The sequence below is a fragment of the Pelecanus crispus genome, chromosome 3, assembly GCF_030463565.1.
Source record: "Pelecanus crispus isolate bPelCri1 chromosome 3, bPelCri1.pri, whole genome shotgun sequence".
Classification (NCBI taxonomy): domain Eukaryota; kingdom Metazoa; phylum Chordata; class Aves; order Pelecaniformes; family Pelecanidae; genus Pelecanus; species Pelecanus crispus.
The window spans coordinates 68,137,075-68,264,645 of record NC_134645.1 but is presented as its reverse complement, the minus strand read 5'-3'; the positions used below and the strand labels follow the sequence as shown (position 1 = coordinate 68,264,645).

General features: G+C 42.8%; 1 protein-coding gene across 3 annotated transcripts; it reads right to left on the bottom strand.

Moving 5' to 3' along the window:
• Positions 1–16,177: 16,177 nt before the first annotated feature.
• SGK1 (serum/glucocorticoid regulated kinase 1) lies at positions 16,178–96,499 on the bottom strand. Of its 3 annotated transcripts, XM_075708454.1 has the most exons (14): positions 96,431–96,499; positions 70,252–70,467; positions 45,003–45,078; positions 21,628–21,703; positions 21,110–21,185; positions 20,555–20,659; positions 20,008–20,091; positions 19,776–19,907; positions 19,379–19,491; positions 19,053–19,176; positions 18,613–18,708; positions 18,339–18,494; positions 18,143–18,232; positions 16,178–17,397 (listed from the first exon to the last, which is right to left on the bottom strand). In XM_075708454.1, exons 1-14 carry the CDS (start codon positions 96,497–96,499, stop codon positions 17,230–17,232), a joined length of 1,581 nt encoding a protein of 526 aa, XP_075564569.1. In that variant the 3' UTR covers positions 16,178–17,229. The 3 variants fall into 3 exon arrangements, with proteins under 3 accessions (XP_075564569.1, XP_009479127.1, XP_009479129.1); XM_009480852.2 differs by lacking the exons at positions 45,003–45,078; positions 70,252–70,467; positions 96,431–96,499 and adding an exon at positions 21,811–21,939; XM_009480854.2 differs by lacking the exons at positions 19,776–19,907; positions 45,003–45,078; positions 70,252–70,467; positions 96,431–96,499 and adding an exon at positions 21,811–21,939.
• Positions 96,500–127,571: the final 31,072 nt, after the last annotated feature.

Genomic DNA, 127,571 nt, shown 5'->3' with positions numbered 1-127,571 from the left:
GAGGTGGGTGTTGGTCTCTTCTCCCAAGCAGTTAGCGATAGGACGAGAGGAAATGGGCTCGAGCTGCGCCAGGGGAGGTTTAGGTTGGAAATTAGGAAAAATTTCTTTATGGAAAGGGTGGTCAAGAATTGGAACAGGCTGCCCAGAGAGGTGGTGGAGTCACCGTCCCTGGAAGTGTTCAAAAAAACGGGTAGATGTGGCACTTCGGGACATGGTTTAGTCTAGTCTACCCTTGATTGGTTTAGAGTGGACTGGGTAGTGTAGGTTAATGGTTGGACTGGATGATCTTAAAGGTCCTTTCCAACCTAAATGATTCTATGATTCTATGATTCTGTGATTCTATGATTCTATGAAAATAAGCTCTCATTTTACGGGTTCATACTAATACAGTTTGGAAAAAAAAAAGATCCACTGCTTTGAACGGGGATTTTTGGAGCTGTCTGAAAAGAATAAAAGATGTCTATTTTTATTCCACTAGAGGTCACCAGCACAATATTTTTACAAGAAGAGACTAGACGGAAAAAGCAGGATAATTTCAATTCAAGAAGCTCACTTGGGACTTAACTATGTGATGAATTTGGCCAGCTAATCATTCTGGAATAACTGTTCATACCCAACTACTTCTCACACAGATTTCTGCTTTGGGAGCTGAGCATTTTTCTGAAGGGTAAAAAAAAAAAATCACTTTAATTCTGGACGAGAGTGTTCACACTGTAAAGGATAGCTTAGAAAAGTTAGATCATACCAAAATAAGTACACTGAGCAGTTATCTTGAAGTGGTTAGGCCACAATTAAAACTGGAATATTCACTAATAAGAGAGCAAATTAAAATAAGGATTTGAAATTAGATTCTGTGCTCCTTCCTTCCTATGGCCAGTAAATGAGGACCAGAGAGGATGTTTTGTGGCAAGATACATTAACCCAGACTGGAGACTAGCCCTATGGCTATTCCAAAGTCTGTAATACTTTGCAGTGTGCTGGCAGATACCCCTGCCTGTGGCGCTTCTGCCTCCAACCTCACTGCAGCCGTGTGGGGATCTAGTCTGTGACTGCAGCAACAACTTAAGTTGTTAGGGAAACACTCAAGTCAGGCGCTGCTTTTGCTGTAGTGCCATGCCCGCTGTTACTCTGCCTTTTCCATGGGCCTTGGAGGCTGTGTTCAGCTAATGGTTGTCACCTCTCAATTGCAAGTGGTATTGCAGCTGGCTAATATCAAATTTGTTGTGATATGCTATGCAACATATAGATAATCAGAGCCAGGGGTGGCAGCAGCAGTTGTTAAATTGGCCCCATGTCTCTGACAACATCTAATGACACGAGTATCCCAAAGGGAGCTCTGTGTCATTGCAGCAGTGTCAGGTTGAAGCCTTATTTAACCCGTTATCCCGAGGTCTTAACATGGCCTCGCCTTGACACCTCATCCTATGAAAGGATCAGGTCATATAGCAGAGCCACAGGCTATGTGTATTGGTTCAGTTGCTGGAAGGTTATATTTTTCCATGAATAATGAAATTGCAAGCCTCAGTGTGCTTTTCCAGAGGGGAGTAGGGCCATCACACATCCTGCTGCTCCAGGAGATAAGGGCACACAATAGCCCGGAGCCATGGTGCACAGCCCCTAGCACACCATGGAGAACTTCACCTTTGCTGACGGACTGGGTCAGGGGCCAGGCAACGGGAAACAAAACGAGTCTCTTCCCAGAAAGTCATGCATTGCTCATGAATCACCTGATATCAAAGGCAAATGCAGCTGCCAAACACTGTGCGGCTTCATGAGCAGTGGCTTACTTAAACCATTTAATAAGTTCATATGCACCTTTGCAGATATTTTCCTCTTCCATGTTCTGCCCCCAACTCTTTCCAAAGCCTTACCCAGTTATCTCCTTGTTCTTCAGTCCACTGCTGGGTCTGCCCACCTTCCTAACGTCACGCCTTCTATGGGCATCGCTTTGGCTGTGCTCCGCCAAAGAAGGTCAGGAGACAAGGAGCCATCCACCTGCATGAAATTTGGAGCCACCGCAGTCCCTGTCAGCTACAGAGCAGTTCAGCTGCTGCCTGTGAGAGAGCAGGTGGTGTCAGGCAGTGAGCAATTCTTGATACCAAATGTGTTGGCTATATGGTCACTGGGTAACCCGAGTGTTTGCCAAAATGCAACAAATGTCACTCTTCGACAGGCCCAGCTGTGAGGGGAGCATGGCAGAGAGCTAGAGAAGGTGGCTGCAAAACTTCCAAATGTTTCTGGCAGCAAGTAGTGGTTTAGAGGTATCAGAGACAGCAAAACCCCCACCTGCTTAGCTGGACCACTCACATTTGGGATGGCTGGAGCAGGAACTGAAGCAGACTCTTTCCAGTGCTCCACTACACACCATGATTTTGGAAGGAACACCTAAGCCACTGTATATGTGAACAATTTTATTCCTCACGGCACTTGACAAGCATCAGTTGCCTTTAATCCATGGCAGCTAGCACGTCTCAGCAGCATTATCACTGCAACAAAGTCTGTGTAGTTTAGGAAGAGCACGATGTTCCTCCAGTTCTCCTCTCAGTCCTTAACAACATCACTTTTGCCCTTTCTTGTTCAGGATCAAAAACCAATGTGCATAGCTTAAGTAAGACTCTGGAATGGAATAAGATTGGCCTTTCACTAAATCATGGATGTTCACCCCCTTGGTAATTGCTTTTGCTCTCCTCTAGCAGACCGTCTTATAAATCACAAGTGGTGTGGAGACCGTGAACAGGGATTGATCATTCACCATCCCCTTAATACAATAATTCTAGGTCTTCAAGGAGAAGAGAGATAGAAGAGAGAACTGAGAGAAGACATAGTCTTATATGGCCATAGTCAAGTGCCACTGCTGTCCTCCCACAGCAGGAACTGACAGGCAAGACATGACCTATGGCATATGACCTGACACATTTCTCTTGCGTATCAGGAAAGGTGGGAAGTCTGTTGCCATCAGAAGGTGTGATTTCTGGACAGGGAAATGCACTTGGTTGAAACTTAATCTGGTGAGCTTGAATACAAGCGGTAGTGAAGAACATTGCATGTGTGGTTTCTGCAAAGGCTCACTGCTGAAGTGAGCACTGTATGTCCCCTGTGGGTCTGCTGAGCCTAGACTGAAAGCCCGTCTGTCACGTCTTGCTTGCTGTTGCTGTCAGAGTTAACTAGGATAAGCATCGATCAAGCTAACGATGTTCCTGCGGCAGAATTGAGTGCAGATTGTCAAACCCAGCTAAGCAGCACAACGTGTATTTGACCAGTCAAGCTCCCTGCTAGCAGCCCCCCGCATAGGGCTGGGGATGTTCACATCAAGCTCTTTCGGGAAAACAGCCTACAGGTACCTTAAATCTAGTTCACGGGTGCCTGTGCGTTGATGCAGGCACATTCTGGTTCCAGGGCGTATATTCTCCCAGGGGCAGGTTCAAGCTGTGGTTTAGGAAATGGGATTTCTTACTTCTGAGGTGCAACACCATGCCTCCTCCTAAATTGGTGCATTGGGTTTGTGTGGCCAGGTTTGGGTAGCAGGGGGGGGCTACAGGCGTGGCTTGTGTGAGAAGCTGCTAGAAGCTTCCCCCATGTCTGGCAAAGCCAATGCCAGCCGGCTCCAAGATGGACCTGCCACTGGCCAAGGCTGAGCCCATCAGCGATGGTGGTAGCGCCTCTGTGTTAACATATTTAAAAAGGGGAAAAAATCCATGCACATTTGCAGCTGGAGAGAGGAGTGAGAATATGTGAGAGGAACGACTGTGCAGACACCAAGGTCAGTGAAGAAGGAGGGGAGGAGGTACGCCAGGCGCCAGAGCAGAGATTCCCCTGCAGCCCCTGGTGCAGACCATGGTGAGGCAGCGGTGCCCCTGCAGCTCATGGAGGCCCACGGTGGAGCACATACCCATCCACCTGCAGCCCGGGGCCACCCCACGCCAGAGCAGGTGGATGCCTGAAGGAGGCTGTGATCCCATGAGAAGCCCACGCTGGAGCAGGACCTGGCAGGACCTGTGGACCTGTGGACCTGTGGAGAGAGAAGCCCAGGCTGGAGCAGGTTTGCTGGCAGGACCCACGCTGGAGCAGTCTGCTCCTGAAGGACTGCACCCTGTGGAAGTGACCCACGCTGGAGCAGTTCATGAAGAACTGTAGCCCATGGGAAGGATTCATGTTGGAGCAGTTCATGGAGGACTGTCTCCCGTGGGAGGGACCCCACGCTGGAGCAGGGGAAGAGCGCGAGGAGTCCTCCCCTGAGGAGCAAGGAGCGGCAGAGATAATGCATGATGAACTGACCCACAGCCCCCATTCCCTGTCCCCCTGCGCTGCTTGGGGGGAGGAGGTAGAGAAAATTGGGAATGAAGTTGAGCCCGGGATGAAGGAAGGGGTGAGGGGAAGGTGTTTTAAGATTTGGTTTTATTTCTCATTACCCTACTCTGATTTGATTGCCAATAAATTAAATTAATTTCCCCGAGTCGAGTGTGTTTTGCCCGTGACAGTAATTGGTGAGTGACAACTCCCTGTCCTTATCTCAACCTATGAGCCTTTCATTGTATTTTTTCTCCCCTGTCCAGTTGAGGAGGGGAGTGATAGAGTGGCTTTGGTGGCCACTTAGCATCCAGCCAGGGTCAGCCCACCATAGTTGGTAAGCATGGCAAACTGGTACTTTTGTTGTGTGGTTTTGGATTAATCCAAAAGGAAGAGCTTCTTATATCACTTACCTGGATGGTTGAAAACCTATCCTATTGTGGTCTTGATGCTGTCGAGGTAAGAAGGCTGAAGACAGAAGTAGTATACTTAGAGTGAGAAAGTATCAGGGTATACCTCTGCTAATTTCAAGATGCACCTGCTATCAGTGTTTGGGTTTGTGTGTCTACAAATTCACTGTAGTTATATTCAGAGCATAAATTAACATGTCATTCAAGTCATTAAGGAGATGTCATTAATTACCTTATTTTGGGAAAATCAATACCGAATATTTAAAACCATTGGAGTTCTGATGAAGACAGCATGAAATATCTATAATCCTACTCTAGAATATATTGGCAAGCTGATACTATATTCAAAGGAGGGAAGGGGAGTAGGTTTTGCATTTGATGTAATCAGCTAAGCTTCTGAAGTGACTCTTCATTTTAGTAACGGCGCTTTTCCAGCTGCCTTTTCAGAATGCGGATTTCAATAATAAGTTAAAAAAAAAAAAAAGGCACATTATAGAGAACTAAGCTTCCTGGAAATACCACATTTGAACTCACAAGCTTCTTAACATCCTTTACACCATTTTTATATCCTGATGGTGTAATCAGTCCTTAGCCAGCAAGTAATTTAGCACTAGTGCCTCAACTTATTTAGGGCTGATGCAAAAGACTCCCGATTTACCATGAACGTAAGAGGAGTAAAGACAGACAGTCTAAATTTAGGAAGGGTAATGGAAAGCATTGTACATAGAGCTAAAAAGGAAAGTGGATAACATCGTGGGAACAGATTACTGCCAGGCTATTCAGTTCTTTAGCAGGACTTGCCTATTTAGTAGTAATAACCATCATGGCCAAATTTTCCTTTCAGTTTTAACTACAAAAACCCATATGACTCTTCGGCTTTACTGTAATTTATGTTGACATAAATAACAGCAGATTTTTTCCCCAGTTTTTTTTTCTATTATTTTAAATTTTACCCTTTTTGAAAACTGACCAGTTTAAAAATGACTGAAACAAAGTTTGCAGTCTTTCAAATAGGAATAAATTTCTGTTTGGATTTAGAGCCTCCAGGACTAATGGGGAACCTAATAATTCTGCAACAAGTATCTTGTGAGTCTATGAATTCAAAATCTCATGTTGGATGAAAGCTTTCCTGTAAATAACAAGTGGACCATCGATGCAGGAAAAATTGGTATGACCATGGAGATGTGTGAGTCCCTGCTTTTTAGATCTGATAGCATATTGTTAGAGACTTTGTCTACAACTTTAAAAAATTTGGGGTAGACTGTTTTGGGCTTGCTATGGCTTGCTATGCTATGATCAGATTCATACTTGAATCAAAAGACTCTGAAAGCAAGCTGTCAAAGGTGCACTTCTGTGCCTTATGTAGGAAACTAAGGCACCATTTATGGTTGGAAAAGAGAAGACGTGAGGTTTCCTGGTCTCAGAGAAAATACCCTTGTCTGAATCTGACAGGGACACAGAGGCAGGAGTGTGACAAAGGGCAGACAAATAGAATCATAGAATCATAGAATCATAGAATGCTTTGGGTTGGAAGGGACCTTTAGAGGTCATCCAGCCCAACCCCCCTGCAGTGAGCAGGGACAGCTTTAACTGGATCAGGGTGCTCAGAGCCCCGTCCAACCTGACCTTGAATGTTGCCAGGGATGGGGCCTCTACCACCTCTCTGGGCAACCTGTTCCAGTGCTTCACCACCCTCATTGTAAAAAACTTCTTTCTAATGTCTAGTCTAAGTCTATACTTCTTTAGTTTAAATCCGTTATTCCTTGTCCTGTCACAACAGGCCTTATTAAAAAGATTCTCCCCATCTTTCCTGTAGGCCCCCTTTAAGTATTGGAAGGTCGCAATAAGGTCTCCTCGCAGAGAAGGTGAAGGGCAACCGGAGTGATGGATTTTTGGTTGTCATCTTTGTGAAACCAAAATGCAATTACAATTTGGCACTCAGTGATGGATAAATAGAGAGGTATAATAGATCCTATTTTTAATATGCGGTTACATAGTTAGCTGCTGGATTTTAAACTATAAGCAATGTGTATTTTATCTTCACGTGTACTAGGCTTGGGTACTGCATGTGCCTGTATGACTAATACAGTGTACCTAAGTGTCATCCATCAGTGATGAGCACCGTGCCAGGAGTACAAGAACACTGAAAATTGAATTCTTGAATTCTCATCCAGGGAAGGGTATTGATCTCTGTTTTTAAATGGTGTCTTCAAAAAGGCAATTCTGGGACCCATGCAGCATTTTTATTTTTTAACTTGAAGAGGACTTACAGGATGACATGATAATATAAAGGTGTATTTGCTGCAACAGATGAAAGAGCTTAGCTGAAATAGAAGCACTGAATAGAGACCGTATACTTGGCTACACGTGGGAAAAATATCCACTGCTTGGTTCATGTGCACCCATAAAATGCTAGAGGATAGATGCAAATAACCTTTTTGCAATTCCTCACGCTTTGTAGATATTTGTGATTTGTCTCATTTAGAACTGTCATATAAAATTGTCCCCAGCAGAAAAAGGTAAGGATATATTGTCTAAAGTTATTCTCACTATAAAAACCTGCTTATAATTTTAAAACAGTTGTGGGACTAATTTTTTTTTTAATTGCACAGCAGAAGCTCAGACTAATTTCAGTAGAGTCAAAATCAAACTGACAGAAAGAAAGGTGAGAATCAAGCTCACTCTGGTTTTTTCTTATTTCATCAGTGGTATTTCCAAAATAAGTTTAGCAAATTATATTTATCACATTTATCAAGTTAAAATGCATGAACTCCATTCAGACACTGAAGTTGACCATTCCTGGATTTCCAGAGTGACTGGAGAACTGACTATGTAATGGAAAGAAGAAATACCCAGATGCGTGAACATACTTAAGAGAAGATTATCTGGATTCAGTTTCTGCTTATCTGGAAGATGGCACTACTGCTCTCAGAGCCTTCATGTGAACAGTACAGTTGAAACATAGGAACCTTTTAGAAACATTGCACAGTTACACTGCAAGTGCGTGCTGGAGCATTGCTGTTGTTGTCCATAGCCCTGGCTATACCTGGCTTATACACAGGCAAAACAACAATGAAGGTCCTGTTGCTGGCCACAGCTGACAACCCACCTGCAGGCTCGAGTCACCACCTATAAGCTCCAGGTGCAATCACACGACTCAAAGGGATCAATTTTCCATAGGCCAGCTAAGTGACCATCAGTGGCTCTGACATATCCATGAGACTACTGAACGAAATTAAAGTCTCACTTTTGCCAAAATGGTGGGGTCCTGCTCCCCTTCCCAGCTTCTGGTCCTCACCTCTACCCTGGACCCTTAAACTGTGCCAACCACAGAGCAGGACAGAAGGGAGGGGAGTTATGGGACCCTCCCATTTTTGTTAAGTGAACTGCTATTTTGGCTTAGTGGTCTGTGAAAACACATCAGCACTGTTGGACTAACCCAGCTGCGGAGTAAAACAGTCCTTAGGTAGCTTAACCCTGTAAGTTTTACTTTGCAGCCTCTAGCAAGGACAGTAGGCACCTCAGCCGATGGGCAAGGGTTCATTAAAGCGAGGTTACTCACAAGCTCTGTCAGCACTGTTTCTCACCCGGCTGCTCCAATCAAGATCAAATAGAAACCAACAGACGTTGTACGTCTGGTCTATCCGTTGCAACAAAAGTTGCATAGGTGGAGTGGAGTAAAGAAAAACAGTAAATCACATGAAAAAATGCTCATCTGAATGCATCAGCAAGAGCTAGGGTACACGCAGTGGTAGAGTAGGTACTCACCGGTGTTAACTTTTGTTCATGTAAATAGTCCCACTGAAGCCGAAGGGAGAACCAGAGTGAATATGTTGTGCGTGTTGTGTGTTGGAAGGCTCTATACTCTGACTCAGAGAGACTAACGATGGTATTTTAGCATGAACAGTTGGTGAATTATTTTTGACCCAGATGGTAATAGGCCCTCATCAAATGTTTGGTTTAATTCATGCTAGCTGAATGGCTCCACTAACAATGCTCTCATATTGCATGAAAAAATGATTTACAGGCTTATGTGATTTAGTATAACTCTCTGAAGATTTTGGCACTATTTCACACAAAACCTACTCTTCTGCAAGTGATTTTCTAATAGAGTGTCCCAGTATCTTATCTATTTCCAGCTCTCTGCCATTACCTGTCACAATATTTTGCATGATGGTAACATGCCAAGAGATGCAGTATCATGTTAATAATTGTTAATATATCATGTATATTTCAGGGCAGGTAGCCAAAGTGATAGGTGCTTTACAATTAAAAAAAATTAATTTTTTTGTGCTTTTCATATTTCTTGTTCTCCAGCACTTTTCATTTTATAGGCTGCTTGTTCTTCTTCTCTCCTTGTTCCCAGCTGCTGAAATATTTCTTTTTTGTGACCACAAAACAAGAAGCAGTATATCACTAGTCATCTGTAAACCATAATTTAAAAATCTATGCTTTGGAAGTATGTTAATCGTCACATCTGATAAGCCTTCTACTGGCTTGCAGTCATGTGTTAAACAAATACAGTTTTTCTTTGCAATTCTTTTTAATTGCTTGCAGGGCTTATCAGCATCTGCAAAGGTAAAATACTTCAACTCCCCAGCGAACTGCATGATTTACAGTTAGTTCTACATCCTTTTGATATCAATCCCATGTGCCTATAATGCGATCTGCTAAATACACATTGATGTTGAGCAAAATATGCACATGCTGAATGATCACTTGTAGGGGGTGAATCTGTTTTAACCGACTGCATTTACTGGTAAGTGAAAACTGCCTTTATAGGCAACGGAAAGAAACCATCCCCTCCAGAGGGCCCACCACCTCTGTCTGAGACAAGTGAGATCAGCTGCTCTCCGTGGGTACCTGTTTTTCTCTGTAAAGTCACTGTAAAGGGAGACTAGGTGGCTGGCTCAGGTCTCACCCATACTTATAAAGCGATATGATTTAATTAACTTAGCCATAGACTATTAACTGAAGTGAGATGATACTCCATATTTAGGGTTGAATAAAATAGTACTTGGATAATCACTTATTAAGCAGGAATGGTTCTTACAAGCTTTAGTCCAAGTCTGCAAATTAATCATTCAAAACACATCAGTAAATCATAACCAATGTGATGGCTGGAATTGCTTATACCCACACCACCAGTCTCTGTTTCTTGAGTTTAAGGATGGCATCTGGCCAGGGCTATGCAGTGTGATCCCAACCCCAAAGCTGAGTGATCCTGGAGCGCAGAGAAACTTCAGACCCAAATCCAGAAACATAAGTCATATCTGAGACCCTCTTTACCATTAGTCAATAAAGCACGTCCCACAGCTTGTTGTGTGGTCATTACTTAAAAGAAGCAGATGGGTCATTTTGTCCCTTTGGAAAAGCTGTATACCCACACACCATCCCTATTTCTTATTTCAGTGTACCTCAGCACAGTCGTTCATTAACTGCAGTTGTATGGCATATATTACTTCTGTTCAAATCCACACAAAAGGATATTTTTAGCTTATACAACTGAATTGATACAGCACCGTTCTCAGCAGGAAATTTCTCTGTATGGCGTATAGTTTGTATTTGGGGAGACATTAGCTACCCAGCTGTCTTCAGAGTAGCGTGTGCATTTACCTGCCCTAATAAGTCGATTTCCCTGGGAAGAGCAAAAATGGCAACTGACTGGCTTACAATATATTTTTGAAGCCATATAGGACTCTGTACTAGATCTCTACTCCACTCTCCAGTATACTATAATGAAGATTACTTCCTTACAAAACTAAAGATAGATTTCTATAGATTTCAAAAGTAAAAATATAGATTTTCTATACCAGTGTAGAAAAATCTTGATACCAAACCACTAGAGAACAGTCATATAGACTCTAAAGTGCAGAAGGATGTTCATGAGTACCAAGAAAGAAGGATAAAATCTAAGAAGGCTTAGGCCTTATCCTATAAACCACTTATTTGTGTGCTTCATATATTACATCCATAAAAGATGGCCTGTACTGTGGGATGTCTTCTCCTCATCAATGTGTGAGAGGCCATTCTCACCATGTGTGAGTGTGCCAAGTCCCTCACATCCTCCCGCATGGTGGGGAGAGATGCTTCAGTGAACGGACCCTTACCAAATAAACGGGCCGAGGCTGTGGCCCATTTGCTAAACAGTTCAGCCTTCCCAAATAAGGAACTACTGAAGGAGCCCATGAACATGGTGCAGCGTTGTTCTTGCCTGGCGCTGCTCATCTGGTGCTGCTTATCCCTGCCTGCTGGAGGACAGGGATGGAGGCAACATAGATTGCAGCAGTCGACAGTCTTTGCACCAAAAAAATCATCTGTTGTGTTAGCTGGGTGCACCTCAAAGGCAGGTGGGTCCGGAGAAGGACATCACAGGGGACACCGCACCTGACAGAAGGAAGGGTTTGTCTGGACTGATTAAGGCCTGCACAGCTTCAGGAAAGAAAAAGCCCTCTACCACCGGAGGGGACGCCTGCGTGGAACGGGAACCGGAGCTATGGCATCGCTCGTGTCCCTCACCTAACAGCACCTTAAACCAACTGCTAATGCGGCTGTAGCAGGACACCACTTTTCCGGGCGCACGAGCTTCCACGCCTTCCCACTGCGGAGTTTTTCCCTCCCACGAAAAATTTGCTTTTCCATTCGCACCCCTCTCCGGCGCCAAGGCCTCCCCCTCCGCCGCCGGAGCCGCGCGCTGCTCGGCGGTGGCCACCGGGTGTCAGCCTCGCGCGGGCCGGCCGCGGCGGGGGGGGCTGCGGCGGCGGCGAGCAGCTCCCCCCGGGAGGTCGCCCACCCTCAGGTACGGGCGCTGGCGGTCAAGCAGCTCAAGGGGGTTCCTGCCCGGCCGCCGGCGGGCCCGCAGCCAGGACAGTGGCCCCGCGGGGTTCCTGACTCCCGTCTCCCCACGCTTCGGTTCCTGGGCAAAGGCCCCTTGGCAGCGCAGCAGAAGCCACCTCACCGGCGAGGCTCTTCGTGCTGTACCCGCCCTGTCAGCACGCACAGATGTTTCTACTTCTTTTTTTTCCCCTCTTTTCTTTTATTTCAACAGATGGAGCAGGTGGGAACTCCTGAGTGAACAGCAGACCCCCTGCTCTCTGCAGGGCTTGCAAACATCCAAAGCTGGAAAACTCACTTCACGCCGCTGCAAGTGTAGTGCTTATACACTGTTACTGCAGTGCCCGTACCTGTACAGGAAAGCCACAAACTGCTGAACATCAGTCTCTCAAAGAGAACTTTCATTTAAAGCCTTACCTGAGACTAAAGCAATCTGCTGGCCAAACTGTCTCTGATTCAAAACATAAATGCAGTACACATCTCTATTAACTGTTTAAAGTTTTCTTTTTCAAATAGCGAAATTTTTTTTTTTTTTAACCCTCCTTTTTTAGAAAGTAGTTTTGGAAGCATTTTTGCAGAAACTTCCCGTAGACAGTTCCAGCCAGCATGGAAAATTTCATCCTGATCTTTATATGTTGGTCTTAATAGGAGAAACTGTAAATGTGGGGAATGTCAGAAACCATCTTTATTATAAGCCATCTCACTAGCTCTACCAGGGGAAACTATAGCCACATGGTATCACATAAACATCTGTAGAGCTGGAACTGCTGTTAAATGGAAGAGTAACGTGGAATATTTCATTTCACTTCTTAGAAGAGTACAGATGGGCCAGGGTTCATCTAACCTAGCTTTAGGTACCCCAGGTAAGATGACCAATTAGGACCACCACCCAAAGCTCTTTTCTGAGCCGCGTCCCTCATTTTTTTCAGCTATCTGCAGAAATGTTTCACTGGAGGTGTAAGGTGGTACAAGAGTCTTGGTTTTCTTCAGTAATTTCTACAGGCTTTTTATGAAAAGAGTACAGAAGGTAGGAGAAGACTACTTTTTTAAAACCTTTTGGGGGAGGGAGAAACAGGCATCTCCTGCTTAACTTCCTTGAGATCCAGACTGCCCTCCAGAAGTAACTGCCTGATGAGTACAGAGGGAGCACAAGAAAAATACTGGCACTAAGAAGCTTCGCTTATCTTTGTAAGGCTCATGAAACGGTACATGGCTTATGGTACACAGAGATAAGTAATACAGTCTGAATGTCTGAATTTATGTAGTTAAATGTTTGTGTATGTATCATCAATACACTCCATCCAAAGGGTGTATTAGAGCCCAGGCATGCTCACCATACAAAATACAATATAATGAGTGTTTTAAGGTTCATTGGGTTGACTGTTCTGCTAAGTAAAGCTACCCAAGCTGGTGGCAGTTACAACACTGCCACCAGCAGAAAATTTGTGATATGATACTTGTGAATGATAACTTCCATTTTACAAATGGATGAAATTAAACCACAGATCCAGCTCAGTCAAAGTAACACCTAACATAACGCCTATGTCAGCTGGGATTTCAGGAGTCCTAGCCCTTTTCTTCTCAGTCCAAAGACTTTTCTCTAAAGGAAATATAGACCTTACAGACAGGGAATTCTGTAAAACAAACCAAACAAACCCAAAAACCAGCTGACTGCCGTAGACTCCCTACTTTCAGGCATGACTGTAATATATCAAATTCAGGGAGATTAAAAACATGGACAAATTTTTCACCTTTTCTACACTAAAAAACTGAGGCAGTATGTGTTGAATATTCATTGCTAGCAGTTGCAGACTTTTGCACAAAGCAGCAACCGCATAATGAGCCTACACACAGTAGAACAGTTAAAATTACAATCAGACATTTTTTTTTAAAAGTAACCCATTAAAATAATACCCTACATCTTGGCAAAGATGAAAAGCACCCAGGGTACACCTCTGAGTCGCTGAAGTTCCTTACCTTTTCATTATTAATGACTCCAGTGGGTTTTTTCTTGAAAACTGTAGATAGTGTTTAATGGTTTGTTACCCTAGGGCTGCAGTTCTCTGCTCACGTATCTGCACGTAGCACCTTGCTAACGCCTGGGAAATGTGAGGCAAAGATAATGTGGATCTCAAAACTTTGTCACTTAGCAAGTGCAGTTTCATTTTCTGTAGGAGCAAATTAGCACTATATATTTTAACATCTCTAGTGTACAAGTCGTCAACACAAAAGATGTTTCAGGCACATTATAGCACTGGAAGACTTTGCAAGGCCTGTCAGTACACTATTCAAAGAGTTATTGAACACATGAATTTGGGATTGTTGGAGTTTGAGGGGGAGGTGGCTGCATCTCTTTCATATACTAACATGATCTGAAAGGAGACAGGTTTCTTGGCTGCTATAAATTAGCGTTTTCAGCTCTGAGTGTGGTCTCCCAGACACAGTTTATAGCTGAAGCCATACAAGTTTTTTTGTTCCTACATCCAACGGATAATAAAAGATGGAAAGTTACTGCATGCCTTTATGTCAGAAATATAATGAACAGAAGTATGACCCCATGAGAGCTTTGCTTACACTGCTGTTATCACAGTGGCCCGAGCAACGGTTGACTCTGTCCAGGTTTTTCTCAGCAACTGCTCATTTTGATATTCCGAATAGCTAAGACCACCAGCTGCAGTAACCAGTGGATAATGGGAGCTGTAAATAAGGTGCAGACACTCAGTCCCTCATAGAAGGAAGCCATCCATCACTGTGCAGAAGAAATTGAATGGGATCACCCCAGAAGAAGTGGTTATCTTAATTGTTGGCTGAAAGTCCCTCTTGGAGGCCACCCAGTAGTACTCGGTAATAAAAACCTGTATTTAACAGCTCTGGTTTAGATGAATAGTCTGGTTTACCCCATCCAAGTAAGCATATGATCAGTTGGTGAAACCTGCCTCCCCAATACAGATTTTGGCACACTGGTAAACTCAGGGTGCATTACACCACCCCACACTACAGCAGCAACGTTTGATGCTCCAGGATGGACTGCCAGGCTGGGAGTTTCTATCAGGCTTACACCAACCGGCTTTCAGCATTTGCCTGCAGCATAGTGCTAAAACAGCTCAAGTCTTTGTTATGCAACTGACCTAAGGACTTAATTCTTCAAGTGTAGGTATGCTTTGTCCACACCAGAGAGCAGTACCTTCACTTTGCTAGAGGTAGAGACACTCATTTAGAGGAAGTGTGAACATTTGTACCACATAAGAGCACCCACAGATACACACCCACTTGAACAGCCACATTTGAAAGACCAAATATTTTGCCAGGGTGTATCCATGGTAAGACTTGTATGGGTGCAGTTTGACGGAATAACCATCATGCACCTAAGCAAAATTACACAGATATCGTAGCTGATTGGCAGCTCAGAATAGTTCTTAATATGGTGGTTTGACCCTGGCTGGATGCAAAGTGCCCACCAAAACCGCTCTATCACTCCCCTTCTCAACTAGACAGGGGAGAGAAAATATAACGAAAAAGCTCGTGTGTCGAGATAAGGACAGGGAGATCACTCAGCAATTACCATCATACGCAAAACAGACTTGACTTTGGGAAAATCAGTTTATTACCAGTCAAAACTGAGTAGGAGAGAGGAGTGAGAACATGTGTAGGGTAATGAGAAATAAAACCAAACCTTAAAACACTTTCCCCCCACCCCTCCCTTCTTCCTGGGCTCAACTTCACTCCTGATTTTCTCTACCTCGTACTCCCAAGCAGCGCAGGGAGATGGGGAATGGGGGTTGCGGTCAGTTCATCACGCGTTGTCTTCGTCCTCAGGGGGAGGACTCCTCACGCTCTTCCCCTGTGCGAGCATGGGGTCCCTCCCACGGGAGACAGTCCTCCATGAACTGCTCCAATGTGGGTGCTTCCCACAGGCTGCAGTTCTTCATGAACTGCTCCAGCATGGGTCCCTTCCACGGGGTGCAGCCCTTCAGGAGCAGACTGCTCCAGCGTGGGTCCCCCACGGGGTCACAAGTCCTGCCAGCAAACCTGCTCCAGCCTGGGCTCCTCTCTCTCCATGGGTCCTGCCAGGAGCCTGCTCCAGCACGGGCTTCCCACGGGGTCACAGCCTCCTTCAGGCACATCCACCTGCTCTGGCGTGGGGTCCTCCCCGGGCTGCAGGTGGATATCTGCTCCACCATGGACCTCCATGGGCTGCAGGGGCACAGCTGCCTCACCATGGGCTGCACCAGGGGCTGCAGGGGAATCTCTGCTCCGGCGCCTGGAGCACCTCCTGCCCTCCTGGGTGTCTGCAGAGTCGTTCCTCTCACATATTCTCACTCCTCACTCCAGCTGCAGTTTGTGTCCCAGCGGGTTTTTTTTTCCCCCTTCTTAAATATGTTATCCCAGAAGCACTACCACTGTTGCTGACTGGCTCGGCCTTGGCCAGCGGCGGGTCTGTCTTGGAGCCAGCTGGCATTGGCTTTGTCAGACATGGGGGAAGCTTCTAGCAGCTTCTCACACAAGCCACCCCTGTAGCCCACCCCCCCTACCGAAACCCTGCCATGCAAACCTAAGAAAATTTTATTTTAAAAGCTGGCTAAAATTTTTCAGGGAGAAAACCTTTGTTTTAAAATCAAAAATGACAGCGTTTATAGAAGTATTTTTCAGGATTTTACTGCAAACCAATGGGTTTGGTCACAAAAAAAAATATGATACGTATAACCATGTTAATTATATTACATTACAACAATGGTATACATTACAATTAAGTCTGTAAGTTTAAATATACATCTAGAGTTACAACTGAATGTACAGATCTTTTTTACAGTACATACAATCAGGAATGAAAAACCCCCAAAACCATAAATAATGCCCATTTTACAGATGACATCTTTTAAACTAAAAAAGAAAAAAAAAAAAGAAAAAAAGAAACCAACAGCTTTGACCAACTGCAGCTGGGGCATTTTGGTCCATAAAAACCCATTCTAAAAATAGAAATCTTTTTTCATAGCAGCAATGCTTTCTTCAAGCATTTGGATACAAGTAATTGTGAGCCCATTTCAATAATTTTAGTTGACTGTATAGATCTACAAAAGAAATTTCAAAATTACACTTAATTTATCTTCCAAATATGGAAGAAACAAACAATGCCCCACATTGTGGTATCCTGCAAGTGTCACATTGATGCTTTAAACTAAGTCCATCTGTAGTACGCAGACCACACGCATACCATTTGTTCACATAGTAAACCCACATAAATGAACTGAGAAACACACTCTGCAACAGGGAAAGCTTTGGAGCTCACAAGATCTCATCAGAAAAAGGCACATTTCATAAAATCCTTATCACGTTCAGAAAGATCTTCAGGCAAGGCTTTTCAGAGCACGTTTTCAAAACATCTTGTTCTTACTCCTACGATCTGCCATAGCAGTCTATGGCAGCAGTCACTCTTGTTTTTCTTTCCCAAGGAGACAGCACCACTTTGGGGGAAGAACGAATGGAAATGAAAAGCCTGTAAAGCTCATTTAGAGAGTGATGTGCTCTTCAAAAAAGCTTCCAACAAACAGGGTAGTTGAAATTAAGGCTGCAAAGCTGCCATGGTGGAAATGTGCAAATTCTCTTTCAAGATGACTGGTCAACTGGCAGTTCCACCAGAAGGCCAAACAAAAATAAAAATAACAGTTATTATTATTAAAAACATAAGAAAGAAAAATGTTCACAAGAAAGAGTCCACGGGTGGGGCATATGAGAAGCCCAAAAAAGCCTCAGCGGCTTCTTTGACGCTGGCGGTGATGAGGATGCTGTCTGGGGACTGGCCGATGGAGTTGGGGACTGGCTCATCTGTAAACTCTGGATCGAAGTGTCGCAGGTCACTGGGGCCACTCTGTGGAAAGGGCAGAAAAGGAAAGATGCAACATTTAGACCCAAATGTTTTGTGAGTGTGCAGTTTAATTCAAAATGGGGACAAGCACCCTTGTGTGGAGACTCACAGTGTTATCACCTTGGGCCCGCTGTTTAACAGCCTTTGCCAGTTTTAGTTTGACATTTTTTTTTTTATCCTGCTGCATATTTTCTTGCTAAAGCCAAGATGATTCAGTTTAATATGCTACCCTCCAACTAAGCTCATGCAACAAAAGCTAAATACAAACATGCCACTCTGCCATGCAGCAGTTTGCAGGGGAGGACTTTGATCTCTGAGCTAGTTATTAGATTTAGTCTATAAAATGCTCAGAAAGTGAAAGAGAACAACCTCTACAAACAAGTCCTTCTCTTTAGATGTTAGTATCTGACAAGCCAAATGTAACTCTGCCCTTGGGAAGCTACTTGCTTTCTATTCTACACCTTACCTTCCCCTTTGGTAAAATGGGGATGCTGGGGATTATTTCAAAACAGCCATGCAAATGAAGCATTTGTGAGAGGCCAAAAAACCCAGCTAAATTTAGACTGTCCATCAGCAAAAAGCCAGCTACTGCTTATTTTTAACCTTGCCTGGACAGCCACAAGGGAAGGAGAAGCTGTGTTCCCCAAACACAGCCATCCAGCCAACTCCCCCAGCTCCCAGGCACCCCACGAAGACAAGGGGGGAAAAGACACTCTCCATACATTCTATAATTAGAGGTGATACATACCACATTTGGGTTAAAAGGGGGTGTAATCTTCTTATTAATGAGATCATCCCAGTTAATTGGAGAGAAGAAGATGTGATTCTTAATCTCCATCTGTTACAGAGAGAAAAATAGATTAATTCAGACCCAAGCTAATGTAAGCAGTATGGCCTAGTCATCCTCCTGTGCTGCCTACAGGCACTGGCCGGTTTGCACTTACAAAGTCCTCCTTGGCACCAAGCCTCTTTGTCCTATCCTTCTGCAAGAGGCCTTCCAGGAGATGTCTAGCTGAGTTGGTAATATTTGGCTTCAGCTGCAAGGGTTTGTTCAAGATGTTGTCGTACATTTCTGCCGTGTTCCTGCTGTAGAAGGGTGGCTGTGGGAACAGGAAAGGAGAGACCCAGGTTAATGAGGCTGACGGGTGGGCACGGGGTTTCTTGCAGGGAATGGACGAATAAGCTAGTTTGATCTGTCACAAAAGATTCGTTGCTTACCAGGCCATAAAGCATCTCATACAGGACTGCTCCAAGGCACCACCAGTCCACGGTACGGTCATAGGGCTGCTTATGAAGAACTTCAGGAGCAAGATACTGTGTAAGAGAAAGAAGAGAGATGCATTAGCCAAAGGGATCTTTATAATTAGGAAAGCCTCCCCATTCTTGAATGAAAGCAGCTAACTGAATCCCAGTAACATGCAAGCTACCAGAAAGCTACAAGCTCTTTATAAACAAGGAGATGGCTCGAGAGCTGTTCTCTCCGGCTCAACAAGCTCTACATGTTCTACACGTCCTCACTGGCAGCCTGATATTACAAGACCCGTAATACACCCTGCTTGTCTAACCAGCTGTAAATATACATGGGAGATGTCAGTTTTCACCGACGAGGACAGCACTTGCTGCCGCTCTGCGAGTGGCGGGCTGAGGGCTGGCCGTACCTCTGGTGTGCCGCAGAAGGTGGAGGTCGTGCCATTGTGCTCAATGTTTTCTTTGCAGAGTCCAAAGTCAGTCAAGACAATGTGCCCCTGCGAATCGAGCAGGATATTCTCCGGCTTCAAGTCACTGTAGGAAGAGATGAAAGAAGACAAGCATTTGTTAGGGGAGCTACAGTGAGAATATTTTAGGCGCAATTTTTACAGAACTTCACTAAGTCATGAAAAAATATTAAAAGCAATTCTGAGCTCATATTGAGATCAACTTTTCCATGCTTATTCAACAAAGCATGTGTTTTTTTTAGTCTGACAAACTGAACAACGTTGCTTACCGATAAACAATGTTCAGGGAGTGCAGGTAGCCCAGTGCACTGGCAATTTCAGCAGCATAAAATCGGGCTCTCGGCTCCAGGAAGCAACGCTCCCTCTGGAGATGGTAGAACAACTACAGGAGACAGAGAGAACAAAGTTGTGTAAGTGGCGCCAAAGCCTGTTAACAATGCACTTAATTAGACTCAACGAATACAGCAAGGGAGAACAATAGCAGGAAATGGCCTAACGATCCTTTGGTAGTTCAAAACTTGGCAGGCTGGAAACATTCAATCTAGTAATTTTTCCCCCATGACTTTTCCCCTTGCAATTCTTTTTTATTTAAAAGGAAGGGTGAAAAAGTCTACCCTACCACCGTGCACATGATAGGAAACACTATTTCATTTTCTTACTGCTTACCTCTCCACCATTGATGTAGTCTAGGACAAAATACAATTTGTCTGCAGTTTGGAAGGAAAAGTGAAGCCCAACCAGGAAGGGGTGTTTCACATTTTTCAGCAGGACATTGCGCTCTGACATAATGTGCTTCTCCTGAAAACATAAGAAATCATCAATGTTTAGTACACTTGCTTAGTAATAGCAGTAAAAATATATTTGATGGACATTGCAATGGAATCATGAAGCAGCTTACCTCCTTCTTCTTCAGGATTGCTTTTTTCTGCAGGACTTTAACAGCATAGAACTGCTCTTCTGCCTTATGCCGTGCAAGGAGAACCTGAAAGAGGTTAAAATCCCAGAACTGAGCGATAGTAAAATACAGAACAACTTGTAAACACAACTGGAAACAAGCCTTTATGTTAACTGCTGAGCACTGCTACATCCCTCTAGTTCAATGTGCAAGCCCTTTGCTGGAAATGCCTAACGTTACTACCACTCTGGCAGATAAATCTAGCCCAAAGTTTTTATGTCCAGTTCCCTTCCCCTCCAAAAGCGGAGTATATATTCTTCCCAGCACCACTGCCTCCTCACTCCCTTGTTCTTTTATGAGTCTTGCAAAGGCAGCACCCTGCACCCTCTCCCCGCAGCTACGCAGGGAGCCAGGCGCTGGGCAGCAGGGCATGCTCAGGTCTGGTTTCAATGACCACCATTTACCAAAGCCAGTACAAACCCGACCCTCAGGCATTTACATACAAGAGCTGGAGAGTAAATAAATTACAGCACAAAGAAATTAGATTTACCTTCCCAAAACTGCCTTTTCCAATCACTTTTAAGAAATGAAAGTCTGATGGTTTGGCATGTGGGTTGGATGATGGACCAAGATTGATCTGCTGTGAAGGACTGGGCTAGAAAAATAAACAGACAGAAACCACATTTATTAAAACAGCTTGGTAGTGAGAGCCTCAACAATGTCTCTTTTTTTAAAATATAAAGTGACCTTGAAAGTGAATATTAGTGCTCTTCTTATCACTAAAAATGTAATCTTGACCTCTGCCAGATATCTTAAAACTATTAGGTTCTGCCTACAAAGAGTATAACAGACATAGTTTACTTAAAAGTTTTTGTTGAGGTCTTAGCCACATTCAATAATAAAGAAACAACCAATAAAGCTTATTTTTATTTTTTTTCTTCATGTCGGGAAAAAGTTTCAGTCTAACTTGATAGCTCTTTTTCCCAGTTACATCAGTGTGCTATGAGCTGAACTACAGTAACACTCACGATGCTAATTTTGCTACGCTTCTGTTACCGGCTGATTTGATGTTCTAAAAATGCTTCACTGAGTAAGATCTACTTACCGGAGGAGAAGGATTCGCATTCATAAGTTCAGGCTCTTGAGGCTGGGAGATTTTCAAGATAGACTGAACTTCAGGGCTGCAAGGATAAGAGCGTGCATGATTAGAAGAGTTACCAGAAGCATCAGGTAGATCTTTCCACCAGAGGGCAAGCACGCATCATGAAAGACGAGTTTTGGTTTAGGCTATTACAGAAGGCAACTGAAACAATCTAATCGACTTAAGGAGTAGAATTAATCTAGAGAAAGTAAATTCCGGCATAAAAAGAAATGTACTTATACCGTAAGTACAGTTCAAAATAGGGATGGGGCTCTAGAAATCCCATCCAACTGATTTCTCCCAAACCCAGCTCAGGAAGATTTGTTGCCAAGTGAGTAATACCTCAAGAAGATAAATTAACTCTTCCGTAACAGTCATGCCAGAGGTATTACAGTAAACAAACCCTTTTTTTTTTTTAACTAGATCTCGCAATACATAGGGATATTTGTGACTGAAATCCGGCCGAAATTTCTGATACTTACTGCTTGCATGCGTAGGAGTTGGTGGCGATCTTCTGAATGAAGTCGTTTAGCCCCATCCTTCTCTGCTTCATGAAAGCTATAGAGTAAAAGGACAGGGAAAGGAGAAATAAAATCGTTACGCCATCCTGCGAGAAAAATCACAGCCCCTCGCGAGCATCCTCGGAGAAGCCCCCCGCCGCTCACCGATGAGGATGGCCACCATCCCCCTCATCTTCGAGTAGGTCAAGGTAGGACCAGACGCCTCGGCTGCTTTCACGGTCATTTCAGAGCGAGGTGGAGGGGAAAGGGGGGGAATAAATAACGAGCGTACGATACCACCAGCTCCCAGCACCGCACTGCCTCGGCGAAGGACCCGACGGCGCTTAAGTGGCGGCGGTGATGGGCGGGACCGGGGCGGGGCGGCGACGCTCGGGCCCCCCCCCTCGACGTCCTCGGAGGTGGCCACGGCCACCTCCGAGGACGTCGAGGGGGGGGGCCCGAGCGTCGCCGCCGTTGCCACCACCCTACCTTGCGCGCATCCCCCGGGGCTGCCCCCCACAGCATCCCCACCGTGCAGAGCATCCATCAGCAAACGCATCAAATCCCTGTTTCTTGGTTTGTATTTTTTTTTCCCCCACAGCAAACTCCCTTAGCCCCGTCTCTCTCTACCCCCGGCCTTTTTTTTCTTTTTTCTTTTTTTTTTTTTGCGGTTATAGAAAGTTGAAATCTGCTTCTGTCCTGGACGAGCACCTCTTCCTAAAATGTGTCCCCCCCCTCCCCGCCGCAGCCCGCGTCCGCTCCCGGGCCCAGCCGCCCCGGGTGAGCGGCGATAAGGGTCGCTGACGTTTCCTTGAAAGAGCCGCAGTGACTCAGGAGAACAAGATTTCCTGCCCGGTTTTCAATAAAACAAACAAATGTCCCTTCTGTGCACTGCCCTGATCCCGGCTGGGACATTACTGAAAGGGAAAAGGAAAAAAAAAAAAAAAAAAAAAGTCTTTTTTTAACGCCAAAAAGGGAAACAAGGGGAAAAAAAAAATCCCAGTCCTCTGAACTTGGAGGAGAGAGCAGAGATCTGCTTCTAGAAAAGGTGGGCAGATGACCGAGGACTGGACAAGTGCAAAAGAGGAAAAACCCCAAAAAACAGCCCCGCTCCGCGGTTTTTGTTTCCACTGTACACGGTCATTTGAGAACACCGTGTACCCGGGACTTAATTGCTCAGTCCCTTCCTTGCGGGCGCACCGGGGGCGCGTCCGGAGCCCTGGTGCACGCACGAAGCCCAAGGTGAAACGATGCTGCCGGGGACACCCTCCCCCCCCGGGGGTGGGGGTCGCAGGCAGGGAGGGCGAAGGGTATCACGGCTTCCCCCTAATCCTGCTCCCCGGGTCGCATCCCCGCTTGCAGCCCTGGCAGCGGGCAGGCGCGGCCGGGGGGTGCCGGGCTCCTGCACGGGTGGAACTTTCCACCCGACGGGGCGTTATTCATGCGCGCATTTCGCCTTGCTGGCTGAGCGAAGGGCGCTGGGCCGGGGCCAGCGGCTCCAGCTGCAACGTGCCCCCGTCCTCCCCCCGCCTGGAGCCCTTTTTTTTTTCCCCCTCTTTTTTTTTCCTTTTTTTTTTTTTTTTTTTTTTTTAATCTACGCCCGCTGCTGCCGCCTCCCCCCGCAAGCGCAGCCGGCCGCTGGGCGGCATCCCTTGGCAGCCTCCTGCATCGTCTACCTCGGCGGGGGGGGTGGGGGGAGGATGGCAAGCACCCCAGCACAGCAGCCGTCAAAGGCTGCAGCTCAGCCTGAGCAGCGAGACGGATGACTTGGAGTAGAGAGAGAACCCCTGCGAGGTGGGCACAGGTACTCCAAAGCGCTGCAAAGGCTTTACAAAGAGAGCAAAGAGGGATGTTCGCCGGCTCCGCTGGTCTCTGCACCGAGCCGCCCGTGTCCTTCCCGGAGCGGAGGGGGGGCCCTGCCCGGCCCCGCCGCCAAGGTGCGGGGGAGTGCGAGGGAGACGGCGCCAGGGCAGGAAGGGGCGACGGGAGAAGCCAGGAAAAGCTGGCTGCAGCTGGCGGGACTCTAGCTTCTCCCACTTGTTGCAAAAACTGCCACTCTCATTAGTGGAAGCGGTGACAAAAAACCCACAACCCACACCAAAGACAAAAAACTAAACAACCGAAAAAAACCCAAAACTTGATAGATTGGGATCGGAGCAGCCAGTTTCCTCTGCCCCTTCTGGACTGCTTTCAGAGGGCTGCTGTTAAAAACTACTCGAGCCCCGCAGTTTTGAGGGTTACCGCAGCTCCCGCCCCCCGCTCGCTGCTCCCCTGGCATCTCCCCCCGGGCCCGGCAGCCGGGCGGCCGGCGCTGCCTCCCCGCCGCACTGCTGCCAGCCCCGCGCAGGGGCAAGCCTCTCCGGGCCCCCGGGCAGGCTCCGCCACCGCCTCCCCCGCTCTTCTGCACAACCTGCCGCGGGCTGCAACCCGCTTCCCCCCTCCCCGCTCCGCCGCGGCCCCCCACGCTGCCCGCAAACGCCCCCGGCGCAGCCCCAGCGGTGCCCGCCGCTGCCCCCGCTCCGGCCGGTCACAGCACCGCCCCGGCCCCGGCTTTGCACCGATCAATTTTGCAAAGGGCTCCGCCGCCCTTGCCAAGTCACCTGGCCCTATTCCGTGCCAAACGCTGCCCCGGCTGTACCCCGCCGGCACCCCCCCGGCATGCAAGCGGGGTTAATGTCCCCCCGCGGGGAGCAGCTCTGCTGCCAGGGCAGGGTGTCCCGCCGGCGGAGCGCTGAACCCACCTTTCAGCGACGACTTCTCCTCTTTGCCCCTCATCTCGCTCCCTGCCGAGACCCCGGGCGCGGCGCGGCAGCGCTGAGGCTGTGAGCTGGGATCCCGCCCGCCGCCGTAATCCCAAATAACTCCCCTTCCTGGCCGGGCGGCCCGGAGGCAGGAGGGAGGCGGCGAGGGCGGCCGCCGCTACCGCTGTCCCGCTTACGGACGCGGTACCGAGGGCGGCTGACATGCAGGAGCGTTATAAAGTTCAGCTCGGGCCGCCCCGCACACTCTGCCCCGTTGCAACATCGCCCTCCAAATTACTGTAATCAGCACACACACACACGCACGGGCAGCGGCGGGGGGGGGGCACTCCGGCCCTAATTGACCTGCCGGCAGCGGCTGACTCTGCCCCACGGAAGGACGCGCTGCCCCCGCTCCCCCCCCCCCCCCCCGGGTCCTGCGCCCCCCACCCCAAAAAAAAAAAAAAAAAAAAAAAAACGCTCCGCGGCAGGAGGGGCAGAGGCGGGGCGGGGGGCTGCCGCTGCCCGCGGGGGGCGGAGGGCTGCGGCTGCCGGGCGGGCTTCCCCGCCGGCCGGATAGCGCCGGGGCGGGACCGGCGCCCCGCTCCCAGCTGGCACCCAGCGCCTTCCGCCGGCAGCGCCCCGGCGGCGCCCCCCGCCCGCGCGGCTCCGCTCCCCCGCCGCGGCACGGCCCGCCCCGGCCCGGCGCCGCGCACCCCCGGCCGCGCCCCGCCGCGGGAAGCCGCTGTCCCCTCCGTCTGTCCCTCCGTCTGTCCCTCCGGCCGTGCGTCCGGCACCCACCTGCCGCCCCCCGCCCCGTGCTGGAGGTGCCGCTCGCCCCTCCGGCCCGTCGGCGGGCGCTTCGCAGCGCGGACGCTTTAAAAATGTGGAAGGGAGGAATTCCTCCCAAGGGAAGAGCTATTACTACTTCTAACTCACGCGGAGTTTTAAAGTCGTGAACTGGGTTCGCAGAAGCCCGGCGTTTGGCTTGAAAGCCCGAGTGTGCTAAGGTTGCGTTTTAAAACTTGACCATAGCAGCAAAGACCGTAACAACCGAAACGGGCGGGAGAAGACGAGAGTGGAAACGGTACCCAGAGATCCCCTTGTTCGAAAGCCCAGTCATACAGAAAACCGTCAGACGTTGTGAAAATCTCAATAAATTGGAAGGGTTTGCATCCGTAATTTGCATAGCCAGTGTTTTAGGGGTGTACAGCTAAAAAGTAAGCACAAGAGAAGAATCAAAAAAATGCAGTGATGTTTCACACGCATGTTATTTTTCTCCCTCAGGCTGAAATTCTGTCAAAATGTCCTGAACTTCTAAATTAATGATTTTTCAAAGCAAAATGAATAAAAATGAAGTAGAAGATGGGCATTGAAAATAAAAAGGGAGACTCTGCACAAGGAATGTTAAAAGTTATAGAACTCCTTGCCCCAGGATGTGTGCACACCAAAAGTGGGGATGGGTTCAAGAACAGCTGGATAAACCAACAGAAAAAGAATGATTTGACTACAAAGGCAGCGTGTCTGAGTCTGGAACATCTGGAATACTCCTGGATCAAAAATTCCTGGGAGCCAGGGCTGTTTGGGGGGCAAATCACTGAATAGAATAGTTGCCTGTTCTTGCCCTCTCCCTTAGCAGTGCACTGTGAGCTGGTGCTGGTAACGCAGACTGGCCTACATGGACCTTGGGCCCATACGCTCATTCTGATAGCCTTATATTGCACTTCTGAGTGATACGATACTGATTTTCAGTCGCAGAGTTTAACCAACTCGTAAAATGCCAAGATCTGCTGCTTACTGGCAAGAAGAAAGAGAACTGATGTGATTTGTAACCTAATGTAAAGCATTTGACTCTGCCAAATAACTGCGTTCCACACAGAAATAGCACTAGGTAAACAGATGCTCATCAAGCTCTTCACCATGCCAGCATCCAAACCAGGGCCCCACTGCTGGGCTGTGAGGGATGCAGAAAGATACAGACTCTGCTGGAACCTTGGGCAACCAAGGCATAAGGCCAGAGCAGGCACGAATGTGCTGGCTTACCGATATGGGTAACCCCAGGGTCCTGCTGACACAGAGACTGGGACATGCCCAATGTAAAGCCGGGAGGGATGTGATTCGATTTATCTTAAAGAAAGAACACAGGCACATCACTAGTGTGGGCCTGTGTTGACCAATGCAGTTCAAAGCACCTTCAGCAGTAGCTGGACTGCGGAAATTTGTCTCCCTAGAGAAGTGTCGCTGTTTGGAGGGTTTCTTCATCTGCGGTGGACAGACAGACATTAGTCCTGCCTGACGATGCACACAGAAACTTTTCCCTCTTGCCCTTCAGGAAGGTCAAAGGCTTCAGCAGCCCACACGGTAACTGGAAATTGTGAGCTCTCTTCCTCTGATTCTGTCCTGGTCCTCACTGTCTGCTGCAGAGGAAGATTTATAAATGTACCTCAGTGTCTCCATCCTTCAGGAATTAGATTCTCAGATAGCTTCTGAACTTCAGTTTGGCAATGAATTCAATGCTGAATGAATGAATTCCTGCTTACTTATCTTGTTGAATCAAGACCTTAGGATGCAGCAGGTTGAACTGTTCCTAGAATTACTTGGCTGACTCTGGAAGGAAGCTTCCTAAAATTCTGCAAATATTTTCAGCAGTATTTGGCTTTGGGTTAATTAAACACAGAAGGAATTCAACCCTTGGACTGCAGGAATGACATAGTCCCCAAATACAAAAGGCGATTGCGCTCCTAACAGGATCTGTCCTCTGAAGCAAAATCTCAAAAGCTTTTCTTCTCCTCCTGTAAATCCCCAACAAACAAATTCTTGTCTCTGACCTTGTAATTAAGATTCATGTGCAACAGCCAAAACTTTCAGTCAAGACCTTCAGGCTGCCCCCACAAATGATGCCTACAAGGAGCAGCAAATAGATAAGGAACTGAATAACAGCTTTAATAACAACCTCAACTGAGATTTTAAATCGGCTTTCAAATGCTGTCAACAGGTCTGCTAGACATTGTTCTGACAGGAGGTTTATTGACTGAAGCCCCTATCGATCTGGAAACCTCTAATTGATTTCAGTGTCATATTTTGCCAAACACAAATTTGGAACGTCTTTTATTTCCCTTTTCTGATGCTTATGGAGCAGGTTTACTGCATTGTCAATAAGAGGCTTTAGTGCCAAGGGATTACGCTCACAGGATCACAGAGTGATGCAGGGCTGTACTGAGAAAAAAAGTCATTCCCGTCCTTGTAGAAAGCAGTGGAAAATTACAGCATCCTTTAGATGCACTGACCTCTAGTTAAAACAGCTGATAAATGATGGCCCTAACTTCCACTTTAATTCCAGCACACTGATTTGAGTCTAACGGAGTTGTTGCCACTGTGACTTTATGACCAAATGTTGCAGGTATTTCAGCCCATAGCAGTCAGAGAGGGGGGACTGCAGAAGCAGCACATTTGTATGCCTTCCTCTGAGTGTGCCTGCCCCCCCCCCCCGCCCCCGAGATTAGTATAAGTCCTCGCAATGTTGTGTAGCCTCTCTAGCTTAGAGTCCTCATAAAACCAGGTTGGATGACAGACACTTGAATTCATTATTGTTGTTATGAACTTAAAATAATGTGCTGTGACTGCAGAGAGTTTGGTCTTATCAGAACTGAATAATGCTAGCATGGTAAAGGAGGTGAAAACATAAGATGGAGAAGTGATAAAAAAAGGCTCGTGAGAAAAATGAAGATTCTTAGTGATGCTATTAAATCAGTCTGCTGGTCTCCTTTGGTCACAAGGCAGCCTAACGTGAGGCGCTGGTACGTGCTCCAGAATGAATACTGTAAGGAGGCACTGTCTGCTGAATCTGGTGCTCAGATTTTCCTTCCAAAACTTTGCATTTTGAAGGATAATAGCAGAGATAGATTTAGGCATTTTCTATCAAGGATACAATCTGCACAAGTTTCCCTGTACCTCACACTTGAACATATGTGCTAAAATACAAATGATAGCTGATCTCACCTAGCTATCAGGTCATCTGTCTTTCCCTTATCTCTTCATCTAGTGTTCCACAAGGTGTTTGCTAACATGATATCTCAATGCCTTTTATGTGTATACAAAACCCCCATCATCACCATTGTAGTTCATTATCTTAAAAGAAAGATCTCTTTAAGCCTGTAAGCCCTCCAGCAACCTTGGAGTTAAGGCACCAAATGCTGTAAATAGTGAGCAAATTAGTCAAAGAGAGGAATTTTTGCTAGAGAGAGGTTCAGCTGGCTGCTAACTCAAAACAGCAACTTGGAATCTCAGAGATGAATTGGATATGAAAACAGAGGCCTGCTAAAGGGAGGCTCACACTGTCTGGTCTTAATGCTTTTCCTCTTGGTGATACCACCATGTCTCTTGCCACTATGTTGACTGCTTTAATATTCTTTATTATTTCTAGGAGATTTTCTTTCAGGAAGTGTAAGAGGTTTCCTGGGCAGAAGGATGGACAACATGCATGCTAGAGAGGGCTTTATCTATAAGGGTAGTAATCTATTATTTTAGGACATATTTGCCACTTAGTTATCTTAGTCCATTGCTTTCAGTGGGGTTGTTACAGTATTTCTGAGGGTAGGCTAATTAGTCTAAGCTAGAGGGTGAGGGAAGAAGAGTTAATTTTGTCCTAGGTAACTGGTCCAAAATGGAGTCAAAATATGTGTTTATATACTCAGTCATAATATATTTACCCTTCTTAAGTTTTGGCATTTGAGGTAAGCATATAGTCACCAAAGGTACCCTCCTTGGTCGGAAGAGACAAATAAGCACCCTGGAGGCAACTCAGTGCGTCTGTGACCTGAATCAGGCAGTGTCTAATGCTGAGTTGAAGGAATTTGGGCCTGAAACTCACAGGTAGGTAGAGGTGGTTTTGAATCACAGGTGATTTTTTTTGTTATTTCTGAAGCCTCGCATGTAAAAGATGTGGAATTATTTTAAAGGATCATATTGTCAACATACCGTGAGAGAGCTGGTCATTTTTTTCCTGATTTATAAATATTTATATAAAAAGATAAAATTGTAGGACAAGCTTAAATACCATACATGATAGGCAGAGATTCCTGACCTGGCTCAGTCTAGCTATGGTCTTGGGAGAAGACTTTTAACATTGGTATAATGCTCCATAGTGCTCCTCAAGGATTAATTATATATCTTGGCTTCAAGCTAGCAGCCCTGCGTGGTTCTGTATTGTGCTGGATAGACAAGACATACCAGCTTTCTTGAAATTAGTTGACGTTATCTTGTCTTGCACTGTGCCTGATATCATCTCAGAGAAATGTGGAAGTATTAGTTCTATTTTATAAAAGTGGGAATTAAACCACAGGGTAGACAATGTGTCTCATCTGAGGGAAGTCTGTGGCAGAACGAAAAATTAAATGCAAAGTTAACTTTCTCCCATTCTAATAACTGGATTAAGTTTACTCTACAGCCATATATATTCCATATCTGCCAACCTCATTTGCGTAATTACATGTGTTGTAAACAGACAACTTAGGATGGCAAGAGCCAGCGCAGACACTGCAGGAATCTGCTGTACCTTGGTGGAATCCTACCTAGGTATCTGATATTGCTGCAGCCCTGGTTTCCTTCCCAGCAGGAGCTACCGATCACAGTGAAAAATGTGGGACCTGGAAACACTGACACCTGAAAGGTTTTCTTGTGATTTGAGAAAGGACCTGATCCAGATTTGGGGGGAAGGGAAGGAAGTATAACTGTATCCACATTGAAGTGGCAACTGGTAGCATCACCTGCCACCATCCAACATGTCAGAAATGCCAGGAAAGTGCTTTTCCCACAGCAGATGATCACCACAAAGAATATTACTGTAAGACGAAAAGGTCCCACAGCTGTTACACAGGCAGGCACAGAAAGAAAAAGCCACAAACATCTGCAGCATTAATTTCTTTTTTTCTCTTCCAGATGCTGCTTTCAAACCTGTTCAGTCACCTATTGCACTGTGAATGCCTTTGTAGTATTCCAATTAGTCCAAATTTTTTTAACACCTTAAGCCCTAAAGTGAATTGGCAACCTTTGATATGGGTTTCATTTACTTTGATAGAAGCTGCCTTTACTCTTTTATAAATGCTTTATGTGATTCCACAAAAAAGAGCTTAACTTCAGGCAGCCAAGCTCAAGTGTTTTGGCCATAGGTTTCCTAGACTTCAGGACCAAAAAGTGCTGCTATAACATCTAGCCTGGCTGTCCGCATAACATAGACTTGCATTTGCTGCTACCTATATCAGGTCCAACAACTTTATCTGAGGTTTCTTGTCTCTTCCTCTTAACTCAAGCTTGACTATCTCAAAATTTTCATCCAATTCAAGGATAAGAATCAGGAGGTTTTGACAAGCACAGACACCCACCCATGAATAATCATGCAACAGACCACAGCCTGTGACTATATGACCTTTCCAGCCTTCAGCAAGGGCTTCCTCACTCCAGCGCGTCTTGCAGCTGCTCGTCAGCATCCACATGGTGGGTGTTACCAACCCTTGGATCAGCTGGCAGATCTCCTTGTGGGAGCTCCCACTAACTCGCATTTGTCAGCCAGGTGAGGAGCACCTGGGCACAGCCTCTTCAGCTGGTACAGCTGAAGCTGGAGGCAGATGCGTATCCCAGCCCGCCTAGTCAGTGTGCAAGGCAAACAGTAAGCGCAGTAGCATTCACCTTACACACATTGGCTGCATTGTCATTTTACCTCGTGAAAAAAGGATACAGATTCGGAAGTGTGCCGTGCTCCAAGTAGTTGCTGATACTTCTGTAACCTTACAACACTGTGCCTTTTGCAGAAAATATTGCATACAGGAATGGGGAAGAGCAGGTCTAGCGTACTGGATTACTGGCGAATGCAGTGTGACTGGTACCTAATTCTCAGCATGACACTAATCTCTATACCTGCAGTGAGATGAACGCAACACCTCTCTGCTCTGCCTAGCTGAGTATCATGCACTGATCTTTCATACAAGACAGGTTTAATAATGCTGTAGAATATTCTCTTCTGGGAAATAAATAAACAAAAAAAAAGACCAGGAGAAAGAGAATAAGAGAATCAACCTTCTGCATGTATTTTTAATAGGGCATTAGAAAAATTAACTCCTGAAACTCTGGCATGTTGCAAACACATCTCAGCCTGGTGCAATATAGGAAACATTACTAAGCAGTTCGTATCATGCTGAGAGCGGAGTTCTTTAGAAATACAGATAAAGTTCCAGGTGAAGAAACTGAAGCATAAGGAGGTTAAGCAAAGTACTGTCCAGTGAGATAGAGGATTGAAAACAAGACTTTTGGCCTTTGGTGCTGTACCACTTGTGTAGACATATGAACCACTGAAGGCAAATACACAGTTTAAGTACAAAAAAAGCTATGCACAATGTAGCTGTCAATGGCAGCTTTAGTCACTTGCAAAGCGTAGCACTGAGGACTTCTCTACTGTTATAGGGAATTGTGTTACTAGTGCTATTATTCATGATTTTCACTTAGCGATGATTTTCACTTATGCATGTTTTTATCCAGAGCTCTTTTAAAGCCCTCACATGGGCAAAGATAAACAGTAAGATTTTAAAGAATGAAGAGATGGGGAAGTTGGATGACTTGGGTCATTGTCATATGATGAGCCTGAAATAAAATACGCATTTTGTAGGGCTTGTGACTTTCAATCCCATGCTTAACTTGTTGGACATAGAGCCCACCTCCTACAAGGCAAAACTTGACAACAGTTTTGCTCATTTAGTGACTGACCCAGACTGACTGACTCTAAACAGTGGTTGAAATCACAACTGTTGGACTCTGAATCAAAATCAAATGCTGCCTTCTCCCAGTTTCCATGAGGTTTGCAAATAAAGCTCTAGTTTTGACCTGCTCCACAATTTTAAGATTTTTAGCACTTTTTACAGAAATGACATATAGGTGCACAAGGAGCAGAGAAAGGAAGGAAATTTCTCAGAAAGCACGAAAATCTGTTTGTGCCAGCATTTGAGATATGAAAGTATAAAATACACAATGAGCTGCATATCCCAGATTCAGCTGAGTAGTAACTCTCTGCATAACACTTTTTTGATTTCATTTTACCTGCTTCAAAATGGTAGTAAAGTATGCCCAGCTTTGTCTAGAGATAGCACTCTAAAGTATTTTTTACAAACCACGTTTTTCTCATTTTCAGTGTTATGTATACATATACATTTAACACTGTGATCGCGTTTTTCATTTAATATATATTTATTCTAGCTTGCTTAACTTTTCTAATTTGAACAGTATACACAGAACTTATACCTCTTTCATCTAGTCTCAGGTCTCACTGATGAAATATCTGTAATCACTCAAGCGTCAGAGCATTCACCCTGTTTTTTCAAGTATATTTGTCTTTACGTGCTGCAGCCGCAACTAGTAAACTTCCACGTCACTTTGGCTGTGTGAGCTGAGTCATAGAATAATATAAAAGAACTTCTATTTGTGCATTTTTGCTCACTGGAACATACTTATGTGTACAGTAATGACTAATGAACTAGTGAACACATTTGTTAAAGACAGCTTAATAGGAAAATGTGATTTGTTCTTCTGGGGGGAGGCTGTTATGTTAGAAACTGTGAGAACCAACATTAATTCATTAATGAGTGTTTTTTCTTTATACACATTTTTATTCTCAGATGTGGTGTTTTTAAATATTGAAGAATATTATGAGCTCGAGACATCAGGTCTCACTTTGTTGTATAAGCCTATTTGTGGCTGCCAGGATAGGAAATAAACTTCTCTGAGTGTTTCTGAGTATCTTGTGCCTTCCCCTTTAACAGTGTCTCTCAAATCCTGTTAATTCAGAGATTGTTTCAGTTTTTGGAAAACTGTCCATGGACCACCTTGTACAACACAGCTATAAGGTTTAAATTCACAAACAACTATGATGAAGCTAAGCTTTGAGTGTCCATTCACTTGCCATTTTCAAGAATGTTTTGAGAATATTATTACTTTTATTTCTGTGTCTCCTTTGACTGATTACTTAGAAAAAATAAAAGCAACCATTTTTCAGGTAACCATCCAATGTGTAATGATTACCAGTACTGCAGAGGGCACAGGCTGAAGAACACTTCTGAATGGTATCTAACACTGACCATTACTGGAGATGTGGTCCTGAGCCAAGTGGACCTTTGGTTGGACTGAAGTGGCAATTCAAATGCTCTTAAAGCAATTTACAAATACTAAACTGATGAAAAACTATTTGGTCAATGCCTTACAGCTATTGACTTGTAAAAGGTCCTCTTTCATCACTCATTATCATTTTCCTGGAAGATCTTTAAATAGATTTCAAAATCACATTTTACTTTGAATTGCCTCCGCAGGAAGAAAAACAGGCTTTCAGGCCTTACACCATCATTCATGAGCATGGCTCAGCATCCTGACACTTCTGCAGGGCCAGCTTACATGAAAGGTGGAAACGCTGAGATGCTGAATTCTTTTCACAACACGAAATGTTTAGACTGCTCGGAAAGAAAAAAAAAAAAAAAGGAACTAGTGTGGGAGTGTGTGGGGAACTCCATATAGAAAGAGGAAGTATCGTGTGTGACTGATCAGGAAATGGGTACAAAGCATCTGTTTTGGTAGTATTTTCACTTGTTTTGGGGGCATTTCCATAGCAAACTGGAATCTGGCCCTGCTCGTAGGTATTACTTCACTCCAGAGCAAAAGGCAGGCACTAATTTGGAGCAAAACACAACAGCTGTCAGCACGAGCACATAGCAACACAGCACAACAGCTGAAGGCAGGTCATGCACAACACAACATCCCACTGAAACTGCAGAGTGTGGTAGAGCCATTCTGGGCTGCAAGAATCACAAACAATGCTCTGAATCTTACAGAAAGAGAATGCTATTTTCAAGGCTGTCTTTTCTGATGGGAATCGGTTCTCTTTTGCCTCCAAAAACTCTGGGATACAGTCCCATCTGTGCTACAAAAACTCCAGGGAGGTATGCAAGGCAGCAAGGTGCGAACACAATGAAAGCCCTTTCTGATCCTGCCTGGCAAGGCACGTCTTTACCATGCACAGAGGAGAGAAGTTTCGCCCTCATCTTTCCATAAACATTGGCTGGTCTGGAGTACACTGCCAACCCCCATGATGTCAGGGCTGTTCACCTCTTTGGTTTTGTCATGTGATTTTCCCCCCCCCCCCCCACCCCCCAGAAGCCAAGTCCAAAAATATGACAGTTTTTCTTGTGTAAAGTGAAGTTCTGCTTATGCATTAACTCTTGAGCAAGTTGCTGTTAGTCAGATCTTTGCAGAGTTGTGGGAAGGGTAGTGTTCTGCCCTCAATGCAATGAAGTAATTTTTAGAGGAAGTCCTTGTATGGACAAATTATTCACTGTTTTGGAAGATTTCAAATAGCATTTCCAGGAGGACCAATTCAAATTCCAGATTTGGTTTTCCTTGTTCAGTCATTCATTCCTCAGTCAGCTCGGAGGCAGAGGCAAGCTTGGATATGCTGGTGCAAGTGGGCAGCACAGAAAGCTGAGACAATATCCCTGACAGAGGGTATTTTGGACGTCCCCCTCCAAGACGGAAATGTAATGCTCCTACAGAGTTATAAAGGGACTGAAATAAATGAAAGATATATTTCCAGGGCTGTCATGGTAAAGCTCCTGAGCAACATACTCAGTGAGACGTAGAGCGAGGCAACTATTTGGAGGACTCTTTTTGCCATTGGCTTTCCCCTCTTTGGAGAATGAAACTTGTTAGCTTAAATGAGATCAAACATGACCCATCCCCATTTGCTAAGCAGATCATATTGTCTACATTTGTCCTGGATCACAGTGTAACAATAGTGACAGGGCATAATTTTCTGCACTGCTCCCTTGCTCTTCTTTTTCAGCCTTGTTTTTCCTCTGTCTTCTTTCTATCCTTTCCATTGCTCCTTGGAGTGATCTTTTTTCCTTAGTCTGCTCCTGCGTTTCACTTTCTCTTCTCCCTCAGGCCTTTCTTTCTTCCTGGCTGCTTCAAATTGAAGCCAGCACTCTGAAAGCAACATCATCAGCTACAGTCATCTTCAGAAGAACATCATGAGTTCAAAGTCGTCTTCAAAATTATGTCAAGTGAAAGAGATCATTTTCTCACGTTTTTATTTCATAGGGTGGAGTCAAATAGAATATGGGAAACTGTGCACAGTTTTGGCCACCCACTTCAAGAAGGGTGTAGAGAAACTGGAGAGAGCCAGAATGGAGGGCTACCAGGATGGTCAGGGGTCTAGTGCACAGGACCACTGAGGAGAGGCTGGAAGAGTTAGGTTTGTGTAATCTGATGAAGAGGAGGCCAAAGGCAGTTGAATAGCAGCCTATGACTTCATGACGAGGAGCTACAATGACACCAGAGCCAGACTCTTCTCAGTGGTAACAGAAGGTGCAAGAGGGGGCAATGGCAGCAAGATGAGTGTTCAGCTTGGACATTAGGAAACAAAATGCCCACCAGGAGGGTAATGCAGCCTGGGAACAGGCTTCTTTGAGAGTTGGAAGGAAACCTGTCCCTGGAGGTTTCCAAGTCTCGACCAGACAAAGCCACACTGACCTGCTCCAGTGCAGGCTATAGTCTGGCCTCGGGGTGAGACTGGCTGAGTGACCTACAGGGCCCCTCTAAGCACCACTATAACACTGCAAAATCACTTACTTGACCTCTCAAAACACTTAGTGTAGAGTTTGCCATGCTGCCCCTCAGTTAGCCAGTCCCTCCTGAACTGGAAGAAGAGGAATTTTTCTTTTTTTTTGGGGGGGAGGTGCGGGGGGGGGGGGGGGAAGAATAATATAAACCAGCCTGAACAGTTATGGTAATTCTGGCATAAGTGAAATACTTGTGAATACCTCTAACTCTTGCTTTAAACTGAATGTATTTCATGCAGACAGTGTCCCTTCAGTTTTCACTGCCTTTCAAAATCCCACATTCTTGTGGGTGCTGGAAGATGTGCAATGCTGAAAGCCTAGCAAACAAGTGCCCAGCAGAGCAGAACCTGTAGTTTCTGTGGTTAAAACCGTGTTGCAATTCTGATACATCTGTCATGTAACAACAGACGTAAGAGGAAAAAGGTTTTGCAGATGGAGAAGTATCTCTATCCCCCAATCAGGCTCCTCCTGAGCTACAGTCTGATTCTAAAGTAGTCCTGCAGATGATGTCATATTTCATCTTGAAGGATATGTATAGACCCCAGGGCATGGTAGGTCACCCTGTATTAGAACGTATACTCTCAGTTCTACTGACCAGTGTATTTATTTTTAGGAAGGCAAGTAGCCTCCTTAGTTTTAGTGGGATGATTCACACCCATGTGATGATAAATACGTGTGTTTATAGAATAAAAGTTCTTTATTTGTTGTTTCTATATTTATGACTTTTCCCTGAGTTATTCTAAGGAAATCTTTGTTCATTTTTTTTTTTCCCCCCCTGGGGTTGTCCATAGGCATCCAAAACTTTTGTTGAGAGGTGTTTCTTTTATAGTTTTTGATTCCTTCTTATGAATAAATTCACTTATTTTTACTGGGATGCTTGACATACTTTGTTTAGGACTTAGATTGTAAGCCACAATCTTGCATTTGCTACAATGACTTTTAACATACTTGCAAACTTAATTTTTTGTGCAGCTATATTAAAAGCAACAGCACTTTTCCATCTGTTTTAATTTGCAGTAAATGAGTTTATGCTGCTGTGTTTCAGGCAGACAAGAGCTTGTCTTCTTCAGTAATTATCTCTAGACAATGCTGTTTGAATGATGTGATAGGCTAAATAAAAATGATAGCATATCTCAGGTAAACTAAGCCATTTCCTCCAACATATTAAAGTCTGATTATAATAAAAGGTGTTGAATTCATTTCCCTAACCACTGAATTGATATTCACAAATTGCCTTCTGAGGTGTACAGTAACCAAGTGGGTATAAGTATCTCCTTGAGACTACAGAGGGAATCAAGGAATGATATGATTGTTGACATCACTTAAAATTAATCCTTTTTCATACCGGTGACTGGGATCACACCCTTTGCCCCCCTGGTTCCTGAGAAGTGGGAAGGCTTTTGAGCCTTTAATACCGTCATAGACATCAGTCGTTGCTACATTTTATGTGAAAAAATTTACAACATGCATTTTTTCTTCATGTGGACAGAAGCCTTCTATCTCCTGTGTAGGAGCTGGAGACACAGTAGGTTTCTTTGAGGAAGCTTTCCCCTTTTTCCTAAAGCTGGTTGGGGACAGCCAGCTGTCTGCCTAAGGCCTTGAAAGGTAATTAGGGGATAATGAATAGCAAGCCTTAGTTAGCCCTCACATACGTTTACCCTGGAGTATTTGCATTGGTGTGAAAACAATTAAATGCCTCCTGGGTCAGGCTGTTCTGTTATGGGATCCATTTCTGCTGTGTGATGGTAAGGGCTGATGAACATGGACGTGCCGGTATGCGGTACCCTACCTTGGTTAGGGTTCCCCCTTCCTGGATGAACCTCACCCTTTGAGGAGTGTGGTCACACAGATTTTTCTTGCAAAATATATTGCTGAAAAATACAATACAAAGAGACCTTGCGCTTGTGTTACAAAAGACAAAATATTGTCTTTTTTCTTTGCAAGGAAGCAACATGGGCACATTCCCAATTTCAAGGTCACCTTTAGAAACAACAGCAAAAAAATACAGAAAAATTATAGCAACTGAGTATTTTAATTTTTCTGTGGGGGCATCCTTCAATATGGCTTTTTTAATGTGGGGTTTTTTTATAACCACTTCTTTAAGTTTATTTCAATGCCTATAAAATACATAGTAATAGTTCTTGGGCAGGAGCCAGGCAATCCAAACGAACATCCAGGAGACTCCTGACACTCAGCTTCTCTTCTGTGCCACATTTTCCTAGAGCTTTCGCTATTAATCTTGCAACAACCCATGCTTCTGTGTGATTTATTGCTCAGCTGAATAACTGCACAAAAGTGTTGTGGATGATGCCCCTCATACTGCCCTTCAAAAATATAACACTCTCTCTTATAAGGCCTGGAGTTCTTTTCACTGGCAACATTCCAGGTAAAAGGGCTTTCCATTAGGTTTTGCTAGCCAAGATGTAGATCCCTGCTGGGAAACATACAGTTTAGATATTGGCTGGAAAATACACGGTGGTGAAGTAAATGTTAGGGTAAGAGAAAATAGCCCTCGATATCCTTCTGGCACCTGGGAGAGCAATGGATGTGGTGCCTCCTTGTCACTGCTGTTGTCTCCAGTGGCCTCTTTTCTGTACTCTTGCCCTCCCTTACCTTTGTCCCTCAGCACTGCACCAATGTATCAGTTCCTCTAGAAATAGCATCTACTGCCACACTGGAAGAAAGCCCTCCAGGGCCTGGGCTTGGCTAATTTGGTGCTGGCCTCCTTCACCATATTCTGTAGTATGTCAACCACCAGATTTATAACTCAACAGAACAAGAAGCAAATTAAAAAAAAAAAAAAAGATTAAAAAATACAAGTAGTTAGCTCTGTGTCTGTCTGCATGGGGTCTCTGAGAAAACGGGGCTCGAAAGACAATAACATAATGCTTGGAGAAGGAAAGAAAGGAGTAGAGGGGTATTGAGGACTCCCCACCACTGAAGGTTTTTAAGTTAAACCCAGCTCATCTAGCTTTCTTTCATAGTCAGGGGAGGGAAAAGGACACAGGTAGGGACTGATTCTTCTCCTCCTCAGACAGAAAAATGGTTGACTGTTCCTCTGTATTCATTGCCACAAAAACCAGAGTGACAACCTGTGACTCCACCACCCCCTTTGCAGAGGTCTGAAGAAAGGTGAGATTATGGTTTTGGGTGGTATTTGAGAAAAAACTCTTTGGAGCTACAAATACTCCAAACACAATTTTTCATGAAAAATTTAGAATGGGTGGTCACCACAGACTTCCAAATTGCAGCATCTGAGCTGCCATGGACCCTTGCTTGCTGCCTGGCACTGGCGGCTGCAGATTGGCACGAGGCTGTCCTGCAGGTAAATCTGGAATGACTTCACATGCCTTCAACCCAGACTGTTACATTTCTTTTTTAGTGCAAGTTCAGTATGACACAGAGAGACATTTATATTAACTGCAATTAAGCTCTATTAGACCTTTGATCTGCTACCATGTTGTAGTCTATAAATGAATACATTAAAAGAAAAACAAAATGTGAAATAATTATCTTCTATAAGTTGCAAAGCTGAATTTCAAGCTGAGCCTTTAGAGCAGTTTCATCACATTTTTAATTGTGCTAGCTTTTGTGTCAGGAAAAAGAGCTTTGTTGGAAAAGATGAGGGAAAAGTAGAATAAGAGCTGATGTTTCATTAAACTGAGAAATGCCAAGGGCTTGAAATTGTAATCTTCAAAACTTGTGTATTAGGAAATCAGATTACCAAATTGTTAGATTTTGGGAAGTAAAATCTTAGTTTTCTCAAAAAGACACACATTGGCAAGAAAAATACCAAGGCTGGTTTCGAGATCAATTTAAAAAAATGTTGTGTTGAAAGGACAAAATTAGCGAAGTGTGATGGTCAGCTGATGCGGGAAAGTGAGAAAAAAATGTCCATCTTGATGATGTCCATCAGACTGATGAGTCTGAAAACCAAACTCTTAGCTTCCACAGCCATCTGAATCAGACTGATGGTTTCCTTGCAGAGAGGCACTGACTGACTTCATTGCTCTGTACCTGAAGCACAGCTGGAGTGCAGAGTGATGAGAGGGGGGGGGAAGGCAGGGCTGGCGAGAAGGGCTGGGTCCGTGGGGCAATCCTCGCTCTTGCACTCAAGTGAGGTCAGCTCAGGGAGCTTGCTATGGGGGAAACGCCATGCTTCTGCATTTCCAACACAGGTATGTTTACGATTTACATTTCTGCTTCCAGTCCTCACAGACAGCAAAGAGCACTGAACTGAGGACTGTGAGCTCCCAAATGGGGGCACCTGTCCAGTTTTCAGTGTGAACTCCACACGTGCAAAGGGAAGCTTTCTGGCACTCCCAAACAAGAATATCCATACAGGACTTCAGAGGACCATTCTTGGGCTCAACATTTGCACTGAACTGTGGAATAGCATCTTGCCAGTCAAATAAGCAACAGGTCTCATGGAGGCTTTTTTTAACTTCTCAAGGAGGAGAAAGAAGAAAGAATGGCTTTTACTGTCCCTTCAGGATTGCTTTTTATTTATTTATTTGTTTTTCTTCCATCTGCTCTTTGACTGTATAGGCTGTTTTCAATTACACCGCATATCATGGTTTGCAGCGCAATCTGCAGAAATGTATAAAATGGAGCTGCAAGATGAGCTGCAGCACCTAGGGAAAATTTCCAGCAAATGCCCCAATTATTACATTTCTGTCTCTCTGGCTGCTGTTCCCTTGAGACACCATATATTCTCATGCAGAAGGGGACAGTCCTTTAATTCCCACTGCAAAAGCAGATCTTCCCATGCATGTGTTCTGAAGAGAAACTGTCAAAAATGGAAACTAGACCTCAGCCATCTACACCTCTCTCCCCACACTGTTCAAGGGGCTTTTAACTACAAAGTGTAGTTGAGAGCACTAAATTACCTATGTTATCAAGTGCATTAAGCCTGGAAACCCAACAGACTGATTATCTGTTGGTTTGCTTCTTGGGTAACTGCTGATGTCTGCCAGAGTGAATACCATGGTAGGTGCAAAATTATATCAAATTTAAGCAGTAGCATTCTGCAGAGCTTTGGACTAAGCAGCAGAAAATCAGGCCCAGCACATGCAAATACATGAAAAAGATTGTGGGATCTCAGTCTCATAAAAATCTCCCTTTTCTTTCTTTCTGCCTTTCCCTCCCTCCCTCCCTCCCTCCCTCTCTTCCTTCCTTCCTTTTCTCTCTCTTTCTCTCTCTCTTTTTCTCTCTTAGTAGTGAGTTTCTAGTCCTCATGGTGAAATATGATCCAAGCAAACTCTAAAGTCTCAAATTAACATAAGTCCATCATTTTAAAGTTCAAGTGTGGAGAGGAAGGGAGGAAGACAGAGAAGAGACAGCAGCCTACCTCATGAATGTTGAATGTCTGAGATCATAATATTATGTCTAATGTTGAAATGCTGGTTTGAATGAGTGCTACAGATGTAATAATGGGAAATAGTATTTGGGAAGCAGACTAGGTTTAGAAAAATAGTCTGGTTTGTAGCCTGAAGACAAAATGACTGGGAAAGATCCCAAATAGCTTTGGTAAAACTGGTTGAGTAAACACTGTAGGTCTCATTATCGTGATGAAAATTATTAATATAGACCTATTCAGTATGAAGGTCAAAAAATCACACAGAGTTGAGCTCTTGAACTGCAGTATTTTGGGCCAGGGACAGCTGCTTTCCTCCTGGTATGAGCAGTGCATGGCACAAGTAAGTGCTCACTGCTCAGACTACAGTAATCCTGTGCTGGATAGCCAAGTGGCACTACCAGCTCAATTGTGAAATGCTTTAGTGAAGTGAATTGAGTAGACAGGAACAGAGGACAGCAAATGAAATGGCTGCTAATGTGAACAGTGTTGCAAACCTAAAGCATTCCAAAATCACGAGTCCAGACACTGTTCCCAATTTATAAAATTTGTTTACACACCATTTTTAAATAAAAATAATCAATAGGAAATTTGTTCTTCTTGCTTTCTGGTTTCAGAGCTTCCAGGTGCTTCACAGTCTCACATTTTCTCTTCAGCCACAAATATTAAGTATCTAAACCCCATTCACAGTTTCCTAGGTCAAGCAGGTAGGCATATGTAAAGGAAACTTAAAATATCATGAGACTCATCATCAAGTTCCAAGAATTGGCAAGACTGCTATAAGCCTGGCACTGCAAACTAGAGGTATTAAGTATCACACATTTTTGAGCTTTATTTAATAGGCACTTTAGATCCAAATTATTAAGAACAACTTGAGATAAATGATGCAGAAAAGTAAGAGCTGCTTCTTGCTAACAACATATCTTTGAGCTCAATGAATGCGTGGAAATGCAAAGCATTGTAAGGACAGCTTCCCACCTCCTGTGATTTGCCTGTTGCATTTGCACTGGTGCAGGGAGAGCATTTTCCCTCCATGGTTTAAGAACAGGTGGAGCTCAGATGAAGGCAGAGCCACCTGTGAAGAATGGATAGCAATGTCTTTTTTGCTGTGCCACTGTTTAATGTTATGCCCAGCGATTCAAGATTGTCCAGTGGTAGAAACCATAGATGGCAGGCCTTTGTTTCTGTTTCCATTTACTTTGCAAGCCCAAAAGATATATTATATATATTTATGTAAGATAAATAGTGGGAGAATTCTACAAATCTTAGCTGTGGTTTGAGTCTGTAAACAATTCACACACTTTTTTTCAAAGGTCAAAGTAGGCTTAGGACAACTGCTCCTTCATTAAGACAGACAGATCTCTGACAGAGCTTTTCAAGATCATTTGGAGAAATTATTTAAAAATGGCTTTCTCATGGTTATTTCCTGTCTTTTCTTGCTCCTTATCCTCCAACCAAGGAATTATTTTGCCTGTTGCAATCATCCCCAAGGACACAAAATATTGTCACATAAACACAGCACAAAATGGCAAAGTCATAAGACTCACTCTGCTTTGGGCTGGGAACCCAAGAGTTCAAGCTTTTGCTTCAAAGCAGTTTAAGTCCTCTGGCATAATCAAGAGCCAATATGTAACCGGAATACAAACATACTACTTTAGTCCTGACTGAAGGGATTATGCAGGTGCTAAACAAGATTACCTTTGATTGCTGTTGTAGAAACCTAGGAAGAAACACTGCTTTAGCCCTCTAATGGCATTTTTACAGACGCCTAATAATTGGCTACCAAGTTTGCTATGGTGAAGCAACTGGGTTTTAATAATGTTCAATTAACTGATACGGTGAAGTAGTTGTTAAATGCTTCTTAGGTAGAACCATGGGAAAACAAGTAAAAATCAAAGATGATTAAGATGTTATCCCAAGTGTCCCTGCCCAGCCAGCTGGTGCAATCTCACACTGAAGGAACCATTTAGGGCAGTTGTGTCATGGCAGAAGAGTCCTTAAAGTTCAGCCATCCTGGGACTAGGTCCCGAAGTGGTAAACCGTGAGCACTGTTTCTGCTTTAAGTGAAATTAGCCTGGATATCTAATCATCCCAGGTAAGAAAAAGAAGAGCACCCCCATACCATCACCACCACCAAGAAATGGCCCCTAAATACTGTATCTTTAACTGGGTCATTCCCCAGATCTGGATTCACATGTAAGCAGCTCTTGATCTAGCTGAGAGGACAATAACTTTTGGTAGAGAAGAGAAGGCAGGAGAGAGTGGGAGGGTCATTGAGAGCCCTCACACTGCCTGTGCAGCTGGCAGAGGGGTAAGGCAGGTCACTGGCCTACTGCACTTCAGGCAGAAGAAAGCACCACTCAAATTATTTAAATCAGTGGAGCTACCCTTTGTGGACTCCCATATTTTAGAAAAAAAGGTATTACGGCTATAGCAAACATTGCTTAGGAATCAGTGTAACCTGCAATATTCACACACCACAGTAAGATCTCACAAAGGAGTGAGAGTGTTTAGTTTATTAAATATATTTCTAAACTTGTTTCATGAAAGTTTATCGTCTAGATCAGCATTTAACCTCTGTGCATAGAAGCCAAGACTGGTTATAGGTCAGGGGAATTAATCAGGAGAATTAAGCATTCAAAATCAAAGCGAGGAAGTGAAAGATTTCCTCCTAAAGGGGACAGAGGCTTCTGTGATGTTTCCCAGGGGGACAGTGGCAAAAATGGCAAAAAGAGAGCAGGAAGAAAATCCCCAAACCGTTCAAGTGAAATCTGCCTCAGGATCTGACAGCTACTTGTCATGCTAGGAGCAGTTTATGTTTACTGGGACATTTGCATTGTGTAGCCACAGCATTTTAGGGACATTTCTTTTCTTGGCTTAAATGCAGTTCTGACATGTCATCCAACCACAGTACCAACAGCCTAAGTTCATCTGATACACTTTTCATTTGTAAATAAGATCTAAGCTTATGATAAGATACAGAGAAGTAAAGACAAACAAGGCACAAAAAACCCCACATCCCCTTCCGAAAGCAAAACCCAAAGACAGAATAGAGGCAGAGTAAGAAGGACATGTGTGAGCTTGACATACTGAGCTCCTGCTGTCTATGCTGTACTTTCTTCCTTCTTGTAAAACTAACAAGGCTCCTCATGTGCGCAGCCCTCGTGTCCTTGGCCCTCCTGTGTACAGACCAGGGTCACCGAGTGGCCACTTTTGCCCTCGGACATATTCACAGGACTCTTGCTGGGAGCTCACGAGAGTTCTGCTCACATAGCAGATCAATGCTCTGACTGACGGCTTATTAAACAGATCTGTTACAATACTTCTGTTTCTCCTCATTATGCCATGGCATGGTTCCTCAGGAGCATTGTGGCCTGTGGCTGGCCCTGCACATCAGTTGTTGTTGTTGCTGTCGTCGTCCAGCAAACACCCAGTGGGTGAGAGCCTACCTCTCGTTTTGACACAAAAACCATCCTTCAGTTAAGCTTGGCTTGGGGACAAAGCGCTTCAGCCCTGCATAAAGGCTCATCAGAAGCAGCCTCCCGCAGAGAGCTCTGCCCGCTCGTCCCGTGCCGCCCCTGCCCCGCTGCCCGCCCTGCCGCGCGCTGCCCGTACCTGCCTCCTCGCCGCCCCACAGGGGCCTGGGCTCGGGCTTGGGCAGCGAGTCTCCTTTGCTGTGGGGCTCCTTCGTCTGAAAAAAAAAAAAAAAGGAACACATCAGGTCATGATAACTTCCTCTTGTGCTGGGTTATTGCTTTACAACACTTAAAGACTAAAATTATTTTCCATCCAAAGAAAATCTGCCGGGCGGCAGTGCAAGGCCCCTCTCCAGCTGTTTCTATAATCAGGGGCAAACTTACGAGGTGCCGGGTACTGCGATCTTCCAGTAAAGGGCTCTGTGCTTCACCATACTTTGAATGGCATTTTTCCATTCAAAGCATGTCTGTTGATTTTATACCCCTGGACCAGATGGTTAGCCCTGTTCTCCTGCCTTGGCCCCGCTGAGGTAGGGGAAGGGAAAGGAAATGGCAGGCAGGGTCCCAGCAGGGCTGTCTTCTGACATGGGGCTGTTTGCGGAGAGCCCCTTGCCCACTCTTTCACTCAGGGCAGGGACAGCCTTAATGGCGATGGGGTTTGGGGTAGGGGATGCACAGGTGTAATCCCTTCAAGTATCCTTGGGTATCGCCAGTGGGCGAACTACAGACTCCTGTTCCCCTCCCTGATTAACACTTCATCCTCATCCCTGCTATTACACTGCATCTACCTGCTTGCCCTCTGGACCTCTCTTACTCACACAAGAGGCTTGGGTCAGAGCTGCACAAGAATTTGGGAGAACTGTGAGTGTGACTGTCCTCTGGCACCGCTTTCATAAGGGTACCAGCTGCTGGCCTTAGTGGTGCTGCTTCTGAAGGGTTATAAACTGAGTGTCTGGGTGAAGTCAGTCAGCAGAATTACACATCTGTTAACCCTGTCTATCCCAAAGTACTTCCCAGGCTCTCCATCCCACTGAAATGCTGCATCCAGCATTCAGGATGGGAAGCAGCAGTCAAATGGAAAATAAGGTGCCACAGAAGAACAAGGTAAAGAATTCCTGCTAGAATCACTGCACAGGCTTTTGGTAAAACGTTCTGGTGTCCAAAGACAGGAGAAACTTTCTTGCTAACATCAAAACTTAAGTGCTTCTTCATACAAATGCATTGTTCTCAAAGTCTGCAGTCCTGAAGGATTAAAGAGTTTGCCAGTATGAGCCTGGGGCTCTGGTGAGTCACTCAAGCAGAGTTTTGAACTCTGATGGTCTTTGTGTTTTCAGTTTAAGAAAAGCTTTCATTCAAAAGATTCCCAACTCAAAGGGGAACTTCACCCACCGTTACACACACTCCAAACAGGTGTGAAGCTGCCTGGAGGATGCCCAAGATTGCAAAGCATTGAAAAGGTGGCACACTTGTCTGATGGCATATGTTTTGACTATCTTTATTCAGGAGATTAAGCACATGATGAATAACAAGAAAGAAACGGCCATTCCGAACAGCCACTGTTCTAGCTACTGTAGAGTTCTGTGATTAAAGAGCCAGAGGGACTATAGGAAAGCAGCAGCACAGGAATAGAAAGTAAGTGTGGGATGAAGGGAGGGAAGGAGAGAAAGTGCTGTTTGATGCATTCCAGGCAGAACTGTGATTATGTCCAGAAGAATACAAGCTCAAAAAACAGGGAAAAGCATTTAAGAAAAAGCATACACTAGACACGGATCTGTCCCTACAAAAAAGCACATCTTTACATATGGGCAAAACAATATATGGCAGAGCCACCATGTCAAGGACAGAAGTGTAATGCCCACAATGTCCATGAGCAATAAAAGGCTGAATGCTGAAAGCTGCAAACCCTGAACTCTGTTCCTTAACAGAGTCCAGTAAAAAGGGAAACTCTTGGTCACCCTGCCATGAAACAAGAGGCATTGCAGTCGAAGTTCCGCAAAGGTGAAGGTCTGGGAAGTTGTACAGAGTATTCTCTGACTGAATGTAACAAAAATATCAACAATATCTTGGCCCTTTTAGTGGCCCCAGAGCTATGGTGATTGCCACACTGGACCACATGCAACAAGTCCCAAGGAAATTTATGCGAGACAGGTACTAGAGAGGAGCAGAGCAGAAGGGAGGCCACTGTTGCTAAAAGCAATGGCTCCTAGGAGGATCACACACATGTCCCTCCCTCACCTCATGCACACACAGTGTCCTGCATGTGCAGGTGAGGGCAATGGAGGCTTTTGTCAAGGGGCCTGAAACACCAGCTTATCCATCAACCAAGAGTAGCACTGGGTCAGAGTGGAGGCACCTCATCCGTACATTTGCACTCGCTGACAGAAGGAAGGTTTGCAGCAGGAGCCTGGGATTGCGCTGAGACTGCAGCACCATCACCCTTGTGCGTCTCACCTGGGTTAATGCCAGCAAGTGACAGAGCTGACAACCACCTCGCCGCACTCCAGAGTGTGCTGGTCTGCAGGACTGCAGCCCGTAACACTTCTCTATCTCACAGCAGTGGTGGGAAGGTAAAAGCATTAAATCTTGTGAAACACCAAGAACACCAGTGACAGAAGTCACAGAAACAGCTAGGAAATCTAGTTTGAAATAGCTTGTGGAGTTCCTATAACACCAAGTATGCCCACTTTAATTGTATATCATATTGCTAACAAATACATCCATTCCAATAATTTTGCTCCTCCACCTTTTTTTCCTCCTTTAATTGCTTCACAGTTATCTGTGTTTACAGTGGCACTTTAATCACGCCTTCCATTTTTATGTCTACTCTGCTGTTTCAGTTGGGGTTCTCAAGAAGTGAGGCATCCTTAAGGAAAGCCCACTTGTTATTGTATGCAGGGTGTTTCTTTTGTATGTTTTTCTGGATTATTTTCACATAATACCCACTCAACTGAATAATCCATTCTCTGATCATGGGATTTCACATGAAGTATAGGTGGTGTTGATTGTCACATCTTAACATGTGAGAAAAAGTACAAGGCCACCATATCCACAGAATAAAGTGTTTTGCAGGTGCTTTTTTTTTTTTTCAATTATTTTTCCCCTTTATAATATTTGCACTGAAGAAGCTTTGCTTTTCATTTGTGACTTCGTGAATATGCTTATCATGGTGCTTGTAAAATGCTGGATTAAGTCTGTTTCCTAGCTGACATTGCTCAAGCCTAAAGTTCAATGAGGGGAAAGGAGACAAATAGCTTAATGCTAGTGGCCAAGTCTTTGTGCTAGCTGAGTACACTTAAGCCACAGCAGATAAGACCTCAACAGGTCAAATATTTTAAAACAAGATCCATACAACAGTGACTCAGTGTAGAATACAGCACATTCTTCTCCCTTCCCACATTTCTAGTACTCTGATCATGTGACCCCAAAAGCCCAGACACCCTGCTGAGTGAGACGGCTGCCAGTAAGCCTTGCCCTAGGAGTCAGCTGCGGAAAACTACAGCCTCCGATTTGCAAGAGGCAAACCATTTTAGAGGATCTATCTCCGAAGCAGAGTGTAAAGGCACTAAACTATGTTTTGGGATGGCTCCAATCTCAGTGCCAGTGGGAGAAGATAAAGTGAAGTCAGAAGTTCATATGTCAGTGCAAGCAACACTTGAATTGAAATAATTATTTTCACTAAAATTCAGGGCTTTATATATTTTGTGTAAACTTAATGTTAATTGCATGATCCTGCTTTTTCTTGTTTTAGAAACAGTAAAAAGACAGCAGTCTTTATAAATACCTAATAAAGTAGCCACTACATCACTTTCTTCTCTACTCTTTTTGACCTAGGCACACAGTTCTTTTCAGCTGCAGCACCTCTTGGTGTGTCCTCAGCCTGGAGGCTTCCTGTAAACAAAAGACTGGAAAAGAGACAAGGTAGGCAGACTGGCTGCCTGTTCTTGCAAAGGCTGGTGTAGGCCAGCGAATGGGAAAAGCTCTTGAGATTAATTTGATGAGATACTCTGAAAAAGTATCTTCCTCATGGCATCCAGCATGGGGATGGTTGAGGGCATCCAGACATTCACACAAGTGCATCTGTCCCATTGTGGGAGCCCCAGAGGAGCTGGGACCTGGGGGAATGGCTTCCTCCATTGCTGTAATGTGGGGTCCACGTTCCTCCACTGCACACAGCAGAGTGCCATGGGGGGACCCCCCTCACCAAAAATGGAGAAAGGAGACAGCATAAAGAAGACCTGTTATTCTTTGAATAACAATGATAGTAAGGCAGGTAACACTTCTGGTCTAGAAATGACCTAAGACTCTAATGCATGTGCTTTTAATGGGACTATTGCTATGTTTAGCTTTTAGCCAGTCCTCACCTGCTCTGCTGAACCAAAAGCAGAGAAATGTCATCTGCCTCATTCATTGCAAAGGCAATTTAAACTCTGAAGCCTAATTTACACATCAACATTGTTAATTATTTCATTGCTGAACATCTTAACAGAAAGAGCTCATTAATGGCTGCATATTCTGTTCACTTGAAAGGACATCAATACCAACAGTGGAAACAGAATACATTATCTAGACTAAATACCACAGCCACTTTGTATTAAAAAGAAAAGATGTTGCTCACAGATACTAAATGATACTCATTTATTAACATTATCTGCCTTCATTGCTGTTTTGTGGAGTCCTATAGAGGATTTACCTTGTTCAGCAAGACACAGCCTTGGGATCCAGCATATTTTTGCTGTTGGGAGGACAATGAATATCCTGTTTTCACTTGAGGTTCTCAATTATCCAAATAAGTCACTGAATTCTTTATGACACTTAACATATTCAAATTCATGGCTTCATTCCTGTAGACAATCTCTTCCAATGAAGACAATGTCAGGATGTGACAGGGCTGAGCATACACAGCTCTGTGTATTGTGCTTGTGACATGCTCACCTAAAGTGAAAAGATTCATAAAGTTGGTGACGCTAAAATGTCTATAATCAGGCTTTAAAGCTAGTTATCCATTGAAATGAATGGGAGCCATCCACATTTCTCTTGGTGCGACTGCTTCAGCACTGCTGAAGTCTCAGCAGTGTTATCTGAGCCAAGGTCCTAAGCAGCTGCCAAAAGACTACCATCATGCCTAGTGCCCAGGAAGGGCTGCCACCACTTCTGGTGACTACAGTCACCTGCACCTTCTGAAATAAGAGTAGACTGGACTGCCTTGTGCTGGTGTTCAAAGCAGGAACCGCAGGTGAGTCTGAAATTTGAAGTTGCCTAGACAAGGACATGGCTATCATAGCTTCTTACTGGCAGGTTCTCCCAGGCTGGCTGTGAAAGAATATTCAGAGGTTTACATAGGTGGAGCTCTAAAAACAGTGAGGAGTCCAAGCTCTGCCTATAGGTGGAAGAAGCACTGATGCAGATTTCTGTAAAACAATCATGACTTGCAGTGGGTTTGATTATGCCGCGATCAGGTCAACTTGAAGGACCATAATTAAGTGAGCTGCGAAGTTGAAAGAAGGTCATTGTCTGCATTTTGTATCCTGCAATACTGTTTCTCCAGCCTCTGTGTTTCTCCCCACAGCACTCTGCATCCTTGCAAGGCATCTCTGCAAGGAGCCCCCGTCCTAGGCACAACGGACTGCAGAATCCCATAGCTGCAAGCACAGCTCTCCAGGCTATTACTACCATAAACACACAATGCATATGCTATTTAACATGCCTGTCTACATTTTTTTACATTCTGGGCCTCAGAAGGATTCAGCCTACACAAAGTCCCATGTTTGTGTTACAAGGGTCAGAAACAATATGCTTTGTAGACAGGCATCTCCTGGTGTCCTAGTGAACATCATCATAATTTCTGAAGAGGTTTGCAGCCAGGATGATTCAAACCATAAGCCTCACTGGCCCCTGCACTGTTCCATGGGTGAAAAGAGCATGCATTTATTTTTTCCACTTCTTTTGGTCAGTAATTTTAATCTCATTCCCTCCCCTCACCCTTCACCTTCTCTCCTGCTGCACTGCTTAGCAGATGGGCTGGTCTTCCTTTTATGGGAGGTGTAATTTTTCAAGACCCAGAGATAAAACTGCATGCACCCCTTTTAAAAAGGGGATTCCTTAGTAAGATGGGAAGAAGTCTGGACTAGAGCAGCATAGGCAGGAGGTGGATTTATTTATCTCTCAGGAGAAGAGGGTTGCCTAGCTTTGCAAAACACTTTTTTTCTCCAGAACAGCCACAATATAGATACCCTAGTGGGCTCTGAAGGATTCTCTTCCGAGGAGAAGCACCAAGAATGACAAGAATAATGTTCTTCAATAGCGTTACTGATTTGTTCAAATGATTTCCTATCACATCTTTGCTATATAGCAGAAAAGCATTTGTCATAGATGCTTGTTATTGGAAAAAATGTCCTCCATTCATAAAAGGAATCTTTTATTCAGGCTGCAACTTTAATTTTCAATAAGTATCATGGCTTTGCCTTGACAATTGTCAAGTTGTGGGAGACCTTATTATTTGTGAAAATGTTTTGTTCTACTAAGATTATTGGGGAAGGGAGAACCAGATATTATTGCTGCCCAAAAAACTCAGTTAAAACAGAGCACAAAAAGCTGGCTTTGGATCTAATAGGATAATTACTAACTGCATAAGGTTTTGTAAAACTTGCAGCTTATCAGTACAGGTCCAAGCTATTTGTGAGTAGCTCCCATCTAACCTGCAAAAACACAACTGTCTTCCAGAGCTTCCTTCACCGTTGCCAACTAACAGAAAATGCATCTCTCTGTAGAAGGACATACTGGGTTAACTGTGTTTTCCATGTGTTTTTGAACCAAATGGACTTTATCTCAGCCCGAAGCCAAGCTCAGGGACATAACTGAACAACACTTTGTGAATCACAGCTTTTGTGATTCATTGCCTTCAACAGTGCAAACCAGAGCTGTATTTAATGATGTTGGGAAACAGATCTGTTTGAATGGGACTGGCTGATGTAACATGCTGAAGGACTGTGTTGTGGCTCGCAGGATAGGCACGCAGGGACAATGAAACAGCAAACCTGCAGTGCAATGTAAATGCTGCATCAGATACCGATTCATTATGGATGTGCAGCATGCTGTAGCTATGTCACCCATTCACTTACTGAAAGAGTCCTTCCTCTTGTATAAACAAAGTCATGGGGGGGGGTGTGGAGGAGCAGTGAAAATCAGCACTTTTCTTCCCTATACTTACATGAAATTTCACCTGTGTTTTATCTACAAAAGAACTGCACCAGTCCAAACAATGCATATAAATGTTATTTGTGTAATAAAGGCCTTTTGGATTGCTCATCATAAAGCAGCCAACAGCTTTTGTTAAGTGGCAAAAATAAGAAAGCATTGAATAGGCAATAAAAAAAAGTGCGCCACATTTTTCTCTGGTAAATGCTTAGCTTAAAAATTTATTGAAGCCAGAATATTAGATCCAAGGCTTCTTACCTCAGAATTTGAAAGAGCTTGAATTAGGATTCAGATTCATATCTGTGTTTTGCTCCATGGGGCTAAATAGGAATCCAGAGACCAGACCATGCTGAATAGAGAGGAAATTCAGGTGCATGTGTGAATTCGGAGTTACAGTCACAATGACTGCAGAGTCAGAAGTGGCTGGTATAATGATCTTGTCTGATATTCTGCATAATGTGGCTACAGAATCTTGCCAGGTTGATTGCTACCTCACCCGCCTCACCTCCAGCATCATGTCATATCTGGTTTTGAGTTCAGGATTTCCAGTGATAGAAAATCCACCCTTCCTTACATGAGTTATTTGTTCAACATTTTTTTCACTTTTTTCTTATTGATTGCTTTTGATTGATCTTCCTATCACAGGATACTTTTATGTCTTTTCTTTGAAGAGCTTTGCGTTACAAGTAGCTGCTCCACCAGGGAGCTATTTGTAGACTACAGTGAAGTTGCCTCTCAAACTTGTTTTTGATGAAATCATAGCCTTTAACATCCTTCACTGAGGGTTAAACAATCTTGCATTTGGCACATAGGAAAAACACACACAGTTCCTACAAAGTAGCAAACAGAGCTATACATTTGAGCCCTTGCAGTTGCCTCACAGTAACATGTACCTACATCCTAAATCAAGTTCAGAAAAAAAAAAATCCTTTAATTAACATTAGCTGTGTTTTCCAAATAAGGCAAAGTGTTACAGAAATGGAGTTTATGTCTAGACTATCTAAAACAGGATTTATTGCCATTTTTCTCTTTTTATGTAGATTTTAGCAGATCAACCTAAAGACTACAATTTAACTATCACAAACAAACTAATGCATCATATCTTATAATAAAAGTGATAAACTGTGCCTGAAATTATTTTGAGTGTGGAGTTTAACTCTCTTAAGTAGCACAGTGGAGTAAAAAAGTAGCTGTATGCAGAGCTGACCCAACACTTGCAATGAATGAGGTATGTTGATTAGAGAGGACAGAGCTTCCACATGTTCACAGGGTCCTTTGGAGCTGTGGATATCTTCCAAGGCTCACAATGTACTTCCCTTTTTTCCAGGAATCAGCCTGAAAGTGTCATAAGACTGGACTTTCTGGTCCTTGCTGTCTCTAAACAGGGCAGAGTCATTCAGTTGTACATTATCCCGCTCTCATCCACAGATAATGAGTGCAGGGAAATGGATATTAACTGAATTTACTTCAGGTTTGGATTAAGATTTGGGCAAAGGTTGGGGTCAGTTCTCACTTTGCCTGACCTAGTTCTCTGCCCTGGGTGTTAAAGCCTCAGAAATAATCAGTGACCCTTGCATGCTCCCAGCTTGCTTTGAACTGCTTCTGGCCTGAGCAAAGAGTGTTTTTCTACGGATGAGCAGGTGAGATGTCTCAGCAATGAACACATACCTATGGTGACCGTCGTTATTCTCTGGCACATATTGCCAGAGAGAAGACACTACTGGATTTTGCTTCAGATACTAAGTGCACTTACCGTGTAGGCAGTTTACTGACCCTCTAGACTGTATCCTCACTCTGTCCTAGGCACGAGTATAGAAAACTAGTTGCAATACTGTATTATCCTCTACCTTTCTGTACCTGGGAAGAAATAAAAGCAGTGACCACTCATGCAGTGATGGATGCATTCCGCAAGCCAGAGAAAATTATTAATATGTGGCATCTTGAGGTACCAAGCCTAAGGATTAATTGGATAATTATTATCTCCATTTTACAGATGGAAAATCTAAACAACAAAGAGTTTGAAGACTTGTTCAAACTTAAAACTCAGTTCAAGGAATCTGGAATAGACTCTAGTTCCCAATCCTCTAATTAATTTTCATAATGAAATGATGTCCCCTAATACATTCTTTCATAAATATGACAATCAGTTTACACATACAGTGAGTTTTAAACCAATGGAGAAGCCCCTTTTTTCTGCATATTTTCTTGATGGTCATCAAGCACTTTGGGATCCTTTTTTCAAGGCTTGTGGTCTGCCATGTGTTCAGATACAAAGAGACTGAACTCAGCTAAGAAAGACAGTAGATCTCAAATCCCACCAACAGGACTAACAAGCCCTTGAAACCTCATGTATATGGGGTTTGCTCAGAAACAGGGGTGAATTACTGAGGAACAGAGCTAAATTTCTGAATCTGAATGAAAATCTGAATGATTACTTCTGTTGTACCACAGCTCCAGGTCTTTGCAGCTTAGTGAGAGGAGGTGAAGGATAATGGCTACAATTGTGTGCAGGACCCACACTGAGCCAGCTGTGATTTGCAGCTGGTGAGAGAAACAGGAGCGAGTTATATGAGGGGTGCTGTGTGTCCTAGAGGTCTTCCTTGGACTGGTAGTGGCCAGGTTTCCAGTTCTGGCCCCAAATGCCACCATAGCCTCACCCCTTTTACAACTCCTAGCCCTGTGCAGTGTCTATGCTAGCAGTGGTGGGGAGCTCTCTACAGACATCTCAGTCCCTGTGTACAAGGACACTGGCTGACACATCCTTTAACCTTCTCTGAAACACAAACATATTTATACAGGTAGAAAAGCAGATATGCTTGACTGGAGAACAGAAGATGGGGACGATGGAGGAGCAGACAAGTACCTTGACCCATCAGCAGCAAGCGCACGGTGCACACATCGACTGTCCTACTGCATCGAGACTTCCATTTACGTTGCCTGAGAGGTACATATCCTGAGAAAGCTAAATAGCCTTTGCTATATGGACAGCTTCAATGTCCTACTAACTTTGAAGTGTTGATATTTTCATAATACTGTAGTTCAGTGTCGTGACAGCAAACTCAAGCGCCCATTTTTATAAGAAAAGACTATGATCTGTTGTGCATGAATTAACATGCGGTACTTAGGTTTGATCCTTTTTATCCTTAGTACCAGATTTGTTCTCCCTTTCATTTTCCCTGCTAAGGAATCATTTGACCTGAAAATAAAAAGGAAATGAGGCTAGTTAGAAGCAAAGAGTTTTTGGAGAGTCACTGTCTACCTGTGCTATACTTTAAATCATATTTCCATTCATTTCTGACAGCACAATGACATGGCGAGGAAATGATCCTGTTCTCTGTTTAAGACAATGGAAAATCTCACTCTGTGTTCAGAGTTCACCTCTTGGGGAAAAGGAAAATGAAAGGACACATTCTAGCTGGCACAAGCAATCCTTTCATTCACAGAGAATGTGAAAAATCAATTGACACTTTAGCTGCCTGACCTCTGTTACAAACATCTACAGGGAAAGAAAGCAAATTAGGAAAATGTGTCCTTTTTTACTTAGGTTCATTTAAGGTTGCAATGTTAGTTGCATGGGCGTTCAGAGGAAGAAATGAAGCAAAGCTTTATTTCTGTCATTAGAGTTGAGCTGTATAGATATAAATGGATGTCTACATAACGCCATTGCTATCTGTTGTGCATGTCCAAAACTTGAAATGGAATTGTATGCAACTATTACAAGCCCATGTTATTCTATACCCACATTTTGCAAGAGGTGGTGGAAGTGGAGTGACACTGGCCTGATAATGAGGGCAATGATTGTTGTTTGCCATTCAGAAGCAGGAACAGAAACTGAAAAAACTTGAACAAATAGGCTATGGCTATATCCGGGGTGTGATTAGCTCAAGGGTAGACTAGACTAAACCATGTCCCAAAGTGCCACATCTACCCATTTATTGAACACTTCCAGGGATGGTGACTCCACCACCTCTCTGGGCAGCCTGTTCCAATGCTTGACTACCCTTTCCGTAAAGAAATTTTTCCTAATTTCCAACCTAAACCTCCCCTGGTGCAGCTTGAGCCCATTTCCTCTCGTCCTATTGCTAGTTACTGGGGAGAAGAGACCAACACCCACCTCACTACAACCTCCTTTCAGGCAGTTGTAGAGAGCAATAAGGTCTCCCCTCAGCCTCCTCTTCTCCAGGCTAAACAACCCCAGTTCCCTCAGCCGCTCCTCATAAGGCCTGTGCTCCAGACCCTTCACCAGCCTTGTTGCCCTTCTCTGGACACACTCCAGCACCTCAATGTCCTTCAGACTGAGGGACTTAAGCTATAAAGTTCTATACATAGTTCTTATCTGGATTGATGTTGTTTACACTGGTCAGTCATGCAGCAATATCCAGTTTGGCTTGAACCTTGTTTAAATCAGATTTAAATCCAATTTCTTTGCTCCAGTTTCTGCCCACAAGGTGGACTTTAAGGGAGGAATTAATAGGGCCTGTGTGGTCCTTGTAGTCTGGCTTTGCATTTGGAAAGGGTCTTATTTCTGAACATTTCACAGTTTGATATTTGATAGTGTGATTATTGACAGAACTTAATCTTGCACAAAATGGCTGCTGGCACGTGGCAGCCAAAGGTTCAACATAAAGGTTCAGTACTGTTTAATATGCAACTACTTGCATGTCTACTGAGCATATATGTTGGTCCTTAGCCTCTGCTGCTGTGGACTGTCTCTAGCCATGAGTTTTGAGGAGTAAGGGAAGAACAAGGGACATTTCACTGGTTATTGCAAATCATAAAAGCACCAAAACAGGTCTTTTGGGTGTGTTTATACTTTCTCTTCCAACTCACTTTATCACTAGTCATAGCACCAAGAAAAAGGGGACTTGTTAAATTGGAAAATATTTAACACACTAGTAAGTGTAAACAGTCATTGCAACTCTGGAATGCAGTAGCTCTTTTTTTCACAGTACAAGTATTCGCTTGCATTCAGAGTTACCTAATCAGATATGGGAATGATGGTTGGTTGCATGCACTTTCATAGCTATGTATCTCTCTGACCAAAGTTCCTGGATGTGCTTAGAGAGACAGAGATTCATTTTTTCTGTTCCTTCAAAAGATATGTACAGCATGCAGGTGGTCTTTTTTCCAGCTGTCCACAAAACTTTAAAGCAGGTGTGGCATAACCAGTCTTCCATCATTATCACTGAGGCTGTGAGCAGGATTAATTGATTTATGAATTGTGGCTTTGGTCCAAGAAGAGCTTATGTTTCTCCCCCAAAGTAACTGAAATGGCATTCTTGGTGAAATGATAGAATATGATCCTAACCCACCCAAATTTGGCAACAATCAAGCTGGAGCCAAAGACATTTTGAGGTTGTGACAGAATTGAACAAGTCTGTTGCCACCAACCTCACCACAAGGCTGCTGCCAAGACACAGAAGATTCAAGACTAAGTATACACAGCAGTTTCACTGAAAGAAAAAAAATACTGACAAATGTTTTATGAAGGCACTGGCACAATTTTTTTTTCCCTAAAGTTCCTTGCAAAACTTAGAAAGGGACAACATCTTCTAAAGATCTGCTGACAGCTGTTTAAGGAAACTGGTATAGAATAAATATTCCTATATTATATATATTCCTATATATATTCCCATATAAATATATATATAGGAATATATAGGGCTTATTTCCACTCATCTCAGTATTGCTGGAATGAAATGTGAGGAAGAATCAGGCTGCTAATGGGGTACATGGCACTGATACAATCTGAGTTTTGCAGTAAGAGACTTGGAGAGAATCCAAATTGCCGTTTTCCTGTGCTCCTCCAGTTATAGGCTGTGGCAAGTGGTAGGTTCAGCACGGTCTTCAGCATGTGCTAATGTAGTAAAAACACAGATTCACAGCCTACAGTAGCAATCCTGCAGCTGAAAGAGAAAAAAGGGGCCAAAGATTGCAAGCGTTGCCACCACAGGCAAGCCTGGGAGGACAAGCAAGAGCCAGATCTGTTGGTAGAGTATCTTCTGAATTGGGTGTGAAATGCCCCTCTAAATGCAGAGGCAAAGCCCCGGACTAAAACCATGGGAGCGGGCTGTAACTAGCTCAGGAAATGGCCAGTTTGCAGTTGGGTTTCATGTTCTAGTTGTGCCTGTAATGCAGGGTCCTGCAAGAGGCACATTGTGAAGGAGGAGCTAGCTGAGCATAACAATCTTTTATGGTGTATCCATGTCTTCCAGGGGTTAATGCCCAGTTACTTATTTTCAAAGACTCTTCCCAAAACTGTAGAGTGTGGAAAGTGTTAAGTAGTGCTTATCAGGGTGGAAAGTCACTCTGCAGTTCATATGTGAAGTGATATCCTGAATGGATGTGTCAACAGCCATATAACCTGTGATAAGAACTTTGCTTGCTGCACTGTTATGTCAGCCCCATTTCACGTGGCTTTCAGAAGTTGAAGTGGTAACAAAACTCTGGTCTACTTGCACGTGGAGCGTGCATGTAGCTTCTGCTCTGCAGATCACACTGACACAGTATTGGCAGAAATTTTTCTGTCTCCACTTCAGGACAAAATTACATAGAATCATTGATCAAAGTTAGGGAATTTGAAATTCCCTTTCCCCCCATGCCGTTGCTATATTATCTGAAGGGAATATGAACCAAAAGAAGACAGTGAAAACTAGTTATAACTAAGTAACTTTACTGTAGGACAGATGCTCCTTTTTCATAGTAGTGCCTTGTGCGCTCCTAGAGAGGGGATGATACAGAGAATTTCCTTTTAAAATTTGTCATCCCTGAAGGTCAATGCCAAGTAGCTTCAGTTCCACCTTTTAAAAAGAGGGTATTATGGGACATAATGAGCAAGAGTTCCTAGAGGCACTACCAGCTCCAAGTGCCCCAGTTTCTGAGATCTTGGCTTGAGGTCCTGCACAGTTCCTTGGCACGAGGGGTGTTTCTTACCTTCTGCAACGTTTTCGAAGATTAACTTGGTGCATGTGCGTCCAAGAGCCAAAGTGCTTAAAATTGCTGGTCACTTCTGACAACTTAGCCAGTATCAATGTATGTAATCAAACCAAATATTGATATAAAATGCTACTTTGAGACATTAGGAATATAATTAACATAGTTTACTGACACGCTGACTTTAAAAAAGAAAGCCACCTTCAGATACAGCTGAACTGAAAACTTTGTAGCATTTTAGTGATGTATGGCGATATGAAAGCAAAGCTAAACAGAAATAGAGTGGAAGCTCTGGACTTTCAATTCTGACAAAAACAACTGGTGGTTGAAGTAAGGTACACAGATTTCTGAAATTCTCCCAGTTATAGTGATTGGATTTTAAAGATACTTTTCAGATATATGATATTTATCCTGACAGAGGCTTACTCAACAGTTTCATTGTTTCATGCATTTCCCTTTGGTGCTTTGAAAAGAAAGCAAGTTTGTTCTTTTCATCTATAGCCATTCCCTCAGTAGCTGTAATTTATTATGTAGAAAAAGGATTGTGTTGTATTTCTGTATGCATTTGGCTTTGCATGCAGCTATGTTTTTCTTTCAGTAGATGTATCTTGGGGCTTGGGGAATTGTTTTGATGAAAGGGCTGCTTTTTAAGCCAAAATATCTTTATCTGTCAAAGAGCCTCGGTTCCTGTGGCCTAGATTAAAAAAAAAAAAGAAACCCTTAAGAAACAAAACGTCATCGTCTTAATAATGCTACCTTTTAGACATCTGTTTTCTAGGGTAAAACCTGTAACTCTAGGTGTATAGGTACCTCTTTAGTAGCACTAGAAGCTTCATAACAAGAGTAACAACAGCCAGTACACTGACAATAGAGCGGGAAATCTGTTAGCATTAGCCATCTAACTCATTCCTTTTAAGAGTGGTTTTTGAAAAGCATCTCGAGGACATCAATCACTGTTTTTATCTAATAGCTCAGGCCTGACAACAAATGCTCCAGTTGTGACAGGTCTTGTTTTAATGCCTTTCCAACCTAGAGAAATCAAATATGTTTCTCCTGCTTTCCATGAGGCTGTCTGAAATAAAGTTGCATGCCTGATGGTAAAACTTAGCCACTCTCAAGCATCAGACCTTTGGGAAGCAGGCAGAAGCTGTCACTTTCCTTCTCAGCTACAACAATGCTTCGTCCCACAACTCCTTAACACACAAATAATCCTTGCAGCAGTGAATAGAGCCCAGGAATCATCTAACCTGGAAGGAGGTTCAGGCAGTCTACCCAGGGTTGGAGCAGGCTACCAGGTTTTGTGTGTGCTCTTACAGAGTGATGCAGCTGCAAAAGGAAGCATTCACAGTATCCTCCACTTTCACCTAAACAAGCTTATTATGGAGTAGTAGTTAGAAGATGCTTTGGGAGTGGGAAGGTGTTTGTTTTCCCTACCTACCAGATTTAAAAAGGTATCTAAATTGTAGTCTCTGCTTTCTCAGACTTCCACTTCACACTTTCAGGAATAATACGTGGGAGGTACCCACTCTTAGCAGCTCTTCCTTTTATATTTCAAGGGCAAGAGTGGATCCTACAGCATTCTCTTGAAGACCATTCTTGCATGCTAATCCTTCTTCATGGTTTAAAGAAAGACATCTAGCCCCTTTTTGTGTTTTCTACTTGCTTGTTCAGCACTATTCTGTAGCACCTAATTCTGTCTCTGCAATGTAGAAGACAGAATAGAATAGAATAAGAAAAGAAAAGAATAGAATAGAATAGAATAGAATAGAATAGAATAGAATAGAATAAGAATAGAATAGACCAGACCAGACTATTTCAGTTGGAAGAGACCTACAAAGATCACATAGTCCAACTGCCTGACCACTTCAGGGCTGACCAAGTTAGAGCATATTGTTAAGGGCATTGTCCAAATGCCTCTTAAATCCTGACAGGCTTGGGGCATTGACAACCTCTCTAGCAAGCCTGTTCCAGGGTTTGACCACCCTCTCAGTAAAGAAATTATTCCTAATGTCCTGTCTAGTATTTAACTGTAAGCAATGGATTCTGCTCCAGAAGGCAGGTGTTGTAGTCAGGTGCTATCGTACCACTCTTAAAACGTTTATTGGATTTGTGACAATTTGTAGTTTGGTGATTGTTGATTGTTTTTTGTTGGGTTTTGGTTGGTGGGTTTTTTGGGGTTTTTTTGTTTGGTTGTTTGGTTTTTTTTTTTTAATCTATCTGTAAATTGTTTATGTGCAAAGAGAAAAATATTCTTTGTTGCATAGGAAAGCAAAACCCACATGGTTTCACAGGATGGCTTACTGCTAAGGATTTCTTAATTAGAAGGGTTTGGATTAATTTTCAGTTTCTTAAAGCTGGTCATTCCTAATCTACAGAAGTCCCATGGGCCTGACTCCCTCTTCTTCATGACTCAAGTGCCTTTTATAGATGTCAGATGGGATTACCGCCCCACCCCCAAGATCTTGATCAGGAAAATGTGATACTTCTTTTCCCCCAAAATTAATTCCCCAATTTACACAAAACTAGCAAGGGATGTTAAAACCAGTGCCTTCTTTGCCAGTAAGGCTGCAAAACAATTTTGAAACAGTGTAACTGTTATGAGTCTGAGCTGGTTTTTTTTTGTTTTAATGGTAATGTCAATATGGTGTGATACAATATAGGCCATACGAACTCTTTGTGCAGCTGCACTGCTGCTTTGGAAATAATTATCTTTCCATTAATGCAAATGGTCAAAAAAGTTGGCTTACCATGCACCTCTCAAATCTAGAGAGTGCATTACAGAAACTCTTTTAGAATATCCTGTGCTGACTATTCAGAGGGGGAAAAAGATTTCACAAAATGGAAAGGCTATAATTGGATGCAGAGCAAGTACACTGTATTAAGATAGGAGACACTCAGGAGTCCTGGGATCTGGGAATTGCATTAAATTACCTTAAATGAGCAGCATGCATGGTATTAACTAACTTTATAATAGGATTTACAGAGTGCATGACTTTACTATGGAGGTCTTAGCCAATTACAACCTCTTTGTTCGAAGAGGAAGATTCTACATAAAGGGTTATCTGGAAGTTCTAGACAGAAAAATAATGATACTTATTTATAAACTGCGAAGGAATGCAACAGCTAACATCTCTCTAAGATGAGAACAAAATTACTCACTGTGTTACTCATACTGACCAAGACACTTGGGATGTCTTGTGATATCTGTGACTTCTTGGGATAGATGGACTGGTGCGTATAGAGTAGCTGGAGGAAGAAACGAGCTTTTCTTTATGGGACATGCTTTTGGGTCAGAGATTAATTTCTTTAGAGAGAAATGACATACAAGGTTAACTCTTGTCAATCCTCAAAAGTACAGTCTAGGCAGGCCATGAAATGACTCTTGGTGGGCAGGAGGGGACACAAACTGGCCAGGGAAGGAACTCATTAGGAGTGGGAAATTCAAGGAGGTTTCAGCTCACTCCTCAGTTCCATACGGTCCTGCTGGTGACATGGTCCTGGCCTGGCCAGGTGGCAGAGGTGGCCCTGCAGCTGCTCCTGCCCTCTGCATCCCCCCCATCTTTGGGCAGCCCTGGACTCCCTGACCATGTCATAATATGGCTTATTGCTCCCTTGGTGGATGGGTTTGAATTTGGGTTTAAGTCATACTCAGCTATTTTACAGACCAAGACTTGAGCTGTCTGCATACTGTCTCATGCACGTGTATGTGAGAGAGTTTTTATCTTCAGTGCTGTTACTCTTTAAGAGAGGAGTATTACTTGCCTGTCAGATTGTTTTTATGACCTTGTCACACAATGCAACAGACTCCTTTATTTATCTGCTATGAAGCACTGAATTATCTTCAAAATGAGCTGAACCAATGATTACAAGATGGACAATAAACAGATTAAAATCAAACTCCAATAGAAGAAAGCAACTCCAGTTGTCCCTGCTAAATATAACCTTTGAAGACCAAATGGATCTAACACAGCGTTAGGCTGTAAAAAATATGTTCTCATCAAAGAAAGTGCTTTTTGACTGGGTTTTTTTCACCTCCTTCTTTGACGTCAGGTACTAAATATTGCCAGAAGTAGGATTCTGGAGAAACAGAGAACATTGTTCCATTCTAGTAAACAAATCTCTTGACTTTATGTGTCCGACCACTTGCTAATCAGAAATGAGCCTTGTCTGTCCTGCATGACAGGACAAAACTAAAGAGAAATTTGGTCTACTGTGTCTGGCCCAAATTCCTCACACTCACTGTGCTGGGTTTTTGCTGGTTACTACCATCAATGTAGAAATTAATACTTTTCTCTGATTGCTGTCAGCAGAGTTATTTGGATCTCTGAGTGGAAAAGGTACTAGATAAACACCATATTAAAAATAAAAATACTTTAAAAAAAAAAAAAAAGAGAGAGAAAGAGATGTCATTTCCTGTCCAGGTACTATGGAAACCCCGTGGAAAGTACAATAAATCATTTTCCAGTTGCAGAAGTTCTCAGGGAAAACCCTTGACAATTAGTTTCTTTAAAATAGGAAGTATTTTAATTATTTTCAGTAGTGTTGAACCAGCATTCAAAAAGGATGAGAGAACATTTTTATTTTTTGATATTGACTTGTCCAATTAATTTACTAAATGTATGGCACTGGAACAGACCTGTGATGGATGTACAAATGACTGAGTGCCTCACTGCATATTTGTACAGCAGATGATTGATGTATCACATCATTTCTTTGAGTCATGGAACGGATTTATATGCTCTGTGCTATATAGACATTCTCTTTGTCAGTTGGGACCATAAAAACCCCCACAGGCAATTGTCTGCTATTCAGTCTTTGCCATTCACTGAAATTACACATAATTTTAGCCTGTGCATTTGCAAACTGTGCTTTGCCATTTCCATTTGAAAACGCTTTTGTGTTAAACATTTTTGACTCGTCTAAATAAATATTATCCATAATAACCCTATATCAATCCATTACAAATCCATGAAAGTACGTACTGCATTTAGATTTAATCCCTGAAACAAAGCCTGTTCCCACCTCACTCATGTGTTGCTTTCACAGCTGATTCTCACACCTGCTGAGAAATCTGAGGAACAGAGAAATCTAAGATTGCTTTTCATCTTGGTAAAGCTGTAGGATCTGCAATAAAATCACATTTGAGTCGCTGGTCTTTGGATATACACACGATCAAATTCCTGAAGTACAGACACCGATTGGCAGATATATAAGCCTGTGCTTATGGGTGGAGATGTGTATTTAAATGTACTGAATTCCAAATTCCATCAAAAGCCCATTAGTGACACATTTATATCAATAGCTAAAAGAGCTTTAGTGCAGTCAGCTAGAAACAACTATTTAGGAAATAGCTGTAAGCTATGCTGGTGAAAATGAGTTTTCCATTTGCAACTGTCAACTTGCAGGATTAAGCTACAACTTTGACTTGTGATGATCCAGAAAATATGACTTTCTGCAGCCAGTTGCTGCTGAATGGAGAGAAGTACAAAATACCTTCTTTACTGTTCTAATTGCTCATATTGAACCACTTGCTTCTCTAAAACTCTTTTTCATTTTCAGACAGTGCTATAATACATTTCTGGACCAGAATATGATGACTGGGTTTACTTGTATATGAAAAATAGTTAAACAGAAGCTATGGAGTTCCAGTGGTTGTGGATTCTCAAGTTAAATTACATGTAGTATATAAATATTTCCTTTACTGGTTTTAATATCTTTTTCCTTTGGATTATGTTAGAAGTATCCTTGTCAATACAACATGGAACACTGAAAACAGGGTTGCCCAACAGATTATCTCTCTGTATGTCACTCTTATGAGTACAAGGTACAGTTCCCAAACTTGGTGGTATAAGACCCCATCCTCCAGTCTTGGAGAGGCGTTGCAAAATGTACTCTGAAATCTGGAGTAACCAAGTGTAAAGGCAAGAACATCCTACACATGAATACGTTAAACTCCAGCTGTAAGTAAGTTTCACTCTTCTGTTTTGACAGACAGTTCCAGATCCCTGTAATGCTTATGTTTAAAGTCTGCTTATAATGTTCAGCCTTTTGTACCACATACAAGATTTTCTCATTGTATCTATGCTATATGTTAGCTTAAATGGAAACTTTTCAATTGTTTTCCATTTTTGCTTTCCAGACCTATCCCTACTATTTCATTGTTGCAATGGAGCAGGCAAATAAAGGGCCATATATTTTCTGGAATGACTTTAGGAATATGATTATTTTCTTACCAGGAGCTTTTCCTCATTGCAAGAATGGACAAAAGGGAAAACAAAACACATTGAGATGATCTTCATAACTGTTTCCTGAATCCCTGTATGGAGAGATTCCAGCACATGCAAGATGACAAAGTTTCTCATACCAAATGTCAGCCTGAGCTGTAGGCTTATGGGACCACTGGCGTCTTTGTCTGTCCTTTGCTCCATGGAAGTCCCTTCCCAAAGGATCTTACTTACCAGGGCCTCTACCAGCCACTTCAGAGTGGATCTCATTATACAGATGAAGGGAAAGAATGATACAGTTTGTCCTGCAAGGCCTTTCCCAGGCATTTGTTGTCCTGGTATCATAGGTCTGTCCTCACCCACACTAGCTATATTTATTTCACATCCTTCCTCAAGTGTCTTTATATGGGGCAAAAGTAAATGCAGTGAATGGAGGGCTGTACTCCTCAATGAATGGGTAGAGGGTCTGCTTTGCTGGGTGTGGGATTGCCCTTCTGAGCTACCCTGAGCTGAGGTCTTCAGTAAGCTACTCTCCATGGCACCCAGGGCTGCCTTCTGGAATAATCACAGTTAATGTAAGACCCTGCAGTGTGTACTGAGTAGTTCAAATTATTCCATCGAAGTGCATTACTGTGTTTCTGTCTCTATCAAGTGTAATCTGCCATCAGGTTGTTAATTTGCCTGGGTTTATTAGAGGCTCTCACAGTCCTCTCCAGATTTTATTTCACGGAACTATTCTGTTACCCAAACTTCTTTTTTTTTTTTTTTTTTTTTTTTCACTTATTTTTCCAAATTATGTTTTAATGCAGCTCTTTTCACATATGTTTGTTACAGGATTAATTATCCCATACTGGGCTTTCAGGACTTCCATTTCCTCTATTGTATATGTGCATATGTTTGTGTATTAACTGGCACTTATCAGGGTGTAAATCACGCGGTGCCTCATTGCCAATGCAGTTCATTAAAAGTAGGAGGTCTTTTTATCTAAAATGTGTGAGAAAACCATCTTTCCCTAAAAAGCCCATTCAGATCTGTCACCAAACTCTTTCTTTATGGAGAACTAGTCAGATATTTCTTTTCCTTATCTCCACATTTTCCTAGTCCATTAAAAGGCATTTATTTTTATGATACACCTTTACACGATGTATTTCACCTGAAACATATTCTTACCCCATTTCAAATGCAGGTTTCTAGAATCTGTATGTTATTTATAGGAGAGATGCATAAGTAGAACTGTCTCAAATAATTGCCCAACCTTTGGCTTGGGTACCTTCTTTTCAGCATTCCTCATCTCTGAAGCAAGACTTGAAATATGGTAAAATGCTGAAATCTGACTGAAATCAAGAGCTCTCCTATACACAGGAATATTGAATGGTTTTTAACTGTAAAATAAATTCCTGCTATCAATCTAATAGCATGATACAAAAGTGTCTTTGAGAGTAATTAGCTTCCAATAAACTGCAAAGGACTTGTCCAAAAAGGTGGCAGCACTGAATTCCCTGCAGACTTAAATGCAAGACTTTCCTGATGCTCCTTCACAAAAGACATCAGGCATGGATGTACCGCAGCGGGTGGAAAAAGATGGGGCAACTCTCTCAGTAGCTTCCATCTCTTTTCCACCACCAGCCTCACAGAAGCGCTGAGAGAGGGTGAAGAGACAAAACCCCTTTGCCAGACCCACCATATCACACCTGACATGGGGACAGATTCCTTCAGGGGCTGATGGGGCTCAGCACCCTGCTCAGCACCCCAGAGCCTCCAGTCACGCGGCAGTGGCTGCACCCAAAACACAGAGATGCTCCTGGCAATTTAAAGTCACGTTGCTCACATGAGGTAAACGCATTAGTTTGCTCTTTCCCTCCTCTCGTCCCTTAGCTAGGGGCAGTGTGGGGTTTTTGTTTAGCTCTGGAAAGAAAAGACAGCTCTAAAAATGCAGGGCTTTGGTCTACTAGATAGCGATGTGTCCGTGGTGCTTCAGGACAAATGCCGGCTGATAGATAGGGCAACAGGAGCTTTTTTAGACAAAGAGGAAAGAACAGAACAAGCCTTAAACCTAACTGTTGGCTCTGTTTGAGAAAAAAAGAAGATATTTTGAGCTCACTAACAAGGTCTGTTATCTTTTGCGTATTTAGAGAAAGGTCTGAAACAAGGGCATAACAATCCAGTGTAAGCAGCATATACAGATCATGCAGAGCATGAAGGATTTTTTTGTATGTGTGTACGTGAGTATGATTTACCTCTAATAACTCAGCTTGGTAAACCCTCACCTGAGATTTAAATCACACCTGATTTTCACCATGTTTCCTTCTGCCCGTTTAGTAGACTGCTAAGCAGGTCTAAATGATGGTTTGCCTGCTCTTTCAAAACCAGCTTATTTACACAGGGTATTCATCGTACAGCGCAGCAATTTATTTTGAAAGGGAATTTACCCTTCTCATCAAGCCGGTGAGTTTTTACGCAACCTGAATTATGTAGATAGACAAGGAAAAGTGAGGAATGGTTATTGTAAATCATTACCCTGGCAGCGGTCCAAAGCCCTTAGGGCTTCAGCTGTTACACTGGTAGAGCAGATACAAGCTTCCATAGAACTAATCCACGTCAGTTACAAAACCCAATAATATACCTACGTAAGTCAGTCTTGTGAAAATTAGCATGGTTTTCTGGCCATGCTTGAAAATTATCTACTGTATACAATGTGGAAAAATGTCATAAAACTACAGAGATAATACACTATCATACAAATAATAGAGGAGACTTAGTAGAGGTTACATCAGTAATCATTTATAAACTCCACCTGACACCTGCCTTAATAGAAAAGCCTGAGGAGGTGGAAATGGAAGCACATCATAAGAAAAAAAATCTCATTATTTAAAATACTTTCAGTTTCAATATAATCTTATTTACATTAAGTCAATTTTTAAAGACTCCACTACATCACAGTAAACAAGTGGTAATGATTTTTTTCCCTGTTTTCATGTTGGAAGTAAGAACAGAAATACAGACATGTGTTCCCTTGGGTGATGTGGTTTAATAAGATTGTTTTTTATAAGGCCTTTTTCAAACTGATTAGAATAGTCTTAAACATGTCAGAGAAAGCTTGTTGCCTAGAATAAGCCTTTAATAATATTTCACAGCTGTTTTCTGTATGAATTAATTTGCCCTTGAACAAAACGACAGGGTCAGTAGGACCCTTGTACATGTTGGCATTGGGCATAGCACAAAGGAACTATAATCACTGAAACAGTACCTGGTTGCAGTACTGAAATCAACAGAGAAGAAAGAGTAATGGGGAAAAAGAGACAAGAAATAGCCAGGAGAGACAACTGGCACACCCAAAGCTCCCTGACAACTTAACAGAGACCACGTTCTCTTCTCCTTGAAATACGGACTGTCTCCATTCAAGTTCATTGGTTTAAAGTGAAGGGAGTTATTTCACATTTATGAAGCTTGTGCCATTTGTAACCCCTGAACAGAATCTCACCCAGCAACTCTTTTTAAACCTGGAAAAGGTCAGACATGGAGCTCCTTCAGCCTTTATTATTAAAAGCTTCCTGCCTGGTTTTACTGTAGAGAGAGAGGCAGTGACCTTACATTTAATCACATCAAAGACTCTTGCTTTAACTTACTTAAAAGACTCTTTATGCAGGATAGCTTTATCCAAGGAGTCTTTCGCCAGACGACGTTATTTTTAAAGCAGAGTGCAAAATATCCCTCTTGCTGCAGACTCCAGCTGCTGACTAAGCAGCCTCGCCGCTGCCTGCAGTAAGGAGACTGAGAGAGAGGTCTGGGGGAATCTGCGTTCAGCCAAATCTATCCCATATGCATGTAAAACCTAATGGAAATCAGTCGTGAGGCCCTACAGCTGTGTAGGAGTACATGTGATTTATGGCAAGGCAAAGGATTTGTAGAATCCTCCGTCTTTGGTGCTTTCATTTTTTAATGCTTCAGCCTGAGCAAAGTTAATCTTCTTAATGAAGTAAAATAGAGGAGTAATTAGCTCCTCTGCCTGTGCATATGTTTCACTAAAATGCCTTTGCTGGGTTTCTGAAGTACAAAGGACCTCCATTTTTACCTGCTGTTTGAATTTCCCTGTTTAAAAATGCAGCAGATGTAGCATGAAAAAATGGTTCTGCTGTGAGCTGTGTGCTAAGGCTCTGATAAATGCCTTGTCACATTTGCTCTGCTTTGTACTTGGAAAGAATCTTATTTGTTTGCTTTTATGTTTCTACACCTCCTTTTTTTGTGTGTGCCATTTCCAGGCAGGGATGGTTCTGTCAGGGATGACGGGCTCTGAGCAAAACTTTCTGTTCTGTGTTTGGCTCTTCTCCACAGGGATTAGGTGGAGCTGAATGATGAATGAAAGGTCTGAAGTCTGCCTGAGAAAAGCCCCTTCCTGACCATTTAATCTCAACCCTTACAGCTTTGCCACCTTCACATCTGTATGCAACTGCCCAGCACTACGCGCAGAATGATTTTGTCATTTATAACATACCAGCACGACTCGAGGCAAACCAGCATTTCCCTTCCACTTAAAAGACCCACTGAATCATTCAACTTCTGCTCAAGAAAACTCCCTGAGTCACACTCTTATTTCTAAAGAGAAAGTTAGATATGGGAGGGAGGGGGCGGGGGGATCAGGGAAGAGGGATGGTCTTGTAACTGTGGGACAGAAGGTAAAAAATGTGTGGTCCTTTTCCTGGTCCTTTTAATTATCTTGGAAGGATAATGTCAGCTCTCTGCACCTCAGTTTCTGTAAACCAGGGAAATACTACTTAGTGTTACTACTAATCTGTTCAAATAGTGAGAGACTACATCAAAGCACTTTTGTGAAGAACCCTTTGTTTCTCATGCTGTCCATGGGTATCAAAGTTCAAGGTAGAAAGCAGAGCCCAGATGTGCACAACAGCCTCGGTCAGCAGAGTTTCGGATTTCGGAGAATACCCTCCCTTCTCCGAGGGAAGAACAATCTCGTAAGTACAGACCCGTTATCAGTGTGAAACATGCAGACAAAGTATGGGGGAGGAAAGAGCGGCTTACTTTGCTGCTCCTCTGGCTCTCCCAGGAGCAGGACTCGGCCTCCTGAGGAGCGATCCCTCGCTGGAAAGGGTGGTCGCTCAGGCAGGTCTGGCACAGCGGAGGCTCGAGCTCCGAATCCCCTGGAGGTAAATGCATCACAGTGGACCCCGGGTATTGGAGGCTGGCATGTGGGTGCTTTTCAATGCTGACCATCGGGGTCTTAATCCACCTTCGTACCTGCCAACACAGAAAGAGGTTATGGACTCCCTTTGCTTTATGGCAGCAGCTGGGATGGCACAGCAGGGTTTCCGATGCGGATAAAAGCATAGATTAGGGAAAATAATCAGATACCGTTATAGAGAGTATATATATAGAGAGAGTCAGGATCAATTTTCTATAGGAGGAAGTACTAAGCCATGTCAGGGTGCGTGTGTGAACACATGCCATAGCCAGGCTTTTTATGCTGAGAATAATTTGCTGCTTTGTGCAACTGTGCTATAAACTTATCTACAATACAAAGTTTTCAGGCTTTATAAAGATACTGAAATACACGGTAGACTGCAAAGAAGAGTAAGACAACTACAGAGCCTAGACAGCTCCATTCCCCCTGTGGAGAGAAAGCAAACTGTTTTTGCAGGTATACAGTTGTAATGCTACTAGCTTTCTGCAGTCCCCTTTTGACAGCAATATCTTTTGTTTCATCTCTGACTTCATATACTCTCTCAGCCTTTTCTGTGCCTCCCGTCACTACATTCAAGAGCCAGTTGACCTGCCCTGAATTTTGACCCTGACTCCTCTAATCTGCCTTCCCCTGCCTTCTCCTTGTCTCTGCAGCTCCCGGGCTAGGAACCTGGTGCACTACAGCAGGAAGGACGCTATTTATGAGCATTAATACACTGGGCTGGCAGGGCATGATGTCAGCCTCGTGCGCTTTGTTTGCTCTTCCTTTCACTTCTGTGACTGTTTTCTGCCATGTGAATCAAAAGTATTGGGTTTTCTAACAAGGTAAGCGAGGAGTCAGAGACCTTTCTGAGCTCCTTTTCCAAGTCATTTTGTACTGTGAAAGCAAAGAGACCACTCTATCAGCTGTGCTATATTCGCACTCAATCTGATCAAAACTCCCTCATTTGAATGCCAAGCATAGATAGGGAGGTGTCAGGATATGTTTTACCAGCACAGAGGGGGAAGGCTGAGATAGCCAGAGCTGACAGCCCAACCAGCCTCCTACTGACAGGAGAAAACCTCTTTAAACCTCTTTGCTCTGCGAGCTGACTCTCCCATCCGTGCAGGGGAGCGGGGCAGGGCTGCAGGGACTCACTCTGGGGTGCGCAGTGCTCATCTCCCTCAGCTTCCCCAGGAGGAAGCCAGAAAAAGCACTTGGCCTCAGCATCGCCATGCTTCATTAGGAGATGATATTTGCCATTAGAGGATGCTTTACATCAGGAAAATAAACATTTTACGTTACATTAGTCATGAGCACGATGCCAAGTGTTTGATTAACAGTGGAAGTCTATATCGCAGCAACTGGTTACCAGGATCACATATGACAAACAAACAGAATGAAACGTGTCTAACCAGCCTTCTGCTGGTGACTCCTCCGTGAGCCATACACCCGCAATTGCCCTGCTGTGCTGACCTGCCGGAAATCTCAAGGTTAGGAACATTTTTCTCTCCTCTCTATGGAAACCAAGTAAACAGATGTCCTTCTGTGGGCAAATGAGCCACTTCCCACTGCATTCTCCATTTGCATTTTTTAGCCACATCAGTTCGTGTGGATGATATTAGCCTCTACTTCCGTGCTCTGGAGCATCCCTACAACGTCAGCCCCCGTTTTGGTCACTATAGCTCTTGGATGCCGTAGCTGGCAAGTGTCATGTCTGCGTGCTTTTGTACCAAATTTTACAGACTTGAAACCCAAGTGCTTGAAGCTCTGCGGAATTGTTTTTCCAGGATGTTAACACCAGTGTATGTTTTTTTATTGAACTTCTCTGCTTTTATAATTCCTAAATTCCCTACTGGTGCAGAGAGATTGCTGGCTCACCGTTTTCCTTATCCAGACTTTTTTAGCTTCAGGTTGGTGGGTTGAAGTTGTAGGGGGAGGGATTATTTTTTTCAGATTTCATTTCAATAAACATATTTTGAAACTGATCTTTTGACTCTAGCAGATTTTAAACACATTTATTTTGCCAAGCATAATTGATTCTATGATTGTTAAGCACATCATTAAATACATTACTCTCCCCAAGTAAATCCATGGTTGTATGTCTTGATCTAATTCCAGAACTTGGTATGTTGAAAAGAATAATTATATTCGTGGTCAAAAAAACCATGCTTGATTTTCCAGTGTAGTTTTATTACGGGAAGCATACAATGTGTTTAATCTGATTCTGAGAGGAGTAAATGACTGTTCCTTCTGTCCTTTTTAAGTTAGGCCTGGTGATCGGTTAAGTGTTTTCTGACCCTGTTCTGCTTTTCTTCCCTGATGTCCTGCATCTTCAGTCATCTAATTATGGGTGCAGACAGTGTGCAAAAGTGTGCATGAAAGAAGAACCGAACAGACAGCAGAGAGGGGCCTGGGCTGCAATGAGGCACAGGTTCAGTTTTTCTTAAAATTTAAGGGGCATGGCCCAGTCTTTTTCTCGAGACTACTCAATTGCATACAGCATCAGCTCAGGAGGGAATTTAAATGCAAATCTGTGTTTGAGGTTGCATTAAGACCCAATGATGTTTGGTTTTGTGATTTCAAATTCACAGCATTTGCAGTGACACAGTTAATCAATAATTTCTGTCACAGTTGCACTTGTTTCACTGTCCTGCATTTCCATTTACAGATCTCTAGTCTGCCTGTGTATTAGGAAGCACTCAAAATGTGATCTGAGTACTCCTGATACAGCAAAATCTGTCTGTATCAAGTGATCTACTAGCTGTACCTTTTAACGGCAATGGAATATACATTCAGCAGCATAATCATCAAAAACTAAATATTACCCACCAGTGCTTTAATTTGTGTGAATGTTAGTGATGAAAGAAAATAACAGGGCATGCATTTTATGAAGCTGCACACACCCGAGTGTAGGTAACATCTTCTGGCTCTAGCATCAGCAAGTGGTCCCTGAGTTCAGGGTGAATCCTAAGCAATTTTTCTTACTATTGTTTATTCCAGGCTGACACCTGGTTTCACCTCAGGAACACATCTTTTCCTCTGAATGACTTTTTGCTTCTTAAAAATGTTGGATTAAACTGATGTTTTCACATGATAGGTACAGCCTGTGCTAAGTGATTATGAATAGTGGTCTGCTCATACTGTTTTTCTGTTTAATACAACAAGGGTTTGAGGAAACTAAGGTGGGAAAATTTCAGGAGTATCAAGCTTGGAGATTTAATGGATTAGCAGGATTTTTTTTTTTTTAAATAGTTGGAACCAGTTCCAATAGATTAGCACACCCACAATTCAAATGCACTGGCAGAGAAAAGGTTTAAAACAATTCTAGTTTTCTTTTGTTGGATCAGGCAAAGTTCAGGTTCATATACATCCGGGCATGTCTGCTCAGTCCAGGATGACATGCTGACTCAGCAAAATACACATAACATTTCAATAAACTTAACTGAGTCACTCTGAAAAGTAATATATAATCTACAAACGTCAATAGAAACCCGAGACCCGCATGGCTAAGCCCAGGGAAGTTGTTTTTCTTCTTTCTGAAGTCTTTGCCTCTGACCAAGGCGCCAAGCCGGGGCTCTGCGCTGCCTGCCCGCGCGCCCAGACCTGCCCGGCAGCTTCGCGAGGGGAGCTGAGCAGGGGCTGCCACTTCAGTGGGTGCCAAAGCACTACGTTGAGAGCTGGTGTGTTTGTTATTTTTAGAACTTGCCTACATGGATGTGTTAACGTCCGCTGGCCCAAGCACGAATTAGGTAAATACACAGTCAACCCTTGTGTGGATGGTTTGGTTCAGAATTATGATGGGCTTAATTAATTCTGTAGCCATTTGCTTCATTTGTCTAAGTTAAAATTTCAGGTCTTATTCTGCATTGAAAGGTCCATGAGGACTTTAATGACAGTTAACTAATCTCTTCTAATTTCACATCTTCAGCTAATTCAGACTAATGTCCCTCAGTATCCCTCTGCAGACAAACCTTACATTTGCCTTTTGAAATTCATAGATAACTCAGAGTAACATGCACAGGAGAGTGTGGTAATTGTTACCAATACTCTGAGTGCAAAATGAAATGATTCACCACTGACTTTCAACATATATCCCTATCCAAAAGCATTGAAAATATTGATTTGAAACTGGAAGTATGAATTGGCAGCACCTTTGTACCAGTGAGGCCAAGAGCAGACTTCTGAAGAAAAACAACTTCCCTGGGCTTAGCCATGCAGGTCTTGGGTTTCTATTGATGTTTGTAGAGTATATATTACTTTTCAGAGTGACTCAGTTAAGTTTATTGAAATGTTATGTGTATATATTAGTCATTGAATTGTAAGTCTACACTGTAGGTTTTTGTCTAGCTTTAACCTTAATAGACTTCAAAGATTTTTGTGTATTTAATATTTACATTTACACTTGACAAGTGCCTTAGATCTATAGCTGTTTGACTTGAGGTATCTTAAATGTCACTAAAGATTCCAAAGTCCAAAGCTTCATTTCTTTTGAATTCACTTCCACTAAAAAAAGTCCCACACTGAATTGCACAAAAAAAGAAAAACAATTTTGAAGAAATTTCTCACAGCTTCTTCCCTGATTGACAAATATATATTGACAAATACATATTAACAAGGAGCAGATGATAGTTTGTATTTAGGGCATCGTATGATGCTCAAATACCTCAGTGCTTGGTGCATCATTCTTCATGGAGATGTAAGGAGCATTTGATTATTTAAATACATTATTTTTTATTCTTACCATGATATCCATCTACCAGTAAATAAACTAGAGCCTGCTCCTAGCTGCAGGAAGCAATTCAGTTCTGAACTGCTTCTGAAGATTTCCGTACTTTCGTTTCCAAAGCAAGGCTCTTGAAACTCCCCAGGCAACTTCATCCACCATTACAGCGTATAAGAAGCTGACTCTTTAAGTGTGTCTGCAATAATACTAATAGGACTGAGCAGAACAGAAAGAGCTCCCAGTTTCTCTTGCCCCATCATGATTATAGTTTCTTTATGACTTTTTCTCATTAACAACTCATATCAGCTAGAAATTGCTTCTACTACATGCCTGTTGTGGAGCGCCCAACAGTTTCTGGTTAAGCTATAGCTGCATTTATGAGATTCACTGTTCCTGCACTAATTCTTTGAAGGTGCAACCTCAAAGGCCTGTGCAGATGGACATGAGTCCGCTTTGCTGGTGGTGTGAGCTGAGCAGCTGCCAGTCAGCTGCAGTGCAGTGGCTGCACGTCAGCATCCCGTCACGCTCAGGGCTAGTGTCTTTTGCTGCTTTCTAAGGCTGAGCAAGATATCATCCGTACCCATCCATGCAGACAGGCTTGAGATTTGTCAGATGTTGCCTTAGTGCTATTAGCTGGAAGATGATTCAAAATGTTTCAGGGAACTCTTGCCTTGCCTTGTTTGGAGAGACAAAAATTCAAAGCAAGAAAAAGATAGTTTACCAAAATTACCTGTGAAATGTGATCAGCTTTAATATATCTACTAACCTGAATAATTTCTGTAAAGAGTTTTGAAAATGTCAAAGCAACTCACTTCAGCTTTTCCAAATACAAAAGTTTCACATTTTCAAGTCAAATGATGTTTTATTTATTTTAGCCTTGAGATAGAATGATTTATTTGGAACAAATGCAGTCAACTTCACACTCATAGACCTTCATAGCTGGGAATAAACTTAAGTATACCTCTCCACCCTGTCACATTTTAGGAATTTTTTGTACTTCTGGTTTTGTTGGACCACCAAAGGACCTTTGCAGCTAGTCAAAGTTGTTTGGTATTTCTTCTGTTTTTTGCAATGACCACAAAAAAAAGATGAAAATTTTCCCCATTCTTTCAAGATAAGTGAGTTCGAAGGAGTTTTTTACACCCTTTTCATATGTAGCCATCTGTCACTAATCCTAAACTAAGTTGAAATGTGACCGTTCTTGGAGAATAGTTTTAAATACCCTTTTCCCAGGCATGACCTATAATATTGCTGAAAGGTGCACATGCATTTTTTTTAAAAAAAAGGTTCTTTATTGTCTGACTCTTGTTTGCTCTAGTTTCTTTGTTTGCTTTACTTTCTAAAAATATGATATCCAACAGTGATAATCACTCAGACTAGAAAACTGCCAGATGTGATTAAATGAGATTTGCCAAGTTACAGGGTTTTTTTCCACTCCTGGCTTTTCCTCTTATGTAATAGCAAACAGATACGGCTTTTAATTTCATATGGCTCAATTGTTGATGGCATCAGTCGACTCAGCACATTTCATACTTTAATCAGGTATTCATAAGCCAGTCCCCATCACTGTACTCATGAGCAATATTTTCCATGAGAGAAACACCAGCCTGCTCTCTGGGGCCGCTACCGATACAGATGTGGCTTTTGCTGGAGGGAAGCAGGTGCTGATGGCACCAGTCACCATCCTGGGGTGTCCTCCCTGGCTTTGGAGACTCTGGAAAGCCTGGTGCTTCTCAGGACACCGACAAGCTTGTTTGCTGGCTTCCCAGCTGAAGGCTTGACTCTCAAGAGTGCTGAACACACTGGAAAGAAAAAAGGCACCTTATGCAGAGCCCTAACATCTTGCAGGATTAGGCCCTTTGTGGATGTGAGAGTCACTTTACTGCACTCAGTCCCAGTGCGTGGTGCAGACTATTGATTTTAGTAGGATTTAGCAATATAATGTGAAGATACATATTCTGGAGCCGTAAATATTAATGTGAATGAAGGAGGGCATAAGTTTCTAGACAAATTTGATAGGCCATTATTAGAATATCTAAAATTGCAAACATCTGCTGAGGACTGAGGGTAAACTGAATGCTGGAAGGGCTTAAGGGAAACTGTGAAAATCTACTTGGAGGTCCAATATTATCAGCCAGTTGTCAGTGAAACATCACACCCATCAGCACAATAGTATCGCATTTAATCTGACGGCCTGTGCAACCATATGCTCTGTACGGCAGCATTTTCTTCCTCTGAAACTTTGGACAAGATTTTTTCCTATTTTTGTGTGGGATTGGAATAAACCACTCTGTGCGCTTGAACTCTTCTGTACTTACACTTCCATTCTTCATGAATGTTACTGTTTGCATCAGTTCATGGGGTTTTGTGGCTTTCAGTCAGCTCCTATTTACTCTACATGTTGCATTGCAAAGTCTCTGGATATTCTTTTCCCTACCAGACAGTATCAAATGCCTTGACTGTGATCTAGGTCAGTGTATGTGCATGTGTTTTAGTTCTGCCTCCCAGTGATATCAAATGTACATTTCTGCTTCTCTGGTTGCAGTTCATCCGATCCCTCTTTTCCTTTTCCTGGTGTTATCTAATTGCACCTCGGACCAGGATTTGAATTTTCATCCATTATGTAAACCCTAGGTGGACACGGGGGTCTTGGAATCATCTCCCTGCAGCCTTGAGGGCAACTGTCAGGAAACCTATTTAAATTACAATTAGGGAGATTATGGAATGAAAAGCTCCATTGTTTAAACTGTATACAGTCATCTATTTAAATGGAAAGTGGTAAATGAGAGGCAGGCTGATTAACGCCTGGACTGAGATGTATCACTACTCTCTAGCTGGCTTCAACATTTAATTTGTCATGTCCCATGGGAAATGCAGCACAGCAAAAGAATCAGTTTCTCAAATCACCTCAAGTTATTTTTTTCCTCTCCAGAGCCCTGAGACATCACTTTGTTGATTAATAATCACATTTTATTTTAAAATGGAAAGTGAAGGGCAACTCACTGCTTAGTCATCATTTGCTTCTTTCTCTGCAAGCCGAGAAGCTGCTCGCTAAAAAGCAGGTTGAGGCCAAATACCAGAGTACATTGTTTCCACCCAGGCCTAGATGAATGTGGCATGGATTCATGGAGAGTTCAGCCCTCCAAGTGTGCCAGGAGAAAGGTTGCCTGCATGTGAGGGAGATCTGGGGAAGGACGAACTGGCCACAGCTCGGGGTGGAGGGGTGCAGGGAATGATGATGTTGTTTACAAGAGCCCAAATACACTTGGATCATGTGCACCAGACAAGGGAATGCAATTCTGGCTGCAACACGACTCAGGAAAGCTGTGCCAGTTCTCTGGGATTAGGTTTGTCCTCCCATCCTTCTCTTCCTTTGCTGTTTCACTATAAATCCTTTAACAGATCTTTGTGGAGATCCTCCACCTTTGTGCTTGCCTGTAAGTGTGACTCTAATAAATACCACAAAGAACAGTACATGAAGGTATATGTGATGGTCTTAACTTGATGCCTTTCATGATCTTCCTGGCATCCAGCAATTGCTGGAACCGTAAGGCTGGGTTAGAGGATTGGCCTATCCTAGTTCCTTTTTTTTTTAATTTGGAATGTGTATTAATCTTCTATAGGCTCCATCTGCCTCCAGCTAGATGGACTTATACCATACAGCCACTGGGCAAGCTGGTCTGGTGTAAATGTCCATCACTCCACCAAACTCAACGCATGCTTCCCCTTCCTCCCATGGAAACCAGTGCACAGGGAGGAGTCACAGTTATTCCAGCATGACAGAGGCTGGGGCATGCACCTGAGCCTGAGGGCTAGGAATTAATTGTTTGTGAGTCTCCCAGACCCAGGTACACCCCTGGTACACACTGAGGATTTCACCTGTTCTGTGCCACATCTCTGCCCAGGTTCATCATGTTGTGGTGAGCATCTCAGAGCTTGTGTCATGGTTTTTAATTGGTACTTACTGATATTTACACACACACACACTTTCCCACACCAAAGTATTTCACTTGCCATAACAGCATCTGGCAGATATCAGAAGGATCTAAGAGGAAGCATAGTAAATGTTTCTACATTTGTTGTTGTCATCAGTTGCAGTGTTAACACTTGAAGTAAATAAGGCAGATTTTTATGATCTTAAGTGTGAATGATATGTCTCCAGGCCACAGCAGCAAGTCAGCAAAGGAGAGATTCTTAAAAAATACGTCAGCATGTGACTGCAGTCAGGCACCACTCCCAAAAGTTGATGGGTACCAAAATGACTTGAGGAATTTGGGATCCTCTAACCATGTGTTTTAATATTCCTGCTGAACAAGTTGCATCCATGTAAGTCAAGGCATGAAGAGCAGCAAAAAACTTAGGCACACCAGTAATGTCAATAATGAGTGTTAATGAGCACAAAGAAATATGCCTGGCTGATTTTCCTGTTCCACACAATGGGAAAGCTCTTGCCAACTCAAATGGTGAAGGAGAAAGTCTGTAAAATCCTCATGTCACGTTGACAGCTATATTAGCTTTTGCTGTGTCCTCTTATCGACTGGCTGATTTGTTTGAAATGTGGCACCAAAAAATCTAAACAACTGAACAGGCATCACTTCGGGTTTTCCTCTCTTCCTTCTTCCCATGTTGTACTTGATAACAATTGTTAGTCTCATGGGATTCTTTTCTCTGTGAATAAATAAATAACTGATATGTTGGAATCAGGTAAGAGCTCTTGGATCAATTGTAAGCACTGATGACACTTATTTCTGCAGGAGATGAGACAATAGATTCATTGTCCACACTGGTGTATAAACACCCTCTCTCTGCATATTATGTCAAAGAGGAAAACAAAACAAAATGGGGTTTATTGTGTATGTGCAAGTCTAATCTTTCCAGGCTACCAAGTTAAAAATGCTTTTCATCTAGATCAAATACAAACATGAACAATACAACGCCAAATCCTATCCAAACAGTCCAAGGCTGCTTGCTCGTACCTTCTATTCTCTATTCTCTATTTTATGTGAGCAAAGCTAATTGTCAGTAAACCTAGGCAATGTTTATTTTAACTCTTGTTCTGATAAACACCACATCCCACATCTATCAGTCAAAGCCTCAAAACAATCTGCAGGATACTGTGAGCATCTGAGCTGGACACAGGAGCCAGAGAATGCATGTTCAGATGTGGATGGGCGGCAAAGGTAGCTGAATGAAAAAAAGCCCAAGCAAAACAAAGATATCTCACTGTGCTTTTTCCCCATTAAATATATCCTTCCAGTTTTCTGATGCAATAATTATTTTGCATCCTTTAGTAGTCTGGGCTGAAATATCACAGCATTAGAAAGCTTTACTGCAGTACAAGAATAATGGCTGCAGTGGCAGAACACAACGGATGACTGGAGACAGCACCAAGTCCCATTCAGTAGTCATCCTTAGCTATTCAGTCAAAAGCTTCATACTGTTCAGAGCAGTGAAGCACATTTTCTGTGGCCTGAAATGAATAACTTTCTTATTCTTAATTTGAGCCTGATACTGCACTTCACTAATCTCCTTTTGATTTGGCAGAAGGTGACCCTTGTAATTTGTTATACAGTATTGCATACCATCCTAATTTTTTATCAATCTTTAAGGCAGCCAGGCCCATTAGATGAGCTGATTTAAGGTGCCCAGTCCTGGCCTTGAAAGATAGACATGCCAAAGCATTCACAGTGCTGCAAGACAGACCATATACCTCAGAAAGCTGCAATTTTCCTGGAGCAGCTCCAGGTGGGAGGTGGCAGTGGTTTTTCACAGGTCAGTTCCTCTGCAAGGCAAGGCTGGTCTGGAACCTGGCAGCAGGGACCTCGGCAGCCCGTGCAGGCTCACCTGCGTGTGGCACGGCAGTGCCATCGGCGAGTGGCACAGCCCTGGTCAGGAGTCCCACTTGAGCACTCAGGAGCTCTGGGGTGGTCCTGTCACCTAGCAGTCCTCTGGGTAACACAGACAAGGGAAGTGCCTTTGTTCTTCCATTCCTGAGTCAAAGGAGACACATTTGCTCAAAGGCACATCTTCCAGGAAAATATCCACCATTTCTCTTCCTAGCTTTTTCTAGTGGCCAATTTGCCTTCATTGTTGAGTTGCTAAAAATACCGTTTGAGGAGAAACAGCAAGTCTTGATCACTCAAATTAGCCATTTTTAAATGGCATCCCAGCTAAGATGCTGTGTATAGCAGTGTGTGAGGCACTGATACATTTCAATCAGGATTTAAAAGACTACTTTATTCTGAGCCACACAAGAATTTGTCTTAAACCACCATCTTCAGTGGGGATTTAAGCTAGGAGAAAGTTTTATAAATCAAGTGTTTTGACAAATCAGTCCACTGCCAAATGTGGCCAATTCTTTTAAGATATTTCAGTGACTTTTGTCTTAATTTTTCCCAGCAAGGATGATAAAAATGAACTTTGGGGAGCGGCAGCGCTTGATACGTACTCTGTTGCTATAGGAAAACATATGGTCCTGAATAATTTGAAAAGAAAACATACATCTTCCTGTAGCAATTGCACAGAAAGAAAGTAAAACTCCTTAATACAAGACACTCTTATAAGGTTAACATTTGTTGCTTAATGATTCAAAACTTTCTGTGCATGATATTCTTTTAAGATGTGTAATGAAATCTAGCTCAGTCTATCTGAAAGGTGGACCTAACAGTCATAGCATTCCTGCTTCCAAAGCTGCAAGCAACATTTATTTATAGTCCCATGAGGAGGAAACTACTATTTTCTAGTTACATTTCAGTCTACTCTGAAATTTGTTTGAATTTTTACCAAGGTTTCCTTCACTCTGTGGAGACTAGGTGCCTCGTCCACTTCAGGAATAGGTCTCAGAATCCCCCTTGGAGAATGGGAAATTACTCAGTGCTTCAAAACAAAACAGCAAACACGAGATGAACTAACAAATGTGAAACCCCATCTCATTGCAATTTCATCACCCATAAAACTGCAGCTGTTTCAATTTGTGAAACTAAGCAATTTCTCCTGCACCTGTCAAACCTGCCTGGCATTTCAATAAATTGTTCTATGTATTGGTTTTGTTCATGTTTTAACATAGCTTGAGAAATATGGTCTTAAAAAGGGCTAAGTACAGACAAAAAGTAGAGTTAATCAGAGCAAAGCCACATTTTCAAACTGCCAGTCATAAACAGTCATTCATATATATAAAAGAAATAAAAGTTCTTCAGTGAAAAATGTAGTAACAGATGCAAACCAGACACACTCAAGAAGTATGAAACAAGGGAGGCTTTCTTTCTGCTGTTTACATTATTTCCCTTCTTAGCTTAGTATTTTTCCAGGGGCACGTTCACACACACAAGAAACATGTTGCCCAGCACTTTTATTCCTCGTGGTCTTCACTTTATTACAAGACGACGGCAATAAAGCTGAAGTATAAGTCACCAATACTGACTCATCAGCTTGAGGGCTAGAGACTCCCACATGTGAAGGTTGTTTGTTTTGGGAAGCCTGTGACTGAAGCAGCTTGTTTTGAGTCTCTTTTCCCCATGCTTGGTTGTGTGTGGGTTTTCTTTTGCCTAATCCTTGCAAAAAAAAATATTCTGAAGTCATTTCGGGTAAAAGCCATTGGAAGCAAACACATTTTTCCTCTGAGCAAGCCAACATTTTTTGAGGGTTCGAGGCTGGTCTGATGACATCAGAGAAAAAAGTATCTACTGTTGAAAATACCCTGCAGGTAGGAGGATCTACATGGTTTCAGTTTGGCATGTAAATCATTTTACAGGGCTCCTACTCACAAATGTAAATTACTGTGTCAAAGAATAAGTGAAATAGAGAAAAAGGTACCACTTTGCTTAAAGAATTACCTTCATTTAAAGCAAACAGAAATTGAAGAAGGGAAGTAAAAGGAGGAAATGCCTGAGACAGACAAGTTAGCCAGGTTTCTAAATGGACTGAATAGTTTTTCTAGTAATGTGACCATGAAATAAGGGAAATCAGACCACAGCCTAATATTGTGGAGTTGGCCAGTGACTCCTTTGCTAAAGACAACATTTTCAAAAGCAGCAAATATACCAAACTCTTGGCTCCTTGCAGTCCCTGCAGCTCGCTCCACTCACGGGTAGTGTGGAGAGCCTGAGCACCTGGCACACCTGCCTTCAATTAATCTGCTAAGACAAGGGGACTAATTTTTAGGTGGCATACTTACACTGGAGAAACCTAACATGGGTGTCTGGATCCCATATTAATGCACAGATCTGCAAAGATATTTGGGTGCAGAAGCTGCTGAGGTTTTTCAAAGCTCACACAAATTCCCCCAAGAGCTTCATAAAGTGCCACGCTAGGCTGGACTCTCTAGCAGCTTGCGATGGAGAAGCAGCATTCTCTCCTTCACCTCTGTATGGTCTTATTCAGGGCACAGGCTACTAAATGGGGAAGGTCCAGGTGGCTTAGACCTTGGAGGGAAAAAAGGGAGAAGTGCAATGAACAGAAGAAATTTGGTGAAAAGAAGATTTATTTATATATTTAACTTCTGGAGGACTGCCAGCATGTTTGGAACTCTACAGAAAGAACCTCATCAGGCTTTTCTCATATCTAGTTACAGCTCTTTCAGGCTTAGTGTATACTGAATAGCTGGGGGATGGAATGAACAAACTCAAAGTAGCTCTGATCTTTTTCCCTTCAACATTTCTTAATTAAATAGAGAAAGAAAGGATTTATTTAGTCCAGGCAAGATATCCCAGAGCAGTCACCTTTGCTCCCTCAGTGCCGTACTTGGAAGTGCAGCACAAAAGAAGAGCCATAAAAGATGAAGAAATATATGAATCTGAAATGAGACCCGTTCCTCTCATGGGGGCTGGTGGAGGGTGTGTGCATGGAAACCACAGGTTTAGGAAGGAATGGGCACTAATGGACACTTCTGACAATGTGAATCAAAATCTCCTTATCAAAAACATAGATCTGCCATCTCCTCCAAGTGCATCATAACTCCTGATATTATGCACTGGAGAGATACTGTCAAACAGAAATGGAGGAGCTAGAAGAGAAGTGTCAGGGCCAGGGTAATGAATGGAGATTCTAAGTCCCCTCCTGAGGACTGTGTTGCTCCTTGCCTGTCCATCTCTCCAAGGGGCTTGCTGGTGTCAGGGGCCTTGAGCTAAGAGATGATTTTGACTGACATGCTGCATGAAATATTACACCTAAAACAACCATAAAAGAAGGAATTTTAAGAGACGCTTATACATCCCTTTTTTTTTAGTCAGGCAGTGACGTAGCACAGAACTTGTCTGTCTGCAGCATCTTGTATGGGAATATGGGCTTGTTCAAATACAGAGAGCTGGTATAGAAATGCTTATGGTGTGGCATCAAAACTCACCCTGTTTCATGGGGCAGGAAGATAAGTGACGATAAAACAATGTATGCCTATATACATTTGCACATATATATGTATGTATGCTGTATGTTAACATGCGTGTAGATATACAGTTAAGTCTAGATCTTGGGCCCCTTTGGAAATTTCAGTGAGCTAGTTTTTTGTCTGGAAATATTTTGGGAAGTGCAGAAAAACATCTTCAAGACTAACTGGGGAACTTCAGTAGAACAGCACTGAGGATGCTACTCAGTTGCCTTGATGGGACCCAAAAGATGGGTCTTCACCAAATCTAGCAGTCCTGCTCCCAGTCTTCTCATATACTTTGACTGAACTGTAAGTCTGTGCATAAGGATTTATAATGGGGTCTGTCCTTTTTTACAAACTACACACGCACAAATTCCACTTTCACTGCGTGATTGTTCTAAAGTGAAGGAAACTCTTGGCCAAGGACGGATGAAGGAGCAGGTGCCTTGCATTCTCTATACACAGTTAAGCAAGTGATGGCCAGAGATGCTGCACTTAACATCACCTCAGTGCAGCCAAGGATTTGGTTTCAGTGCTAAGAGGCAGAGGAGACATCCAGGTATTGCCCTGGTGCCAGGACAGCAGCAGGGTCTTTTCTGCCCTACCACACAGAGATGTGTTCTGCAACATCCATTTGTTTGAGGAACCTGGTTGTTTCATTTGAAGCAGAGCCAGGAAGAGTGAACCAGAACAGGAATAAGGAACTTGACAGAGAAGTGACTGTGGAAATGTGAGACATGAATGGATCAAAAGCCCTGTTTTTAGAGAGACAATGGGAATACTGGCATTCTCTGGTTCTCTGGAAATGCCAAGTGTTTAAAGCAGTACAGACGATGCTGGCCCAACCATATGCCCACTGTGCTTTACTCAATGTGGAAGGAGTACAGTTACTCCATGTCAGATCTTGTGAGCCTTGTGACCAATGAACACCCCTGGTTGAAGGCTGCATCTTTAGGATACACATCCACAGGGCTGCTGAGCATTGAGCAGCATTTATATTCATGGGTTTTTTGAGAGTTCAAGATCAGCCCTGACAAGTACTCCTAAATAAAAAGGCTTAGTTATTAATTAGCTGTGTCTAGTGGTTTCCTAGACAAACAAAAAATGAGGCTGAAGTCAGCAATATCACTGCAGAAAGGGACAGGGTGTCCATGGAGCAAGAGAGATGACAAAATGGAGCCGGGATGCAAACTTAACACACAACTTGGGGGCACAGCGGATGTGCTCTTTATCACACCCCCAGTCTGTTGGCATAAAAAGAAAAGGCCACACTAATGAGCTAAAGATTGCTTTGGTTTTGGGCCCTGTGGTTGAATATGAGCTGAAATACCTGAACAGATCTCTGAAGGTTCTGGCAGAGGGATTAGATAATGCCTATTGCTTCCCCCTGCTCCATGTGTGCTCTGAACTAGTTGGTACTTTGGAATAATTAGTTCTGTATCACAGCTGAGGTTGCTCACCAAAGCCCGTTCAGACAAAGATAATTGTACCTGGGCATTTTAGGCATATAAATAGACATGTCTTGCTCCTTTCCCAGTTGCTGTGCAATAGGGTGAGATTCTGGTTACATGGACAGGCAGCAAGTTTGATGCAACATGTAACAGAACGAAGGATTGTCAGTTTAAAAAAATAGTTAAGAAAACATTTCAGCATTTCTTCTTGATCACAGTACGTGGGTGATAATCCTAAGCATCTGATCAGAAGATAAAGATCCTGAGAATCTGATAAATTTTTGTTGATTTCATGGACCTTTTTCCAATGAGATCAGGCCTCATTTGAGTGAACATAGGTCCTTGCAGATCACAGAGATATCATTATATTTGAGGGGCAGAGACAACATTTGGAGCACTGTGCTCTGAATTATTATCACCGTAATGGTGTTTATGATTAAAATATTCTACATAACCTTTAATTTCAAGGATTCTTACAGGGGAACAATAGAAGCCAATTTTACAAGAGTTCAAACAGCAAATGAATCACAGTTTTTAATCATTAGCTGCAGGTTGTAAGTTCCTAATATTGGGTATTCTCCCAACTACATAGCTTCAGCGGCAGCATAGCCGTTAACTTTATTATAGGATTTTATATCACAGGCTGTCCTCCTCCGACATTACTTTCCATTATCTTCTCTTCAGATGCCTTTTCTTATAGTTCTTCTTTGCATCACAGCCTAGCAGTTAGCGAGAAAGCTTTTACATAGAGGATTCCCACATTTTGTTCCCATAGCATAGAGGTTTAGTCCAACACTCCAACCAGAGAAGTCAGTGTTACAATGGCTGTTCTTGTAAGGAGCACTCCTTTAAGTTGACCTTTTAGGAATGAAGGGTCCAAAGTTTTTTGTGAGTCAGAGTGTGTCAAACAATAACAATGTGCTTCAAAATGTCATTAATTTTAAAGCAAGAAATAAATTATCATTAATCAAATTCCAACCTACTTGCAGTTAAGCTGTTAAAGTTCAACAGTCTTTCATTAGATAAATGCAGGGATCTTTTAGGAAAACAAAAGATACTGAAAGAACTATATATTTTCTCACTAATCTGTAATTGCTTAAAATGGAAAGAATTTCAAGACATTTTAGTGACCTGTTCTTGGGTGATATTTTTTGCAATACATCTACAAATTTTATTGCTGACCTACAGTTCAAGCATTTGGCTTAATAACCTTTTTCACTTATTTTTGCTATACACTTGAAGACCTTTAACTGCCCCAGTAAAAAGCATACATAGGAACTGACTGAAGCAAGGCAGTCTAGCAAATATCTAATAAAAGCAGTGCAGAAAAGAAAATAAAAGATATCTTGCCCATCTGTAATTGCAAAAAACCCCTTCTTTCTCCCAATCAGCCACATAAAGAATAATTTTGATAACAACAATAGCCAGTGATTTTCTCTATATTATTTGTGTTCATGAAGCCTCAACTGAGATTTGAACCTGACTTGTTTAGGTGGTGTAGAAACTCATTCTCTTTTTTTTTAACCTGAAGAGCTTGCAGTCTAGACAGGTGGCCAAAGGATGCCTGTTGGAATAGCTGAGGTGGCTTCCCAGGGTCAAACACTACATCAGAGTCAGAGTTGCAATAAGAAGTCTGCTCCCTTCAGTACTCCTTTAGCACCCAGTATTGGTGCAAGGTAGCCCTTTAAAAAATGCTACCTGAAAAGGTCCCAGCCCACTGGGATGCTGGAAGCATGCTGCTATGGGTAGGTAAGAGTGGAGCCTTTCCATAATGTGGACCCCAGGAACACGTTCCAGCCCCATATCACATCTGTAGGCAGCTGGCAGTGGAGCAGCAGCCTCAGAGTTCCCCCTCCTCCTTTTACAGTAGACTATGAATGTTTTGAGGAAAACCCTGATGCGTACTACTTAACTGGCAGACGCTTTCACCATGCGTAGTCCTCCGGATCCTTTCAGAAGACAACTGAACCACCACTGCATGCTTTGTACAGTGTACAAATATATACAGCCCAGAAAAGCACAAGCAAGTAGGTTGTTGGCATCTGAACAAGTGGCCCCTTGGCTACTGAGCTGCAGCATCTGACCATATGCACGGCTCCTCCTTCACTGGAGCTGGGAAGTAAAATAGGTTACCACTGGTGGTGGTGCACATCAAATGAATGTCTGCCCATATCTACAGTAAAAAGAGGCAGCCCCCACCCCGTGCATAGCTCACCATCTGTGCTTCTGATGCTGTGCAAAAGTTTGCATATTTCAGAGGGTTGCCTGTGGGATACACAAGAAAAGTGAAATAACCACTGGGATATGGAGCACAGCAGGCTCCAGTCTCAGGCTGTCACCTCTTCAGCCATTTCCCGATGCGTCACAGTGTGCAAACAGGCTTTGGCCATGCTGGAAGACAGTTGTAATACAAACATGCCCCTTGGCACTCTTGACTTTGTAGGGCAGGCAGCATCTCTATTTGTCATGCTTTTTTCTTCAGCAATTTCTTAATGAGCTGAGTAGACTGGAAATAATAGCTTTTCAAGCTTAATACAGTATTTAGCATCTTTGGGTGCCACTGCCAAGTGAGCAAGACTGTATCAGGCACTTCTGACCATTTGAAAAAAAAATTATTTTGGTGCCTGTGTCATTAAGCTCCTTAAAACTCCTGAATAACTTCCAGCCACAGCAAACTCTAGCAGATATTTGCTGCTGCTGTTTCAAGAAGAAGAAATATCTTTTTTTTTTTTTTTTTTAGTGAGGGAAAGTTACAGTAAGGGTCAGGAAAAAAGATTAACTTCTGTCTTGTATAATAACTTGTCTAACCGACTTGGTTACCTATTTTCTCTTTGTCCACGTATCTATGAAATAGGAATGATTTTTCTACCTCATCAGGATATTTTGAGACTTGGTTAATTGCTTGTAAACTGATTACAGTCAGTGCAGAGTCTTCAATAAACATTAAAATCTATTGCTCTCAGAGCTATTAATTGTTTTCTTACTCTCAATATTTAATTGCCTTGCTGTAAAAGCAACTGTTGTAAATAGCAACCACTAACAATTATTTCATGATAACATGCTATTTGGAAAAAAACCTTCTGTGTTATTGATTTGATTTTGCAAGCCTCTTCTGTGGTTTTAGATCTTGCTTGTTTTTCCATTGCTTTAGCATCTCCATTTACATGTTTTTCTGCAGAGATGGTTGCTGTCCTTCCGATTTCTCCTTCTCTACATCAGCCAATTTGTTAGAAGGATATAAGCTTTCCCCTTGCTTTCAATTCTCTGATTCCTTTCTCCATGGACACAGCCCTTGACCTCCCCGAGCTTGTAACCCTCATCAAAACCATGTCTTTAATTAGCAGATAGGGTAACATATACACCGAGCTGCTCCAAATTCTCAGTCCTTCCCAGCCCCTGCAGATCATATTTATCATTCTCCCCATTTGGCAGAAGAACCACATTGATTTTTCAGCAGACACAGCTGTCTGCTTTCTCAGTATCTCAGTTTGCATCACCTCTTCCCACACAGCCAAGGGTGTCCAAAATCCTTTGCGCTGTTCTTCTTGCTGGTAGTTTCTTGCATCCTGATGTTTTTCAGACAGTTTGGATGTTCAGACTGAAGGTACTTGATACTGAGGCTGCTGAGCTGAGTTATGATAGCAGTGAAATCATTGTGTTCAGGGTAGGATTGCTCTAAGAATTTAACTCCAGTCTCTGTGGCCTTTAAAACAGTGCTAATATACACTTGGCAGAAGACTCGGGGATCTCACGGCTGGCCCTTCCCCAAACAGAAGCCATGCTCAGCTCTGAAGGCATGTAATGAAGAGAGACCAAAGCACTATTCAGGATCAAGCAATATCTAATCTGATCTTGAAAGGAATGAGCCAGAACAGGCTCTCAAAGGAACCTTCCCCTCCCCTGGCCGTTGCTCTTTCATTAGTGATGGTGGATAATGAGGACCTGAAAGTGGTAGAACAGCTGTAAGTGTATCTGGAAAAATCCAGCAGATTCTGAAATTTAAAAGAAGAGGAAAAAAGAAGTCTGCTTCTCCGAATGATCAAGCTGAGATAGACAGTAAATCTTAAGATGAATTTTGTGGTCTGTGTTTTCCAGGAGGAGAGTGATGTACAGCATGGGAGAAAAAGCCTTATGGGACTATGTGTACAGAAACAAAACTTACCACATCCAAAGTAAGACCAAATTTTAGAGTTCAATAGAAAATGAGATAACATGCAACATGCATTTACTAGTATGCCAGACTTGCCTGATGTCTTCCTTTGATGAGGCAAATGTGGATAATCTAACCCATATGGTCTTCGGTAACTCAGTAAGACAGTGATAACACATGGGAATTAATTAGTTAACATGGAAAATAAGAGTACTCTTACAAAAGTAATTATGAGAGAAAGGAACAAACTAAAAGTGCATTGACAAGAGGAAGGTTAGTACTAGAGCCGGGTTTGATACAGCACCTAGGCTTGTGCTCATAAAATTTGGCAGTGACACACAGGAGACCTGCTCAGCAAAACAGGACCAGAGTGGGAGAAGAGGAGTGGGATAGAGTTTCAAAGGGTGAAGTGGATGCCATGATAAAGAACAGTGAAAGAGGAATATATGGATGCTTTTGTAACCCCAAAGAGATCTCCAGGCCAGCAAATGTGACAGCTGCCTTTGTCTGCTAGGGTGACTGGACAATGGAAAATCTACCCTAAAAGAAGAGTCTAACAGAAGTTGGCTTATTTAGCCTAGCCAAATACAGCTGAGAGAAGAAATGACTGGTCCCTATAAATACACTAGTGGTTGTACATAAGAGGGAACGGCAAGAGCTATTTAAGTTGTTGCTTTATGTTGGTACAAGAGCAAATGGGAATAAATTGGTCATGTGTAAAATTATGCTGAAAATGAGAGAAGGATTTCTAAATTTTCAAGCAGGGTGATTTTCCCAAAAGTGAAGGAGACCTGGGCAATTTCAAGCAGCAGCTTGACAAATTTGTGGTAGGAATTATGAGGCATGTTTAGGAAAAGAGATCAAGCTTAAAGGGTCTGGATGTGCCTTCTAGTCTTACATGTTTTTGAAAGAGGAAGGAAGAGGTTAAGGAAGGGAGAAAGGAATAAGAAGACTTTCCTCTCATTCTTTTTTCTTTCTTTCTTTCGTTTTCTCTCATTCTGCCATCATTCCTTCATCCTTCTGTATTTCTTTTCTTTTTTATTCATTTTATTCCAAGCTCTTATACTTAAGTTTTAAGAACACTCTCATATTTTAGGTTTGAACAAGGAGCTCACAGATGTTTTCTTGTCCAGACGTTGCTACTTTTGCCTCATGAATCTTTTTCTGTATGCTAGCTGAGAAGCAAAATATTAGCAGTGATCCCAACCCAAAGCACACCTTGGTTTAACGGGAAGACAGAAGAAAGCAAAATTCTTTATGGAAAACCAGTACTTGGGCCTTACACAGTTATCATCAGATCTCATATTTCATCGCTTGTGTTTTAATTAATAGGCTTTTTCAGAAAGGGATTGGTAGACAGAAGGTGAGAAAATTATAGGTCAGCTCAATGAGTGTCCATAGTGTGTTTGAAGCCTGACTGAGATATAGGGCCACCTTCATCTTAGTTACATTAAGGCAGTTGTGGTCTGCAACACTCAAGTTATAGCCTGATAAAGGCATTTGGGGTTGTGCTGGGCAAGGGTGAGTGCGTACAGCTTTGGCCAATGTCAAGAAGAGCCACAGATGCTCAGCACCTCTCCACACAGAAGAAGCGGGATGGGAAAGAAGTACCTACTGCAGCAAAACTCTGTCTTGCTTGCAGTCAGCCAGGATCCCTGTCTCTGGAAATCAACTTTAAAATTTATGTACTTTTGTGACATTGGCCCAAGCAGCTAAGAAAAGCAGCAGTCAGCCCATATAAAGCTGGCATTTTCCTAAGGTACAGTCAGCTTTGGCTCTCACTTATTTTCTTCCAGGTATGTTCCCAATTACACTAAAAAAAAGGTAACTCCAGTCCTGAAATGGACTTCTATACTGGTAAATGTGGCAGAGCAGAGAGCAGCCCCCCCCCAGCACAATCTACCAGAGGGAATATAATCTGTAGGAGGTCAGCTGGAAGTACTGATTTCAAGCGCTTTCTGTATCACTAAATTACTGTAATCCTAAAAATGGTATTCAGGTGATTCTGCAGTCCCCTCAGCCATGCAGTGCCTTGAGCTCTAATGCAGGCTGAGCTGTCATCTTTACGCATGATGATGTTTATGAGTTAGCCTCTTCAGCTTGTATATGGAGAAAGCTGCTGGTGTGTAGCACCATAAAACATCAACATAGAAAGGAAAAGGGCATGGTTTCCACAAACTACATATTTGGAAAAACTGCATAGAAACAAAGATAGGGATTTTCTCTTTGTTCTTGCACATTCACTTTTGCTTGACCTAAATTGCTAATTAATGTAAATTTTCTCAGTGAAAAAGGATTATGGATATTCTTTCCCTTGTCACGTTTCAGACTAGCAAATCCCTAATCCCTGCAATAAACTTCCTCTCTAAGACATGCCCTGTTTCTTTTTTTTTTTCCTTTTATGGAAGACAGCTATTTCTTTTCCCATTTATCAGTCATTTATCTTCTTCACATACTGAACAAATTTATATTTGGTCTTGGTCCAGACCTAAGAGGAAAATGAATTTCCATATTCACTGAGGTTACCATATCATCAGCCAGTGTTTAAGTGGCACAGGCTGTTCATCATTCGTCCTGCTTTAACCAAGTTGGTGGTGGTGTGTTATATGACATGGTATGTTATTTCAAGATGAGGGAGGTCATATATTGCAAAATGTTATCCAAAAGTCTTTATAAGGGAGGCAAATGCAGCAGAAGAAGGCAGTGCAAATACCACAAATCCCCACTTCCCCAAATCATCTGGCAGGGATGGCAGTAGGTGGCAATGAAAGGCCCCTCTGCCCTGGGATATCCTGTTGGCTGAACAGCAATAGCATATTTGCAGGTTCACCACATTCAGTGATCTTTTGAATCAGTACGGTCTGATTCTGTGGATAAACCTGTGCAGATCTGAAGGATGAGACCTGCGAGCCCCTCACAACAGAGGCATGTGACTTCTGCCAATTAACAAAACCTTTTAATTGAACTTTGGAAAAGTCAAAATGCTGCTAGGATATAAAAAAGAGAGATTTCCCAGACATTTGGAGCCAAAACAAGTCAATGGACTATTTGTATTGGTATCCAGTACACAACACCAGTGGACAGGGAAAAGGATGGTTACAAAAATGAAGGTAATTATGTGCTACGTGACAACACTGTCTTTTAATCTCCCAGCCTTGTCAGAAGGTGATCCTTCTATGCCATGACCTAAGATTATGTGAACAATGTTTCTTATAACTTATCTTCATTGAAGTAGCATCAGATTCCCTCCTTGTGCCTATATATGCCCCATCTTCTCTCCCCTTCTCTTTTTAGATTTATGTTATCATTAATTAAAAAACAATATTTGATTATTAAAATATCATCCTTATCCTGGACACGATTAGTTGTTACACCTCTTGCAATGAAAAAAGACAGGCATTGTAAATCATTTGGGTTTCTTCCAAACTGCACAGGTTTTAAGTGGATGAAGGCCCTATCTGTTTGTTCCAACCCTGCCAGCAGTGAGTGCTACAGGGTATTCTGTAAAACCAATAGTTTCTATTTTCCCTTTTATTTCAATTAAGTGTGCTGCCTTTTAATTTCAGCCTTTCCTTCCTGTTCTCTGACCTCCGGACGTGATTAGCCCATACCCTGAGTCATCTGACACAGTAGGCAGCATCCTAGAGGGTCAGTGCTTTGTCATCAGAGAATAAGCCAGGCTTAAAAAAAATCTGGTCCTCAAATTCAAGTCAGTGGTTGACTAGGCATTTTCAGCCTAGCCTAAATCCACAGATCTCTGCCAGTCCTTTCTGCACTCTTGGCCAGAGCAAGAAAGGGGATTGCAATTTAATGAAAACTTAAGACTCAGTGGAAAATGAAAACAATGAAGATCTATCTGGTACTTTCTTCCAAAAAAAATCTAACCAAGTTGAAAAAATAGTAGCATTTCCTGAAATTCGGGGTGTTCTAGTCTAGATTGATATGGATTTTTTTTTTATTAGACTTGAGAAGCACCTGTGTTAGAAATGTGAGCTTTTTGAGGAGACTGACATAGAGATTTTAAACTGGAGAGATTGGAGTCCCATCGCTTGCTTCATCATAGACCCTGTTGGTGATCTGGGAGAAGCCTACGAAGTACCCAGACAGTAAATCTCCTTCTCTGGGTTTCAGTCACCTGTCAGTAAAGTGCGGATAGCAATACCTCACCCTGCAGTCAGGTCTGCTAGGTTCCACAGGGCAAGACCTACCTCTCACTATAAATGTAGGATGCATCCAGGAGGTTGCTTGTGTTGGGTACAGTGTGCTGGTGCTGGTGCTGTGGTGATGCAAACTGTCAAATAACATCAGTGGTTGTTCAGCCAGAGTGTCTGAAGCATTGGTAGGGAACCAAATTGACTTTCTTTAACCTCCTTTCCCCATCCTCCCAGTAGTTAAATGCACCATGTCGCCAGTCCAGCAAATGCAAGATACATTGCTGGGACACATTATGAACATGTAGCTTTTCTTGTTTGTACATGTTTCAAGCACTGACGTAGGAACAATGTGGTTAATGTTTGAATGTAGAAGATTTTCTGGGAGGAAGATAATGGGGGGTAAGAGAAATGTATAGGGAGGGAATTTCCTTCCTTTGTGTCTCTAAATTGGGTTTACTGATTTCCTCTATCTTCATAACAATAGCAAAAAGGCAACATCTGATAAAACGAAAACCCTCAGAAGCTAAAAATGGTTATTTGTCCTGACCCACTGTCCAGGACCATATCACTATGCCAATTTCTTCAAATATGACTACAATTAACAATCTTTTCCAATGACAAATTCACTGATCATCAGTACAGCTCTGAAAAAAATCAATTTTCCTTGCTTCTAGAACAAAATGATGTGAAGGCTTCCAGTGATAACTTGTCTTAGCTCTAAACAAAGATAACAGACAAATGCCAATAATTAACCTCATACAGGAACTGCAAGCTATTTTGTTTCCTCTTTAAGAACATTTATATTAAAACCTTTGAGCAATTTTGAGAAACAGATCAACCTTTCTGGTGAGATGAATATCAAACGTACATGTTGGTACATACAGTAATAGTAATATACTTAAATGAGACGCAGCTTGGGATGAGAACCATTTTTATGGGCTGAGTTTACATGGTGTCTGGGCTATCTATCTGAGGCTTCCACAAACCACCTTGGAAATAACATGTCAGAAAACACTGCACTTTTTTCCTCTGAGTGACCCTGCTTGTATTTTCCAGGTCTGTCCTTACACCTGTCATCTCAGTGCCCAAAAGGGGTTGACCCTGGCTTTTAAATTAGTTGTTGGTGTAGACTTTACATTCTTTGCCTGAAGGGTTAAATGGACTGACCATGTTCTTGGCATAATGAAGAGAGAGAATGAATGGGGATGAATGAATGAATGAACAAATGAGTGAATGGAGCAGCTTATCTGCTTCTACTCCAGTCTGTTTAAAGAGAGGTTGTCGTTTTAATCATTCAGGAAATCATTTCCACAGGGGAGTCCCTGCTACCAATCTCTTTCTGATTGCTTCTCCTGTCTGGGTCTACCCAGACATACTCAGAATACCTGTCCTGCTGCCACATGGAAATGACTTTGTTGCTCAAGTTAAATAGAGAGTGTGCAGCACTGTCTCTATAAAAGAGTCAAAGAAACAGAAAGGGACTTAACTAAAGTGATGAGGTAGAGTGTTACACTTACGTTTCCTTAAGGAAATCAGTGGTCAAATAAAATACATAGAAGATCTTTTCTAAATCCTGACATACCTGCCTAAGTTAAAGAATATAAAAGAAAACCAAATCCAGATGTACCTTGTTCTTTTCTCCTGCATTAATTGTGATTACAGGCAAATTACAAGCTGTGAAATATTTTTGCTGAGCTCACAAATGCCTCTTTGTTCTCTTTCCCCCCCCCCTCTGTGAGATGATGAATGGAGGTGGGTAATGCTGCACTTCAGGCAAGTGAATGAAAGGTGTGGAGGGAGTCATACCCCTAGGTGGATGTGGAGGAGGGAGTCAAAGACAAGCTGCAGCAACCCTGCACTCTGCTTTGGAGTGTATTATTTCAGTCTGAATAGCTGGTTGTATTGCGTCAAGCCCTGTGGTCAGCCGTGATTGAGATATACATTCCACAGCACAGATGCTGACGTAATGACTTTCGGTCCCCCTGTTCCTGTCCCCCGTCCCCAGCTCCCCTTCACCTATGGTGCTATTGCCCTTGGTGTTCAGTAGAAACTGCCCCATGCCATGGGCTTATTACAGTAGGAGACCGTATTAAAACACCTTCCTTCTTCAATGACTTTCTCTCTGCTCTAGCACGTTAACAAATACAGCAACAACAACAAGAAGAAAGTGAAAAGAAAGAATTAAAGGAAAATCTTACCCTCTTTTTAAAAAACTGAAAGGCTGAGCACTTCTTGACTGGAAATCCATTCATGTCTTTGTTGACCATTTTCCACAGTGAAGGGGACACAGTGATAGATCCAGTGTGGCACTTGCTTAGTGCATCTGTTTTCTTCTGTAACCCTTCAGTTTAATGAAGACAGAGCAGGACAGCAGGCTCACCGGCATGGCTCGGGCAGCTGTCCTTTAAACATTCATCCTGCTGCACCAGCTACTGCAGCAGCAGCAGCAAGCAGCAGCCTTTTCCAGCTTTCAGATGCAGCAGGCTATTAGCTTCTTAAAAACCTCCCCTAAATACACACACTCCTGTAAAACCCTGTGACAGCTTTCAGATCACAGGCAGCAGATCTCAGGCTAAGTGGGTCTCACATAAACCCAGGTCCTTCCATCCTGTGGGTGCTACTGGTACCTCACGCTATATAAGCAGTGAGGCTACTGTGTTCAATTTGCTATTCTTCTTCTTCAGGTGGTGTGATTCACTGCTGTTTGAGATGAGCTGGTTTTGATTGTGCAAATTCCAGTGGGAGCTGCAGTTCAGCAACAGCAGAGAGAGAGAGAGAGAGAGAGAGAGAGAGAGAGAGAGAGAGAGAGATGCACAGGCAGAGCAGCCGAACACAAATAACCATACAAAGGATAGGAGGAAGGCTCAGGGAAAGAAGTGCTGAAAGGCAATATGTTTCCCTTGGGAGAGTGACAGTGATAGGTCTCATTTTATATGCGGACATTCTCTGAGTAAAAAGAAAAGAGACACAGGTCAATTAAAAAAATGTTTTTCTTATGTTGCTCTCCTTGCAACGATTTAGACAGTGGTACTTTGGAAAAAAGCCCATCCAATGATCAATGCAACACTGGGTTATGTGACAGGACATGTTGTAGACAGAGAAGCACTGCAGCTTCATTGTGAAGTTCAGTGAGCTTAAAGGAAACCAGCAGTTCCTAATAATGTACATTTACCACATGTGATGCAGATAAATGTAAAGCAAGCAGACACAAATTTGTTCAGATATTTCCCCTTTTTTCCCCTAGAAACATAGATATACAGCTTTGAAAACCAGAAGGACTATTTCATTACAGAAAAATAGGGCTGAAAGGGATCTTGAAAAGACACCTTGTCTAACTTCCTTTTTATTAAATTCAATTGAGTTAAATTTCACCAAGCCCAGTGAATCTAATAACTTGTGTTTAACTAAACTGTAAAATATATTTTAATTAAGCTATATTTTTCAGCAAGGTCTGGAAAATAAAATAAAGACTTCATCACTTCCTCTCATACTACATTCCAGGTAAATAAACCTCAGTTTCAAGAAAGGATCTTATTTCTAATATTGATCTGGCTTGTGGTTCTAGCCATAGCTTCCTGTCCAGCCTTTCTCTATGAGATTGGTCAGCCCTGTAGTAAAAAGAATTTTCCCCCATTTGAGGATACTGGTCTTCTGTAAATCAGTTATTTTTCAAGCCTCTCTATGGTTAGGTAAATAGACTGAGCATTTCACATTTTTCAGTGGAAGCCATTTTCACTAGCCCTTGAAGATGTTCTGTCACTCTTCCCTGCCCCTTTCATCCCCTTTTTTGAAGATCCTTGAAAAATAAGAACACCTAAGTTGTATATCCTACCCCAGCACAGTTTTCTTCTTATTGCATGTAGAGGTGAAACTATGAACTTACACCTACTGCTATGGCTATTCCCCAGAGAATCCCACTGGTCTTCTGACCCGTGCACCTCACTGAGACCCCATGTTGAGGCGCTTGTAGGTGATGACCTTTTTTCAAGTCAGTAACATGTATTTCCCCGCTTTGCACCTCTAGCCTTTATTAACTGTTTGTAAAAAAATTAATTTTGCTGTACTCATATTAGACTTGGAATTTCTTAAGGAAACAATTCTCTTAGTAAATCTCATGTAATTCATTCAAAACCTCCTTTCCTTTCCTTCCTTTCCTTTCCTTCCTTTCCTTTCCTTTCCTTTCCTTTCCTTTCCTTTCCTTTCCTTTCCTTTCCTTTCCTTTCCTTTCCTTTCCTTTCCTTTCCTTTCCTTTCCTTTCCTTTCCTTTCCTTTCCTTTCCTTTCCTTTCCTTTCCTTTCCTTTCCTTTCCTTTCCTTTCCTTTCCTTTCCTTTCCTTTCCTTTCCTTTCCTTTCCTGTCCTGTCCTGTCCTGTCCTGTCCTGTCCTGTCCCTGTCCTGTCCCTGTCCTGTCCCTGTCCTGTCCCTGTCCTTTGTCTTTAATTGCAGCAGTTGCAGCTGTTACAATAACATTTGATAGAGAAATATTTCTGGTCAAAACTGCAGGGGGAAGGTACAGCCCCATGCTGGGTCAGAAATCAGACTGGTCCCTTGGGAAGCTGCAAGTTCAAGGTCCAAGACTCACAAAAGCTGTAATTTTGAGTTTGGGTGTTCTTACACGACTGTCCAAAGCAGTGGGCTGAAGAGCCAATATCTCATCTGAATTGTTCCAATTTGTATAACTCATTATCACTGGAGCAAGGAGAGAGGGAATTTTCCGCTCTACCCCTCTGTCTGGAGCTAATGGATTTCACCAAGGAGCAATTCAGCCCAGCCTTTGAAAACTGACCAGCAATTCAGAGTGCCCAGCTAAAGGCACATTGAAGAGATTTTCAGAAAATCTGGAATTCTCAACGTGCCTCAGCCAGGCCTCCCCAAACTGAGCACCACCCCCCTCAGTCTCCAGCCATTTGGAAGAAATCTCTCATTAATCCTCTTCTGCGCTTTAGAGCTGTGAGACCTATATTCTGGTGCTTACAGATAGGGAAGTAGATAATGGTGAGTGTCCAATTTTTACCAGCGGCATCTCCCAGTACTCTATTCTGAGCACCACATGCTTTGTCGGCTAATCTGATATGCAAGAAAACTATTGTTGAAAAATGGCTTTCACTCAGGCAAACCAAGCAGCTTGCTGTGCACATACGATTATTTTTGAGATCTTTCATCTATTCAGCCACAGCTTTGATCTGTCTCTCAGCCTCAGATATTTCTCCTGAGGGCTCAGCACTATCTTCTCTTTCACAAAAGCATTTGTGTTGCCTCTGCCTTCTCCATAAGCTTTCCACACTGCTGGCTGAGACAATGTTCTCCTTCCAGCCTTCTAAACCTGGCACCCTGAGTGCTGCTGGTGGCGGCAACTGCCCCTGTGAATATATCTCATGGGTCCTGGTGCCAGCAGGGCCTTGGCCTCTGGACCTTTTTTGCTATTTATTGTATTTGGGTGTTGGCTTCTTTTCAGCTGGACAAACTATGCACTTAAGTTAAGCATATTTCTATTAGAGAGAAAAAAGCAACTGTTTTTAAAGTAGCCTGATAGTTTTAAAGTACTGTAGGAGTTGGTTTTTGAGGCAGGTGCATTACTGCGAGGGGAATGGGCTAGGACACTTCCCTTGCATCATGTAGAGCCCTTCTGGCCTTCCCAGGGTATCCATGTTTTGATAAGGATTCTTCTCAGCTGAAATCCCTTTGGCTCTGTGGCTTCAAAGGATTTTATTTGCAAACTACTTTGCCACAGAAATCAGAAGTGTGACTCAATGGCTACAGAGCTTATATCTAGCACAAGAGGTCAAAAGCCTTCAAGAAGAGCAGAAGGGGAACACTACATATCTGCTTCTACACCAGTAGACAAAGATTTAAAGCTGGAGAGACTTTCCTAAGTAAAAGTGTTCCACTTTATTATGGTGCCAAAAGCATGGCTTCATAATTAAACCTGAAATAAGCGTAAAACTCCGTTTTCACTGCATTTAACTGCATTCAAAAGGCACAAAAACTGAGTAGGAAAATAAGAACTTGAGCCAAGCCAACCCCCTCAGTGGTGCTTTATTGTGACTGTCATGAAACACCAAGGGCTTTCATCAACTTGGTGGCCTGCCAGATGTACCAAGCACTTTAAACAAGTCCTACAGGTACTTCATGCTTTAACAGCCTTTAGCAGTTTCCATTAAACTGTCATACACTCACCCAATGATAAAATAAGTTTTTTATTAGGGCAGTCAGAAAAGAAATGCACAAATATTCGAGCTGCAAAGTTTTGGAGAGCTGCAAAGTATACAGTAATACTTGAATCCCTGTGAAGCATCCCCATAGGAGAGCATGGAGGGGTTTTCATCACAGATCTTCTTGAAGGAGTAGTATGAACTTATATAGTATGTGAGGGGCTTAAGAATGGACCAGAACTCTCATTCTGCCATGCCTTTTACAAACACAGCATTCCAATAATTGGCCTTACCTTTAAACGCTTAGAAGTGCAATGTAACGGGTAACCGGTGGTAAATCAGTCCAGGGTATATTAGGGAACAAGTAAATTATACTGATAAGTTTGATCAATTTCAGCCTTAACAGCCTAAATCTTCTTCTCCCCCTGCCTAAGAAAAATGTTCAATGTGGACTCTCAGGTCTTTAGTATCACAGCCCTTCATGTGATTCCCTTTGCTGTGCTTTCAAAGTTGCCTACATCTCTGGCATGGCCCAAAAGCATGTCTTGCAGATCGTTTCTAGTCTTTTGCCAGTTATGGGTTCTTACACAGCTGTTCAGAGTCAGTGAGTGCTCCTTCCCTTCTCTTCCTTCCTTTGTGGGCAGGCAAAGGTAGATAGCTTCCAGCAACTATGGATCTGATATTTTACCCTGGTATCCAATGATGAAGGACACAGCTTGTTTCATGGAACAGCTCAGAGAGTAAGAATAAAAACTGAAGACAAAAGAATGAACTTTTGACCCTTCCGGTCCTTATTCTATCTCCAGAAATGGGACTAGTTGAGTCTGCATACGGCTTTCATCTCAGCTCTGCCTTAGGGCAGTTCTTGACACTTTCTTGGTTGCTCCTCTAGCTACCAGCCTTGCCAGCATCTACCTTGTAACCCTGTTGTGTGGACAACCCCCTTATGCCATCTCTCATGTGTTCTTCATCTTGTATCACTCACAGGCAGCACTTGTCCCCCAGCTCCTATTTGTTTTTGCCGCTGTGCTCCATTGCCACCCGTGCTTCCGATCATATGCAACCCCAAACCATACGGACTGCATGGTGCTGCTTGTTGGCCAGGTGTTCCTGCAGTTCTTCATCTGTGCTTGCTCCTTACTCTCCCAGTCACTGTAAGGAATGGGGAAATGACTGACATGATAACAGCCCCCATGTACAATCACCACATTCACATACCACAAATTAAAGCTGGCGATATAATGCCTAGCAATAAAAGACTAACATAAAAAGCTGTTGTGAAGAAAGAGAAGCATGATTAGCACTTTGGAAGCAGTGCGTCCACTCTTGGTGGTTCAGCCCTCTCCTTTGAGAGGTATTTTGAGGGGCTCTTCACAGTGCTGACGAAGACTTGTGATGATCAAACTTGGTTTTATTTAGGGAAAAACTAAACCATGATGGGAGCCTAGGGAAGTTATGGTACTTTCCTGCAGTAGCGTAACACTCATGGTATTGTAGGAAGGCAGGAGGAAGAGGATAGGGGGATTTCCTCAGCTGTGAGAGATGAAGAAAGAAGATCCTTCTGAATAGTCCTGCCCAGAAATACAGCACAGCCAGGGGCACTGAGCTGGTGTCCGCCAGAGCACTCCAGCCCTTCCTTCGTCTGACCCAATTGACTATGCCAGCCTTTTGCAACCTGTGCTGGCTGAATAGAAAAGGAGATCTAGCCACTCTCCAGCAGTGAAAATTTCTTAAAAATGGCTTACAATGGTTTTTATTCATACACAATTATCAGAAGCAATTGGAAGGTCTGATAGTCTGAAATCCTTCCAGGCCTGGAAACAATTGTTACGTATTTCATAGGTGAGCTGAAAATCCCCTTCTGTGCAGTTGTATGTAGTTCCCATTTCTAGCCTACAGAGAGTTGGAGATATAAAACCTATTCCACAGGGAGAAAACATCCATCTATATCCTATATACAATCACCAGAAAATAATGACTTTGCTTGCTGCTGATATGAGCAGAATTCAAACTGTGAAAATTTCCATGACCAAGATCAGTCGGTTTAGCTAAAGAGCCTAAGTGGGTAGCTGGTTTTTAATTTTTGCATACTTGACTTTTGCTGTTTGATTATTTCAGGCATCTCATTTCCTCGAGTATTACTTAGAGGAGGGATGAAAATAAAATGATACATGAAACCATGAAATAAAATAAAACTGACATTCACAAAAGAAAGAGGAGGAGATCTGGTTCTAAAGCAAGCAAAATTTCACTGGAATAGACAGAGATGCTTTGTTTGTGCCAGGACTCTGTTTCTCCCAGAAAAGTCCAATCTAGAAAAAAACCAGGATATAGGAAGGTCATTATTATTACCACAGGCACTTAATTAGATTTCCTAACTGTATCTTGACTGATCTGGAAGGTTTTTAGAGATAGGGAGCCAAAAAGCATTAGGGGGAAAAAAATTGAATTTTATGGAAACCTTATCAAGTCAATAATTTTCCCTGGCTCCTTTTTTCATTCCTTCAATCCATTCACAAAGCAAAACCTGCCTTCAGCCCCAGCAGCGCCTTCACGGCAGAGCTTGCCAGAGCCAGCGCCGGGGCTGAATGAGCTCTCTGTGCCCGCTCTCCCTGCAGCTCTCCCCTGTTCACCCGCAGCGCGTGGGCCGGCGCAGGCACCTGGCTCTGCACAGCGCTTGTGTGGCTTGGCCCAACATCAGTGGGATTTTCCCAGCTGCTAGCAAAGTGCTGCTGGGTGTGTGACCCTGGCCAGCACATAGAGCTTGTCAGGTAGAAGGAGGCCTAAAGGGAAGTAAAGCCCCTACAAAATACCTTTGCAAATGATAAATGAAAAAGCATTAACACTGAAATAAAGGTCTCATCATGACTGTATTTCACTCACGCTTACGTCCCCTGCCATCCACCAGGATATGGCCATGTCACAACATTTGCAGGGATGGGGGTTTATGAACCGTGGAGCTCCTGAGCAGACAGACATTGATAAAGGCCCAAGCTGGGACAGATTTTAAAAAAATCCATGGGCTTTTGGGGGTGGGGGTGGGTTAGCAGCTGCCCTGTTTATTTGAGAGGACAGGACTGAAATCATTAATCATACCTAGTTACTCACAGAAGACTTGGTCTCTATTTCCACCACTGATACCTTCAACACGGAATCATTAATGTTTTTTGATGAAGTTGAAAATAAGCAAGCTCTGTGGAGGACGCTGTCATTTTGCATGGGTTTGTAGTCTAAGCTTTCTACTACAGGTTTATTTAAATGTGCGTGTTTTGCTTAAAAAAAAAAAAAATCACAGCTAGGACATACATTTCTCTAGGACATTTGCCAGTGCTGTCAAGGGCAGTTTTATGGGCAGGTATACACATGTCCTATGTGGAGATGCTGTTCATTTTCCTCAGCAGGCTCAGCACGCATTCTCGAGTACTCATGCTGTGGAAATCTGCTCGCTCTGACTAGCAGGTGGAGAAACGAATTATAGCAACCATCCCTCTAGGCTGAAAAAAATCTACTGATTGTCACAGTAGCTAGGTGTGAGCTCTCATTGTCCTTCACTTTTGGGAGGATTTTTTTGTCTGCAGATCGGCTAGTATTATCATCTGCTCACTTCCCAGGGTGTTGTTTCAGCTCCATTGCCTTTTTCACTCATACCACAGAGCCATTAGCCACGAACTGTACTAGATTGCCCTTATGAAACCCAGTGACTACCACACTCAGCTTTTGCTGCCGCTTCTCCCTAGTCAGCTGGTCCTTGGGGGAGTACCTCTTGACATCTCCCTTTTGATTCCTCTTCACAGTGTATTCTAGGTCAGTGCCTCCACACTCCCTGTACTGTAGCAAATTTTCCTGTTTATTTAAAAAGGCAATTAACTAGAATTGAAGTTTTCCAGCTATTCCAGTCAAGTAAATAACTACATTTAATTTGGGACCTAAAGTTCCTTTGTTTCACTCTGCCTTGCCGTATAGAAACAAGACAAATACCCAAAAGGTACAAAGTTAACAGCGTGTAGCCAATAGCATGTAGTCTATCTACAATGGGCTTACTTATGACTCTTTGGCACAGAGATGAGGAAAAGACTCTGATGGGACCAATACCAACTTAGAAATATTCCCAAGAAACGGATCCCTCAGAAGCATCAGATGAGTCACAATTACTCATTTGCTCCTTCAGTTGGTTGGGGAGGGGGACATGGAGAAATAGCTTATTAATATTGGCTCATAACATCTAAAAATTGCAACAACCCACATGCGGTTCACTTACAGTGGCTGCCGTGTAGGGGAGACAGAGCCAAGATCCACCCAACCTCCATTGCTTCTCTCCCAAACTTGTAGCTTCGCTGACTCCCGTTGCAGTCAGACCCAAGGTATGAGCTGTCTGTGTAGGAGTGTTTGCAAATGGTATTTCTCCAAGGCACAGTGTAACACTGACACACACACTGTGAAAATTCAAGTCATCATCTAGCCCTGCAAAAGGGCAAACTGAGTGGCAATGTGGGCTGATTTTTGCATTGTACTGCCAGGTCTGCCAACCTCTGTCTGCTTTGAAGACCTGGATTGAGCAGCAGTGAGGTGAACATGCACACTCGACATATTCTCAGTGAGAAAGGGGGTAAGTTGCCTCCCCAGAAGACTATGCTTTTGGTGGTTTAAAGACAAATAAGGCTTGCATCAGAAGATATTTGTGTACAGGCAATTTGAAAATATTCAGGTAATGTTATGACTGAATTACCTGACTCTATTTTCACAGTAAACTCAGCTATAGCAAACTTCCATTTATAGCAAAGCAAATTAAAGTCACTAATTGTTTCATATGTGCAATGTGGGAATTGCAGTTTCATTTATAATGAAACTTTGATTACACCATAATTGTTCTGGCAGAAAAATGACTCCATTTTCAAAGGCTTCTGCTGTGTTTTCAGACTGTGTCCGTGTCTGCAGTAGTTTTTATATTCCTTGACTAGCATCATGCACGCACATCTCTTTAGGCTTTCCTAGAACTGTGATTCATATTGCCTGATTCTCAAAATCCAGACAAACTCAATGGAAACACTCTGCTTTAGGTGGAAAAGCAAACAGAAATGCAGTGTTTTGGATAGACTAAGTCCTGACTGTTCTGTGCAGAATCCCAGGGGAAATACCAGCTCAGGGTTTTTACTTTGCTCGGCAGACTTCTACACTTGACATGTCCTCTAATGCTTTTCCTCTTACAGAAAGCCACTGTTCCCTTGCAGAAGGTGCTTCTGCCCCTTCCTACCAGAGCTTACCTAGTAATTGCCTACAAAGTATGAGCATGTCTGCACTGAACATCTGGAATGAAAAAACATCATTGGAAAGACCTTCATGAACTTGTTCCTAAGGCAATTAAATACATAAATCACATTCCAGCCAAATGACCATCTCCCTCCCATAACATGTTTTGCTTCACACTCATCCATGAAGATCACCACCACGGTGGTTATTGGTGTAACTTTGAATGTTACAGTTGTCAGTATTTCTCCTATATGTTTGCACTGGTGAGACAGAGGTTTAGGACTCTGAACTGTTTGTAGCAGGGATCTCATTTTCCTGGATTTCTATGTCCAATGTCTACAGGCCTGAGAGCTTTATAGAATAATACATAATAATAATAACGTGAAGTTTATCAGCTGTGCTTCCTTTGCAACTTTTCCAGTGTCCTCTCCTATTACAAAGGAATACTGTAGCTATCAGGTGGAGGGAAACAAATCTACACCTCTAGTTCCATAGAAACCCTAGGGTATTTACACATAGTGCAGTGAAGGAAGAAGTATTTGTACTTAATGTCAACAGATGGGGCATGAAGTGACTGACAACACCATGTAATTGTGTCCCAAAGCAGGGAGACTTGCAGCTGAGACCAAGGGTGTTGTTTCCATGTCATTGATACCAGGATTGAACCATGAAGTGAATATTCACATCACTGGAGTGAGAAGCATTCAGTTGCCTCAAGATCAACTCTCGGTAGTCTGAAAGTGTGAGGAAAATGTGTTGGGACACTTTCTGGGCATACGTCTGTGAAAATGAAGCAGATTTCCAAGATATGAGAAAATTAACACCCCAAATGAAGCTGTTTTGCCAGATGACTTCAGCCTTTTCATATTAAACGCTTTTCCACAATAAGACTTGCATTTTTCTGAGTAATAGTTGTAGGCATCAGCATTAGTATGCTTTAGCATTTAGCTGGCATTACTAATTTTTATGTGTGACACACCTCTGGATGGAAAAACTAAGGTATTAACATTGAAAAGTGGAACCATTTAAACCTGGATTATTTAGAAGCTTTTGCTATGCTTACATTTTGTAAATACTAATGACATGTTTCACTGCTCATGTTATAAATCATCCATGTAACATAGGCATTCATGCCTATATATTTAGGCACAACACTAAACAAGATGTGTCACTATTTTAGAAGAGCTCAGTGTTCTTAACTGGAGAAACTGGTACTTCTAAAAGTCTGTTCATCCCTTCATAGGACTTGCAGTCTTCTGAAAATCTCAATTATGGGAGCCTGGTGCCATCAAAAAAATCTGTCTTCAAACTTCTTTTTGCAATTTGAGTTTTTCTCTAAAGGTTTTTCTGCATTCTTATATTTATCTGCTTGAAATTTCAATAATTCTGCATTCAGAGTGGCTGAATTTATGGTAAATACATCTGCATCTCTCAGTATGTCATGGAGTTCTAAGTAGGCTAAAAAACTCCTTTGATCAGTTATAATAAATGTCTTGGTTCAGATAATGTAAAAAATATCCATCAACGATTAACATTAGTGCTGAGGCACATCCCATAATTGATTATGTCAAATTGCATTCTTGATCAAACATACAGAGATGTCTGATGATGCTGGAAAAATATAATTATCAAATTTGATTGTAATCTATCATAAACCAAATTAACATATGGAAAATGATTCAGATAATGCTTTAGGAATCTAAAAATAATTCTTATTATTTTAGAAAGTCATAAGCCAGACACTGCCGTGAAAGGAAAGAAAGGTAAAACAAATTAAAGCATTTCCAGTAAAAAACACTTTTCATTACCAAGTTCCCTATGTGAGAAACTGAAATTATTCAAAGAAAAGGGTTGGTTTTAGTAAGTCTTAGGATAATTTAAGATTCCAAATTGTCAAAATACCTCTCTTTGGTACTTTACAGGAAAAGTCTTCTTTTCTGACATAAAATTCCCTTTTTTGTTCAGCAATTTTCATTGATATGTCATGAAAAAGGTTTAAAAAATGTCAGCTATCAGAAAAAAATCATGTTTTGATTAAAACAATTTTTTTATTGTTATGACATCACACAGAATTTCTTTTTTTTCTCTTTGTCCAGAGTGAGCTTTGAAATCTCAAAAATTCCCACACAGAAGAAAACTGCTTTGCATTCTGCTCTTGCACACATGTCAGTATTTGATTATCTCAGCATACTGTACCATTGGTTTTACTTAGGAGTCACAAGACAACGTCAGCATTGTGAAACCTATCCAAACTTCCAAATTCTTTATTTGGGGGCATATTTTTTTCAGCATGTCTTTTCAGACAGATGTAAGTTTTAAATGTTTAACATTTTGCACTCTTTATTTTCCCTAGACCTTATGACATTATATAAATAGCTATTAGTGATGTTAGGCCTTTCTCTATTATCCAGTGATAGACAGTTGATCCATCAGTGTGTATTTTATGTGCAAATCCTTTCATTTTCTGTTATACACTTCCATTGCTGATTCCATGATGTTTTTATATGCAGTTCCTTTGATGTTAAATAAATTAATTTGGAGCCACAAGTAATTGACTGAGTTTCCTACATAAAAGCATTTAATATACTACTTTTTGACCTCTGCTCTCCCACATGCCAAGAGGAATATTAAAATTCATACCACGTTTAGCAGGACAGCAAATCTTGGCTTGGGCACATTCAAACAGAATTTTAAAAATATCCATGCAGGTAGCTTCTCAACTACTCACTGCTTACTTGGATGTCTTTAGTTAAGACTACAGTGTTGTCATGGCCAAAGAGAAACTGCCTCTCCAATAATAGCTCTGAAATCAGTGCAGGGACTACACGGTAAAAGCAAAAACTTAACCTTCACATGGGTCCTTATCATCAACCAAACCTAAGCATCAAAGCACTAGCTCAATGTACTAAGACTTGAGTCAGAGGCATCTATCTGCTGTACCAGCTTCAATTTCACAGGGAATTAGACAGCAGGTTTTTGTTGTGAGCACAAGAGCAGCCTGTTCCCAAGGTGACTAAGACTTTTGGTGAGTGAGGCAACACCTGCACTGTGTTTTGAGGTGAGACACAATCACGTTCAGGGTTACTGGCTGGCAGACGCCTAGAGGCTCTGGCACCAGCACTGTTACCCAGTGCTGCATCTTGGCTTTTTGCTCCATGAATCCGTGGCTGCTCGGTGTTCAGTTTATTCAAAGCAAAGACAAAGCAATCTCCCTGTATGCCATGTAGACCAATCCAAAGTGATTGCAAGGAGGGCTTGTACCCCTTTCCCCAGCAGCAGCCGGAAGCGTCCTCGTAAGTGTAAGAGAACCAGATGCTGAAGGCAAATGGCTGGTGACACTGGACCAGCAACACAGTGGAACTGTTGCCAGCTGTCCCACCAACCCCATAATGTTACTCATGCTTTATCTAGAGGGGGACTCAGCCAGCTACTGCTCGCAGGGTGGACAGCAAGTCTGTGCAGGCACCATGACATTCATTTCCTTGCATAGCATGGGTCAGAGAAGATGGACATGTGGAGCCAGGAATCATTAACATACTGATACATATCTACCACTTACTAATGGAGTAAGACTCACATGTATGTTCAACAAGACAGTTGAGAGGACGCAATACCACTTGATAGAACTTTTAGGGCAAACTTTGACCCTCTCAGACATCTAATAAGGAAAGGAACAAAGGCTTCAAATCATTGCTCTTTCGCCATACTGAGAACCATAAGGGTCACCTTGTCACTTGCTGACAGATTCTGATGGTTACAACTAGCTGAATTAGCCTAACTCTGACTTTGACCAAGGTCTCTGTTTCTATCATCTGTATTGGAAACCTCAGACTTAATCTGAAAATATTCAAATCTGATTGAGTTTTCTGCAGGATCTTGGCAGGCTTAAATTTGGACTACATAGAATTTAGGCTAAAATAATTCCACCCACTAAATAACCTTCCTGAAGGTCACTCCTGAGGGAGAGAAATGCTCTCTTGGCACTGTAACAGCTGATGAGAATTATTAGCAAAATCAGTAACAGGTGACCTCCATCTCTTCTGAGTGCAGGTGGACAAGTATAGGGCAGGGAGGACATGGGATGATGCATAGTTGTGGGGGTGTTCATGTCCAAGTTAATGCAGGTGCTCAGATGCTGGCTGCCAGCATTCAGGATAAACCAAAACTCAGCAAGTCCTAATCTTGGTTCACTTTTCTGATAAATAAGTAAGAAATAACTCAATGACAATCAATATATTATGTAGCATATGCAAGAAGGAAATCAAGTAATTGCCTAGTCTGTCATTACAAGAACAATGGTCCTGTTCATCGTCTGGAACATTTTTCTGATGGACTGTAAAGGGACCCTGAACTGTCCTGAATACCACATCGATTCCTAACGCACTGTATTCTCGATATAATTTCTCAGAAAAGGAATGGCTCTATCTAAAAAGACTCACACTTTCAGTATACTCTTTCCTAGAAAGAGGTGCCACAACAGCCTCCTTCAGATTACAAGCATCCAGTTTGTGGCCAAAAATGTTCTAATGCCTTATGCATCTCCACAATTGCTGTTTTTAATATTCCCTGTCCTACCAGCTAGGAAATAGGGAAAAAAAAAAAAATCAAAATACATTGACATTTATGTTAATGGGATGAAACTGAGTGTAAGGAGGACTTGCAGCTACAATGGCATCTTCATGACAGTTAAAGACAACAATAATTTAGCAGCTCAGTCAGCAGCAACACATTAACATCTAAATCCAAAGGCAGATGTCTTCAGCTTTGTGGCCTTACCATAAGTAGTACAGAGGGTCACCTCCAGCTTGCTATTATGGGAGGCAGAATTTTGCACCCTTACACTCAAGCTGCACTCAGCACAGATGCCTCTTTTACACAAGTTTTGCCATGGCCTTGAGGTCATGTTAAACATAAGAAAATGATTTCAAGCATGTAGTTGAACAGGAGCTGTTAGATGCTTAGTGTGCACATCCATAAGTCAGTATCCAAGAGTATCCACCTGAAAAATGTCCAAACAGAGAGTGTTCTGACTAGAAGTTGCCATCTACCTCCTCCTCTGAATTTTGATACAGATAGATCTGGCCTTTGCTCAGTACTGTCTCCTCTGAGATACAAGGTCAAGGGCTAAGAAGATTTGGTATATCTCAGGTTAATTCTAGATAACCATCTAGCATTTGATGATGCTCAGTGTTTAAATGTTAAACATTATCACACCAACCTCAGGACCATGCATCCAAAATCTGGATTAAAGAAGGCCAGATCAACCTCGTAATGAAAAAAGGAATTTGCTACCTGATACAGATCCACACATCAGGGCAAGCAGAAGCCATAAGGATCACAAAAGCAATAGCAGAAAACATCAGCAACTGCTCAGGCTTCATCCACAAGAGGCGTTATGTTATGCTGTGTTATGTTTAATAGAATCCAAATTCTGTATGTGGTTGGGTGAAATATGCTGAAGTTTGGCTGCTTCCTGTCATTACACATGAAAATTCCACCTAGTGATGATAAATATTAAGCCCTAAACCTCTGCAGAGTTCAGGAAAGATTTCTTGTTTTCAGAATGTTCTTCTGATGTTACAACAATGTGACTCGGTACTTATTACATACGGCTGTTTCTTTTAATCTAGTGTACTTAGCTTCAATGTCAATTTTAGACACTCCCCCTGGAGCTACATGAAAAATGAAGTCTCAGTCATTGCCCAGCTTTATGGAAATTCAATGCAAGCAATTATGAGCTGAAGCCTGAGAAGGTCACATTTATAAGAGCGAATAAGGGAGCTTAGTGAGAGCGACTATTCTGTGAGCAGCAGAGACAAATTGAAATGCAGATGTGCTCAGCTGCTCGTTGCCTCTATGGTGCTTGCTGACCTGATGACAGCCATCACCTGAACTCCAGGATTTCCTCCCGGTGCCATTGCCCAGCAAGCACTGCTCCGGGTGATAGCACTTCTGTGAGTGAAGTGGGAGGCAGACATATGAAGGAGCAGGGACTAGAATCACCCCACAACCTGGGTGCTACTCCAGCCAGAAAAGATCTTTACCCTGTCCTGGTGGCCTCTCTCTCTTTGATCTGCTTGGGCTTTTGAAAGTTTTGGGGTAGGGTTACCTTTTCTTTGGTTGTAAGTTAAAAAAAATCCTCATTTCAGTGCTTATCCTGTATTGAATTATTCTGGCAGGAAAGGACTTAATACCTTTCTTCCTCCAATTTTATGTTACCTTTCTTTACCACTGAGTGAAACAAAAAAATACAGGTTAAAAAAAAAAAAAAAAGAGCATTTTTGTATTTCACTACTTCTCTTTTGTTGTGTTTTCTTTTTTTCTTTTCTGCATCATACCTCTAAAATTCTCCCCTATTTTTGGAAAAGCTACTGAAAGGTAACAAGTGAAAGAAGACATTGCAGTCCTGCAGCTGATTCATTCCAAATGAAACTACCTTTGATATGGTATGTTTTTCAAAATAATCCTTTTTTATTCTGCCAGCCCCACTATTCAATTTTGCAGACTTGAAAAGAAATAGATATATAGTTTCCTCTGAGTCCTGTATGACTTCGGAAGAATTAAGATGATTTACATTTTGTTATTCCAATTTTATTTCATTTATTTTATCAGTCTAAGGAATATTTTGGTAACGGTCAAATGTCCGTAATTTATCACAATAAAGGACTGATGAATGGACAGAAGTATCATTTCCCTCTTTTAGTCTAAATCAGAATTGCTAAATTAATATAATGTAAACATGCTGGGATAACTGCTAATAGTGAGTCTTAGATTTAAGTGGTAGAATCCTCAACAGTTTTTCCATGGACAAGCTGACTCCTGGTGTCACTCACACTGAGGAGTTCTCATGTACCACAGTGAACTGAAAGAATTTTTTTTTGTTTGTGGATTTACAACATAAAGTTGTACAGTTATACAAACTGAAAAGCGAATGTAGTAAAGGTCATCTTAAATAACAGTTAGGGTGCCTAATTTGCAGGGTTTTTATTGCTTTGTCCAGTCCTTCTAACTTTGTGTTTGGACTAAAACAGATGTAAATTGCTACTGTACTGATCTGGTAGCATTTCAGATACTAACTAGGAAAGAGATAAAACTAGTAAATATGCATCTTATACTTGTGACATGATTGACAAAAGTGCTGCAAATGGTGGGGCAGTATAGGTTAGGAGTGACAGCATGTTTACAAGACACATGGCTTTGTAAAAATTATGTCATATATTTTCTTGCTATATTTCATAAAAATTCATTCCATACATCTGCTAGCTTACTACAGGCAGTAAATCAGCCTGTCCTTCCTCATTCTTTTGTTCTGGCACATAAAATTTCTACAGTTCATATATATTTTGGCAACCACAGGGATGATATTGAAAACCAGGGAAAAGTGTCTTTCCATATTCATACTGCTTTATGCCAGGAGACTTGGCATCTAATATTAGACAGCTGATTTCATACTTGACACAGATTAGTAGTGCCTTAGACCTAGCATCTCTCAACCCGTATTTGTCCATTAAATAACTTTGACTCTTTTGTAATGCAAACTAGCTGAATGATAGTACCCTAAGCATAGAGAATAGCTCATTATGTCAGCATCAATGTCTGATTTGTGCTTTTGGCTGTGGCAGTAAAAGGACCTGCAACTCCCCTTTGTGCTAGCTGAGTCTTCCTTGAAGGGGGAGAAGAAAATAGAGCTTTTTTTTTTACTTCCTTTAGTCTTTATTTTTGTTGTTGTCACTAAAAAGTAGCTTCTACCTCCATGTAATAACATGGAAATGCAGCTAATTAAATCCAAGGATTGTAAAATATTCAGTGCTGAAAAGGAAGCTGCCACAAAATCCTTTTGCACAGCATATTAAAAGGAAAAGAGCAAGTGCAACCGGAGAAATTAATAAAACTTGACCAGTGGAATCCCTTAGATAAGACTCAAAAGGCTATGGAAATTCTCTAGGCTCTGATGTACTGAACAAAGTGAACCTCTTAGGTTACGACTTGGCCCTAAATGAGTAGGATAATTAAAATCATGATAACATTTATTCAACATGGATTCATTTAATTTGGAATAGGACTCAGCCATTCATAAGTGCTGTAGAAGTGAGAGCTGCTGGATGTGGTTTTATAAACTGGGTTGGGAGGCTGAGCATTTTTCGTTTCTTTTCAGTTGCTCAGATGTGCATCTTTCTCACGACACACTGAGGGTGCAGGATGTGTTCAACCCAGATCACACGGATAAGCAGTGGGCAGCCATGAGATCTGCCTCAATGCACACCTGCAACTGCAGACGGTGCACCAAAGCTGCAGGCATGTTCAGCAGATGGCTGGGAGCATTTGGGGCATGACAGAGCCCATGGAGCCATCGTCAACATCTAGACACATGTGAGTAAGAGAGATTTTCCCTCTCACACACACAGCCAGTCTATCTGGGGGACTAAAATGCAGATTTAAGAAAAAAAAGCTAACCCCAAAACATTTGTTAGAGAAGACAGGACACTGACACCAGAAACAAAACTACCACAGGAGTCTTATACTAAAGGTTACCTCCAGATAGTCAGAAGTATCTCTGAGTTGCATTGGTATTTGCATGTCTGTGTTCATAGTCCTCTAAAACTCTCACTGCTTCTTTTTCTTCTTTCACTTCAGACAGTCACATGCCTGTGAAATGTTTTCCCTGACTTGGGAGGGAAATACACTCCTCTGCTTTTCTATGCTAGATTATCAACTATGTTAAAGACTTCTCTGCCTACTAATGAGAGAAGGAGAGGATGAGCTTTCACTGAGAACTTTTCTTTGAAGTGAAAATCTTTAGTAGAGCCCTCTCATTTCTAAGGACACTATAATCATCTTGATGGGAGAAAAGAAAGGATTCTGGCTCTGTACCTATCTTCCTCCCACTCTTCCCTCCATTTTCCCTCTCTCTCCTTTATGCACATGTGCACGTGTGCGCACACACACTCTATGGGCTATGGAAGTAGCAACCTACAATGCATGTATTTTCTGAACTGCACATTTACATCCACACTGGTACAGTTATTTTTTCAAAATGGAGCATACCTGTAACACGTGCACACCGACACTCACACACCATACTTCAAGGACTTGTATTCTTTTCAGTATACTTTTATGGTTTTGACCTTTATTTTCTGCACACATCCTGTCAAATCTTTGCAAATTAATTTTATAGACACAAATATTTGCTCTAAAGGAATTTTGAATTATAAACACCCACACTCAAGGAGACTTTACTTTAAACATGAATGCTTTGCTATGGAAATAGTTGCATTCTTCACTCAGGGAATAAAATCTGCATCTTGTCTGACCGCTTCCAACCTGGCAGCACAGCTTGAGTTACAATTATGCACCATAATTCCCTGTGATAGAAGTATACTGACAATAATAAATTCAAATGAATTCAGATAAATAAATTTAAAGTAAATGCATATTGCTGGAGGTTGCTCAGCAAGCAGAAAAAAGAAAAGCCTGATAGCCTAATATGTTTCTTCTTCTTCTCTCTGCCCTTATGCTGATATATTCTTTGGGAACACTTTAATGCAGTTCCTAAAATTAGCAAGTACTTCATAATCACTTTCCAGAGAATGAAATCTCTCTGTAACACTTGGGCTGATTTTGCAGGCATCGTAGTGTAAATGGTTCTTGTATCAGCAGAATAAAGGTTGGGGGGGGGGGGAGCTCTAAAACATTACCAGGAGGCATCAGCATCAGTTCCCTGTAGCAGACTATGTTTCTCTTCTTTGAGAAATACTAGTGAAATCCTGGTCTCACTGAAGCCCATGGGCATTTTGACAGCTGCTCCCCCCGCAATCCAGCTAGGGGAATGGCTTCATTTACATTGGGCAGGGTAGGGGGGTGGATGGGGGGGTAGGTGGTGGAGGAGGGCAAGCTGTGAGGTATGTGGGGACAGTCAGGTGCTCCTTTCCTTACCTGGATAACAGGTCACCTGTGGGCTGTGTCCTGGCCTGGAGAGGCAGCAGGCAGCTCTCTCCCAGGCATTTCCTTTGTGCCCTGCACTAGCAAAGCCCCTCTGGCCACTTTTACAATCATAGACTTGTTTAGGTTGGAAAAGACCTTTAAGATCATCAAGTCCAACCATTAACCTAGCACTGCCAAATTCACCACTAAACCATGTCCCTAAGCACCACATCTACATGTCTTTTAAACACCTCCAAGGATGGGGACTCAACCACTTCCCTGGGCCTGTTCCAATGCTTGACTACCCTTTCTGTGAAGAAATTTTTGCTAGTATCCAATCTAAACCTCCCCTGGCACAACTTGAGGCTTTTTCTTCTTGTCCTATCGCTTGTTACTTGGGAGAAGGGAACACCACCTACCTCACTACAACCTCCTTTCAGGTAGTTGTAGAGAGCGATAAGGTCTCCCCTCAGCCTCCTTTTCTCAAGGCTAAACAACCCCAGTTCCCTCAGCTGCTCCTCTTAAGATTTGTTCTCTAGACCCTTCATCAGCTTCATCATTGCCCTTCTCTGAACACGTTCCAGCACCTCAATATCTTTCTTGTACTGAGGGACCCAAAACACAGTATTTGAGGTGTGGCTTCACCAGTGCCAAGTACAGGGGGACGATTGCTTCCCTAGTCCTCCTGGCCACGCTATTTCTGATACAAGTCAGGATGCTGCTGGCCGCCTTGGCCACCTGGGCACACTGCCAGCTCACATTCAGCTGGCTGTTGCCCAACACCCCCAGGTCCTTTTCTGCTGGCCAGCTTTCCAACCACTCTTCCCCAAGCCTGTAGTGTTGCATGGGGTTGTTGTGACCCAAGTGCAGGACCCGGCACTTAACCTTGTTGACCCTCATACAATTGGCCTCAGCCTATCAATCCAGCCTGTCCAGATCCCTCTGTAGACCCTTCCTACCCTCAAGCAGATCAACACTCCCACCCAATTTGGTGTCATCTGCAAACTTACTGAGGGTGCACTAGATCCCCTTGTCCAGATCATTGATAAAGATATTCAACAGAACTGGCCCCAATACTGAGCCCTGGGGAACACCATTTCTGACCATCCACCAGCTGGATTTAACTCCATTCACCACAACTTTTTGGACTCCGCCATCCAGCCAGTTTTTTACCCAACAAAGAGTACACCCTTCCAAGTCACGAGCAGCCAGTTTCTCCAGGAGAATGCTGTGGGAAATTGTGTTAAAGGCTTTACTAAAGTCTGGGTAGACAACATCCACAGCCTTTCCCTCATCCACTAAGCAGGTCACCTTGTCATAGAAGGAGATCAGGTTCGTCAAGCAGGACTGCCTTTCACAAACCCATGCTGACTGGGCCTGATCACCTGGTTGTCCTGTACATGCTGCATGATGGCACTCAGGATGATCTGCTCCACAACCTTCCCCAGCACTCAGGTCAGACTGACAGGCCTGTTGTTCCCCGGATCTTCCCTCTGGCCCTTCTTGTAGATGGACGTCACATTTGCTAATCTCCAGTCAACTGGGACCTCCCTGGTTAGCCAGGACTGCTGATAAAGAATGGAAAGTGGCTTGGTGAGCACTTTTGCCCGCTCCATCACTACCCTTGGATGGATCCCATCCAGTCCCATAGACTTGTGCATGTCTAAGTGATGTAGCAGGTTGCTAACCATTTCCCCTTGGATTAGGGGGTCTTCATTCTGTTCCCCATCCCTGTCTTCCAGCTCAGGGGGCTGGGTAGCTGGAGAACAACTGGTCTTACTATTAAAGACTGAGGCAAAGAAGGCATTAAGTACTCAGCCTTTTCCTCACCCTTTGTCACTACGTTTCCCCCTGCATCCAGTAAAGTATGGAGAGTCTCCTTAGCTCTCCTTTTGTTGCTAATGTATTTATAGAAACATTTTTTACGGTCTTTACAGCAGTAGCCAGATTAAGTTCTAGTTGAGCTTTGGCCCTTCTAATTTTCTCCCTGCATAACCTCACGACATCCTTGTAGTCCTCTTAAGTTGCCTGCCCCTTCTTCCAAAGGTCATAAACTCTCCTTTTTTTCCTGAGTTCCAGCCAAAGTTCTCTGTCTGGCCAGGCCAGTCTTCTTCCCTGCCAGCTCATCTTTCAGCACATGGGGATGGCCTGCTCCTGCACCTTGAAGATTTCCTTCTTGAGCAATATCCAGCCTTCCTGGACAACCTTGCCCTTCAGGACTGCCTCCCAAGGGACTCTGTCAACCAGTCTCCTAAACAGGCCAAAGACTGCCCTTCAGAAGTTCAAGGTAGCAGTTCTGCTGACCCCCCTTCTTACTTCTCCAAGAATCAAAAACTCTATCATTCCATGATCACTATGCCCAAGACAGCCTCCAACCACCACATCACCCACAAGTCCTTCTCTTGTTCTGTCTGTTCTGTGTACCCCTCTCCTGGTCATACCCCAAGGCTATGAAGTCTACAGGCAAAATGTGTTCCTTTAAATAAGATTAACTGCCTGTGATAATATGGAGAGATTACCATGTGGTTTTTAACCCTTTGAGTGTCCTGGGACAAACTGTCTATGGGAGCCCCTCAGGCATGCAGAGTGCTGCCACTGCTGCTTGCCAGCGTGTTTTCTATTGAGTTGGCAGGCATGTGGAAAATGATGACTGAATATCAATCTGATATATTGTCATGCTTGGTAATTATTCTGTCAGGTGTCCTGTGAGAGGAGAGAGAGGGAGAAAGAGCCATGGAAAACCAGGCAAAGACTGTTGTTCGTGTAAATATCTTTAAGCTTAATGTTTGGTAATTGCATAGCGGTAAGAAGGACCAGAGCTTATAAGCTTTATTTTATTTGACTGTAAAATCGGCCTAGTGAAGGAAATGTCTAGAAAAGAAATTGTGTGGAAATTTTACTTCTGGTACTATTTGCCAGGTGTTTGAGAACTTAAAAAGAATTGATGACTAAAAAACCAAATCAAACAGTTTTAATTTTAAAGCAATTTTTTCCATCTCTTTTCTTTCTCTACAAACTTGAATTTGATAAGAGAGGGTTGCACATTTAAAAAATACATTAGTTGATTACAGCTCACTTCCTGGACCCCATGGATCCTTGCACCTCCTCATGTTAGTAAGCACCCCCAGAAAATTCCCTGTTTTTCAGTTTGAACCAAAGAAGGCTTTTATGACATCTCATGCTAAAATGTATTTACCTGAAATAATTGCTCAGAAGTGATCTACAGGATTTAGACTGCTCAGAAGTAATCTATAGGATTTAAGCTGTGACAGCCAAAGGATTTAGACTGTGATAGTGCTCTCTCTCTCAAAAAACAGAGCAAAGAACTTACAACCAAATGGCTCTGTAATAATCTGATTAGACCAAGCTTGCACCTTATGTATAATATAATGCATAATAATATATCTCTTTGATTTCCTGTAGAATTTCTAATGCACTCATGTTATAGTATTGTTCCACAATTACTGGAATACTTGTGAAAAGTTGAAGATAACTGCACAAAAACTAAGCAGTATTTTTGAGAAATTCAACCGAAAGTGTTTTATGTCTTTCAAGTACCTGAAAGCAGCTAGTTAATAGTGATTTGTTCATTGTTGGAAAGGTGAGGGGAAGAACATTTGTAAGACTAACCTTTCATGCAAGGATAAGTTAGATTAATGGTTTACAAAATGTTCTGGGTAAAGTAACTCTTTTACCTGCAGGGTTTTATGTAGGCAGGCATGTGAGAAGTCTGTTTGCAGTACTGCAGGGTTGGCATGCACTGCTTATTTAGATTCATACCTGCAAAGCCAGTAGTGATTTCCTGCCATCAGAATGAACTTGGAACAGATTTCTTTGCTCTTTCAAAGAGAGATAATTTGTCAGAAGCCCTCCTGGGGAAGACTTGTTCTTTCTTTAACCTTCACACCTTTTGAAGCACATGCTTTCCAGGAGGATGTTAAAAGGGCATTGAAGGACTTTGGTCAAAGCATAAGACCAGATTCCTAAGTCTTAGATTCTCTGTCTTATATCTAAAACAGGGATACTGTGTGGCCTGGCGTTTGTTATCTATCTTTTTATGTGCCTCAGGTTCACTTACTCTGAAACTGTAAAATTTGTCCATCTCCCAAGTAAGTAGCTGAGTATTAAAACTTCTTTTTACTCTAGGGCAGGACATGTATGGACAAGAGAGGGCTGGGAGCTTCACTTCATCACTGCTTGTATCACACTATCAAATTATCAGTTCCTAAGGTTAATTTGAGATGGACACAGTTCTGGGAGATGCCAAGCATCCACATCTTCCACTAACCAAGGTGGCAGTGGAGAGAAGTGAACATCTCCTGGGAGAGCCCAGAGAATCGAATCATACTATAGAGCAGTCAGCATAGATACACATACATATATATGCCTGTCTACGCATGCATAGCAGCCATTTAGCCTGATAAACTAACTAACATTCAGTTAGAATAGTTTTTGCTATAGGTGTAGAATGACTATATAAATCAGACATTTCCCTTCCTTGCATTCCCAATCATTATAAGAGAATGTATATGGAGCTTATTCCCTTAAACACAGTTTAAGAGCAATACAGAAAGAACAGCCAGACCTTTCGCGGCCCTCCGTTTCCAGGATTGATTTTCCAGAGACTTCTTGCCATAAAGAGCTCTGACTTCCACCCCAGATGAAGGTGACTAGGCTTATTCTACCATCCATTTCCTTCTTTCACAGCTTCTGGTGCTGTGGCTTTCAAGAGGCACAAGGAGACCTCTCCGACCATGTGTCTTGGCTGTGGCCATGGTTTGCCATGTGGCCGACTGCCCAGGGCAGCAACTTCTAGAAACTCCCATTCTCTCTTACTACAAAGGACTTTAATTGTCTCTTCTGCTCAGTCATAAATGTGTCTTGTACATGTGGTGAGTTGATTAGAGTCTCTGGTCGTATGGCAATGAAATTCTCTTCAGATGGCAACTGCTCATATAATAAGCTATAATACTTTCTTGCATTCTGTAACAACAAGCTTGACACAAGCTTCAAAAAATCATTAAAATATACCCTAAAATACTTTACAGATTAGAATTTTCTCAGACACATGGCCTGGCCTGGCTCGGCTCTCGTTCAAATTGATGTGCTATTATATGTTCCTATTTTTGTTAAATACTAGCAGAAGGAGCAAGAAATTCAGGGACACACATTCAAACTGGTTCAGTAAAGAGTACACAGAAACTTTTCTGTAAGTGTCATAGAAAAGGACCTTAGAAATGTTCGGTTACATTTAAACATACCATGATAGGATGCTGTCTAAAGCAATCACTCCCTGCATGCTGTTTTCAAGCTAAGCATCCAGGGATGAGTCTTAAATGGTGAAAAAACTATTGAAGGTTGGGATAGGAAGCCCAACAGTGTCTCAGACTGTCATAGCTGTACAAGAAGATGACAGTGGCCACTACTTAATGGTTTCTTGAGCACCTATTGGAGATGAGTACCAAAAAGATGTTCACTGGTTTTTCTCAATAACCTTTTTGAAAATAAGAATCAAAGAGCGGTTGGAGAGATCAGTGGTTGTTAAAGCGGAAGCCGTGCAACACTGTAGGATCAGTCCTTGAATATATATGGTCTGAGTTCATTAAACTCCACACATCTGTGTAAAATCTTCCTGTTCTAACTGAGGGAAGAACATGCTCCCTATTTCTTTTCCTATTAGAATAATTACAGTATATTAAGACACACCAGGCAGGTCAGAGCAAATCCTGTTTCAAGTTTGCATTTCAACTGCACATTATGCACTTGCATTGTAATATATTCAAACTGACAGCATCGTTATGGTGAATTAATCTAAATTACGTCTAGACATATATTTACAACAACAAGCATTATAGAGACTGTTTGGTGGCTGACTGCTCAAAGGAATTAAACAAGACAATCCCAGGCTTAAACCTTACAAATAAATAACTAAACTTATAAATGGAGGAATAAATGAGTTTAGGCCATGCTTCAGAAACAACACCAAAATCTTCTCCCCAGAATTTTACCAGTTTACATGTTCCTTTACCACTTTACCATTTTAATTATTATCCCCTCTGCTGCAGGGACACAACCCTGCTGCACGCTATCACAGGCTCAGAAGCCCACACAGGGAGAGTGCAAGGAAGTCACAGAAAGTCATAGAATCATAGCATAGAATCATAGGATCATAGAATCATAGAATCGTTTAGGTTGGAAAAGACCTTTAAGATCATCCAGTCCAACCATTAACCTAACACTACCAAGTCCACACTAAACCAATCAAGGGTAGACTAGACTAAACCATGTCCCAAAGTGCCACGTCTACACATTTTTTGAACACTTCCAGGGATGGGGACTCCATCACCTCTCTGGGCAGCCTGTTCCAATGCTTGACAACCCTTTCCGTAAAGAAATTTTTCCTAATTTCCAACCTAAACCTCCCCTGGTGCAGCTTGAGCCCATTTCCTCTCGTCCTATCGCTAACTACATGGGAGAAGAGACCAACACCCACCTCACTACAACCTCCTTTCAGGTAGTTGTAGAGAGCAATAAGGTCTCCCCTCAGCCTCCTCTTCTCCAGGCTAAACAACCCCAGTTCCCTCAGCCGCTCCTCATAAGGCCTGTGCTCTAGACCCTTCCCAGCTTTGTTGCCCTTCTCTGGACACGCTCCAGCACCTCAATGTCTTTCTTGTATTGAGGGGCCCAAAACTGGACACAGTATTCCAGGTGCGGCCTCACCAGTGCCGAGTACAGGGGGACAATCACCTCCCTGCTCCCACTGGCCACGCTATTCCTGATACAAGCCAGGATGCTGTTGGCCGGCTTGGCCACCTGGGCACACTGCTGGCTCATGTTCAGCCGGCTGCCTACCAACACCCCCAGGTCCTTTTCGGTCACTCAGCTTTCCAGCCACTCTTCCCCAAGCCTGTAGTGTTGCATGGGGTTGTTGTGCCCGAAGTGCAGGACCCGGCACTTGGCCTTGTTAAACCTCATACAGTTGGCCTCAGTCCATCGATCCAGTCTGTCCAGATCCCTCTGCAGGTCCATCCTACCCTCGAGCAGATCGACACTCCCACCCAGTTTGGTGTCATCTGCAAACTTACTGAGGGTGCACTCAATCCCCTCATCCAGATCATTGATAAAGATATTAAACAAGGCTGGCCCCAAAACAGAACCCTGGGGAACACCGCTTGTGACCAGCTGCCAACTGGACTTAACTCCATTTACCACAACTCTCTGGGCTCGGCCACCCAACCAGTTTTTTACCCAGCAAAGAGTACGCCCATCCAAGCCACGAGCTGCCAGCTTCCCAAGGAGAATACTGTGGGAGACGGTGTCAAAAGCTTTGCTAAAGTCCAGGTAAATGACATCCACAGCCTTTTCCATATGAAGACATATGAAGCATTACATGATTTCTGCTTCTGTGCAGTAAACATGCCTGGATATAACCACACTTTGAAAGATTATCGTGAATGTCCTATGGCTATTTTAAGTCAGGTGTGTCAGGAAGTTTAGCTATCATTTTAAAGTTAGTAAAGTTAAAGACGTCAATTAGCACTGTTCCACCACTAGTGGTGATGGGGGCAGAAGGAGGCTTGTAGTTCACACTGTTATTTATTTTTTGTAAGGACAAAGGCTTTAGGAACAAGGCTGACTGCTTTTAGCACTTTCCACCTACAGATAATCATTTTATTACCCAGCTGTAATAAATCCACAACACTGCCAGTGGATCATGTAACTAATTGTAATTTTATAGACTGAGTATATACAGTACTTCATCCTAAACTCACTGCAGGGTAAAAGCTTGCAACTGCAGGGTGAGGGACACCATGTAAGAGGTTTGGTGTTTCACCAGTGGCGATAGCTGTGACTGTTAGGGAGCTCTCGGGGCAGCTGGGAACGCAGGAGATACCTGACCCAGTGTCTGTGCAGCCCGAGGAATCTCCACATTATCAGAAAGCACCGTGCTGCTGTGTCACGACAACATTCCCCTGCAGCGACACGGGGACAGCGTGTTCCCAGCAGGGAAATGACATGATTTCTCCCCTAGCAAGGGGTTAGTGACAGCGGAGGGACTGCCTCTGCCAGCCTGTTTGCTTTTGACATCTCAGTCTCTCTGCTGTTACGCAGCCTTCATGCGGCCGTCCAGGAGGGCTGGGGAGGGGCTGAGGGAGGAAAGCAGGCTGAGCCCAAATGGGGGAATTAGATGCTGAACAAGAGACATGTGAGACCGGAGGCTGCTTCAGCACCAGGGCTCTGCGTCTTCCAGTGTGCTGGAAAGCACTAGTGATTTTTACACTTGAGGAGCCCCACAGCAGTAAATTCAACTCCTTGACATGCCTTTTTTCTCCGTGGGGAAGCAGGAAACATTAGCATGGGCACAGCCTTCAGTAACACGTCTAAACAGCTTCCAGCCTGGAGAAGGTTTTCACCCGGCTGACTCAGAGTGCGGGCAGAGCTACTGTCTGTGCAGATGGGCCCGCAGATAAACCAGCTGGAAACAGCGCAGTGCAAGTATTGTACATGTCCTACAGAAATGGGGCTGAGGTAAGAGTGATGGCAACACAGAAAAGTCAAATTCATGTCTTAAGATTGCCCAAGAGGCCTGTGCCAAACCCAGCGTTTGAACACCAGCACCTCCTGAATCCCAGGTGAGTAACTGTGAGTGCAGTGGAGGTTTACCTTCAGGAACACTGTTGCTGTTACCTTTAATAAGTGCTTTAACCACTCTGTCAAAAGTGTTTAATCATTGTTTAGAAAGCAGAAGTAGAGATGTGAGCGTATGGCGTTAGCCACTGCTAGAAGCTAACTTGCATTTCTGGTCCCTGCTTGTTAAGGGAGGCTGAGGAAATACTACAGAGGTTTCAAAGGGGAGCCACAGAGCTGACTTGTGGGCTGCCAAGCAGACTGTAGGAGGGGAGACATAAGGACCGTAATTTACTCGGTTTACTGAAAAAAGAAGCCTGAGGTGGTTTGGGTGTTTTGTACAAGTGTTAGCACGTGGGATGGATATCTGAGAGTAGAGAGCTTTTAAACTTCTACTGACAAAGGCATGACAAGATCCAATCACTGATAAGTGTCCTTTGGTGGGAGAAACTCCAAATCACAGCCTGCAATCAGTGGTGAGGACCTCACATGATTGCCTTCAGGCTATGAAAGGATTCCTTCTCTCTGTCTCCAAGATATATTTTGATTACTTTCCTGCCCACCTACCACCTTCTGAAGTATCAGACCTTGGTCACCAGGTGGAAACGGGACAACGGTGGGGTTAGACCACTGACAGAAGGCACTACATAGTCCCAGCCTTCTGCTTTGTGTATTTTCCTCTGATTCTCAGGGTCATGACAATGGCCAGATTTGGCATAGGAAAAGCATTTTACTCTAAAAGATAGTCAGGCAGGGATTTTGAGAGTTTTTTCCTTTATCTTCAGCAAGGAGTGCAGTTTGCAGGCTGGAATTCCTTACTGTCCCGGGAGCCTTCAGGGTGCAGATACTTGGTTGTCTTTTCTTTGCACCTGGTGCAGAGCTTTTTCCAAGAGCTGAAACAGTATAACTGTAGTCTCTGGGACATGCAGGAATTCAAACAATTCTCTCAGGCCAATAAAAGGACATTGCTACCCAAGTTAAACATTTAAAACAAAGTCCCAGAAAGTCCTTCTCAGCCACTGGCCCATCCTGGCAATGCCCAGACTCCTCATGCAAGTCTCCCAGGCTGGCAGCAATGAGCAGCTTGAAGCCTGTCCTGTTTCTGTTCTGCATCAGGATCAATAAACTGGAACTCTTGCTGCTCATCTCCCCTTAATAACTTAATCTAGCAGGTGTTCTGAGAAGATCCCAAGGTGAGCACACTGCATTCAAAATGCAGTGACAGTCAGTTTTAAAACATAGCGGGAGTAGGAGGAGGTCTTTATGTACCTGGTAAAGGGTTAAAATGCCCAGCTGAGTTACGGTCAGTTGACGTGGGTTTAATTGTCCTTTCTTTGCCTGGGGAATTTAAACCCAAGATTTCCAGAGGCAGAAATGCTTGCTTCTGGCACTACCTTGAGCACTCTAGTTAAAAGGACATTTTACAAGCAGGTAAACACCAACAAGAGTCATGGTTTTGAAGAAAAGTGTAATATCCATCCAGTGTATTTGAAGGACGAGCACTGACATATCCTTTCTAATGTAAATTAAGGCCTGGGAATACTAAGTGAAAGTACTCAGATACCTGCCTGCAAGGAGAAGTGGAATACAGGAATTTTAGCCTCATTGTCAGAGTGCTCCATCAGCTTGGCTTCCCTTCTTCTTCATCCACTCTGTAGCGTGCAGTGCTCCGCTGCACTGTATGAGGAGCCTGTCCCAGGACTAGCAAATAACTCTGAGCTTCTGCATGGTAGTCCTTCTGTGAACCTGAAGCTTAAAGATTTCTGAAATTTCCAGCCAGATAAGAGAGAAACAGAAAGGCTACCCCAGAAGAAGAAACCTAAAACTATTGTCAGTATATGGTCACTTCTGTAAACTGCCCGTGAGAAATACCTGGGCTTTTACAAAACCTTTTGTCACAAATGAATTTATTCTGTGAGCAGAAGGAAAAAAAACAACTTTGGTGTAAACCAAGAATTATTGGCATGCTTCTTTGATTCACATTTTAGCCTTTTTTAAAAATATAAACATACCTAAGTGAGCTGTCTGTATATGTAGCTCTGTTTCCCCTTAGCTTTTGAACATTGATTTGAATCAAATTCAAGGTAAGAATAAAACCCTCAAAGGTTTTTACTGCCAGAACATTACTCTGGAGGGGAGTCGGAATGTGAAAGAATGCAGGAGAATCTGGAGAGGGGACAGAAAATCTTAATATTGGTCTGTTAAAGCAGCCAAGAGACAGACCCCTGTAAGAAACCTGACTTCATGTTTGGTACTCATTGCTTTTACCTGACTTTCTCATTCTTTCTGCAAATAATATCCATAGTTTCTGAAGGTCCGACCCTCACTTATAAATCCCTCTGATAGCTGCCTGTTCTTGCGACCCTTGCAGGAACTTTGCAGGAACAATAGATTTGAGGGTTGTCAATTTGCTTCAAATCAACCAACAAGTTTGTGACTACTGAAAAGGAAAATATATGCAGGGTGCAGTCTCGATAGAAATAGGAAAGCTTGTCAGCCCTGCAGTCATGAAGAAACCACCTGATACCAGCCAGAGCTAATGAAAGGAGAAGGGGTCAAGCTACTTTACCCACTCCAACATATCCCCCTTAAAATAGCAGGTTGAAATGCAGGCTAGTAGAAACTAGTTTATTGCTTTTAAATGCTTCAATTGCTGCTTGTGATTCATCAATAGAAGAGCGGGCTACAGCATGCGGGGAGGTTTGTTTGGCCAGCTGTGAGCCTGAGCAAGTCCAGACTCATGTAACCAGTCATCACTTTCTCACTGTTGATATATCCATGCAGAGCTCTCAGTTGTTGTTCTTGGGAAGAGTGGGTGAGGATGGAGGGAACATGTGGATGAAATGTAGTTCCAGGACAGAAAGTGTCATTTGATCAGCATGTGGAGAGGCATGGGAGAGGAACATCTGCAATGTGCCTACATAGAGATTGCCATATCCTGACTGTCTGAATATTACAGACATATTTAAGAGGTTGAAAAGTTATAATTAACTTTCGTGTCCAACATTCCGGGGCGAGAAACCCCTCACTGAGCTTATTCATTCATGATGACCAATGCGCATTCATTTAAAAAGGCACATTTGTTCTTTTTATCCAATTTTTCTGTGCCCTTATGTATTTCAAAAACTCTTAACATCTTATAAAAATTAAAAATCTAATTTTCTAGGCAACACAATCAAAATAATTATAGTAATTTTATTTTTGCAAAAATTACATTTGGTTTCTGCTTCTGTGGTGTAAATATAACCCATCCTACCATGTAATAGAAATTAATTTTAAACAGGGCACAGTTACACAGCTCATGTGAGGTCTGGTTCTATTTTCAGTTATTAGCCATGAAAGCTACTACTGTACAAGCTATCGGTTCAGTGATAATCATTTGGTGGGTAATT

Bases quoted from the DNA above. Each gene is read 5' to 3' on its own strand.
- SGK1 (XM_075708454.1), bottom strand. From the start codon at position 96,499: ATGGTCAACAAAGACATGAATGGATTTCCAGTCAAGAAGTGCTCAGCC. The intron at 21,186-21,627 runs GTAAGTATCAGA...TTATCCTTGCAG, and splicing joins AACTCCTACGCATGCAAGCA to CCCTGAAGTTCAGTCTATCT. The intron at 18,495-18,612 runs GTAAGCAACGAA...CTGTTCCCACAG, and splicing joins ATGAGATGCTTTATGGCCTG to CCACCCTTCTACAGCAGGAA.